We start from the raw sequence: 144,179 nt of genomic DNA on the forward strand, positions 1-144,179 counted from the left end.
ATGAACAATATAAGACAAAAATGACAAAAATCCAAAAAGTAGAACTTAAGTTATTCATTTTTAAGATTAAAATGTAATCACAAACATAAATATGGAATTTGATATAGTTATATGTAGGTAATCCCAAACACTTGGCAGAAATGGTTAAATATCTATTGCACAGGTGTAAAGTACAACAAATCAATGTACTTGGTGCCTCAACCGCAAGGTTGAACTGCCCAACAACTTCCTTACTAAACCTGTACAAAGTATCACACAAAGGGGAGCACTCAAACCTATTCAATTCAATTGAAATCATTTATTGAAAACAGTCCTTGAAATGAACAAGATGTCTCAAAGTTCTTGTCTTTCAAGTAATGTCTGTGTGCAAGTGCCGTCCACAAAGAAGACTTGGATGTCATGGGTTAAAAAACAATGCAATCTTTATTCTTCATTTCAGGTCAATTAAATGCAGGCAGCGACAGCCCAGCCAATGCGTTTCATTCCCATACAGGACTTCTTCAGGGCTGTAAGAAACATATATAATATGGTATGTGAAAGACATCCAAGTCGCCCCACATTTACACATTAAAGCGGCTCTTCATTTTTATCTTTAATACCAAACAAATATCAAAACATAAATCATATTGACAATTTATAAATACTTCAGCAGTATACAATGGTATCATATCAATATGAATGAAACAAAGGAAATCCTATAAATGTATTTCATGCAATTTGATAATCCATATTTCAAACCACTTTGTATTAATTTGAAATCTGCAAAGAAGGTTCACAAAACTCCAGGAATAGCTGAGTACCTCAGCTAATCATATAATAGGGCAATGTTAACCACTTTATTAACTTTATCCATTAGTCCCCAAGAACAAGAAACTTACGTACTCACATAATATTCTCTATGTGTTTTTTCACCTAATGATTTTCTTTCAATCTCTTCCTAATCCATAGATTCATGTGTGTGGAAATTTTCCTGAAATACTGTTTCACAGGCCCTTGCTTCCAGCTGCCTATACTACTGCAATGCTCTCTACATCAGGCTTTCCACTCAATTCCTCAAAAGACTCTAGACCATACAGAACACCACAGCCAGACTCATCCTGGACCTTCCCAAATGGACTCACATCCCCTTCATCTCAGAGAGCTAAACTGGCTCCCCATCCAGAAGAGATGTCAGTTCAAGATTCTCATACACACCTACAAAGCATTACACAATCAAGGACCATCTTACATCCACCACTGATTGAACTTCAACCGGCCCGGAAGACACCTGCACTCCACCTCACTCACCCTTGCACACAACCCATGCATCCATCACAGCCACCCTGGAGGCCGCTCGTTTTCCTACATCGCTGCCAAGACCTGAAACTCCCTACCCCTCCACCTCCGAACATTGCCCTCCCTGACTGAGTCTGGAAAAAAGCCCAAGACCTGATTTTTCGATGGAGACACAGCACCCATGCTCCCAGAGACTCTAGGGCTGACAGCACATGCTCTACAATCTTCCTAGTTGCGAGTCGCAGTCCAATGTATGATTGTTTAGTGACCACAAATGAGGTCACATAACAATCGCAGTTGCCACCAGTTTCAAACTGATGCTAAACAATTCGCAAAAGGAAAGGGGCCCCCGTTGGACCCCTTTCCCTTTGTGAATGCACGCGAAAACATTTTTTCAGAGCAGGCAGTGGTCCCACTCACCACTGCCTGCTCTGAAAAAATGAAAAGAAAACTTTTCATTTTTGTTTTCTAAATGCATTTCATTTTCTTTTAAGGAAAACGGGCTGCATTTAAAAAAAAATACTGCTTTATTTAAAAGCAGTCACAGACATGGTGGTCTGCTGACCCCAGCAGGCCACCATCCCCGTGAGTGCCGCCATTCCCAATGGGGTCGCAAATTGCGACCTACCCATGAATATTCATGAGGTAGGTAATTTGCAATCCCACTGCGTATCGCATACAGTGTCATTGACACTTGTACACCAGGTTTTGCAATTTGCGAGTCACAAAACCTGATCTTCGTATATGTGGCCCTAACTTATGACAAAATAATATAAATAGGGCAATAAATTAAATATGCTATTTCTAATATGAAATTAGTACAAATGGTGTAGCGATTATCCACCAGGGAATACATTCTGTTTAATCTTGAGATGCGCCATCTTGGAATAATTAACAGAGCTTCAGTGGAGATATCACCTTATCCAGATACTGGTCAGTAAGTCAAATTAAAATTCTTAAGTGTTTATTCATCAGCACTAACTCAAACAATCCAAATAGACCTTATTTTCAATCAATGTCCAATTTACAAAAAGATGTAACCCTGTATAATCCAGAAGATCATATCAGCTAAATAAACTATGTATCCATATTAATTTCATATTGAAATTGGTATATTTTATTAATTCTTTAGAGACACTCAGTATTGCTTAGTGGGTTGTGTATGGGTTGCAGTTCAACTAAATTTATCAGTTGTATTGTCACACTGACAAAGTCCTTGCGTCAGGGATTTAGCACTCTGACCCTTGCGACTCCAGGGGGGTACCCTTAGAAAACGTATTAACTCCTAGAGAACTCATCAACACCTTAGGATGACCTGCCAACAGTCATTTCTTATGAGAGTGTGCATCCCACTCCATGTCATGATAGGCACTAATTCCATTCTAGGGTGTTTCACCTAGAAATATTTACTATAGCCTTATCGCCCACTGTAGTGGGTTATACAGGCCATTAAGGCCCGCTCCAGCGTTAAAAGCATTTAACAAGGGAGCAGGCCTTTAATGGCCAGTATAGCCCAGCTACAGCGGGCTCTAAGGCTATTAGAACATTCCACCACTAGAGGGCAGAATGTTCTAAAAATAAAACAAAGGCCTCACAAAGCCCGAGTTCACAGCTGTTACTGTGAGACAAACATTGGAATGTTGGATCTCTAGGCTGTTACCAGCCATTAGAAGCCCAGAGCACTCAATTGTCTTCAATGGAGCTCACAACACTCCAATGTTCTAATATCAGGTATTTTAGTCTAATTTGATAAATGGAAGCAAACCATGACCAGCATACCCATAATTAATTAGGTTGTTACACAAAAGGCCAGGGATGCGAACAGTGCCCATGATGATATGGAGTGAGGTGGCCACTCAGATTCCTCTCTATACTTTGAGCTAGGACTTGGGCCTGTACACGTTTGTGTCCTGTCAAATAACCATATCACCAAAGGAGATGCCCCTCCCCTGAAGAGGGTTACAATGGCTACAGACTTGTTTTGGAAGTTTTAAGCTTTGATTGCCATCACCAAGGTATTTGTCTCCTTGATTTATTGAATTTTTGAAATTCTGTTATGTTGCACAGCATTCTAGCACACTTGCATGGATATTGTTAAGGGGTTGCCCGGGGTTGAAGCTGTGACCCCTAGCTTGCCCCTTGCAACTCCTATTACTGCATGTTTGACCCCTGGCCTTATACGTGGTAAATCAGTACCAAGAACACAGGAGCAGCTAAGCATCCTTATCTTCAGCCCATTTTACTTTATACTAATAGTGAATAATATTTTATTATTCAGTATTACTGTATGAAAAAGGTGCACACTTTGCTGGAACAGCACCTTTGGTGGCAAATGTGGTAAGTGTCTGTGGGTGAGAGTGTGTTTATGTGAGATAGTGCTTGTGTATGTGTGAGCATTTGTCTATATGTATAAGCATGTGTATGTGAGTGAAAGTGAGTGAGAATCAGTGCCAAGTAGTGAGTGAGATTGTGTGAGACTGAAGCCCAGATTTACTATTCTTTGACACAAGGCAATGCTGCATCAAAGATACTGTGCTGCCTTGCGTCAAAGGGAAAGAGAAAAATGCACCATAGGTACCAAAATATGGTGCATTATTTCTCTCCCTGTGTGCTGGTGCACTTTTGTCAGCCATGTGCACACCCTTGCGTGTGTATGTTCTGTGAAGCATAGGTTTTGTACTGGAAGGTGTCCCTTCCAGTACAAAAACTATGCTTTTAGACATTTCCCACTTTGTATGTGTGTTATACAATGCAGTGCATGTGCAAAGTTGTAAAACAAAGAGAAATTAAAACATTTCTCCTCATGGCTGCCTCAAGAAGTCAGTAGATTTTCCCAGATATTCTTCTCTATCAATGTTTGTAAATAAGGATTAACGCCAAACCCATGATTGGTTGCATGAGAGTGCTCTTGCACCACCCATTGAATGCCAACTGGATGCTAAATAACACAAAGCAGTGTATAGGGCAGTTTTCCATTACTTTGGGATACTACCCAATGCAAATGGGTATTTGTGTTGGATTCTAAATCCCATCCTAACACAAAAGTGACACAAACGCAGAGCAAACTTTTAGTAAACCTGGGCCTGAGTGTCAGTAAGTCTGAGTGAATATGAGTGAGATAAAGAGTGAATGCAAGTGAGTGAGTCAGAATTAACAAGAATGAGTGTAAGGGGGTTTAAGAGAATGTGAGTGTGATGTTAGGGGCATGTGACATGCCTTCCCGGGAAAAATCAGGATCAAGGGTCCTAAGATGTTGGGATAAATTGGGTTGTTGGTTGACTGGGGACTGAGCCCACCAGAGTAAACCACAACAAAAATCACAAAATTAACCTGTGCTTAACCCTGGGGAGCTTGGTACAAAAACAGTCAGACTTAACTTTGAGGCAATGGCTAAAGTATTTATGAAGCACGCAAACAGTTACAAAGTGAAAACACAAAAACAAATCCCACAGCAATTTAGAAATATAGAATGCATTTGATTAATTTATTTGGCACCAGAACCACAAAAGAACTGGAGTTATGATTTTTAAAAGATTATGGTAAAAACTAGATCCGAACAGCTCAAAGCACCAACTGCGGACACACATATAGGCCACAAACTTATGAGCACTGTGGCCCTGCCTGGCAGGGTCCCAGTGACACATAGACTAAAACAACATATATACAGTGAAATATGGGGGTAACATGCCAGGCAAGATGGTACTTTCCTACACAACCCCCTCCCCCCCCCAAAGGAAGGACAATAAGACTAGCCATGACCTGATGAGTCTTCATTGTCTAAGTGGAAATATCTGGAGAGTCCATCTGCATTGGAGTGGGTACTCCCAGGTCTATGTTCCACTGTATAGTCCATTCCCTGTAGAGATATGGACCACCTCAACAATTTAGGGTTTTCACCTTTCATTTGTTTTAGCCAAAGTAGAGGTTTGTGGTCTGTCTGAACAATAAAGTGAGTGCCAAACAGGTATGGCCTCAACTTCTTCAGTGCCCAGACCACAGCGAAGGCCTCCCTCTCTATGGCAGACCAACGCTTTTCTCTAGGGGTCAAACCTTCTGCTGATAAAAGCAACTGGTTGATCCTGGCTCTCAGAATTCAGTTGTGATAAGACTGCCCCTACCCCTAATTCAGATGCATCAGTTTGAACAATGAATTTCTTGGAGTAACATGGGCTTTTTAGGACAGGTGCAGTGCACATGGCCTGTTTGAGCTCCTCAAAAGCTTTCTGACAGCTAGCTGTCCACAATACCTTTTTAGGAATCTTTTTACAGGTGAGATCATTAAGTGGGGCTGCTATGGAGCCATAGTTTTTAATGAATCTCCTGTAATACCCAGTGAGGCCTAGGAAGGCTCTCACCTGGGTCTGTGTTGTAGGGGGAACCCAATCCATGATTGTCTGGATTTTCCCCTGAAGTGGTGCAATCTGTTCTCCACCTACCAGGTGTCCCAGATAAACCACCTTTCCCTACCCTATCTGGCACTTTGAGGCCTTGATAGTGAGGCCTGCCTTTTGCAGGGCCTCCAAAACTTTCCAAAGGTGGACCAGGTGCTCATCCCAGGTGGAGCTAAAGACAGCTATATCATCTAGATATGCTGCACTAAAAGCCTCCAACTCTTGCAGGACTGTGTTCATCAACCTCTGAAAAGTGGCAGGTGCATTTTTCAACCCACTGTAAATTGGTAGTGCCCTCCTATAGTTAAAAATGCAGTTTTAGGTTTAGCATCCTCAGCCAATTTGATCTGCCAATATCCTGCAGTCAAATCAAAGGTGCTTAGATACTTGGCAGATGCCAGTGTATCTATGAGCTCATCTGCCCTGGGTATAGGGTGAGCATTAGTTTTTGTTACCCGATTGAGCCCTCTGTAATCAACACAAAACCTCATCTCCCTTTTTCCATCTTTTGAGTGAGGCTTTGGTACAAGCACCACAGGACTCGCCCATGGGCTTTCAGAAGGTTCAACCACTCCTAGATCAAGCATTTTCTGAACCTCTTGTTTTATGAAGTCCCTGACATGGTCAGGCTGCCTATAGATTTTACTTTTGACAGGCAAGCTCTCTCCAGTATCAATTGTGTGTTCACACCAAGATGTGGTGCCTGGCACAGTTGAAAAGAGTGCAGAAAATTGTCCAAGGAGATTTATGCAGTTGTCTTTCTGTTCTGCAGTCAGACAATCTGCTAAAACTACTCCTTCCACTAAAGCATCCTCTTCAGTGGAGGAGAAGAGATCAGGGAGAGGGTCACTCTCTTCTTCCTGTCCTTCATCTGTTGCCATGAGCAGGATGAGATCAGCCCTGTCATAGTAGGGTTTTAGGCAGTTGACATGAATCACCATAAGGGGACTCCTGGCAGTGCCTAGGTCAACTAAATAGGTGACCTCACCCTTTTTCTCAACAATTAGATGGGGTCCACTCCATTTGTCCTGGAGTGCTCTTGGGGCCACAGGCTCCAATACCCACACCTTCTGTCCTGGTTGGTACTGAATCAGAACAGCCTTCTGGTCATGCCATTGCTTCTGGAGCTCTTGGCTGGCCTGAAGGTTTTTACTGGCCTTTTTAATGTACTCAGCCATTATGGATCTTAGGCCAAGTACATAGTCCACTATGTCCTGTTTGGGAGCTTTTAAAGGTTGTTCCCAACCCTTCTTCACAAGTGTTAGTGGACCTCTTACAGGGTGTCCAAAGAGGAGTTCAAAGGGGCTGAAGCCCACTCCTTTCTGGGGTACCTCCCTGTAAGCAAAAAGCAGGCAAGGTAACAGGACATCCCATCTCCTCCTGAGTTTTTCAGGGAGTCCCATTATCATACCTTTGAGAGTCTTATTAAACCTCTCTACCAGTCCATTAGTCTGTGGATGATAAGGAGTGGTGAATTTGTAGGTTACACCACATTCGTCCCACATAGATTTCAAGTATGCAGACATAACGTTGCTACCCCTGTCTGATACAACCTCTTTTGGGAAACCCACCCTGGAAAAGATTCCCAGGAGGGCTTTTGCCACTGCAGGAGCTGTAGTGGTCCTTAGAGGAATTGCTTCAGGATATCTGGTGGCATGGTCCACAACCCCCAAGATAAACCTATTGCCTGAAGCAGTAGGAGGGTCAAGGGGGCCGACTATGTCAACCCCTACCCTTTCAAAGGGGACCCCAACCACAGGTAGTGGAATAAGGGGAGCCTTTGGTGTGCCACCAGTCTTGCCACTGGCTTGGCAGGTCACACAAGACTTACAAAAATATTTAGTGTCCTCTGACATCCTAGGCCAGTGAAACAGGGGGACAAGCCTTTCCCATGTTTTGATCTAGCCCAAATGCCCAGCCAAAGGAATGTCATGTGCCAGAGTTAGGAGGAACTCTCTGTACTGCAGGGGAATTACCAGTCTTCTGGCTGCTCCAGGTTTTGGGTCCCTTGCCTCTGTGTACAAGAGGTTGTCCTCCCAGTAAACTCTATGTGAGTCACTGACATCCCCATTTTGCTGTTTGACAGCTTGCTGTCTGAGACCCTCTAATGTGGGACAGGATTGCTGTGCCACACTCAGCTCGTCCCTGGCAGGCCCCCCTCCACCCAAAAGCTCAGCAGTCTCTGCTGCCAGCTCATCTGGTGAAGGTTCTGCACAGGGAGGAAATTCTTCTTCCTCAGAAGGAGAATCATCTGTAGAGGGAGGGATAGTGGATAGGGATTTACCCTTGCTACCCCTAGCTTTAGGGAGCACTTGGTCCATTGTTCCAGGCAGGGCACAGCCTATTGACTTGCAAGTGAGGCTTTGCCCAGCACTGCCTCCCACCCGGTCAGAGATGGCACACCCAATTCCTTTATTGTGTGGATGTCTGGGAGAAATATAAAAGTCCAACTGCCAACTACACCCAGTACTGTGACCCAGCAACAGGCTGCAGGCACAAAATAGCCTGGGCAGAAAAATGCAAACATTCAAAAATTGTCATTTTTTAAATTGTGACTTTAAATCCAACATTGCTGTTAAAGAGGATTTTAAATAAACATTTCAGATACCAAACATGAATTTACTACCTGCTAAAGTTATTATTATTAAATTAATAAGGCAATCCAATGTTATCCTGTGGGAGAGGGAGGCCTCACAGTAGTGAAAAACAAAATTAGGAGTTTTTCACTACCAGGACATATAAAACTTAAAAAATACATTTCCATTTTTTTTTATTACATTGGCCCCTGCCCTATAGGCTGTAGAGGGTCTACCATAGGAATTGACTTATGTTGCCATAAAAGGAGAGTTTTAATGCTTGGCATGTGGTTATATTGGAAAGTCAAATTGACAGTTTAAAGCTGCATTCAGGCTGCAATGACAGACCTGGGACATATTTAAAGGGGCTACTTAAGTGGGTTGCACAATACGTTCTGCAAGTAGCATTTAATATACAGGCCCTGGACACATAGTATACCACTTTACTAGGGACTTATAAGTAAATGAAATATGCAAATTATGAGTAAGTCGATTTTACAATATTTACGGAAATGGGCACAATCACTTTATCACTGGTTAGCAGTGGTAAAGTGCACAAAGTTCTAAGACCATCAAAAACGAATTCTGAAAATAGGAGGGTGAAGGAAAAACATTTAGGGGAGGACCACCCTACGGATAACAGATCTAACAGATGTCCCTTCGTGTGATGTCATTAAAGTCAAAGGGTATATAATGGTACTTCCGTTACCTCTGACATTTTCGTGAATCAATGTACATGCTTCCATGTAGAAGTTCTACAAACGGTTGGCACTGAAAGAGTAAATTGCTTCTCACAAGAAGGAATGGAAATTTTCTGCCACGTACCAGTTTTTTGTTATACAATCTCAAAGTCTACATGTGTGGGCATGTGCAAAGTCAAATATCTGTGATATCCCTCAAGCACTGCCAAATGTTTCAACCACTAAGGCAAAGAAGAGACAACAGGAAACGTACGAGGCAAGACTGGGGGTGTTCCCATGAGCACTAACTTCTATGGATCTCAGGAGCACGGGGGGCTCCTCCATTAGTGCGTAGGAGCGTCGCCCCCCTGCCAGCAGCAGCAGCTGCAAAACCTTTCAAAGAAAAGGATAATAAACTATGTGTATTATCCTTTTCTTTCAAAGGGGTGGTGCCACGGGGGTGACGTGCACTGAGGGGGAGTGCACAGCACTGTTTGGCCGGCCATCTCGGGCTGGCCAAACACAGATGTGCACAGGGCACAAGCTCCCAGTCTGCTCCCAGCCAATCCTGACGCTGCTCAGATCAGCGTCAGGATTGGCAGCAGGCTGGGAGCCTGTGCCTGCGTGCAGCAGAGAAGCAGCGCTACGCAACGGAGAAGGTACATTTTTTTTTTCTTAATTTAATTTTTATTCTCCCTACGTGCACTGCCCTGCCCCTTCTGCGCCCGCGAACTGCCACTGCCTCAGGGGCTTAGGCTCCAACTATATTTTCAGGTGAGGCCCTTTGTGTTTGTTGAGACAAGGTCAGAGATATTCCATTGCTTTTAGTTTTTCCCTTCAAGAGAGCTTTCATTTCAGAATGCTAACATAACCAGTGCATGACAACAAAAGGGGTAGTATTGCTGTACCAGGAGAAGCTAGGGCGGTGAAAAGTGGAGGCTGGTAACAGCAGAAGGAAGAGGGAGAAGAGGATGTAGTCGTGAGCAAAAGGGGCAGTGTGTGAGAAAGGGCAGCAAGTAGGTAGGGCGGCGAGTGAGAAACACAGAACCTTGGGAGCGGCATTAAAGGTTGCCACCTTTCCAAGAGAAACAAGCATTTGCAATGCAATGGGTCTCAGGATTCCTCGAAATAGAGCAGTTAACGTTATAAATCCCTAACTGGACTTTTTTGCCACTTAAATTGAAAATGAAAAGTGAAACAGTTTATATAAGAGAGCCGATTCAAAGCGCCACTGTAAGCGCGAAGGAGAGACATAAAAGGAAAAAGAAGTTTGCTCACAATCAAACATATCACCAAACATGCAATTATCGATGTAACAGGGTTGATGGCCAAGGCGGTAACCAAACTGCCCCAAGGAGAGATAAAGTAAAGCATTTACCAATAATAACAATGTTTTTTTTTAAAGGCAAGCCCATGAACTAGTGATAGTGATGGGTGTGCGGTGGGTGTGGTTAAAAGCCCACAGATAGATTACAGCAAGTCAAGGTGCTTGCAAACTAAACAAGCATTTGCAATGTAATGGGTCTCGCGTTTGCTCGAGTTAAAGCTATTAGCTTTGTAAACTTCTAACCAGACTTTTCTTGTCACATACTGAAAAGTAAAAACGTTTCACTCAACGGTGGCCACGATGAGCGCAAAGAAAACACACAAAAGGAAACAGAAGTTCGCTCGCAGTGAAACGTATCAGCAAAAGTGCAATTATCGATGTAACCGGCAAAAGTGCAATTATCCCTATAACCGGCAAAAGTGCAAATATCCATGTAACAGGGTCGATGTCATGCAAAGCGCTCGACTACTGCCCAGTGAGATCGCTACCTATGAAATAAAGTGAAAAAGTAGTCCAGAAACCATCCTGAAAAAATTGAACCTCGTATGTTTTTTAGTAGTTGACCGGTGCGCTCAAGGCGGGCCAAACACCGGAAAAGGCATGACGTATGCATGCCTTTCACTAATTAAATCAAGCTAATTTTAAAAGGCAAGCCCACAAACCAACCAAATTGATGGGCTTGACATGGTCAGGGTTAAAAGCCCACAGAGAGATTACACCAGGGACGGAGCGCTTTGCGCTCGACCCTAAAAATATTGGCCACTTTTTGTTCTTTTAAGTCTGCAAAAGCCTGCACATGATAGTAAATATGTCTGTAAAGAAAATTGTATATATCATGACTTTTTTTGTCTGTGTTTAATTGGTAGTAATGGATGATTAACGACGCACTAGAAAACATTTAAAAGTGCTTTGTATTTAAAGTTGATGTTTTAAGTATGGACAACGGCTAAGATTTAGTTTATTTTTGTAGGATCGAACAACAAAATACCAGTGGTGCTGGTAGAAAACTGGTCAGGCGGCAACTGTGGCAGCCAAAGCGTGTATCTGCAAGAGTTAATTGCATTTTAAAATAACTTGCCACTCGGTCGCATTAACTACATTTCTCAAGTTAATCTGCCCATAGCGGGTTAATTTACGGAGTCACGGAAATTGAGAAACGTCATGGGGAAGCACCGTTTGGCAAAAGTCATGGAGGAAACAAAAAGCTGATCGGATAAAAGTCACTTTCAGTTTCGCTTCCGTTTCCCGCCTACACAAAGCTTGGTAGTATGTCTCATCTCCGATGGGACTTTCTGGCTGGTGGCTTGGGTGCTGGCACAAACGAGGAGTGAATTACATTTAATAGTAGGAGGTAATTCCCCTTTTAGTGCACGGGGATCCCCGGCGTCTGTTGCCGCTGGATTGAAGCGATCGGTGTGTGCGAGGGACCGAGAGGATTACACTAGCGAACACATGGCTAAGAAGACGCGCGGGAGCTGGCTACTGAATGGCTTCATGATGAGCAATGGTAAATATCAACATATCTATGTGATCTTCATTTTATCTTCTTCTTTGGGAACACAGGTCCGTAACTTAAACATCAGTTTGCCTGAATCGTGTAAAAGATTCCTTTTTGACAAAGGAATGCGTGTTTCTACCTTGTTTTCATTTTAGATATGTATGGGGTGTGTTTACTTCTGCAAACATAGTAATTTCTCTTGCTCCATCAGTTGGAGATACTAAGAACATCCGGGAAAAATTCACGCCACTTTTATGCCTGAATTCACCTAAAAACAGGTGAAAGAGTAGATGCTAAAGTTTGTGGAGAGGCAGGCTCAAGTTTTTTCATCATATGTAGGATTTTGAACAATGTTTTATGAGTTTGAACTAGAAACACATTTTTCAATGAAATCTGCAAATTATGCATCATTATGTGGATTATTTGGCAAGCGTGGCATATCCATAATCGTGCAAAAAAAAAAAAAATACCACAGCCGACATGGCGACTTGCATGCCTTAGCAGAGCCAAAACATTTTCAACTGTTTTAAGCCAGGAAAGCAATTGTAAATCTCTGAAAAAACATTGCCGGGAAATATATTGTTGTTTAAAATGAGAACCCCGCTTATAGCACCTGCAAAGTAGTCTTAATTGGTTGAATTCATTTTTTTCCATATCACACTTCTAGGTGGATTCCTCTGGGCATCTCACCTAAATGTTAAATTCCATTTTTTTGTCACACGTCATTAACTCTCAAAAGTATTGGATCAACGTATAATTTTTAGCCTCCAAAAATGTAGTGGCATTCAAAATTAAAGACGTATAATTTTACTGTTTACTTTTCAAAAAGCTTAACTGAAGCTCTAAACTTTAACTCTAATGCAGTTCAATGCTGTCCATTCTGTTCCCTAACAGTATGGTGGGGCTTGATCCAAGCTGTTATAGAGGTGGTAGTGCAGTGTGGAGAAGATGCAGTGCTGCCCTGTGGTACCCAGAGGCATCCTTTTCACAAATATACCCAGATCACCTGGTATAAAGTAAGTGTTTATTTTAATGAAAGTATTGCATGGAGCACAACATTGTTTTTCTCCGAATGTAGTTTGTTCTGTTATGACTTTAAATGTACTTTGTTTAAAATAAATAGCCTGTTTTATTAGGTCTGGGGTGAGACGACCTTCTGATTTTACTAAAATGATACAAGTATATAATGTACTTCCAGAGGCTACCAGCGAGCCATCTTCATCCATTGGTTCGTTGTTGTTTCATTCACATTCACAGAGAGGGCAGTCGGTGAAACGAAACAAGCATGGGCAAAGCCAAAAGACTGAGAGTCAACACCATAAGTATTGGCATTGCCAAGGGTTATTTCAAGTCTGGGCGTGTGTTACAAAAAGGAGTTTTAAGGAGAAGGTTTTAATGTTTTTATTTTGATAGAAAATGTTACTGAAGACTTTTATTAAAGGGATAGCTATATCTTGTGGGAAATTGAAAATATACGAGAAGTAATTAATGTGTGTGAAAACGTATAAGAATAATCTGCCATGTTCTAAGTGCTTTGCACAGCTTTAATTAACCAGCGGCACTTAGGACACCATGTGAAGCACATCTAAGGTGCCCAGCACTCAGCAGTTCATTTCAGAGTTGGGATATCGCAGTTTCTTACCTACATTTATTTTGGTAATTTAATGTTAGCCTATATGAACTCTTTTGCTGCCAATTTCTAATATGTGTCCCTTGAATGCCTTTAAATGCATCATACAATGCATAGACCATGGTAGTGGTTCTTAAAGTCGTAATTCTTGACCTAGCATCCCTGTTTGAACATTGAATAGTAACATATGCATAAGGCTGCTACCCATATGGTGTATTGCAGCAGCCTGAGAAAGAGTTCACTTCCCCTCCAGAGTATACACATGATGTCCCAGACACTAATGCCTTGCATGATCCTCAGGAAATGTGGTACTGGGGTTTGCACACAGAATTGTGTTACTACTCAGAAAACATTCTGTTGAGGAAGGAAGATGAGTGGGAATACGCTGCTGGAGAAAAAGTAGGTATCTGGTGATTAGGATACAGGAATCTCCTCAAAGGCTGACCCTTTGCACCATAAAGCGTGGTGACTGATTTCATGTAAGTAGTGAGTAGTCTGTACTACCCATAGTACTAAGTCTTCTTCATCCAAGGTTTAGTTTGCTGTCTTGAAAGTCTCACCTCTCACTGGGAATCATTTTAGGATATGGCTCTCAATGGAACCTCCTTTTTTTTTGATAGGTAGCATCTGAGCTGTCATGGCCGCATGACCTGTGAATTGGCTCCACTCCACCTTGAATATTTTACAAATGTAATTTTCTTACACTTGCTGTCATTATCACCTGGAAGACGTTGAGTGGATATCAGGCAGTGTAGACTGTGTGTTGAGGCTGATAAACACTAGTTGCAGGCTTTCAGAGTATAGGAAAGAAGCCCAGACACCTTGGATCCCCTCAGATTGTACCAAACTCTTGGGGAAAATCACCTGTCCCCATATTTAGGTAAATAGGAGTCGTACCTGAATATCTTGGTCACTCAGCCACTGTGTTAGGGCACCTTCATTGAGGGAGGCTGTGTATGTGTGTGCGCCCACCCCCTCTTGACTCCCTCGATGGGTGATAGAAATAATTGGGGACTGGGATGCATTCTCTCTCAGAGGGGCTGGATTTGAGATGCTTTCCTGTTAAGACAGTGCCACTTTCTAACTCATTTATAGAGGCTGAACGTTATATATTCAAAGGGTGAGCACAGGGGAAGTTATAGGTGTAATTATAATTCTACATTTACTCATAAGAAAAGTCACACAAATCTTTCCAGTAAGGCGTCTAACAGGCACACACATGCACAGAAGCGTGAACTTGACTGCGTCTGTGGATCCAGGCCAGCGTCTTCTGTCTGGGCATGTCATTGTTATAGATAAATGTGCACCCTTTCGACATAACGATTCTCTAAATACAAGTCTTTGTCAAGCATACAAACACCGGCCAGCATTTTAACATGTATTTCTAGTTTGTTGGGAACTCATATCTGAAAAGTGATGATCAAATTATTAATCACAGACAAACAATAGATACTGGGAAAGAGAGGCTGGTTTTTAACATTTTATGTCCATGTAAGCCAGGCATATGTGTAAAAAACAGTGATGTCTGTGACTAGATGTTAGAGATTCTCATTCACAAAATCAGGGTCTGTGGAATTTTATGTTAGAAAATGGCACTTAAGATTGCCAGACACAATCCAAATAGATGGACTGTCCTCAGTTATATTTGTACCATGTCATAATTGGACAAAATGACTAACAACAGTCAAAGAGATTGTTTAATTCCAATGTGATATTGATTTGCCACCACACATTTATAGTTATATAGATAAAGTTTACATTTTCAACTAGGTGGTAAAAGGTTGAACTTGTGCAAATGGAATCCATTTGCTAAGGACTTGATAGTCTATGACTTGTGCTACCAATATCAACTATTTGGTTTTACTTTTATTAGCTATGTGCTTATCTCTATGGAAAGTTATTAAAGAACTTGCAAATGAGCTGATTTAGCACCAAACACTGAAACATCTCTGATAAATTGTAGTACAACATGTTTGTTTTTTTGTTTGTGTGTTGGTATAATGTTACATTGGCTACATAGGAAGTTAAAGCCACAAGTGCATAGGAGAGACTGCCAAAAGGGCACAGATCCAGCTTAGATTGTGTGTACTGTGGGAACTCTCACACAGTCCTACAACTTCAGAGCACAAATTTTCCATCAGGGCAGGGAAATGTTTTTGAGATCAGCACTAGTGGATGCTGTATAAACAAAACAAAAAAAAAAATTCCGGCCTTTACAGCCCCTAATGAAATCCTGTGAGAGCTAAGGAGAATTCCAGAAGCCTCTTGTGTGGTTTATAAATTTGCGTATGTGGCACACAATGCCCAAGGAGGCCAGGAGCCTCACGGAAGGAGCAGAATTGCATCGGACGACCCAGGAGTAGTTACACGCCCCTCCCATGAGTCCCATCAATCAACTTTATCTGATAGACTTCTAGCTTCAGATTCCTTACCTTTGAATTTCCCCAAGCGTCATACTGGATCCTGAAACTTTTGCTTGAGCAATACCCCTGTGCGTTCCATCGGGTGGCTCCGTTCAGTTCTGCGTGGCTTTGCCGGCATCGTTGGCACCAGATGTAACATCGCGGTCACCTATATAGGAGCCACCCAGGCGCGCAGACATCAGTTCTTTTCTTTCTAAACCAGTTAGCGCAGATCCGGAGAGAGCTACAGCGCTGTCATTTTTTGACAGGCTTTTTTCCACATTTTGTCAAGTAGTTTTGAAAATGTGTCGAGGCTGTAATTCAGAAAGTAGGATTTAAGCCGTGTGGCACCTGTAACCACACCATGTTGGTTAAAGACCCTCACCTTGTCTGTCTATGGTGTCTCTAGTGCAACCACAACTCAGTCGTGCTCGGAGTGTCGGGCCATGACAACAAAGGATTTGAAGGAGCAGTCCCCAAAGCTGCTTGTGGCCCGGCAGTTGACGCCATCCGACATGACTCCTCATTGGTCACGGTCCCAGTCGAGGAGAAGGTTGCAGGACTGCTCCAGGAGCCCCAAGTCCTCTTCTTCCCACTCGGGGCACTCAGGAAAGCGGCACAAGAAGAAGTCTAAACAGACTTCGTCTCGTCTGTTGGCCGGCACGTCAAGTTTGGAACATCAGCGTTCCAGGCACGGTTCAGCGGAATCAATGCCAGGTCCGACTACGCACCGCCCTCCATTTCTGGTAGCTGGAGCGACCCCCACTCGGGTAAAAGACTTCTGTGAGGCCATGCACCGTGTATTCAAGTGGGCAGACCCCTACAGAGGTCCTTCGGGCCTTGCCGGGTCGGAGGAGGCCCCACCATCAGCGCCAGCCCCATTCTGATCCCAGACAATCTGGAGCTGAAACTGCATCACTTGATGCCTATTCTGGTGCCAAAGGCGCCAATAGGTGCCAGATCATTGTCGGGGTATTATTTTCAACAGCCAGGCATGGGAGAAGATTGGGATAGGTCACTGGACCCTTTAAAACACCAGTTAGAGAGATCTATGGACTGGTATGAGGAACTAGTAGAGGCCTGTGGACTGGACACATCTCCAGATACTGGCTTGCTCTCTCTGTGGCTATGGAGGAGGGAGCTTCCTATGTAATGTTGGTGTGTAGAGCATTGGAGGTCCTCGATCTCGAACTGCCCTCAGTGGCTGTCAAGACTAACCACTTGACGGAAGTGCTTCAGTCTGGGGCTTCCATTTCTGAACCCTACCTGCCCTTTAATGAATCACCTAATGACATCCTGCTGGGAACTTGGTCCAAGCCCAACACAGGGGCTCTTGTAAATAGGACGATTGCCATCCGCCATTGCCCTGCAATGGGTGACCCTAGTTTCCTCAGCCAACACCCCACCGCTGAGAGCTTGGTAGTCCAAGCCTCAACTTCCCAGGGTGAGTTCCCTTCTATTCCCCCAGACAGGGAATCCAAGAGACTGGACCAGCTTATCGGGCCATTTCTCGCACACCTTCTAGGGTATGGTTGTGCAAGTGCTTGCAATGGTCCCAGAAGAGAACAGGGCCATCCTTTCCCAAGAAGTGAAAGACAAGAGAGATGTGGCAAAGGTCAAAAGAAGTTGTGACCTTGATATGACTGACTCGCTGGGCAGATCGGTTTCATCAAGGGCGGCCTTACGGCACTACACCTGGCTGAGAACAACTGGCTTTTCGAGGATGTCCAGGCAAACTTTATGGACATGCACTTCATCGGGACTCGCTTGCTTTTCAAGAAGGCAGACTCGGCACTGAAGCGCTTTAAGGACTCTCGGGCTACGTCCAAGTCTTTGAGTCTCTTGGTGATCACTCGTCCACCGTCTGCCGCTTTTGTGGCCACAGAAGGGGGCGTAGCCTTTTGCCAGCCACCGTTCTGTGCAATCTCCAAGCTATGCGAGGATGTGGGCACAGTGTCTTCAGACTTAGAGGGTCTGGAAGCCAGAAGTCAGCCGCCACCCATCCCTCACCAGCGGCCCCCTCCAAGTCCTCCTAGTTTGATTCTGCAGGACCATGCTTGTCCAGTTGAAGGGAGAATTCAATATCATTTCTTCCACTTGCAGTTCATTACATCGGACGGTTGGGTTCTGCATATCATTCAGAAGGGCTGCACCGTGCATTTCCAATTCCTTCCTTCCCCAATAACGCTAACATACAAAGGACTGGCGGAGAATCATTTGTCTCTGCTCCAAGAGGAAGTTACAGCTCTATTGGCCAATGAAGCTATGGAAAGGGTCCCAATATTATAAGTAGGCAGTGGTTGTTATTCCCACTACTTTCTGAAACCCAAAAAACCCAAGGGTCTTTACCCTATTCTAGACCTATGTACCGTCAATCTCTTCCTCTGGAAGGAGAAGTTCAAGATGCTCACATTGGCTCAGGTCTTGTCTGCCCTAGACTAAGAAGACTGGTTGGTTGCGTTGGACTTACAGAATGCGTATTTTCACATTCCTTTCCTCCCTGTTCATAGGCATTATCTGCGGTTCAAGGTAGGCCATGAGCACTTTCAGTTCACTGTGCTCCCATTTGGCCTTACCAGCACTCCTGGTGTGTTCACCAAGGTGATCGCAGTGGTTGCATCTCATCTGCGCAAGTTAGGGGTGTCAGTCTACCCCTACCTCGATGACTGGCTGTTGAAAGCTGCCACGCTCCAGACTGTCTTCTCCTACCTCCAGTCCATGGCAGATCTTCTGCATTTACTGGGGTTCACTATAACTGTGCCAAAGTGACACTTGACTCCCTCTCAAATTCTCTCTTTTTTACCGGAGACTTTCTGGACACCGTGCAGTTTTGGGCTTATCCTTCAGAGCAGCGAGTCCAGGATATTCAGATTATTAGACCGATATTTCGGCCTTTATCCTAGGCTTCGATGAGTCTGACTCGGAGGCTGTTGGGCTTCCTGGCCTCCTGCATCCTGCTGGTAAATCATACTAGATGGCATATGCTGGCTTTGCAGTGGGAACCGAAGTTTCAGTGGACGCAGCATCAAGGAAATCTCTCTGACATGGTCCAGATCTCAGAGGGAACTGCAAAGGACCTGCAGTGATGGATTACATACCGCGATTAGGCCAAAGGCAGACTCCTCTCCCGTCCCCAATCAGACCTCACAGTATTGACAGATTTGTCACTTCTGGGATGGCAATGCCATCTAGGAGAGGTGGAGATCAGGGGACTCTGGTCTCTGGCAGAATCCGGACTCCAGATCATCCTGCTGGAGCCGCAGGCGATCCAGCTAGCATTGACAGCATTTCTTCCCTCTATCAAGGGGAAGTTAGTACAGGTGTTCATGGACAACACCATCTTCATGTGGTACTTCAATAAGCTGGGCATAGTAGGGTCATGGATCCTTTCTCAAGAGGCCTTGTGACTCTGGACATGGCTGGAACAGCAAGGCATAACCCTGGTGGTTCAACAGGGAAGACAAACTCAGTAGTCCATACCTAGCTGATCACAAATGGCATCTCTATATGGAGGTGGCGCAAATACTCTTTCAGCAGTGGGGAGAGCCTTGGTTAGATATGTTTGCCTCCGAAGAGAACACGCAATGTCAGCAGTATTGCGGATTGGAGTTTCTAAGCCGGCAATTCCTTGGCAGCGCTTTTCGTCATGAGTGGAGCTCAGGCCTTCTGTGCGCCTTTTCGCCCATTCCACTCCCGCCCTGAGTTCTCAAGAAGATAAAGAACAACTGGGCCCAAGTGACTCTTGTGGCTACAGAGTAGGCACGAAGAGTCTGGTATCCTGAGCTTCTGAAAATAAGCATTGATCCTCTGATCAGGCTGCCTCTTCGGGAGGATCTTCTGTCGCAGCAGCAGGGGAGGGTTCTCCACCCAAACCTGTCAACTCTAGGCCTTCATGCATGGAGATTGAGAATTGACAGTTGACAGCCTTTGACCTTCCTCCCGAAGTCTTTAATGCTATTCTGGCAGCCAGGCATTCCTCCACAAAAATGGTCTATGCCTGCCGCTGACAAAAATGTGTTAAATATTGTACAGAGAAATCTTTAGATCATCTTTCTGCTTCTCTCTCTGATGTTTTCCATTTCACTCTTAAAGGCTAACTGTCTGCTCTAACTGCTTTTCTGTGGCTGTCTGACTAACCCTCTTTATTTAAAATAGGTTTCTTAAAGGGCTTGTACATGTGTTTCCTCCTTTGCCTTTCATTATGCCTCAGTGGGACCTGAACTTGGCTCTTACCTTTCAGATGTGTGCTCCATTTGTGCCATTTCATAACTGTTCCCTCAGGCTGCTCACCATCAAAACAGCCTTTCTCGTGGCCATAACATCTGCCCGGAGGGTGAGTGAGCTGCAGGTCTTGTCATACAAGCCTCCATATCTCTCAGTGTTTCCTGATAAAGTGGTGCTTCGTACCTGTGCCTCCAGTCTCCCAAAGGTGGCAACCTCATTTAATTTGGGACAGACTGTCACCCTACCCACCTTCTTTTCTCCCCCACATCCCTCTAAGGAAGAGAAGCGACTCCACCGGCTGGACTCAAAAAGAGCGTTGTTGTTCTACCTTGAGCCCACAAAAGAAATCCGGGTGGACAACCAACTCTCTGTGGGATATGTGGGAGCAAAGAAAGATCAGGCAGTACAGAAACAACCATTTTGTGCTGGGTTATTTTCTGTATACGCACTGGCCAAAAAGCAGCCTCCCAAGGTCTTGAGGACCCATTCCACCAGGGTTAAAATCACTGCATTAGCACACGGTGTTCGGTCCTGGATATTTGTCAGGCAGCAATGTCATCATCATTGCACACATTTGTGAAACACTACTGCCTAGACAGCCAGGTCCGCAGAGATAGGTGTTTTGCCTGTTCGGTCCTGCAGGACTTCCTAGTGTAGAAAATGTGTTCACAGCCCACTGCCAGGATGGTACGGCCTGGGTATCACTTCAAAGGTATGGAATCTGCAACTAGAAGTCTCTATCAGATGAAATTACTTACCTTCGGTAATGCATTATCGGGTAAAGTCTATGGGCCACATTACGAATCTGGTGGTGAACAGACTGCCAGACCTGCGGTTGCGGTCATGACTTCAGCCAGTTTGGCGATCAGACTGCCAAAAGACCGCCGTCTCTGCCGGGAACAATGTTCCCGATGGGCTGAAGGCAGTGCAGGTTGGAATCAACCAGGGCGGCACCGAACTCAGCACCTCCCTGCTGATTACAACCTGGTTGTCCGCCAGCCTTTTCATGGTGGGTAGGTAGCCAGTAAGGCAGCAACCTCCCCGTCGGATGTTCGAAAGACTGGTCTTCCCATCCGACAAACTCTTAATCAGCTCCATATATCTATATATCTAACTGCAGAATGCTTATCCTGACCCATGCCCCCCCGCTCTGTGGACTAATTTGCTAGCTCAGGGTGATCCCTTCCAGGGTCCTAGATTGGACACACAGTTGTCAGTTAATTTCATGGCTATGCGCTTCTAGCATGGAAAGTCATGAAGAAAGTAACTGATGTAGGTGCACATTACATCCGACGCCGCTGACGCCGCCCCACAGAACCAAATGGAGCGACCCGGCAGCACGCGCAGTTGCTTTGCTCAAGCAAAAGTTTACAGATCCAGTTTGACACCTGGGGAAATTTAAAGGTAAGGAATCTGCACCTAGATGTGGTCTCTGCCAGATAATGTGGAAACCAAAGGTAAGTAAATCTACCGGACCCAACAGAGAGTGACCCCAGGAGAAAGTTTTCTGTGCTTCAAAAACTTCTGGAGCTGAAGCTTTTATTTCCAAAGCTTTGGCATGCATGAATATTTGTTATGTCCAATGCTATCATTATGTACCCTGCTTAAGGCATAAACAAGACTCCTTAATGAAGTATTTAATGTCTTGTATTGGTAATATTATTGGATTTTTAAATTGCACCAACACCACCTGAGTTGTTTAGCACAAACAACAGAAAGAGGAATAACAACTAAATGGAATAAGAGAGTAAGAATAAATGTAGTGCTTGTCTAAAGGTTAAATTGTTGTCTAACTACCTAATCACCAGCAGGAGAGTGTTCCAGAGTTTTTGGTGCAAGGTATTGAAAGTAACAGCTGTCTTGATGGGATATTTTCACTTGAGGCACATTGAGCAAAATGTGTTGTGACATTCTGAAGGAACATCTAAGAGTGAAGGGCAAAGAGTACTTTGACAAAAAAGAGCCCAGCTCATAGAAGAGTAAATTTAGTCCTCTAACCCAGGTGTAAATCTTGTTGCCATTGATCAAGAGCATTGGATTCTTTCAGAAATCTGGTGAGTACATTTTTGCACAGGTTTGCTAAGCGCTGGTAGTCATGTTTTAGGCCAATAATTAACAAGATTGTCAGGTCTGAGCCTCTCTTTTTCAGAAGAGGAGAGACCTCACCAACTTTCCACCCATCAGGTACAAAGCCATTTGCTAGACTAGCTTTAGACAACCTTGTGATGTTACTATTTAGGCAAGGAAACAGTTTACGGAATTCACTGCTGGATACAAATTGAGGAGAGATCCCAATTTGGCTTTGTAAGGAGTTCCAGGGATTCGAGTAAAATAATTCTTATTAGCTTTCACTATATTTTAATCTGCGGAGTCTTCTTATGGTAAAATATAAAGAAAATAAAAAATGTATACAGAAAAATAAAAAATGTATTTAACTCAAAAATAACTATTAAAATATATGCATAATAAATACAAATGTAAATTTATTTTATATGTTTATTTTATATGTAGAACAAAATAAAAAATGCTACAGCACCATAAGAAATCGGGTTACTGGTTGAGGGGGATTAAACCCTACTCAAGCAGCAACACAATCCTTGTCAGGGTGAAATCACAAACAAACCCTAAATTAACCTTGCTCAACCTTCTGGTAGCTTGGCACAGAGTAGTCAGGCTTAACTTAGAGGCAAGGTGTAAACTGTTCATGTAGCACTTCAAACAGTAACAAAGTGAATACAGAGTACAAGAAAAAATCCTTATCACTTTAGAAAGTTAGAGTAGACCGCAGGCCAGCTACAGGGTCCCAGTTAGGCCCAATGAACAAGAGTAACTTAAATCCTGGTTGCGAAGTACAAAGAGTGCCCCCTGTACTGGAATCAGATTGTCTGGGGGTCACAATAGATTAGTGTCAAATCTCATTGTGAGAGTGCTCAGCAAGTGCCTTTGTGATGTGCAAGTGTGCTATGAAAGCTCTTCCCCCTTGTTAACTTAGAGTGGCCCATTCTGCCTACACATAGCTTCCATTTGTCTCATTCTCTGGGAGCAATACACAAAAACCAACTGCCAGCTACACTGAGTCATGTGACTGAGGATACAGCAGTAGACACCAAATGATTGGGACAAGAAAATGTAATCTTTCGAACAGTGGCGTTTGCAGAATTGTGATTGAAAATGTGACTTTGCCATTAAAGAGGGCTTTTAAATATGATTTTGTAGACACCAAACTCAAACTGTTTCCCTTCTCTCATTTGGAAGTTACAGCCTATTAAATGTAAATGTAACACCAATGTTATCCTATGGGACAGGTAGGCCTTGCAGTTGTGATAGATTTAGGAGTTTTTCACTACCAAGACATGTTCAGCTTTTTTAATGCACTGCACCCTGCACTCTGGGCTGTCCTGGGCCTACCCTAGTGGTGACTTACATGTATTAAAAAGGAAGGTTTGGTCCTGGCAATATGTTTATTTTCCCAGTTCGAAATGCAGTTTAAACCTGGATACACAGGCTGCAATGGCAGGCCTGAGACATGTTTAGAAGGACTACTAAAGTGAGTGGCACCATCAGTGCTGTAGGCCCACTATTAGCATTTGATTTACAAGCCCTTGGTACGTGTGATACTACTCTACTGGGGATTTATAAGTAAATTAAATGTGCCAATTGGGTAGAAGCCAATACCACCATGTTTTATGGAGAGAGCACAAGCACTTCAGCACTGGTTAGCAGTGGTGAAGTGTGCAGATTCTAAGGCCAGCAAAAAATGAGATCAGCAAAAATAGGAGGGGTGAAGGCAAAACGTTTGTAGGAAGACCATCCTAAGGCTGACAGGTCCAACAAACTTTATTAACTTAATTTTGAAATACATCTTTAATTAATCAAAATAAATTATGTTAACATTATTTTTCTGAAGATTAAAGTAAAAAATTAAATCCCACCTAAAGAAAACATGTTTTTATTATGCATTAAAAATTATTAAATGTGATATATAGAATTAACTAAATTTAATTTAGTTTCATTTTAATAAAATTATTGTTCAATTAATATTTAAATTCACAATGGGATATTATTATTTTTTATTAAATAATAAATATGTACAATTTTCATATCTTTTATATGTATTCGTATTTTAACTATTTCAAATAATGTAATTTAAATTAATATTATTTCTTATGGGGTTTTATTTTAACTTCTTACTTCCATTATTTTTATAGAAGGATGTGGCAGTACTAGTGGTTAGCCATGTGTGGTGCTGGACTTACTACTGTTTTGTTTTAGTAGTAACTTACACTTGGATTTGTGAATAGCCAAAAATAGTAAACTTACTCGAAAGTGTAAATTACTCAAAAGGTAGTTACTTCTCATGGTTTCATTCCCTCAGTATATTTAAAAGAAGAACTGAGTTGCTGAGGATATACCCATTATTTGAACACCCAGACATCGCTATATGGGCACTATTGTTATTGTTAACTTTTGAGACCAGCAAAAATGTGCATGAAAACCAATACACTGCAATATTATGCCGTTCGTTTGCCAAGATCCCACTGTGTACCTGCCCAGGTGTTACACTAAAGACACATCTTCTCATGAACAGCTACCCCGAGCAGGGTAGAGAAGCAAATAAAATAGTAGCACCAGGGTAGGCTCCGATGCCATGCGAGCAGTGGTTAAGGTGGGGTTGCCCCCAGATAAAGACTAGTTCCATCACACGAAAGGACCCCAAATTAGAAGCCTCGTGTGGCAAGCATTCAGCTTCAGCACACTGTGTTAGCAGGATTTAATTTCTCTCTGAATGAACAAGGTTTTAAACAGTCTCTGTTTTCTGTTGGTTTATGTACTCCACCCCCCCCCCTCCAACCACAAAGATATTTCAGTCTGTTTTGAGATTTTTACATTCTCAAAGTAAATACATTGTAACCTTGCAAAAAAAGCTAGTGTTTTGGTATTTTTTGGGACAGACATTAAATGTGCCCATCACTAAAATAGGGGGATCAGCAAACCAGCGCTGAACCGCATGACAGAGCTGTGAAGGCAAATGTTTTGTACCAGAGAAAGTGCAGATTCAAATTTTAAAGCTGTACAATCACGCTTCCCAGAATCACATACATGGTGCCGGAAGGAGCTGTTTCTTTAGCCTCCTCCACCCTCCTTCTACCTTAAAATTAGGCACCTTGTATCTCTCTCTAATTGTGCGTGAGGGCTGTGCAGGGGACAGAGGACTGCCACAGGAGGGTGGGACATCACTGTGCCTACTTAGGCCTGGTCTCCTGCAGTCTTTTTCTCCTGGCTGTGTGTTTACAGGAGACGGGGCTGCAGGCCCAAGATGTCTGTTTTAGATTCATATGTAGGTATTCTGTTTCCAGGGTTTAATGCTTGATGATGTGCAAAGTGTATGAGGGGCCTCCCATTTAGGGGGTCTAGGATTCTAATAAGGGAATATTTTGAACATTGTGACATTTCCTTGTCTTGCGCCCCCTGTAGTTTGGAAGTCCCATTGGAGTGTGTCCCTATAGGCATTTCCACATGCTAGCTTGTACATATTTTTTAGTTTGGGATTAGAATTTTTAATTTATGTGCAATAAAGTACTGACCGAGCAGCGATTGATTAAGTGTTGTTTATCGCATTTCCTGCTACATTCTGAATCTCTAGTCCACAGTACCTCCAAGTAACCCTTGAACTGCTGTGGCTTGCCACCATGACATTGCGGTTCTGTAGTATGTGGACCAAAGCCAAAAATCAGTTTGTTACAGTTCGGACCTGATAACTTGTGACTGCCATAGAATCCTCCAACTATAATTTCACACACATTTGACAAAACAATGCCCCGATTTGGGATCCGTCCAGGACAATTTTGTATATGGGCTCAAATGGCTGCGATGCATGCAAGAATGGTTCCCTCGTAAACCACGTAGAGGGCATGTGCTTGTGCTTATACCAGGTTTCGTGACACACAATAACCGTTTTTGGATAGGGTCTATCTTGTCTTTTTTTTACTTTTTTAGTGAATAAGAACAACCCTGGATGAACAGATGGCTGTCCAAACTGCCCTGCTAGAGGCGCAGATATTTTACATATGAAATTGTGCTCTGTGGTGAAGCAGTGCCGGATTAAACCCTGCGGAGGCCCCTAGGCAGTTCAAATTTCGGGCCCCACCCTCGCAAATTATCTCCGAATAAGTTTTTAATTTTACCAACTAACAATTTTAATAAACCAATTTTATTTCCCCAAACTAAACATTATACGTGCATAGTTTGCACCGATTTTTTACAAACTGACAGCTGACAGATTAGCTTTAAAGAGACAAACTATTATGTGAATCTGATATATAGTGTTTATGTTCTTTAAGGTGTTAATGGGTCAACGGGTACATTCCATTAATACTCAATTTTCTCTATAGAGTCTTTATTATAAAGGTTTCGTTTCTTTGAGTTGATTCGGTTTTTTTCTATGTGGTGGAAACAAGAAAGCTTTATTTGTAATTTTCTTTCAAGATCAAATCAATATTATTCTGATCCATTGTTGCTTGCCCCTAAAAGGAAGGGGGTCCATAGGCCGGTGCCTACTTTGCCTATTTGGTAATCTGGCACTGTGGCGATGGAGTGCTGGAATAGATTCTTGGCTCGACTGTGGTAAGCAGCAGGGTGGAACACTAACACTGAAACACTGTATGTTAGGGCTGCACCTGAGATCCAAGAAGGGTATTACCAGATATAGTACATTGCTTCTTGGGAGGAGATGAACACTTCCTACAAAATAGGGTCCATCTTTTGACTGCTGGATGCAAGATATGATTCATTGGTTTTGGACAGAGGAACTCCGTATGGTAAATAAGAGGACGGATGAGAAGGTCACTGAAGACCTGAGAAATTGGAGGGAAATTACTGAAAAATTAATAAATTATTGCATCGGCTTCACCCTGTGGTACACCTCTTTACAGGCATAAAATAATATGATGTTACACTTGTATTGTACAGCAAACCCGACCCCACACACCAAAACTATTCTAATGTGTCATTCTTTCTAGTAACGTCAAGTACTGACTGCTGACATGTAACCTCAATCAATTTGTCTACCGACGTATTTTGTTGGTATTGTTTGTGTTGATATAAAACCACCTGTTTAAAAAAAATAAAAACATCTTGCATTTAATCCGAATATATTTTTACCGGATCTGAGTGTACAACAATAAAATGAACAGTTGCTTTCTTGGTACTTTGATTAAGTGACCATCAGTTGTATATTGTTATTTTGTAGGTCAGTAAAAACATGGAAAATATGAACGTGATTATAAGGAAAAATCTACAGACTGGTGCGATCTTTACTGAAGAGGACCAACAGCTCATGCACGTTTTAAACGACACGCACTGGTCTTTGAGGCTCAAGAACACCACCTCTAAGGACAGTGGGATCTATTGCTGCTACCTGAGGGCACCGCTAGGGGAAATAAACCAAAAAACAACAATCGAATTAAAAGTTACTGGTAATGGTCATTTTAATGCTAAACTGTACATCTTTTGAAGAATTGTTTGGCTCTACAAACTGCATGAGCACTCAGGTTCTTGCTATTCATGACAGCTAAAAGTTATGTTGAAATAAGAATGATTGGAGGCTTTTTATTTGGCCAAGCCGAAGCATAAGTCTGCTTAGAGTAGAGGGAAGCACTAGGTTTACATCACTGAAGCATCAGCTGGTGTAATTTTCTGATGTGGTAGCCTGCTTGCCAAGGGACTGCCTGTCACAGTGATGGTTGCTCTCACCCTATTGTGGGCGGGGTAATCATCACTAATTTTCTCGCCTGTGTCAGCTTTGTTTCACATGGTGGACACTGGGAGGGAAAATTGCCCCCATCATTCAGGTAGAAAAATTACTGCGCATCAGGCCGCTTGGCCTTGCCTCCGCTATGGAATCCACAACACTGGCGGATCGCAGACTGCCCGCCAGTCTAAATTAGGTGCTTGGTTCTAGAAATGTCTTTGTTGAGAGCTGCTTGAATTCTACTGAAAGTGACCCTCCTCTTGTGGAATATGCACTTTGTTGGAAAAAGAAATAGCACTCTGAAAGTAATGCTCCAAAATGTTCAATGACTTTGTAAAAAAAAAATGCCCTCCTGTTTGTAATTATGTTCAATGATACCAGTGTAATAAGTATAGCAACTCATTCAATACACAAGAATGCAGGATTGTTAACCTTATAAAATTAAAAAAACGTATTTTGATACTTGTGAAGCATGTTGCATTGAGCTGTCATCCAAGTTTTAAAAATGCTACTTGGGATTTCTTTTTTAAAAAGCTAGGTTAATTACAAAAATCATTCCAAATTGCAATTTTCTTTACCAATTTTTCTTTACTTATTACATCAGCATTGTGTGAATTGTAGCTGCGTCACATATTAACTCAACGTGACTATGGGGCTGAAAGAAAAGGAACCATGGAGAAGTGATGCCAAACTTAGTAATCAGTTGTCTTCAACTCTATTTCTGCACTTTGTATAGTACTGCAGTGTACAAAGTAATGCAAATGGTAGCGATAGAGGAATGGGGGTAGATATGTAAACCAGTGCAACAGCGGCATGAAGACAATATCAAATTACTTTAAAGCGTCTCAAGTGTAAATGCTGCATCTGCCCAAGATAATGACTATTGTAGATACTGACCTGAAAAAAGTTATAATGGTACTGCAAGAGCGAAAATTAAGCTCCGTGATGGGCAAGTGAAAGAGAAGACAATGCTGTAGATATACATAGAACGGCATCAACTGACAAGTTTGACCTGAAATAAAGTTTAATATAAGGGTCGTCTGGCAGTTTTTAAATCACTCACATCCCAACAATCATGCAACAATAAGTAGGAGGGCAAAACAAAAAAAATATCTTCCATGATTAGAGATGACTTTACATTGTTGAAGGTTTACTTTTCTTTTATTTTACCACGGAATCACATAAAAGCTAGGGGCCATGCCTCTCAATCCTAGTGGTCCGGTGCAGTGCACTAGTTAATTCCGAATTCAGTCCTGCAAAAGGACATGACCTGTAGATATTGGTGCCTATGCTTACTTCACTAAATTTGACATAACTCTAGCTCCCTGGGGTCGATAAACTCTAACACAGTGGTTTCCAACTTGTGGTCCGGGGACCCCTGGGGGTCCGCAAAGCCTCCTCAGGGGGGCCGTGACTGCTTAGGAAATTAAATAATATGAATAGATTAGATCCTCAGCTTTCAGTAATGACTCAGTGGGGAGGTCCCTAGATTCCAATAATGATTTAGTGGGGGTCCCCGGTAATGATAACATGGGGGACCACAGAAGTCAAAAGGATGGGAACCACTGCTCTAACAAACCTGTAATTGCAGCCCCTGTACAAGAATGTGACCCAGCTGTCAGTCTGCTACAGGACCGCTGGTTCATAGTGACTGTCTCCCCCTCACCCCTATTCAGGGCAGGACTACTGTCACTCACTTTTTATAACTGTTTCCATCATGCAAAAATAGGCAGGGAAAATGTTAAATGGCTACCACGTACAGGGAAAAGCTCCCTAAATACAAGAGCTCTTTACTTTTTGGTCAGAGAAAACAAACTCCAGCTTTGGGAGTTCGTTTTTTGTGAACAAAATATGTTGTTGAACATCACTGTAAACATGGCCCCACTCAGCAAACCTTTAATGTTGTGAAGAAAGCTACAGTGGCAATGGCTTTCTTTACAGGATAGCTATCCTTGCCAGGCATGTAGGGTGTCTAAATATGGTGTCCAATCTTGCTTCAGGATGGCCACAGTGCCAGGATCTGAATATGGGCCTCCACTGTGATTTGCTGGAACATTATTGCAGATCTGGGGCAGAGATATACAGCCCAGCTTCTGCCCACCCCCTCAGGCATGATGTGGGAAGCAGACATTGTCACCCCAAATAGCTCACAGCTTCCCCACTTTCCAAACTCCCCTTCCGCTTTGCATTCCAGATTTCTCAACCCCACCTGCCGCTCTACCAATATTCCTGACAGGCCATATTTGGTCCCTTTTAATCCCTTTTAGAGTTTAGGAATTAGACATCAAGTTCCAAGTCTCTCAGCCAAAAAATCCCAGCGATAAAACCAATTTGACATTTGAAAAAAATCAGTTCCCACAGTCATGAAATAACAAAAGCAGCGCTCCCATTTGTCACATATAATTCTAGAGATGTATTTTGTTTCCTTGGTGGTTGTGTCATTGCTACTAGGAATTATGAATTGTGTCTGTTTTACATACTTCAAGAGTTTGATTTATTGATCAACAGTTTGCTACAGAAACAGGGTTGGGGGATGATTATGGCCCTGATTTATGTTTAGCATTCACCAGTGATTATTGTATTTTTCTAGTATAACTGTAGCCGGGATAGAGGAAAAGGGTTCATTAACATAGTGAGATAGGATATTAGGATAACTTGGTGTCTTTTTATACATTTTTGTTGACAAATATGCTGTCAGCTATTTTCACCATCATGTATGTTTACAACTGCTCGTTGCCTGATTTATCACACTCCAGATCGTGCAAACTAGTCTGAAATTCATTGTGCTGAATACATTTATCCTTTTATTATGTAGTCATATACATTTCCTTTATAAGGCGATTCCAAATCATGGACAGAGTCATCTTTAAAACTAGAAGTTTCCAGTGTGCTAGAATGCCTACATCATTAGGTCCACATCAGCATATATCAGGCCCTGCGCATTCATTGGTGCACTCAACCGATTTGGGTTTCGCTTCCTTTGATTCATTCACATTCTGTCTTTTGCTTAACATTGACATCACAACATTACCCTGAAATGTTCTCTCCTAACGTCTAAAGTTAGTAGGTCATAGGCCAGGGTTAAACAATTTGACCTTTTACGGCTTTAGAAAAGGACATTTTATCTTTAACATGATATATCTCCACTAATATTGGTACTTTCAAAAACTGGATTGAAGATGCTTTTGATTATGATGCCTCTGTTAAGAAAGCCAATATTGCTTATGCTAGGCTTTCTGTTGATAGATTTAACAATGACCTGACACAATTAAAGAAATCTTGTAAATGTAGAAAGCAAATTTTAGCTATAGAATTTTTAATACATATAATGCCTCTGGAACGTTTTCAATATTGCTCAGGATCTTTCATCCATACACTATGGTGGCACTAGTATTCCTGACAGTTTTGCTTCTAATGAGCTGTTTCTGCCTTAACAAGCCCTTACGACCCTCCTCAGATTACTACAAATTTGTCCTTTTAGTGATGCAACTGATAAAGTTTAGATCTCCTGACCCCTGCACAGTGAAGTTAATAAACCTGGCTGCTGATAACGACATGCCTTCTTTAATGGATCTTTGCAACATCCCACTGAATAAAGCAGTAGTGCCAGGCTAGTAGAAACGGACCTTCATGGTGCTCCTTTTAAAGTGGACTAATGCAGATCCTAATACATTTAGACATTATTAGCCTTTCTCACAGCACCCTAATGCATCAAAACTGCTGGAGGAAAGACCTGTTTTGGGGTTTTCACATTTTCCAAGGATACAAAAGTCTTGGCAATTGCTCATGATTTGCTTCGACTTCCGCATAGGATCGATTGAGCTTTAGTCTCGGTCCTAGACAATTTATGGATGATGTTGATCAAAGGTGACATTGCGATGTTTGTCCATCTTGACTTGTCCGCAGCATTTGACACTCTCTTTCACTCCATAATTTGGAAAGATTATTCTTGTTGTAGTGAAAGACTGTACTTCAGGTTGTGTTCATTCTTTTCTGCAAGGCCATAAACATTCAGTCTCATTGTCTTCCTTTCTCTCCTGCCATCACACAATTATCTTTGGTATCCCTCAGGGATCACTGTTAGCTCTACCCTTTTGAATGCATTTGTTTTCCCTCTGGCAGTTTAACCCCTTAAGTGATGAGGCATCATTGTGCTGAGCCCCTTGTGTGATGTTCACGCTTAGGCCTTCATAACTTTTCCCCCACAAAAGCTATCCTGGCTAAATCGGTTTCTGTTTGTTCCTGCCTGATGGAGATTCTAAACATATCCAGGGGTTGTGGATTGGCCCAAAAGGTACCAGAAAAAAGTAATAATGTTGGAAACATTTTCTGGGGAAAATGGGAAAAACTGCTATGCAAAAAAGGATATGTTTTCTACTAGAAATGACTAACAAAACGTTTGGTGTGCTAACATCACCCTCTTCACAGCTTCCAGGAACAAGCAAAGTTGTTAAAAAAAACTTTTTTTCTTTTTTTAATCACAGGTTTTCCAGGTATCTAAGTGGTAGTTGTTTTTTCCTATGTTTGTGGTTTCTACCAGTTCACAGTTTGTGGTTGCAACAGGTATGGAACCTAGAAAGCTATACATTTCTTAAAGGTAGACAACAGTCAGAATTCATCAAGGAATCACTTGTGTAGATCACTCATGGTTTTACCAAAGAATCTAATGGTGGAAATTAAAAAAACGAATCAAAATAAGTAGGAAAAAATACAATTAATTGACACTTTCATTTGTATTTCATTCCCTCAATGGCCGATGTACAAAAGTAATATACTGTTATCTCTGTTACTCTTCTGATCAGTGGGACATATATTGTTTCTTGCTTATCCAAAAACATGCGATACCCAGAGCCAACAACTGCGCTGCAGCTTATAATGATTTTTTATTGTGTTACAACAATGAATCAATTCAAATGGTAAAAATCCAATTAATGAAAAATGGATATTTAAGAAACCTATGCATTTATGTGGTTATTTGTACAACTGTGAATTTGTGGTTACCCATAATATCATGTGATTTAGATAGCATTTCGCAAAATGTATTCCTTGTTTCATGCAATAGCTCAGCAAACTTTATTGTCCTTCAAAAAAACTTCCAAAGTTGGAGTTGGTTTTTGTAAAACAAAAAAAACTAATGGCCCTGACATCTTTGGAGTTTTCTCCCTGTGTGTGGGTGTTATTTTTATTTTTTTCTGTTCAGGACTACCAGGGTTTACCTGCCGATTCCAAACTGAAAAAAGTCCATCAGTCTATCTGTTCTTAATAGGGCAGATGGTCTGATGCACCTACACCCAGAACCTCAACTCTTTTGGGCTATCGATGTAGACTTTCCACCATTGTGGACACCACCATCGGACACGTGACATTCTGCCTGATTCTAACTATAGTGAGTGATCTGTCAATTTGGTGAACTGTAACACAAATGTGGCAGAGTACCCGATCCACCAAACTGTAAATCAGGCCCTCTATTCTTAAATATTGTGGGGAAAGGCTGCAAACCTAGTGTAATTACCTGTGTTATTAGTGTAGATCTAGTGTGGTAAGATAATTACTCAGAGTAGTTTGCCCTGAAAAAAAGGAGGTGAATGTATCTTATTTTGAAAGAAACTCTAAAGACCATGCAACTGTAAGGTATTTTGTCTTAATGCCCTAGTTGATTTTAAACCTATGACAGGGGTGGTTTCTGTCCCAGTTGTTACAAAAAGCTTATAACCTCTCCTGTTGCATATAGATTTGATGAAGGTTTTACTTCTAGCCCTGAAGGAATGAATGTACCAATGATGGAGGAGCAATGGTTCTTAATAATGCAAAACAGCTTCACATGTGCTTTTGATCTGAGTTTAAAGCACTCCTACCAGTCTTTACTGGTTTGCAGATGCTGCATGCTAGTCCTAAAGCATTGCCAAAAAAATGTTAGAGAATGACTGAAGTTAGCCATGTCAAAAAGGAATTGTACACTTGTATGTTTAGTTAGTGTGAACTGTGAATTGGTGTTCAATTCTTGGTTTGTTGTTTTGCAGAAACTTAGATTAGAGAGGGATATCAGAGTAGAAAACATGCTTGATATGTGTGGAGAAACAGAGAATTTTAATAAAACTTTATTGATCTTGAAAAAAGATGACACTAAGACAAAGAAATCATAGGAAAATTTGATGCTGACGTCTGGATTTAGGACCTGCAAAAGCTACCTGTTTTCAAATATTCATGCATCAGAGGGGAAGCTGGATAAGTATTCTAGGAAAGTGCCCTTTTTGGCATGGTTATCTCCCACCTTTTGCCTGATATTGATGCTGACTTGACTGAGAGTGTGCTGGGATCCTGCTAACCAGGCCCCACCACCAGAGTTCTTTCCCTAAAAATATATCATTCCTTCTACAATTGGCACAACCCTGACACACAGTTAAGTCCTGTGTACAAGGTACTCATGGTACCAAGGGCCTGTGGCCACGGGAAAGTCCCCAAGGGCTGCAGCATGTATTATGCCATCCTGGGAGACCCCTCACCAAGCACATACAGACTGCCATTGCAGCTTGTGTGTGCTGGTGGAAAGAAAAGGACAAATGTGACATGGCACCCTTCTCAGGGTGCCATGCCCACAAACCACTGCTTGTGGCATAGGTAAGTCACCCTTCTAGCCTAGCAGGCTTTACAGTCCTAAGGCAGGGTGCACTATACCATAGTTGAGGGCATAGCTGCATGAGCTTTATGTCCCTACAGTGTCTACGTCCATTCTTAGGCATTGTAAGTGCAGTGTGGACACATAAAGTACATGGGCTGGGAGTTTGTCATTAGGAACTCCACAGCCCCATGATGGTTCCACTGAAGTCTGGGACATTTGGAATCAAACTTCTCAACATAATAAACCCACACTGATGTCAGTGTTGGATTTATTGACAAATGCATCCAGAGGGCATCTTAGAGATGCCCCCTGTATTTTAGCCAAACTTCTAGTTCCAGCCTGCCACTTCCAGACAAGTTTCTGACCACATCGGGTGAGAACCTTTGTGCTCTCTGTGGCCAGAAACAAATCCTGCACCGGGTGGAGGTGCTTCACACCTCCCCCCTGCAGGAATTGTAATACCTAATGGTGAGCATCAAAGGATCAGGCCTCTTACAGTGCCCCGGGCATTTCAGCTAGTGGAGATGCCCACCCCCGGACAAAGCCCCACTTTTGGGGGCAAGTCCACCGAGAAAATTAGGGAAAGCAAGGAGGAGTGACGACTTCAGCTGGGACCTTCCCTAAGGTGTCCAGAGCTGAAGTGACCCCCTCCTTGCAAAATCCTCTATCTTTGTTTGGAGGACAGGGACCAATAGGGTTAGGTTTGTATTCCCCTCCCCAAAGGGAGTGGACACCAGAAGAGTGTAGTCACCCTCAGGGACAGTAGCCATTGGCTACTGCTCTCTGACCCCTGTAACTCCCCTAAATCCAGGATTTAAGGGCTCCCCTGAACCCAGCTCATCAGATTCCTTGCAGCCTCAAGAGGAAGACAATGAGAAAGAAGAAGGACAGGTAAGCTGATCCTCAGCAGAGAAGACTGATGACACCAACTGACTTGGCCCCAGCCCTACAGGCCTGTCTCCAGCTTCTGAAGCCGTGCTACAAGAAGGCGATGCATCCTGCAGAACCAGAAACCTCTTAAAAGCCTCGAGGACTGCCTGCACCCTAGAGGACCAAGAACTCCAGTGGACAGCGGCCCTGTCCAAAAAGAAACTCCAACCAAAAACTCCAGCACTGCCCGGATCCGCAAGTCCTGCCCACTCTGCACCCGACACCCATGGTCTGTGTCCAGGTGGCCCAACCGACTAGAGCTGGTCCCCAGGCAATTCTGACCTAATCTGCACCCTGGGTTGACCCCTCCTGTCCAACAGGACGATTCCTCCAGCCTAAACCCAGAGGACCCCCTGACAGTGAGAGAACCGGACAAAGAGTGCTGCTGCCGAAAGGTACCCCTGCACCCGCAGCCCCCTGGCCTTGGGAAATCCGACCTTTGGTGCAGCAACATCCAGCAGGTGGCCCTCCTCCTTGTCCAGCCTTTGATTTCCCGAAACCGACACCCTGGACTTAGCCTCCAGCACCTTAGTAGACCCCCTGCAATCAGGTAAGTCGGGGGCTCCGACAGGGGAGGGGTTGGGGGGTGTTGTGTGTGTGTGGGGGGGGGGTGTATGTTTGTGTGTGCCTGCATGCAGGTTTGTGGCGTGTGGAATGCATGTGTGCATGCATAGTTGTAAGTGTGTGTGTATGTTGTGTTGTCAGAATGCGTGGGTGCGTGTATGTATGTCAGTGTGTGTGGATGTGTGTGTGAATGGATGTATGCATGCGTGGGTGAATATGGGTATGAGTGTGTGTATGCATGTGTATGATGGTGCATGAATGTGCGTGTATGTTGTGGAGGGGTCTGGAGTGGGAGGGGGGGTGGGGGAGAACCCAGCAAAGGGGAAGGGGGGTGAAGGAATTCCCTGTCACTGATAGTGCCCACTGCCATGGTTTTCGTGGCGGTAAGGAAGCCACGAAAACCATGGCAGTAGGAGGGGTCATAATCCCGCGGGTGGGACAGTAACGGCTGCATGGCTGGAGACTGAAGTCTCCAGCCCGGCAGCTGTTACCGCCCTGGCAGATGGAGTGGTACATTGGCGGTTTGGCTTGAGCCACACCGCCAATGTCATATTTTGGGGAAGAGTACCGCCAGCCTGTTGGCAGTACTTTTCTCCAAAATACCGCTGTCCGCCGGGGTCATAATGAGGGCCTTTATCTAATTTTGATATAATATACAGAGAGACAGCTTCCTACAAGTAGGAAGACATATGTAATGGTTTTATGGAACTTTATGAATGAATCTAACACTATATAGCTGTGTTTTTAAATATCTGTCATGCTTAAGAAGTGGTTGCTGGATATAAATGAAGCAATTCTACATTTTATGTGTGTGGATGTGATCCCTTCTCTTTCCCTTTTGCAATGTTTTCTTCTGTGTTAACATCACAATCTGTCTTAGCTTGCATGTTTAATTGAAAGTACAGGGAAATTGTCTTAGGTTTTATATCAATACACATTATCTCTGTGGCATGGTCAAATTCTGTTGTGATCTCTTGCTCTTCAGTATTTTGTACACTTAATTCAACACTAATGTGTTTTTACATTGTTCTTTATGAATGTCATAAAGTAATCAATCTGGTTTACTTTCTATATTTCCTCCGTCTCCTTGCCCTAAATAAAACAGAAATTGTGTCTTCTGTTTCTGTTGCAAAAATGGAGTCAGAATCTCACTGTCCACAGTTCCAGCACAGAGAGCATTATCACTCTCTCTCACACTCCACAGGGACGTCTTCCAATCATATTCAGAGATGCCCACCACACGGGATATATAGCATGCGGTGGGCTATAAAATTCTTTGCAACATACCTGCACAGACAAGTGCAGTTTCCCAATAAACAGATATAGGCCTAAGTTCATCCACAAACTTCTTGTGCTGTGTCAGTGTGTCAATACCTGAACCGATGCATCACTTTTTTGGGGTTGACGTTTATGCCCTACCACATAAAAAAAATGGCAAAGCCAATAGGCCGCCCCTGTGAGACCTATTAGCTTTGCTGATATTTTTTAGCCATGCTGTATCGGGAGGCATAAACACAAAGGGCCTAATTACGACCTTGGCGGATAAGCTACTCTGTCACAAAAGTGACGGATATTCCGCCCACTATTTTACAAGTTCCATAGAATATAATAGAACTTGTAACACGGCGGTAAATCTGTCAATTTTATGGTGGAGTAGCCCATCCGCCAAGGTCTTAATCAGGCCCAAAATGTACCAGCTGAAACAATGAAATCCATCCAATAGAAAGGAAGCAAACAAGAGTGACAGTAAAGTCAACCTTTGGTAAGCAGTGGCGGTGGGGGCAGCAAGTTCCTGTATGTTCTTGGTAAGCCCACAATATGTACTTTGAGCCGTCTAGTAGGCTCAAGCTAAAAATGGCATTCACACAGAAGGCATTGGCATCAAAATATGAGGCTTACTCATTTTGTAATAATGTATATGGCAGAGGATATACTTAAAAAGCTAATCTTGCTTCATTATCTTATATAACACCAAGAAACTGGTCAGTGTAATTGCTTTCTTGTTTTATATGATGTTCTATCTATATGTACATTATAAGTATATTGTTGCATGCATAACAAATATATTTATTTTCCATGTTTTAGTGGATGCTGCACAAAACAATCAAAACCAAAATTCAAAATATCGAAATACTGAAATGTTGGTAATCTTCCTCCTGCTACTGTCATTGTTGCTTCTATTTATTAACTATGTAAGTACTTCCACTTTTTTATGTATATTCTTTTACGTGCCAATTTGTGGCTATATTCCTCCAGTGACTCTACATTTCAGATACTTAAACAAATACATTTTTGGGGAGACTGGAAAAAGATTTTCTCAAGGAACAAGCCCTTCCTGGAACCAAAGAAGATTAGTTCGAAAATGCCCTATCTTGCAGGACAAGTTTAAGGGCCGTTCATTCCTAAACAGTGGAAACCTCCCGATTTCCTATTTTAGGTTGAGCGCTCTGTTGTAATCGATCTGCTTTTAACCATGCCCACTACATGTCCAAAACTATCATTCGTTCATGGGCTTGCCTTTCAAAAAAATCCTTTGTTATCATTGGTTAATGTTTTATGTTTGTCCCTCCTTGGGGCAGTTTTGTTACCACAGTGGCCATCGACCCTATTCAATGGATAATTGCACGTTTGCTGATACGTTTGACTGCAAGCGAAATTCTTTTTCCTTTTGTATCACTCCTTCGCACTCATGCTCATGGCAGGTGTGACAATTTGAACCGGCTCTCTTATTCAACTGTTTTACTTTTACTTTTCATTTTCAATTTATTTGGCAAGAAAAGTCCAGTTAGGAATTTACAACACTAATTGCTGTAACTCGAGCAAGCACGAGACCCATTGCATTGCAAATGCTTGTTTGAATTTCTTGGTAACCAGGGGAGTTCAGTTAACGGCGTTCAGGATAATTGGAAGACAGTCTGCCTTTATCCCCCAACCTGAATATATAATGGGGCCTTGTTCTGTATGGTCTGTTTGAGTTAAAGCAAACTTTAAGCCTCTTCACCACTTTATTGGGATTGATGGTGCCAGCGTAAAATGAGCGAAATGTGTTCATTTGAACTAGTGTTTGTAATAATCCAAGTTTACTTTTGTTGTATAAACTGGAAGATATTCTAAAGTCTTTCCTGTCCAAACCAGATATGTTACTCATTATCAAAATGTTATAGATATCCATAACAAAGTACAGTGCCATACGCAAGCAAACATATCAATCAGTGACTGATAATCATTTGTCATCACCTCCTTATCTTGTCCGATTCTGGTAACATGCTCCCTCCTGATCCATTTGGCTTTGTGTATAGCATTGGAAACACCGCACCACACATGCCTCCTCAGACAAGTTGAAATATGTAGGACTTCAAGTAATCAGTAATCATCTTTTAATTATTTGTATCCCACAGCAAAGAACAATTTAGGTGTACCAGCAGGATGGCTCAATCAGTTAAACTCTAGCCACTATAACAGACAGTGACATAAACTGCGAAACAGCAACAGCTCTTAGAATCGCGAATTAGTTTTATAAAAAAAAAAATGTATGATGGAAGTGTTGAAGTGAAAGGGGCCAACCAGGAGGAAAACTGGATTGGAACACGCAGGATATGAGAAGAAATCTGACAGGTTCATGTTGAGAGATGAGTTTGGCAAAGTATGGGGAAGTTATTCCATTGATTGTTTTGAAAAAGAATCACTAATTTGAGTTAGGCTTGACTGCTGTATGAGGCCCTGGTGCCTTTGAGGAAGTAGTGGGAGAGGGGTTCAAGGAAAGGTAAGGTAAAAAATGAATCTACTTGCAACATGATAATCTTAATGATGGTAGTACATGCATAGTTTGGAGGACTCATGAGCAATCTGTCACTGCTAAGCCACCGCAGTGCTATCGAAATGGAGGCAGAGATAGATTTTTCCATTATTAAGCAGCTGAATGTGGAGTCTTTGACAGAGGAACTAACAATAGCATTTTTTCAACCTATACCTTAAACCTCCTGATCTACTAGCGAAGGATCCTCTGGAGGGAAGAGCATTGGGGTGGGCATTTGCAGTGATGAGCAGGAGCCTAGAAATATGTATTATAGCCATAAACAGTTTGCAAGACTAATGGGGCCGATGTTATTGAATGCTAGTTGGGGTGGAATCAGAAGATGCAAACCCCAATGGATGGGAGAATGGGATTTGCCTCACTCACCTAGTGGAAAGCTTTTTTTGCTTGTTTGGAATGCAGAGGCTGAAGGGGAGTTTGGAGAGTCTGCAGAAACAATGACAGGTGTAGAATTGTCCACTACAGCCAGGGGATGAGCTCCCCCGATGATTCCCGGGCACAGAGCAGCTTGCCAAAGACTCTTCATGCTGGATTGGGCGTTGTCGAACGGGGTGAACGTGGAGACACACATTGAGAGAAATGTAATTAACGTATTGCTGAAGAGGACATCATCAATGGAATTCTAGATGGGATCGGCAGAGAGCTCAATGATTTAGGGATCCGACAGAAAAAGATGGTTTGCCATCTCCTAGGAAGACCAGTGTGTGTTTGGCCCAGTCACAAGCTCAATAGGAAACACAGAGGCTCACTGGAGGACAACAAGGAGGTGGACAAGAAGACCAGGAATATTCAGAACAGTCTTGATAATGGCACACACGTTTTCCTGCTAATGCAGATTTGGAATTTGGACCAGAAAGTATCCTTATCTGGGTTGTTCAAGAGAGAGGCAAACTAGAAGCTCACACATTATCAGTGACCTGGGGAAAGGAAGCCACTTGCAGAAGTTGAGAATCTTAATTAAGAGTAGCCAACATGGGTTTTCCCAGTAAGTTATGGATGGTAGGTTTAGCAAAAGTGGAAAGAGCACTGAAGGTTAGGGGACTAGGGGCAAGAATCTCAAAGGCATCCTGTTGGTAAGCACTAAAGTTGTCGTAGTTTGTGAATAAAACACAGGAGGAATTTTCAATTTCGTCATTATTAGCATCCTCTTCATCCTCTCAATGCAAAGCTCGTGAGTTTGCTAGATCCTACAGCTTGTGGGTGAAAAGGGATCCACATGGAAGAGCTCGGCGATGCAGCACAGGGAGAAATACAGCCACTGGGGAACATTAAGATATCTGAGCCTGGGAAAAATATAGGTGCACAGTTTAAGAAAAACACAGGGCAAATGAGAAGGTGGAAAGAGGAGAGTTTAATCTGAGGCTTAACTCATGCTAAAGCTTACAGATAAAGAGAATGGATCTAAATTGAAAGAAAAAAAAAAACTGTAGAAATAGCTGGACGTGCTTGGCAGGGGCTGATGCTGACAAAAAGCAGGAGTAGTTGGAGATGAAGCGGAAAGGGTAATGCAGCATGTTGTACGGCTTCATTATTATGCTATAAAATCAATGACCATGTCTTTTGAATTATAAACGTAAGTTTGCATTTATCAGTTATGCACTGAGTGCATGTAAGTGATCTGAGGTGCAAAAATGATTTTGTGAATCAGGTACAAAAAGTGCCTTGATCTTCTTTCAAAACTTCAAAGATCCAGCTAGTAATCAATCATCTCAAGAATTTCTCAATTGTGATGCCTTTTGTTTCTGTAAGGTAAAAACCTTTATGTGAATTCTGATTGCCTACACCTAACCTACATTTTAGTAACCTTTTAAAAGAATTAGGTCTTCCTTTATTTTGTTTAATTCGATTGGCTCCCCATCTCTTGTAACCCATACTAATCCAGTATTCCTCAAAGCTGAACACATATTGTTCAACAACAAATTTCTAATTTCACAACGTTTCTCTAAGCACCAGAGGTATATCATAATTTCCTCCTCTTCATGTTTTTATTGTATTTTTATTGTTTTTCCAAAGAATACAGAGCAAATAAAAAAATGAAAAGCATAAATAAATGAAGCTTAGCAGGTTCAATAATACATATTCGGGAACCCAGGGACTTTCATCTGAGGCCTCTGCTCGAAATTCTCTCAAAAGGGCATCCCACTGCCACCACATTCATGCTTCCCTATTCATCAAAGATGAACATATTAGGATATTTGGTCTTTTCGGGGATTTCCAGGAAGGCGATATTCACCTTTCTGCTAACACTAATACTAGGTTCACAAATCTTATCACCATATTATGGCGGTCATTCTGACCCTGGCGGTCAAAGACCGCCAGGGCGGAGGACCGCGGGAGCACCGCCGACAGGCCGGCGGTGCTCCAAAGGGGATTCCGACCGCGGCGGTAAAGCCGCGGTCGGACCGGCAACACTGGCGGTCTCCCGCCAGTGTACCGCCGCCCCATTGAATCCTCCAAGGCGGCGCAGCTTGCTGCGCCGCCGAGGGGATTCCGACCCCCCCCTACCGCCATCCGGATCCCGGCGGTCCGACCGCCGGGAACCGGATGGCGGTAGGGGGGGTCGCGGGGCCCCTGCAGTGCCCATGCCACTGGCATGGGCATTGCAGGGGCCCCCGTAAGAGGGCCCCTACAAGTATTTCACTGTCTGCTTGGCAGACAGTGAAATACGCGACGGGTGCAACTGCACCCGTCGCACAGCTTCCACTCCGCCGGCTCGATTCCGAGCCGGCTTCATCGTGGAAGCCTCTTTCCCGCTGGGCTGGCGGGCGGCCTGAAGGCGGCCGCCCGCCAGCCCAGCGGGAATGTCAGAATTACCGCCGCGGTCTTTCGACCGCGGAACGGTAACCTGACGGCGGGACTTTGGCGGGCGGCCTCCGCCGCCCGCCAAGGTCAGAATGAGGGCCTATGTCTCTTGGGTCTAGAACATAGTCCCAAGAGGCAGCATTTCAGGTCAAGACGCACCTGTCTTATCAGTTGTTTGTTCCATCTTGTGATCTTGTCAGTCACAAGTCACCAAAATGACCCAACCTATAGTCAGAACAAGCACAAGGAATAAGTCAGCCTTTTCAGTTCTACATCTAGTGCATTTTGCCTCTGTCATTTGGCTTAACAATTCGTTTTGGAGTCATATATGCCCTGTGTCAAAAAAGTGGAATTGGTCGTTTCTGTCCTTGCGTTCTTGTAAATCTGTGATAGATATTCTAATATTTGTCTCTCTCACTATCCGTTAACGTCTCTCCAAAGTCAGTCGACAGTTTGCATCAGAATGAATTAGGTCCCCCAGCCAAGTCGGTATACAACCATTCTGTTTAATAGCTCTGCAGGCATTACCCATTGTTAGTATGGTCATGAAGGTGTGGTCATGCATCGCCGATTCTGTGGGCCTTATGATTAATTCAGCTTCCCCACTGTATCTTCATATAGAAGAAAGAGACTATCCAATGTTGTAGGTCCCATTATTGATGCAGTTTTCCCATCATACCTCCATATGAAAGAAAGAGACTAGCTGGTACCCTGTATATCTCCATAAGATCAGAAAATATATGTAATGTCTCACCATCATATAAGTCACCCACAGTCACTGTCCAGTTGCGGGCCTATTCCTGTAGATTAAATATCCGTTCTGTAAACTAAGCTCTCACAGGACTGTGAGGTGAATAGGGGCTCGTACTTTACCTGTGTTTGCTTTCATTTCCTCCTCTTCATATTGGACAAACCACTTCTATACATTGGGATCAAATCTGGTGTAGTTTATGTATCAATTGTAATAAATGATTTGCTAGTACTAATGTTGTATCTTTCATCCATGGGTTACTATTTTGTCGATTTCTTGCTGGTCTGCTTTATTTGCAAAGTCGTAGTGCACAGTTTAGAAAAAAAATTAATAAGTGTAAGGGTCAAAAGTTGTACTTAAGAGCCCACCACCGGCACTACCAAATGCCTAAGATGTGGGAAACAAAGTTGAGTATTGATTCCAGCTCATGCCTCTCTCGTCCACTTCCTAGACTTCCTGTCACTTTATTTCACTCATGCAAGTTTGTTAGAAATAGGGTCCCTAGTTGGCAGTCAGTTTACAACCTGTCCGAGTAGGGATCCTCACTCTAGTTAGAGCAAGGGAGGTACACAGCTCAGATTACCCTTTCTCACCCCCTTGGTAGCTTGGCACAAGCAGTCAGGTTTATCTCAAAAGCAATGTGTAACGTATTTGTACAATCCCACACAGTAACACAGTTAAAACACCACAAAAGTACTCAACACAAGGTTAGAATGTTAGCCAATATTTATCAGAGTAAAACAAGACCAGAACAACAAAAATCCAACATACACAAGCAAAGTCATGCATTTTAAAAGATTAAACCTGAATCTAGCTCTTAGAAATACAAATGGTTCAATTTGGGGTTGTCACGGCGTAATGATGAAGTCCTTCCCAACACTCTGATGCCAATGCCACCGGTCACGGAGTCGCACAGACCCCCAGGTACAATACCTTTTGAAAGTGTCGGAGTTGGGGAAGCGAGGTGTCACTGGATCCGGTGCAGCATCGGTTCCGGTGCTGCAGAGCAGAGGTGTTGGTGCAAAGCGTCAGTTCCTTGCACTCCGGTGGGGTCGATGTCCGGCGGGTCAAGATGCGGTGGGGCATCCTCACGGGGTCGCGGTCACACCACGGGGCTGAGGGCGCCGCAACGGAGTCGGTTGTCACGGACGTCAGTGACACAGCACTCAGGACTTACGAAGTCACCGGATGTCAACAGCTGCTGCAGTGCATTCCAGCGGGGACCATGGCCATGCAGGCAGTGTCGCAGGATCAGGTAGCAGAGTCAGTCCGGGCGTCGTCCCGAGTCAGTGCATTTGGTTTTTCACGGTTTGTAACCAGCCTTCACTCCCAAGGGCCCAGAATCTGGAATAGGCATTACCTGGCGAGTCCACAACAAGGGAACTCCGAGGCTGGTAGGTGAAGTCTTTGCTGTCCCTGAGACTTCTTAACAGGAGGCAAGCTCAGTGCAAGCCCATGGAGCAACTTCACAAGCAGGATACACAGCAAAGTCCGGTCTTTGCCCTCTCTAAAGCAGAAGCAGCAAATGCAGGCCAACCCAGCAAAGCAGACACAGCTAAGGGGCAGTACTCCTCTTCCAGCTCTTTGGCTATTCTCGTTGGCAGAGGCTCCCCTTGATCCAGAAGTGTTCTAAAGGTCTGGGGTTTTGGGTCTGCTACTTATACTCATTTCTGCTTTTGAATTAAGCAAACTTCATAGGAAAGTCTCTGTTGTTTACAAGATGCCAAGATCCTGCCTTGCCCAGGCCTGGCCCCAGACACAAACCAGGGGGTTGGAGACTGTATTGTGTGAGGACAGGCAAAGCCCTTTCAGGTGCAGGTGTTAGCTCCTCCCTCCCCACTCTAGCCCAGGAGACTCATCGAGATATGTAGGACACTCCCCAGCTCCCTTTGTGTCACTGTATAAAGGGAATTCTCAAACAGCCCAACTGTCAGTCTGACCCAGACGTGGATTCCACAGGCAGGCAGAGGCACAGAAATGGTTAAGCAAGAAAATGCCCACTTTCTAAAAGTGGCATTTTCAAACTGACAATCTAAAAACCACCTCTACCAAAAGATGTATTTTTAAATTGTGAGTTCAGATACCCCAAACTCCACATCTCCATCTGCTCCCAACGGGAAACTGCCCTTAAAATATATTTAAAGGCAGTTCTCATGTAAACCTATGGGAAAGATAGGGCTTGCAATAGTGAAAAATGGATTTGGCAGTATTTCACTATCAGGACATGTAAAACACAGCAGTACATGTCCTGCCTTTAAAATACACTGCACCATGGCTATGGGGCTACCAGCGGCCTACCTGAGGGGTGGCTTACATGCACTAAAAGGGAAGGTTTGGGCTTGGCAAGTAGGTACACTTGCCAAGTCAAATTGGCAGTTTAAAACCGCACACACATGCACTACAGTGGCCAGTCTGAGCCATGTTTACAGGGCTACTCATCTGGACGGCACAATCAGTGCTGCAGGCCTACTATTAGCATTTGATTTACAGGTCCTGGGCACCTATAGTGCACTTTACTAGGTACTTACTAGTAAGTCAAATATGCCAATTATGGAAAAGCCAGTCACCAATACAATTTAGACAGAGAGCATATGCACTTTAGCACTGGTTAGCAGTGGTAAAGTACACAGAGTCCTAAAGCCAACAAAAACTGGTCAGAAAAAATAGGAGGAAGGGGGCAAAACATTTGGGGATGACCCTCCCAAAAAAGGGCCAGGTCCAACAAGGTTCTTGTTCATTCCTTCTTTCTCCCTTTGACACTTGCTTTCTAGTATCCCTAGGATGATGAAAGATAACTCCCAGGGCTCAAAAACAAGTGCTGGTCCCACCACCTGCAAAGTATTTTAGTGGCTATTCAACTCCATTTTGTCTGTTTGATAGAATAAGTACCACTTGATTTCTCCTAAATTTACCTTATGTTTCCATTAGTCACATTGTTGTAACTATTACAATTGAAACACAGGTATGTGCCACTTTCCAAGGCAATTATGTCTTAGATTATATTGTATAATGTTTGTATTCAGTAGTTTTTCTGGAAACAGTTTTCTTAATGTTCCACCTTAATCTTTGACCCTTTCAATTAGTATTTATATTTTTTTTAACTTGTGGCTAACCTTGGAAGAAGAGAAAATCAATATGTGTGTTTTCCTTTGTTGTGTGTTTTTTTTCTTATGGAAACTGGGACACCAAAATTCCAGGAGTAGTAGAAATGAAATTACACACTCTTGGAGCCCCAGTGGCATGCATGAATGATTTCTTGTTTTATTTAAATTCTTCTCTGTCATCCCTGGGGTAGGTTTGTATGCATGGTACAGAAATGTGTTTTCAATGTTTTTATGTATATACTGTATTTTGCAAATATTTTCAAACTCCATCTTAGTATTTTCTATCGAACATTTTCACATGTTTTGCATATGGTGATTCATCATGCTTTACTGGAAACCCTCCTGAGACCACCCCTCTAAACTGTTTGTTTCTTTCGATTCTTATTTTATTTACAGCTTCACAATTTTGAGCTGCCGCACAGTCTCTAATATTAAAGTTAACATAATAATATTACGTTTAAATTGTAATGTTTTTGTGATCTATGGAAAATGTCACCCTAATAAATATTTTGATATGTTGGGTGCATTGATAGATCTCTGGATGGACCTTATTTTTTAATTGCAATCACTTTTTCGTACCTGGCAGGACCCCAATTTAAGCAACACAAAAGGATGATGGATGGAGTGCTGAACAATACAAACACTCACCTCCATTCACAGATCTGAGTTTAATCTATCATTCTTTTGCTCACCATGCAACCCCAGTTTTGACCCAGCCATATGCAAATCAGTCTTGACCCTGTTCCTCATGGGAACAGTCCAGCCCGAGCTGCCAGGCCAGGTCCTCCCTGGACCGGAAACACGCATCCTGGGACCTGTTTCAGGGTATCACCCTTCATCCGCCAGGCTAGCTTGAATCCAGTGGCACAGTGAACAAGGGACCCTAGTCTGGGCATACCCTTCCCACTTAGGGCAACTTTAGCAACACAAAAGGATGACGGACGGAGTGCTGAACAATGCAAACACTCACCCCCAGTCAGATCTGGGTTTAATCCATCATTCTTTTGCTCACCATGCCACCTCAGTTTGGACCCAGCCATATGCAAATCATTCTTGACCCTGTCCCTCATGGGAACAGTCAAGCCCGAACTGCCAGGCCAGGTCCTCCCTGGACCGGAAACAAGCATCCTGGGACCGGTTTCAGGGCACCATCCTTCATCAGCCAGGCTAGCTTGAATCCAGTGGCACAGTGAGCAATTTAAGGCACAGAGTGCCACAATAATATTCTTGGTTATTACTTTGTTATATCCTTTCAAGTTCTTTTAGCATCAACATTGAGCCACAGGAAGTCCCAGTTTTGCTTTCTTTGCCTTTCTCCGTCTCTTTCAAATTCATGTAGTATCATGTTCATCGGACTTTAGTCAAACTTTCTTTATTGGATTTTCACAATAAAAAATATACAAATATTGCATAGTAAAGGGATTGACAAGATCATTAAAGTTAAGTGCTAGTGTGTTTCACAGTGTCAACTAAGGTTCATGTCAATTACCTAAGAACTAATAAATACAGTACTCATATCTCGAATAAAAAGAAAAAGGGAAAATAAAAAGACCAGAACTTGGTCAAGAACAAATAACAACATAGACCATGAGTAGGATTAATTTGTATCTTTCACGTAGCGCCTAGTCAAGGATACCTGAAATCTATAGTCTCCTAGTTTCGGAGGTGAAGAGCCCCGGAATTTTGTCATAACCATGTCATATCTGGAAGAGGTGGAGCACAGGGGTGCAGGATGGGCAGACCATAAGGGGGAGACCACTGGAGAAGAATTACACTTGAAAGTCCCCACTGGTATTCAGAATTTTTAAAACTATCTCTAAGACTATGTTCTAATCGCTTCATGGTCGGCCTGCCAGAGTCTCGCATGCCATTGAGTGATCAAGGGAGCTGTCGGCCTCTTCCATGCCGCTGTCAAAGCCATCTTAGGCGCTCCCAGGCAAAGCCACAGATTCGCCCAATTCACCCACAGTTTGATTCTTAAGGGACTTCTCTCTAACCCCCAGGAGGGTGAATCCTGGGGAGGTCGGTTCTGGATACCCCAGTATGTCTTTTACCTGGGCTAAGATTTCTGTCCAATATGGTCAGATCACAGGGCAATCCCACTGTTGTATAGCTATTTTAGCCATGTTTCAGACACAATATTTTAGCAAACTAGGCCTGCCTTTGTGCACTTTAGCCCAGTTACATTTTATTCAGCATTGCTTTATTTTTCTAGCATTAGCCACATTTGCAGTGTTGTTTTATTTTCTCTATCTAGTTGTTCTTTCACCTAGGAAAGCATCAGGTTCTTAGCACTGCATTCATTTCACTTTGTGCTCTCCTCAAGGCTGGAGTTAGATAGGGTTACTGTCAAAAGTGGTACCCTGTATCTCCGACATTCACAGAAACATACATATCCTTAGGTGGGGACCCTTTCTTGGAATATCAGCTGTTTTATTATAAAACACATCTCTGTCCCACACACGTTAGAGGGAGATTCCAGCCAGATGACCACGACTCCATGCTGATTGCTGAACGTCTTTTCTACAGCTGCTTGCTTAGACTGTCGAATCCCCAGCCTACATGGGGACGGTGTCTTTCTAGACCACAGACTTCCTTGCTTAGGTATGGGGGATGATATCTTCCCAGGGGGGAAACCTGAGGGGAGGATTAGGGCTTATCATGCTGTGCTCTAACATAGCCTAGGTAGGAGATACAGATATATTATTCCTAGTAACAGTATGGTGGGACTGTTTTTGTGTTTCACTCTCCTTGTCACAATTTTGCTTTTAGTGTGTTTTATCATCCTAGTTATTGCAATACATGCCATTTTCTCTAAGATGCAGTTACTTCAATAAACCTTAATGAACTATAATCTGCTTCTGTTTGTCTTTGCCTGTATGAGACTAATGTAACTGAGAGAAAGGGATGAGATCTGATCGACCACGATTCCCCTGAGGAGTCCTTTCTGTCATGCGCCCAGTTGCCACAATCATCCTCACTCTGGGGTGGAGATGAGGCACTGCTACTTAGTTGGAAAACCCGATTAGGCCGAGAAGCATCACATGGTGTGGAATTGTACTCAGTACCCACAATTTAGGTGATTCAGTCACCCAAATCCAGTAATCTCATTAGGATAATGAGAACCTATGCGACACCACCAGACATGGTTAAAGTCTCTCAACAGACCGCACCCCCTTCAGCAAGTATTGTGGGTAGTGGGGAACATCTTTTAAAGTTTTGTGGGGTATAAGTACCTATCATATAATGTTTTGTAGTGATCTTCCTCCAACCACATGGAGGGATTGTAGCGCTGGTTATCTCTCCACAGTCGACTCCATTGGCTCTCTGTAATCTGCTCTCCTAGCCAAGCAGAACAAAACCTGACATGTCGGGAGGAGTGCAGGGAATCGTGTCTAGCAACAATTTATAGAGGGATGAGATTGCTCTTCTAGAATCTGCACAAATTTTAACAAATTGTTCAATGGGGGAAAGATCTCTTGTCGCTGCTTCCCTAATATTGGGGCGGAGGACCCAGTGTCGTAGCTGTGTGTAGTGGTATCTTTCAGTTAGTGGTAGTGAGACATTTTTCTGACAGTTCTCAAAGGTGAGTAGTCGGGTCAGTGGAATGGGTCCGATATCATTAGGCAACCCCCCACCCTCCATCTCACAAAAGGTCCCTGGACAAGCGCTGGTGGGAAAGCCGGGTTAAAGTGGATGGGCGTAAATGGAGACGGAAATTGGGCCCATGTTCCCGATTTGTTTACAGTATCCCAGGTGTCTAGAGTCGTTTTCGGGGTGGGGGTGCTCAGATACACATTACTGGGCCTGTCGGGTTTGGGTTTCCATAACAGGCACCAAATAGAGCAGCCCATGTCCGCCAGGTTCATGTGGAGCCAGTGTTTATCGGACTCCTTAAGAGACCACTCCCTAATTACTTGTAGTTGTGCCGTCTTGTAATACATCTGGAAGTTCGGCAGAGCCAATCCCCCTGCCGATCTTGGTAGCCAGAGTATTCAGTATGGGAGCCTAGCCCTACCTGACTGCCAGATGAACTTAATCAGAAGGGTCCAAAGGGTGGAAAAAAACTCTTTCCCCATCAGGATGGGCAATCCTTGAAAGAGATGTAGAAACCGCAGCAGCACCGTCATTTTAGTATTGTGAATAGGCCCCAGCCAGGACAGGTACAGAGGTACCCACCTTTTAAGATTAAATTTGAGTTGTTGGATCAAAGGGAGATAATTGGCTTTTTATAGCTCAGCCATGCAGGGCGTGAGGCTAATGTCTATATTTGTGAGTTTCTTCTTTGCCCACTGGAAGGGGAAGCTGTGTATCAAGTGTTCCATCTCGGCAGAAGTTAGATTCAGATTTAGGCGATAAGATGTGGATATATTAATTCGGTATCCTGCCACTTCCTTAAATTTAGTAAGTTCACATTGCAAGGCTTGAAGTGAGGTTGTTGGTGATGTCAGAGATAAGAGGACATTGTCCGCAAACAGAGAGATTTTATGGGTAGTCGATTCAAAAGGTATGCCTGTATCTCTTCATGCTGTTGCACTCTCATTGCTAAAGGTTCTATACTAAGAGCAAAAAGAGAAGAAAGCGGGCAACCCTGGCAGGTGCCCCGCTCTCACCGAAAAGTCTCTGAGCCAATGCCATTTACCAACACTTTGGCAACTGGAGCTATATAATTGGCTTGTATCAATGCTATACTTGTTTACTGTAACCAAAGTGTCTCATGGTTTGAAACAGGAAGGACCAATCAACATGGTTGAATGCCTTCTCGGTATCCAGAGTCAAAAGTATTGCTGAGATTTGTTTCTTAGTCACTTTTCTTTTTCCATCAAATGTATCACCCGCCTCAGGTTGTCATGAGTTTGCCTCCCCTTTATAAAGCCAGAGTGATCTGGGTGGATCAAGTCTGGCAGAATTCCCTCCAGTCGGGTGACCATAATTTTGGAATATAGTTTGGCATCTAAGTTTAATAAGGCAATGGGTCTATAGGAGGAATAGAAATGTGGGTCCTTCCCTGGTTTAGGAATGACTGATATGAGTGCTTCACTCATCAAGCATGTGACACCCGGTTTAGTGGCTATGTGATTAAACAATTTAGTTAAGTGTGGTATAAGTTCTGGGGCAAAAGTTTTGTAAAACTGGGCTGTGACACCATCTGGCCCCGGCGATTTATGAAGTTTTAGTGCCATTATCGCTTCCCTGACCTCCACCACAATGAGGTTGCCCAAGATTTTGTTTTGTTCTTGCGTGACTTGCGGTAGGGAAACTCCCTCCAAATAGTGCAGTTGGGCGGACCACGCTGGCCCTGTATAGGTTTTTGTAAAAGTTTTTTAAAGTGGTCGCTTTATTTCTCTCCATTGTGGCCTCACCCCCTTGTCCCAGGTTTAGGCTAGAGATATACTTTCTCTCCTGCTTAACCCTCAGTTGTCATGCCAGCCGATGTCCTATTTTATTGCCCTGCATATATGCCCCATGGCGCAGACGAAGGATGGTAAACTCTGCTCTGTTTGTGTAGATAGCATGCAACTTCCCTTTGAGTCCTTTGTGTCTGTATAGAGGGGAAATCTTTAAATTTCTGTTCTGCTATCTTCATCTCAGCCTCTAATGCCATGTGTTTCCGGGTTTTTTATTAGTGAAGGTTGACATTAGTGAGAAACACTTCCCTCTGATAACTGCCTTAAAAGCGTCCAAGTTAGCAGCCATATCAGTATCTTGAGGGCCTTTAATGATAAAGAACTCTTTAATCATTTTGCTAATTTCATCTCGGAACACCCCATCTCGAGTGAGAGGAGCAGGGAAGAACCACCTTCGCTCTCTAGGTGTACCTAGAGACCAGTCCAAATTATGTTGTACTGGGACATGGTCAGAAATGATTATAGGGTGAAAGTCTGAAGCCAGAACACTCTGCGCAAGGGATTGATTTGTAAATATGTAATCAAGTCGAGTGTAGGTGTGCTGGGAGTGGGAGAAAGAACTTAAGTCCTTGGTGTCTGGGTGTATTTTTTCAGGATTTGGAGAAGTTAGCTGTTGCTGATCATGCCAGGTGGGAGCTATCAATATCTTGATCCCATGTCACGTTAAAATCCCCCAGCAGTATAATATCTCCATCTGCAAATTCCCCTATTTGCTCGATTGGACAAAGGTTGCCTGAGCTGCATTGGGAGCATACATTGTGGCAATCCTACAGGGGTGGCCTGCTATTTTACCTTTTACCATCAAAAAACCTCCCTTCCTTGTCAGATTTATGAGCTAGAGGTTGGAAGGCCAGAGAGGCATGAAAAGAAAGGGCCACTCCATTGTGTTTTGTAACATGAGACTATTTAAACGCTGTGGGGTATCTCTTATGTCGTATTCTGCCCTCTTCGCTGGGTTTCAAATGGGTTTGCTGTAGGACTACAATGTCATACCTCCCATCCAGAAGATATTTCCATATCTTTTGCTTCTTAGCCGGGGAGTTAAGACCCCTCACTTTCTATGTTAATGTAACTAACATCGTGTGTATGGTAGTTTTGTCTGTCTTCACTCCCTCTAGCCTCTTCACCCCCTCACCCCTTCTACACCCCCCTCCATCCAGGAGATAGATATTGACCCTAGGTGCTGTCTCCATATATCCCTGTTGAGGCCCACTCATGGTAAACAACAAAGAACAAAAGCCTGAATTATGAAAATATTCTGATCCCGTAGGCAATCTGTAAATTACATAACAATAAAGCATTGGCGGCAGTCTGGCCATATTCGCCATAGCATTCTGAATGTAAAATCATATGTATGGGGCTATGATTAAACAGTATGATAAAGAACTATGTCAATGCACTGCCATAATCCTGTAGTGCTAGTGGCCCCCATGTGTGGGTCCCTTGTGAGTGTCAGGGTCCTCTTTGAGATCTTTCTCCTCACTCCCCAACTCCCACAAAACCTATTGTCAAAGATTGAGTAAAAGGTTATCGTCTGAAGGGGTAATCCCCTCAGCATGGCAGTAGTTCATGTAGAGGAGGCTGCTCCTCTCCTGTTTCTTAGAACGTCTCGGTGCAAGCCATGCACTCCACTCCCCCTTGAGTGCCTGACCAGCCAGATGAGAGTCCCTCTCATTGTTGGGGTTGGGGAACTCGGAAAGCAAGAGGCTTAGAAGATCCGCCGCCGCACCCACCTCCGTAAAGTGAAGCGATTTTTTTCTGTTGGGAGAAGGCCAGTCCAAATGGAAAGGTCCAGCGGTATTTCACGTTATTCTTATGGAGGTTGTCCATAATTGGTCTAAATTGGAGTCTCCTTCCTAGTGTGGCGGAAGCGATGGCTTGATAGACCACACAGGTCGCTCCTTGAAAGGAGATGGTGCCTGCCCCCCGGATCGCCTTCAAAATCACCTCCTTCATCTTGAATGAATGTAGTTTTACCAGTACACGGTGAGGACGCTTACCATCTGCAGCTGATGGTGGGCCCACCCGATGGTCTCTTTCCACCTTCATCAAGATTTGAGGGTCTCCTATGAGTTCGCCAAAGAGTCCCAGTACAAACCCTTCAAGGTCAGGGCCCTCCGCTCCTTCCGATTTGCAAGATTGGCGTTGTCGTTCAAGAGCTTTTTTCAAGATCTTCACATTTCAACAGGGCAATATGTTGGTGGTCTCAGGTTATTCCTCGGACTTTAAAGCTTATTTGTTTTAGGCCCTCTCTTACCTAAGCGAGTGTTATTTCAGTATTTTGTTCCACAGTTTAGTCACTGGCATACTTTTACCAAAATTGTGTGGCCAGCTAAAGTGATATTGGATATTGGTCTTTGACAATATTGATATCACAGAAAGGATCATCAGAAAGGATCATCAATAGACTCTTAGAAAATGAATACAAATCATATATCAAGTGCATAATGTATTGAACAGCTTCCAAAAGTTACCAAGGCAGGTATCCTTCAAGCATGAATGTTTGAAGGGGCAGCACCAGGACCTCAGGCGAGGCACCTAGAGAGACTCATGGTGTCAGACAGCAGCCAACAGCCAGTGCAGGTCTGGTCCAAATGCCACTGGTCAGCTGGGTACTCCCAGGACAAGGCCTATTGTAGCTTGTTGTGTTTTTTGTGTCCCTATAGCTTGAACAGGAGGTCAGGCTTATGACACTTGGAGTCCGCTGCTTTCTCATATGTACAGGAGGGAGCAGGTCCAGTCCTTCATGGCTCTTCTGAGGTCACAAAACAGCAGCTCTAGTCCTCAACTGATTTTCCACAGATCCCAGAAGTGTTCCGAAGTGGGTGACTGGAGGTGCCACATGTATGCCTGGCACTGCTTCCCAGGGCCAACCATGCCCACTTTGGGCAGTTTAAGACAGTGAAAGTCTTTGAGCACACTAAACCTGGGCTTAATATCTTTATTCATGTTTTCATTATATTATAAACATCATGCTTACAGATGCTGGAATCAATACACATATTAATAGAGTATTGAAATGTCTTTTTTATTCTGGATACCAAACTATGCAGAACACACATTCAACTCACTTAGGGGGGATCTATGTCCTCCTTTAAAAATAAAAATAAAATGAGCCTGGGTCCACTGGCAGTGAAATGAGCAACTCACTTTGTGGCTCTGTCTTTCACTGATGTGCTCATCCAAGCCAGGTGAAAGCTGCCAGAGTTTGGATTTGCACTTCGGATGCAAATTATTTCTGCAACAGTGTGCACTACAGTAGTCTATGCCAGTCTCCGGCAGTTAAGGATGTACTCCAGCGAAGGCTGGAACAGTGCACTTAATGTATACAAGCCCTGGATTCATGAGAACATATAATTGGGTCAGAAATCATACAATTATGTTTTTTACATCTGCTTGGTGCAAATAGTTGCAGTTTAAGTGATTTGGCCTGCATAACATAATTCATTGGTTCATTGCCACAGACTCCAGATTCAAAGGAGAACAATTCAACCACTGGATAAAAGAGCAGATACATTATTGGGTAGGTCGAATAGGAGTGTTGTGTTTGTACAGTTTGTGACATAGAACCTGGCTAATTCTTTGTGCTGGGCCAGTTGTATCAATCTGGCACAGCACAAAGAGCTTGGTTGTGAGGCTGCTCACACCTCCTGTCTCAGCAATATAAGACAGGAATACTACTTTCAATGGTTGGGACCTGCAATGAATGCGTAGACTGAGGACTGGGGGTGGAGTCACAGAACTAATGCATTCACAGACTGTGGATATTTCACTCCAGGGTCTGGGTTTGAACAATCAATCCATCAAACATTTATAGGGCTCGGGAAATCACCTGTGAGTGTCTCAAGGCGCTGGCGCTTGGAGGAATGATTATTGGAACATCCATGTCTTTAGTTCTTTTCTGAATCGCTGGCTGCCAGTAGAGAGAAGAAGGCTCGACGACCTTGTGGGGTGTATGCGAAGGAGAGGGAAGCTGATCGGAGGTGTCTGGTCGGGTGGTGGAAGTTCAGGCATTTGCTGAATCACAAATACACACCAAATAATATTGGAACGTTCAGGAAAGGGCACCAGCGAGCGCACTCCATCCAGTGCCCACTGCTATTATTCAAAAACTGAAGGTTGTCTCTCTCATGGGCACTGTAAAGTAGCAGCTGGCACAAGTTCATGAAATAACAACACTTCACACTTTTGCTGTGTTCTTATCTAGAGGCGCCTGGACGGGCAGGCTATTTATGCCTCCAGCCAAACCATGGCGGTGGTATGAATGGGTGTGGCTTGCCTAATCCCCCAACTTTAGTGACTGCAGGTGGGCAATTCTAAAGACCAGCAATACTACAGGCACCATTCACTGTGCACATCGTTACTTGAAGACAAGTAAAGTCCATATTTTTTCAATGCTTTGTGACTGACTGAACAATGGTAAATACTACTCCTGATTATTCATCATGCTATTCTGTTTTTGATTTTAATTAGAAATTACATAGTTGCGGTAAGTCATTAGTTGTGTGGCTCATGACTGATTTATGCTAAGGTTATCTCTTGCCTCTATATTTCAGTTCCACTTTTCACAACCACTCATGTATTCTTGACAGTGAGCGTGGGACTGCTGTAATACGTCATTACATTTTCCATTTTTTTCCCAGTTCCAGTTGTGATTTTGGGGCTCCTATTTCTTCTTTTTTTTAATTTTCGGGAGAGGACCTTTGTCACAGTTTTGTTCCAGTGTAACCAATAGTGCCTCTTGAAATATTTTTAGGAGGGGCACAGAAGAGGACATTGAAAAAACCGGTGGGGCCACATACACCGGGCATTCATGAACAGTAGATGGGTGTGTCTTTGTGTCATTTTGGGTGTAGGTACAGTAAATTTTAAATAATGCATACGTTCACTGCTCCATGGACTATTAACCTTGTTTACTACTAGTTAGTTTTTCAAGATACATAACAAAACCGTTGTCCTCAACCCAGTAATACCACTTGCTGATGTCCATAGCTGGAGCTAGATTCTCACCTCATTAAAGTTTAACTGCAGCAGACAAAAGTAAGGGTGGCCGTGCCGCTGTGCCATCTGTTGCAAATGTTCCACAATTTATATTTATGCATGCAAAATGTTCCTACATTGGTGTAGCTATGAATTAAAAATATTTTTGTAAATATGCCTGTAAAAAGGAATATGTTGCAGATCTCCAGAGTACTCCTCGAATATTTTGTGAATAAAAAAAATCATAAATCTGCCCCAAATGTAAGAGTAAACAAACAGGAGTAAATTTTCACATTTTTGTGATTCTGACCCGCTGTTTACTTCCTAATACACAGCATCCTCAATCTGTTTTTTCTTACTTTATATTGAAAAGTAGTAGAAGACGTATGGTGCAAAATAGGGGTTACATATCCAGCCCCCTTCCCCTAATTTTGTGATCCTGTTGAAGACAAAATATCTTCCTATGCCTTGGTTTTCTTCTCTACCAAAAATGGAAGTGGGTAGAAGTGATTCATTTTAAGGCAAATGGGGTATACAGATCATCCATCATTTTAAGAATTAAATTAGTAAGTAACCTGTAGGGTTTAGAGACTATTCAGAGGAGAACTAATAATAGTTTTTTGTGATTTCCAAAGTACACACAAGCATTATTTATCTGCACCGGCGAACCATTGCAGAAAAGAGAAATAATGCCAGTGGATATTCCTGCCAAGTGAGTGGAGATTTCCACACTTGTAAAATGTAGCCAAAGAGTGGGAGGTGGAACTCGTAAGGCATGGTTTGCCTAGGACGTTTCGGAATGCCTTCAAACGTGAATTTGTTGGCATTGCCAAACTCCTCTCTGTTTCTTTTCCACTCTGGAAATAGTCAGTGCTGGACTGAGATGAGCCTACTTGAAAAGGCTAGTGTGCAGGGTTTTCTGGTCCAACGGGCCATGATGGAATTAAAAACCGAGTCTATACACTGGCCCTTTCAATTCGGCTCAGCTAGCTGTGTCAGAGGTACAGTGCTGGCCGGGCCACTCCAACATTGGAAATGGTTTGAGGTTTACTGTAGCAAAAAACATTGATTAACTTCCCCTTCTTTGGCGGGAGGGGAAACGGATCACTCCTATATTTGGTCAGAGTGTAGGGTAATGGCTTCCTTTAGGCAGGGTATAGGAAAAGGCAAAAAAAGGGCACAAGGCAAAAAAAGTATGCTTTTGCACAGAAGGTGCCATACCACCTATATGGACTTCTCCACTATGAAGAACTCAGTGGAAGGCCAAATAGGTGAGTTTTTAAAAGGGTGATAATAAGCGTGGAACCCTGCGACAAGCATAGCTTTTGTGTCATACTACCAGGGATATTAGTAAATGGAAAATGAATGAAAAGGGACAATCAACCAAAGGCCCAATTCTGTGCCCATACTTTGCCATTTTTTAATTCTTGAATCGGTCCCAAAATAGGTACACTATGGGAAGTAGCAGGTCTTGTTTAGAAAAGCAGATGACATGCGTGCACATTTGTGTGTGTCACTGATTGGCAACTCCAGGCACAGCCACCGCCAGAGTCAGTTTAAGTGGGATTATTACAAACTTTAATATGGATATTTAAAGCTCTAACTAGGGAGTTCTCATATCTTTAAAGAATAGCTTGTTTGTTTTTATCAGGGATTGAATTATGTGCACTGAAAGAAAAACAAGCCCTTGTTACATCAAGGCCTGATGGTCTGATGCAAAAGACCGGCCAGGAGGTGCCTTAGGGATATAATGCTTCAAACTCGGGGGTCCCTGGTGATCTTCACATCACATGCACTAAGATCTTTTCTCACCCTAACGTCCCCTGAGGTGATTTCCAACAGCAAAAGGATAAGTGGCCAACATGGTGCACACTCATACCCTGCCCCCTCCATCCTGTCTCCTTCTGCAGGGTCTTCTGAACAACTCAAGACCATCTTTTTCTGACTAAACCTTATCAGCCATGATGATGGGGCATGGGGGAGATGAGGGGCGGGGGATTGGAGGAATGCAGCTGGAGCACTAGCCCCATGTGGTGCAACCCACCTTGGAGATGCCACTGTGCAGAACAAGTATCTTGATCAAAATGGTTCTGAGTTTTTAGATCAAGCCTGGACATCATTTGTGCTGTCGCCTAGTGATCGGTCATGTATTCTTAGTGGGGTTCAACTCAACCCATCACTTATCATTCGTCTATGTCAATGTCCTTTAAAAATACTTGCATGCTATTGGGCATTCCTTCCTCTTTGTCCCTCTCTTTTGACTTTCGTTTACACCCAGGGAGAAGGGACCAACTTCTATTTCTTGCACTTTGAATCTTTATCTGTTTGTTGGAGGGACTATTTTATTATTTTTTCCCTGCTCGTCCCTGCGCATTTCCCACTCAGTGCAGCACCCGGTTCATGGCCACCAGGCTTGGCCACCGCACTGCTCAGCACCGGCTTCATGGACGTCGCGCTTTGCAAGCCTTTCTTTTGTTTTATGCTTGGCTGCTGGTCTGCTCTGGAACGTTTTTATTTTACATTACGGACAGCTGCTGCACACCCACCGTGCAGCCACCATTCTGCCCCCTGGGCAGACTTATGCAGTACAGTTTCAAGGGGGGGGGTGCAATCAGACAAGCAAGTACACTGAATAACCGTGCACTCTGTGAACCCTTTGTGAACTTGAAAACAATGCCCGCTTGCTAAGCTGTTCCAAGCGCAAGCCGGGCAACTACTTTCTACGTGTGTTTATGCTGTCTTCAAGTGCATCTTTATTTTCTTTCTCGGACTTCAAACTTAAAGGATTTCATTGTTTTGCTTGGACGTCCCCAAACTCGCACCCCCTTCGCTGCTTGTTATATTATGCGCAATGGTTGCCTTTTTTTAATGTTCATGTTCCCGAAGTGTCTCAGCAAGCCTTTTGACGCCATCTTGCTATTCCTGGTGCACTTTGTGAAATCTGAGACAGGCACCTTACTGATGCCAATATCAGAGGACTCCTCCAAACAATATACTACTAACAGGGCCCACAAAGAAAACATCACCATCTTGCTTCTCTCTGAGTTCGATTTGGGCACAAAGGTGGCATTTGTAATATATTTTCTACTGAAGAATAGCATTCTGGCTCTCTAAAATGCATTGAAGCGTAAGGCTGAAAGCGGCATTTGGTACGGTTGCCGGTCATCGATTTTCAACAAAAACCCTATTCCCCAGTGCACAACCAACAACTGAGTTTTTTTGGTAATTACTCCACTGTATCACTTGGCCATCTGATTCAATAAATTGAAATAATCCAGTTGGACTCTTCACTTCTATGTTTATGAAAAACAAATGTGGCGATATGACCGTCCATGTCATTATTTCGAAGAGGGGGAGCATTCAGGCCCTTTTCTACAGGCGAATAGCGCCACTCCAAAATGTTCCACACTGGAAGGTAAAGTCACGCAAGCAGAGATGCTCAGGACCTGCTTTTATTCGAGGTGCTGCACCAACAGAAGCTATCCGCCTGCAGTAATACTCAGAGTGCAGGCAGTGACAGTGAGCCCAGGATTTGAGCAGTGGTGAGGCTCAAGGCTTGGCCTTCTTGTGATGACATGGTTGTAGGTGATTAGCCCCCATTATCACCCTCTGCTGTGACTTGAGGTGGCGGACTAGCGCTCGTCTCTCATCAGACCACCACCCATTCAGTGCTCCTGCTGACTATATTATTTTTTTGAGTCCATGAAAAGTGTGCTGAGGTTTTGTACAACAGATTTGTGAAAAATCACTGAGCTGCTTTTGTGCTCAATGATCATCATGGTTTCAAGTAATTTTCTTTTTTTCTAATCTATGGAGGTATAATCTGCCCGTTATTCCCTGGAACCCTATTATGATTTGTGTTAAGTGCAATCATAGTCATGCTTGTTTACTTTTTTCGTAGTGTTGTGTCACTTAGCATTTTCTCTAAGATGTGAATGCTTAAGGAGTTGAAAATTATCTTTAGGGCAGCACGTTCCCTGAGCTCTTATCCCTGTCATATGCATTTAACCCCTTTATGTATCACTTAGCTCTGGGGTTACAGGCTATGCCCTACTCTTGAAATGGCTTTCTACTTGCCACTGTACCTATGTTGAGTGCACTTTGATAGGGAGTGGAAGATGATAGCCGTGGGGCTGGCATTAACCTTTCCACCATTACCAGTGTGCAAGAGTTATGTGTGAGGTGAGATGCATTTTATTATGGCAATTACAATATGTTGCTTTATTCTCTTTTTGAGTTCTAGTTAGTCTAAGGTGCACAGTTTGAATTGGCAGTGGTTTATGCAGGGGGTTGTGGACCTTTTTCTGAGTGTTACACATAAGGTACTTAAAATGTCACACATAAGTAAAGCAAACCATTGGCAGCTATGATGTTCTACCTGTCACAAACACTCTACTTTTTATCCCAGGGATAACAAATTTGAAGTTAGCCATGCCATCTAGTGGCCGTAATGCACAGTATGAAAGTAGAAAATCTGAGATTAATCCCAGCTTCCCTTCTTGATGAAATTGCATGATCCTTTATTTTACCAAGCCTTCTGTTTTTGTTCACTGTCACAGAAGGAAGCACCTTCACATATGAGACTGCAGGATGTCAGCTGTACAAATACTTGGCTTCTGTTTGACCTAATAGCATACAATTTACTGTCATTTACAGTAAGAATCTAGGCCACATATAATGTACACACGACCCTTGCCATGTCTCTTATTTCCCTAATAGCACTGGCATTAGGCTAGGGACGGGAATGTTTCTCAGTGCATGTTTAAAACTCTCACTTTTAATAAATGATTTTCACAGCAGTGGAATAATGTGATGTGCTAAGGTGTAATACTTTGAATGTTAAAAGAAAAAATACTTTCTTGAATTGTGAAGATATCTTATATTCTAACAATCTCTGTGTCATGATGTACCTGCCAACTATTTGCATGCCTCGGCTGAATCACTGGCTTTTAGAGCAAGAGTCAACCTCTGGTTTGGCTCTGGCTCGGCAATCCCTGTTCATTTGTTGGCTTGCCCACCCCTTACATACCACATTATTCCACACCATGCCACATAATACCACTCCAAACCATCCCACATAATTCCACACAACACCACACAGTTCAGTGCCACACAATTCTGCACCACACAACATAATTACACTTCACAAAATACCACTCAACGTCACATAATTACACTCCACATAATTACACTCAACTCAGTACATCATAATATATCCCACATAAATGCACTCTATGCCACATTCCAGCAATCCACATAAATGCACTCCACGCCATGACACATAATTCCAATAAGCATAATTTGACTTCATGCCACACAGGTCCTTGCCACACAATTCAACTCCACACATTACCAATACACACCATATATTTCCACACCAATCAACATATTTCAACTATACAATAGAATTCCACTATACACCACATACCTCCAATCCACACCACAGAATATGCCACAAAATTTAACAGCACACCACATAATTCAACTCCACAACATTCCACTGCACATAATTATCTCCATAACACACAATCTCACTCTACATAGTTCCAGTACACTTAATACCATTTAATGATTATTCACATAATTCCACAGCACACCATGCCACATATTTCCACTTCCCACCACACAATTCCATGCCACACAATTCTGCAACAAACAATTGCAATACAGCCCATCTCTCCCTCGCACTTCCAACAACCCTGTCAGTTCTCCCCCAAACACCCCCTGCCCCTCTCATCTCTCCCTCACATTGCCACTAGCCCCCTCATCTCACAATCCCACTGCCCCCTTTCATCCCTCCCTCACATTCCTGGTGACCTCTCTATGCTACCTGCTCACACATGCTACCTTCCTGTACCTCCTCGCGCTTTGAACTGGTCTGCCTTCCCCCCACTTCTGGGTGTCCATCCCACTCGCCCCTCTTTCTCTCTCGTACTCCCTCTCACCCCTCTCTCTCTCGCTCTGTCACACACTCTTCCCACCTCTCCCATGTGGTTGATTTCAGGTCTTTGAGCAGTTTCTTCTCCATGCCTTTTCAAGGTTTCCTTCCCTCAAACCCACGCTTTCCTCCTCTTATTGGGGTGTCTTCTGCATACACAGGAGCTCTGTCTTTATGCGTCTGTTGCCTACTCTCCCATTCTTTCTCTCTTTCTCACACACTCTGTGCAAGAAGTGGTGAATGAACTCCACACAAAGAAGCAAACTACCTATGCCCCTATATCTTCCTTTCTATCCTGTGCAGGCCCCAACCATATCTATTCACCATACCACATAATTCCACTACACAAATACACTCCACACCACACAATTCCACCCCACATAATTCCACAACTAACCATTCCAATCCAACCCACATAATTCCACTCCATACTACATACATCCACTCCATACCGAAACACATGGGTAAAAGACGGTGTCATTTACAGCACCAATAGCCATAACTCTTGCATATGCAAGACCTATTGCATTGCAAATGCTTGTTTCCTCTTGGTGATGTGATGTATAATCTTCTCTGCATTCAGGTATTTTTGTTTGCTTTTAAGAGCTACATGAAAATACATGCACAGGTAAGCATATTCTGAAAGGTTACTTCAGTTCTTGGAATTTACAGTCATGCCTTTTTCATTGACAAAAAACACTTTTATTTTGTCCTCATCTAATATGGTTTGAGCTTTTCTATTGGTAAATTTTATTTCGATTAAATATTCAGGTAACTGATAATAATAGTTTGCCCTTTGTTGGGTAAAGTTGAGTAACTTTGCAGGGCTAATTTGAGTAGACTGTGTTATGCCTTCCCGGCTGTATTTCCCTTGTTAGGGGGCCAGATGTGTACTTGTTTGTTTCAAATGGATCTAGGGCCACACGTACAAAGCTTTATCTTGATGTCCCAGTAGCAAATATTTGTGATTCGCTTTAAGGAAATCACAAACAGCTATGTACAACAGTGTGTTTTACACTGTTTGCAATTCCCAGTGGGTCCAAATGGGCATGCCTCATCAATATTCATTTGTGACCAATCAGGAATGGCCTGCACGCACAGGTATGGTGGCCTGCTTGGCTCAGCAGACTGCCATGTTTGTGACTGCGTTTTAATAAAGCAATCTTTTTTTTAAATGGAGCCCGTTTTCCTTAAAGGAAAATGGGATGCATTTCAAAATTAAAAATTAAAAGGATTCAATTCATTTTTTTAAGAGTAGCCAGTGGTCCATGGGACCACTGCCTGCTCATGAAAAAATTTTGGCGCCGACATTCACAAAGGAGAAGACACCACAGTTTTTAGATTTAGTGTGGCATTTAAAAGGTGGAAGATAGTCTGAAATTGGTCCATAAGAAAGATACCTGTCGACTTGGGAGCCAGATCATCATTATCGATGCCCATCATGCTGTTAACAATTAGTGGCGGTCAATAGTGTCAAAGGCCACATGTGTTAATCTTGGTAATGCTTTAACACCACCATTATCGATCATCACCTGCAGAGGTCACCACTAGCTCTGTTCTGCAGTTTGAAAGAAGCTTAGAGAAGGTGAAACAAGTGGTTTGTCTCCACAAATGAGTTTTACTGTCCAAAGATCAATTTTTCAAGAATTTTAGCTAAGCTGGCCCATAGAGAGATGAGACAAATTTTCTTGGGGTCATCTTGAGAAAGAGATGATTTCCATAATAGATATTTGACTATAACTAGGGGTGTAGCTTGGGCAGGACTTTCAAAACTAAGATTAGAGAGTGTGTGTGCATGCAAAAATCCCAGATGAAATCCGACAGATATCTCACCATATCCGACTGGAAGCACCTCTACCCAACTATTCATCAGAAAATACATTTATTAGGGGGGTGTTACACACCAAACATCCCCCACCGAAGCTATGCCCCTAATTATATCTGACCTCAATACTCTTCATAGTTTAAGATTAAATAGGGTAGCAAGATCTAAGGCTATAGGAAGACCTACTTGTTGCATAATTTTGAATTGAGAGTTATCTGATGGTGAACTGTAGGGTCCAGTGGTGGATATACTTGTGGGTACCTCAGAAACAGAGACCTCTCTCAATCAAGCCTTGGTGATTGCTATCAGATGTAAGGCAGCAGATGTCTCACCTGCATTGGTTTCGAGGCCACGGGCCAGTTTGATCTCTGTTCTAAAATTGTTAATCTTGGTAATGCAAATGTGGACAGCTCATTACTGGGATCTTGTGAAGGCTGAACTGAGGCACATTTTTCTAAAGGGGCTCAAATATCCTCAATTACACTTCTTTTGCTATGTTAGCCACCTGTTGGGTATGTGATGCTTAGTAATTTTGTTTGGCTAAAAACATCTGAAAGTTAAAGTTTAATAGGTCTGCTGCATATTGGAGTTTGAGCTCTTGATCCTATATAGATCTTCTTTGCCGTTGCGCTCTACCTGCCTCCGTCTTCAGTGAAGCAAACTCAGGACTGAACAATGAGTTGGTTCTAGGTTAAAGGTTTGTGGCATTTTTTCTGATCTTTACTGCCAGCATGGCATCAAACAGGTTTGTCAGGGTTCGTTTAATGTTAGACAAAGAAGTGTAGACAATGAGTGGATGATCTGATATTGAAGTGGGAGGAAAGAAAGATGAACCAATATTCGTTGCTTCTGGAAGACTGATAGATCGCCAAAATCTCTCTGTTACTATGGATTTTCTTGCTCTCATTTCTGAATTTTAAAGGTGAGAGGGATTACTATATGGTTAGTCAGGCTAATAGAATAGAGCAGCTAGATTCACATTGGAAATATACATATAAAAAGATTACATCCAGGAGATTTCCTGAGGAGTGAGAATATAGCTGCGAAATATCTGCATTAACTTTTGGGAGGGGTGGCAAATGAAATCCAGATTCATAGTGGCTGACTCAAATGTGTGTTCACATTCTGGGACTTCTTTTGAAAGAGAATTGTTGAAGGACCTTTTTTTAACAACACTATTATCATTGAATAAAATTGCTATATCTCTGTCCTTTTTATTTGGCCTACTGTGCCTAATAACTTAATAGTTTGGGGGGAGAGCTTTGTTCAGTAAGTAGTCAGCGATATCATATATTCAAGTTTCGAGCGACGCACTCATTTTCACCAACCCAACAGATATCCACGCTCTGCCTCATTCTCACACATTTCTTGCATCCACAAAAGCACAATTCGAGGTCGCTCATTCGCCTACATCATGCCCAACTCCCTCAACACATCAGAGCCTCCTCCTTACTTCTTGAGTTCTACAAGAAGCTGAAAACCTCTCTCTTCATATAAGTAACTTTGTGACCACAAACCTACACACCTGCCCAAGCACCTCGATACCCTCTCGGGTGATTAGTGTACTATACAAATCAATGTAACATAACGCAACAGAGGTGTGTGTTATGAGATTGGCAAAGGTGTTTTTGAAGGCATTGCTTGGATTTAGTTTTACCTTAACATAGCATAGCTTTAACATTAATAAAACAGTTATTACTTGACTGGGAAGCCCAAAATGAATGAACCTTATGAAGTAGAATGTAATTGACCAAATTGTCTTACTTTGGTGCAGAATTTGTAGTTTCTGGTAATAAGGAGAAAAAAGTATTATTTGCTGTTGGGGTCTTTATAGATTACCGACATTCTTGCCAATTCATGTTTGAGACCATTCGATTTGGGGGCTGGGTGGTGGGGGTGAGCAGCTGGCGATGTTCTATAGCAGATAGGTGCAAATGGGCTAGCCTTTGCTAATCTGCCAGCGCCGGATGTTTCTGAAAAGGCACCGAATGTGCAACACACTGGAAGACCAGACCACCCACAGGAAAGGTAAAAGCCTTTACCCAAAAAGGCAGTCTAATGAAAATAGAAAACAAATACCACATGGTTCAGGTGAACTAGCCTCTGACTGGCCGGTATTTGTGAAGGTTACCTGGTTATTTGTGAAGCCTGGCTGCTATTTGCAATCTATAGAAGCCCCTTTTGGATAAACTAATTTAAACATCAGTAAAGTAATACATGAACATCCACACTCGAAGAACTACTATGGATTAGGTAAAGTAACTATAGGGTGCTAAGCATGTCATTGTCAGGCATTTATATGCCTTTTAGGGTATAGCCCAACTATCTCACGTGTATTATATTACATGACACTAATTTTGCATCCAGTGCATTGACCTTACATAAATATAGCGATAATAATATACATATTTTGACAATGTAGTGGTAGATCATGTACTGGATTTTATATTATTGTTGGTGATTTTTTTAACCTCCTTATAGTGTCATAGAACCTCCTATGTGAATGTGTGCGCATGGATGATATAGATATATACGATTTGTGAAATGCTTGTACTTGGTTCCCACTGTCGAAATGAGAAAAACCTGTTTACTGAATATATTATCGTGTTCGTGCAGAGTGTTTTAAGTGTCCACTTACTAGACAAAAAAGTGTCATTCAAAAAAATTATTAATCTTGAAAACATTATTTGATAGCTGATGCACCCTTCTGAATATTTACCACGGTGTTTTCCAAATAGAATAATACGTTTACTTTCTTTTTCCTAGACTTGCATCAGAATACAGAATATATTTTCAAAGAAAGCAAAACATGGATTAAGCCACATCCTTCCTCTATTCACAGCACAAGAAATGAAGAACTTCCAATATCGAAACAAATTACTGCAAAACACAAACCTAATTTAAGTTGGGACAGTCTTTAGGAACTCAATCACTGACCGAGTAACTACTCAGAAGTTATTTTTAAGACGTCTGTGTTCAGCACTGAATCCTACTTTGGCGATCGCATGGCTGTTATAGAAAGAAAATACTATTGACTTTGAAGAATATTAGTAATCACACTAGAAGTGAACTTGCCAGGAATTTCCTAACTGGGATTGAAAAAAAGTATAAATGCATTTTTGAAAGCAGGGGCGTAACTTCCAATGGTGCAGCAGATGTAACTGGAGCCCAGATACCGGAGGGGCCCACTTAAACCTGATTACTGCTGTCTTTCACAGATCAAAAAGAGGCTACGGGGCCTATTTCCGTCCCTGCACTAGGGCCCATGACACACTAGCTGTGCCACTGGTTGAGAGTCTTCCAGTCAAACTATTTATATCATGCTATCTGTGCCTTACAACGCAATAAGCAGATCCCGAGGAATGTGCCCCACAAAAGTGATATCCTTTTGCTTGTCTTCTGAGCTCTTATCTTATTTAGAATGACGCCTAATTCAACAAGGATCAATTCATATAAAGAATGCTGTCACTGGCTAGGTTGGCATCAACTTCACTCATGCCAGTCAACCGATGATAGATTGGGTATGCCACATCCATGGTGAACCACAACATTTTGACCCTGAGTTGGGTAGAATGTGGTGGCATACATCTGTTTGTCATGAAATTATCACTCATTTCACAGTACTTTTATCATCCCACTTTTTGATATTGGCTATGGCATCAGCACAAGTTTTTGCCGAGATTTTATTCTCTGAATTTATTTAAACTATTTCTATTTTACAAGTGGTTGCTACATTTGTTGCTAATCCGAAATTCAGATTATTTTAAAATTCGAGTAATCTAGGGAATCCACAAGGATTCCATATTACCCACTCCAGAACAAAACCGTTGGTATTCTGCACCCACTTGTTAGTTCAGTTCCCCCTCACAGCAAGGCACACACCCTTTCCTTGTGTTGACAAAAGCCTACGGGCGTTTCAGCAATCTAATTCGTCATCTTTTGTTAATTACACATTTTATTGCTTTTTATAATACCAAAAAGACAAACATTTATAATCGTACTCCTAAAACTCTGGGTGAATCATGACAGCATAATTAATATAGGTTTTGCATACGGTTCCCCCAACCCACCTCTGCAACATATACAGTGGCAGAGAAGACACAGATCCCATAATCCAACGACCATGATGCACAAATGTTCAATTCAATCAGTCTCCCTCACGGTGGACCCAATCTCCTCATATATTCAGCTGCTTATGGGAACAGGCCCATGACCTATAAACCGGGCACTCCAGACCATACACTGGTCCAGACAAACCATTATCTTTCAGAATGAGAGTTTGTAACATTAACGACTAGGCCATCATTGTCTCGGTAGGGAAGTTGATGAAGACACACATATGACATGAGAGAAGGAGAATTATTTCATTTGTCAAACCTTCAGCTCAACCCTGGGTAGCTGCAGCTCTGAGCAGCAAGGCTCACCCAAAGGAATAGATGTAAAGCCCCTCACATTGTATCTTGCTTAGTAGCATGGCACTCATCGGGACATATGGTATAAAAATATACAAAGTGCTAGCCAGCTTCACCTTAGCATTACCAACACCAATACAGGTGAAATAGTCTAAACAGCTAGAATCCCTGCACATAGAACCTCCCTCAGAAGAAGAAGAATAATACAAAATCTGTGATACAGCGGTGGGAAATAAGGTTGTCCCACCACTCACACCATATAAATCCTTTACTATGATCCTACTGCACTTGACACTGACCAGACTACATACGTTAAAACCACGTACCAATGATAAGTGTTGGAACTGCAATCTCGCCCCAGGCACAGCAGAACCTATGTTCTTTAAGTGCAGCCAACTTAGTGCATTTTGGTACACTTTTGAAGACTGGCCATCAAAGATATTTAAATCAAAGATAACCTTAAATTTCTCGATGATAGCCCTAGGCCCATGGACCTCACCACCCACTTTACATCTTAACACTCCTGGCATGGCACCCCTGGATCTCCTTCTAACCATTACCCACCAGATTATCTTTGGAAGTCATTCAAAACCTTACATCACACTTGGTGAGTATGGATCACATACCTAAGAAGTGCCCACAGCTCTCAGGAGGCACTGTCAGAGAACCCTAAGACATCTCAGAAATTAAATGGCAGTTGTTAGATACATTCACGGACAACAACAGTATCCCATGACCATGTCATGGACAACAAAAGTATCCCATGACCATGTCACGGAGAACAACATCTCCCATGACCACGTCTCGGATGCGACAATTATAACACACATTAAATGTTCACTGAAAGTGTATTCACTAGAGTTCCCCCCCCTTTTTGCTGGTTTCCTGCTCTCTCCCCTTTATCTTTGTATCTTGCGATACACAATTGTAACCAGAACAACCCATAATATTAATCTACATTTGAAGGTCTGCGACCAACAGATCCGGGTCACTCTCTCATTGGTAATACTAACGTGTACTATCTTAAGATTTCCTTTCTAGATACACAAATGCTGATTCCTTGTTGTCTAATGACCTGAATAAAATATTATTTGGTACGACATTTTCCTCCCTGCTGCAATGAGCATTATTGTAAATTGTGAATGAAATGTGTCCTCCCTTGTTGATGTTTATTCTTTTTCTCTATTATTGTATGTTACAATAAACTCAATAAAGATTTATGGGGAAAAATAGGACCAAAACAATTGTGGAAGAAATCAACAAGGCACTCAAGAAATTTAACACCAATTTATAAAAATAGACTATTTTATGTTTTTTTAGACACCACATGAAAAACATCCACCGGAGATTTCTGGAGATATTGAATTTACAAGGCATAGTAAATCAAAGCATTGCACTCCACCGTGAATAAGCATTGCCAACTTTAACAAATTTGACACTTGAAAACATTCAACAAAAAGTTGAGCTGGTGTTTTGTGGTCACTTAGGGTCACTTTAGGCAACCAACTCCAGTAGGGAGGCAGTTGGGGGACCAGCAAGCCCCACAGAATCAGTTACGTCCACAGATGAAACAGTCTCCTGGTAGTTCCAGGCACTTTTTTCCCTTTATAATGGATTCCTATGGAAGTGGCTGTGGTGCAATGGATGACGGAAGCTGAAGATGCTTAAGGATGCTGTAGTGCAGTCAATGGGGGTCTTCCTGCAGCTACTCCTCGGTCCACAAAGGGGGTGAGACAGTCCTGGTCACAGGGCTGATGTCCTTGCAAAGCCTCTCGGTGGTGGTAGAAGTCCAGTCACCACTGGTATCATGGTCACAGCCAAATCCTTCTCTGGTCGATAACTCAGCTTCTAGGTGACCAAACTGCACACCGACGACTCTCCCAGGCACAGCAAACTCGGTGTAACTTTTAACGTTGAGTACTAATTTCCAGTGCTGCATGGCAGTGGTTAGCTGTGGTCTGGAGATTCGAGGCTATCAACTTGCCCCAGAAGGCTTCTCAGCTGTTGTGACCCTGTACCCTGAACAGGAAGTCAGCCAACTGACCCTTCATTGATGTTTGAACAACTCTTGATGAAATTAGCAGAGAGGGGGTTGAATAACAATTTAATGAAACGGGATAGTGCTTATGTGTGAAGGTAATGACGCTTATTATTCTTGAGTGCTGATTTGCTAACATAATTATACTTTTGCTCATACCATGATTATCATGCTGAATTGCTCATATTCTATTCAAGAATTGTGTATAAAATGCTTTGATTTGGGTAGGGGGGTGATACAGAGATTTTGTGTCTTTCCTTGATGCTACTAGGGATGCTGCATGACTATTTCCTGATTTTGCTGCTCACATGGGACTTGGATTAGTTTCTGATTTTACATACTCTATATACATCTGCTTCTGAGACCTGCCATGGCATTTACCCTGTACCACTCATTTTTTAATAAAACCCTATAATTTGCCAGTGTTCTAGATCTCAATTATTGAGTGGTCCCATTACTTTTTAAATTGTTTTACTCTGATAATTTGATGTTTGGGGAGGTGCCTTTACACACACACACTAACCAGTGGTTAACTGTATGAGGTAAATATTGGGGTGTGTACCTTTTGCTGTACAGTTTTGAACCCACAAATAATGATAGCAGACAATGGCTGCTCGTTAAACTGCACCTCCTTTATGCCAAGAAACCCCTTCTAGGTTTCATGCTACCCTTATGCCCAGTCCTGGAAATGGAGTTCCAAGTGTTGACATTGTCCTGAGAAATTTGACTTGCAGTGCTGCTTCTGAATGATTTGGAGTGTAAGCATGACTACAGAAAAATTATTCTGTAAGTTGTGTATGTTTTTGGGATGTACATGATATACTTTGAAGTTATGAGTTTGAGGTGCTTCGCTATGCTGTTTGTGAAGCGTTTGATTATGCAATTCTGATTTTGGGTTTAATTGGTGGTTTGATCAATGTTGTTTTGATGTATTATTCTTATTTGTGATTTATTTTGTTATTGATTAATATAATTATTGGACTTGTTGAAATCTAAGATCTTGAGATATTGTAGTGCACTTGTGTGCACAAGGTAGTGTGAGGCGCCACATGCACACACAAAGGGGTTTTCTGAATTAATGAGTTTCGTTTTTTTCAGGGATGTGTGTTTATTCAGGGTTGAGGTACTTTGTTCCTAGGATCATGGGAGTGATTACATTAGCCATGTAGATTGCCACTAGATGGGATCTGCCTAGAGTGGATTGTGGTTTAAAACAGTAATGTATAGAGTGCTGCTGTGTTGCTCTTGGGTCTATTATTTGCAGAGATTTGTCTTACTTTAACTTGCTGATTGCTCTTTCTATTTAAGTTGACTAAGAAAGGTTTTGCAATTGTTTTCTTTATTCAAGGAGAAATTGAGCTGTGATTGGTTAGTTAGCCAGGTAGCCACAATGGGATTTGTGAGATGCCACCACAAAGCCATTTTGTCATAGGTTGGTTACTGGCAGAGCTGTGTTGTGATAGTTTGACCTTTGATATAAACATGCTGGGGTTGGTTGTTATTCAGTAATTTGTTTTGAGTAAAAATAACAGATGCTGTGTTGAAAAAGCCTAAGATTTCTGTTGTATCTTCTATTGCAGGTCAGAAGTTCCCTGCTAAGGGAGCGCCTGCATATGAAATGATGATGGACATTGGGATCCGTAAGTGTCAGTGGATTTCTGAGCGACATGACTATACCCCTTCTGATAAGAATTTACAGTTTCCTTTGGAAGGTGCCTTTAACATTGAAATACTAGATTTGTTGAGACGAACCATAAAGGACAACGTTTTTTTAATTTTTTTATTTTTAAATCTTTTTATTTAGTTTTGCACTGCTTTTTGTACTTGCAGTAAGCAACTGAGACAAGATTTATACAACGAGGTAGCAACTTAAACATAGAAAAGTGACATAGATCGCACAATTACATTTATATCGATTGTGAACCATTTGTAAGGGTTTTGAGGGGGGCTGGGGATGCGGGTGTGGGAGAGCACCATAAATTAGACATAATGGCCGTGAGGGCGTGGCCCCATTAATGCACATAACAGTCTCCAAGTACATCTATAGACATGAAAACATTTCCCACATGTGAGGAAGAAGAGCACTGTTATTATCTAAGCAAACCATGGAATTACACTGCTGAAATAAGTTGCAACTCAACACATTTGTTTAAAAAAACAACGATAGTCCCCTTCGTGACAGTGCCTTTAATACCACCGCCTCTACGCTCGCTAGTTGCAGCACGGATTTTAGCCATCTGGTGATTATCTGGGGCACTGGCGCTTTCCACTACATGGCAATAAGGCGTTTAAAAATTGTGAACGCCATATCTATAAATCTACGGAGGTGTTTGTCTCCCCGTTTCTTGCGGCGCAACCCCAATAAGCAGGATTCGGGTGTACTTGTAAAATCGTAATCTGTTATGTCAGCTACGATCTCTGTTACTTGATGCCACGACAATTGTAGTGGGGTGCATTCCCATACCATATGATACAAATTGGCTTCTACCAAGACGCACCTTGGACATTTATGGTCGGACAACGGGAACATGTGTTTAATGCGGGAGGGAGACAGGTAAGTTTGATTCAAGTAATTAAATTGGGTAAAGCAAAGCCTGGGGTTACGTGCTACCCCCTTAATCTCAGTTAATGCAGATTCCCATGATCCCTGGGGTAGGGGATGGGGTAGGACCTCATTCCATCAGTCATGAGCAGTTCACACCCCCGTGCAGTGTGCTGTGTTCAAGGTGGTATATAGTACACAGATGACTTTACTGGTCCCTTGGTTGGACAATTGCATTGTAAGTACCTGTGAGGTTGTGGGTTCCAAGTCGCCATTCCTCCTTCTGCTATGTATAAGTCGCCTAATCATGCAATATGATAGGAATAATCCTGCATGAAGGTTATTGAATTCTCTAAGTTCCTCAAACGTCAACAGTGTGCCATCTGCAAAAAAATCCCCCACCGTAACAAGGTTGGCAGCCGTCCATGGGGTCATGTCACAGTGTCTCAGGGTATTTCTAGCAGCTGTCAAGCGTGCTATAGGTATTAATGGGGAATAATGTGTGTCTATAGAGGTTTTGCGTACATATATATTCCAACAAATTCTAGCTGTACTCAATAGTAAGGACCCGCATGTGGGGGGGTGGGGAGGATGTCCTGGCTGTCAGCCAGGTGTGTATCGGGGTTGTATTAAGAAAGTTCAACACATATGCTTTATCTGGATTTTGAAAAGCTACCCATCCGTCGCAATGGCCATTGCAGCTGCACCGGTGTGTAGTAAAGCTCAAGATTAGGCATACCTAGGACACCTTTGTTGATAGGGCGCTATGTAGTATTCAAGGCCACTCAGCGTCTATCCTTCCCCCAGAGTAATTCAGTAAGTAAACTATTTACCATTCGGAAAAGTGATTTCAGGAGGACAATTGCCACTGCCGCGAAGTAATATAGTAGCCTAGGGAGAACAAGACTATTGGCTATGGCCACTCTTCCCATCAGTGACAGCGGGAGTGAGCACCAGAAGGGGAGCGATCCGCGAATGCTTCTTACCGCCCTATCCAGGTTACCCTCCCTCAGGTCTTGCAAGGAGTGATATATCCACACTCCTAGATATTTAAACGTGGTATGACACCAACTCAATCAGTAATGGGGGAGAGTCAGTTGGGCCTCCAGAGGAACAGGAGACATGGGGAAAATACAGGATTTTGGCCAGTTAACCTTTAGTACCGATATTATTCCAAAGGTGTTCAAGAGAGACATCACCCCAGGACCCCCTTCACATGATCTCATAGGTAAATTAAGGCGTTGTCTGCATATTGAGAGAGAAAGTGGAACTTCCAAAGCTCCCTGATTCCCCATTGTTCCGCCTTCTGTCTTAGGTGGGCTGCTAATGGTTCCATTGCCACGGCGAACAATAGTGGTGAGAGCGGATAACCCTGTTGAGTGCCTCTACGGATAGGGAAGCTATCTGATATGAAGTTACCTGTTTTGACCCAAGCTGTTGGGTCTGGGTACAGTACCCTCACCCATCTCAAAAACCCAGATCCAAACCCCATGCAGCTCAGAGTTGTAAATAAGTGATTCCAACTGAGCATATTGAACACTTCTTCAATATCGAGGGAAACAGCCACTCTCCCATTATCATTTTGTGAATAAGTCGGAGGAGTCTTCTGATATTTAAGAAGGTATTGCGTCCGGGGATAAGTCCTGATTGGTCCTCATGAATCAAATCCGGCATTAGAGGTGGGAGTCTGTTCGCTAGGAGTTTCCCCAGGATTTTACAATCCAAATTTATTAGGGAGAGAGGTCTGTAGGATCTCATGTCGAGGGGATCGCAGCCAGGCTTTGGTAAGACTACTATAAGTGCCTCATGCAATGTCTGTGGTAATTTACCAGACGAGTATGCCTCAGTGAACATCTCTAGCATAGGTGGTAGTAAATGGGATGTATATGCCGAGTAGTACTCGACCTGCAAACCGACTGATCCAGGGGCTTTATTGCAGGTTAGTTGACTTATAGCGGCACAAATTTCTTCCATCCTAATTGGTGCATCTAAGTCCTCCACATGGGACGTGCGTACTTGGGGTAGAAAAGTAGGATCGAAGAAATCGATCACTTGTGTTGCTGACAGTGGCTCAGCCGCCGCATATAGTGACAAGTAATAATTTTTTTATGCTGTATTTATGTCAGCCTGTGTAGTGAGCACCACTCCGCTGTCTAATCGAATTGCCCCAATGGGGGTATACTTAGGGGTCTCCTTTACTAGCCACGCCAACAGACAGTCTGATCTGTCACACTCAGCATGTTGTTGCATCATGTAGTGCCGGTAATCATGTTTGCTCAGTTTTGCTTCAGCCTCTTTATGTTGTTCCCGTAAGCCCCGAAGGAGGTCTAGGTTGGCAGTCCGATTTGCTACAGCTAATTAAGCTGCGCGAAGCTGAACCTCTAGTGCGGACACTTCCCGATGTAATACTCGGCGGACCCCCACAAATGCAGCGAGGCACCGCCCCGTACTACCAGCTTATGTGCATCTTATTCAGTAGCGTGGAGATGTGTAGAGTCATGATCTTGTGTAAAGTATGTGGAAATACATTTGCCCTATTCTTGGTGGAAGGGAGGATCTGTCAGTGTTTCTACCTGCAGGCGTCAGGTCGGGATCTTCATACTCGGTCTGCCCCATTGTATACTCCGCTTCAACGGGCTATGATCAGATATGGTTCGAGGTAAGTACTCAGATCCCGTTGATCTCTGTACTAACGCTGTGGGCCCTAGGAGTAAATCTATTCTGGTGTGGGGATCATGGACAGGAGAATAAAAAGAGTGCTCACTAGTCATCGGGTGGCCCGCCCGCCACACATCATGGAGTCCCCTTTACGAAGACCAGTTCTGAAACATCTGAGAGGTTTTCCTGCACAATACGTCCTGCAATGGTGGGTGCAACCTATCCATTAGTATGTCTGGAACACAGTTAAAATCCCCTCCCTAGAGAGAGATCTGTGATGGATCCAGGAACAGGCCAAGTGTAATCCCACTCAAGAATTCTCTATGGTTGGAATTAGGAACATACATACCCAACATCAATGGCGTTCCATCTACTGTATTAACCCTTATATTATCACATACTGACCATTAGGGTCGTTACAAGTGCGTTCCGGTGTATATGGGACACTTGGTGCTACCCATATCAGCAGTCCCCTATACTTGCCCCCTCCAGTTTTGATTAAGCCTAGAGAGTCCAGTCTCCAACAAGTGTGTTTCTTGGAGCATAGTTATGTGTGTTTTCTGATGCTTTTGATATGCCTGTATGCGGTGTTGCTTAGATGAGGATGCCATACCTCACACGTTCCATGTGATGATATTATAGCTAGGCAGAGATAAAGTAGATTGGGTACTCATGTAGGTGATAAAACAGCTATGTCTGCTGTCCTATTGGCTATGTCTATGCTGAACCTATACATGCGGTATGTCTGATTCCTCCATCTTATTCATCCTCTCCCTCTCATATCTCCCCCTCCCCTAACATTGTGCAGTCTTGTGCTCAGAACAACAGTGTGAAAAATAAACAAAAATAGCAACGTGCCCGAATGGAGCACGTTGTGATAACCATTATCTACCATTCCATAACGGCGATACAAACAATGAACATATTTGAACCAGAAGCATTCCATACAGTGGGTTTTGTGTGGGGAAGCCAAAAGCTGGCTTGCTTCCTTTGTCCAGCCCAGAGCATATATTATATGGTCGGCAGTCAACTCTGGGTGTTGAAATGATATGTGTATTATCCTAGCACCCTGCCCTCAGCAGGGACCCCAGGCAGTAGGTCCAGCCACCGGGCCTCAGACACTCCATCCAAGAAGCCCACCGTGGAATAAGTAGTTGTTGCAGCATATCAGCAGCTGCACAGTCCACATGGTATCTGTCTTTCCTTCCGTTTATTGTGGATCATACAAGACGTTGCGCCACAGTAGTGTGTACCTCCAGGTGGTTGCACTCTTGGTATGGATCTTTATTTGTTCCAGTTGTTCCAGTCATATCTGATCCTGTTTATAAATCATCAGCAGAGTGGGGAGTAAAAATTTAGTTGTTGCAAGTGTCAGCGGAATCACCTTGGTCTCCATGATCTGAGTTAGATTCTGATGGCCTCTGAAGGGCAGCAAAAGAATTTGATGTGAGCTGTGTGGCCTCCAGTAACGCCTTTGCTCATTCTTCCGCAGCATGTGCCCTGGTAGGACCAGGCCTTGATCTCGTACCCCACTTCTGCTTGGGCCTTGGGGATAAACACTGTGACTCCCTGTCTCCCTCGTTAGAATGCTGGGCTAGGCCCTTAGCAAGAAGCCATGTCCAAGCATCCTCCGGGGTAGCGAAAATATGTGTTTTTGCCCCATCAATCACACGCAGAATCGCAGTGAAAAGCAATGTATATTTTATATTATTTTCACGGAGCCGTTGTTTAACTGCAAAGAAAGAGTTCCTTTTTTCTGGACCTCCACTGTGAAGTCTAGATATGCTATGATATTTGCATCTTCAAATTTCCATGGACCATGATTGCGAAAGCATTGAAGTATTAAATCTCTGTCACAGTAGTTGAGGAGGTGGGCTATCAATGGTTGAGGAGGGGCACCTGGAGGCGGTGGTCGTCCCTTGACTCTGTGGGCCCGTTCTATTGAAAAGAGTTTCTGGATTTTGTCTTGACATTATTGCGTCTCGAGCACCCCTCTGCGTTCTCCTTCCTCCATTGTAGTATTGCTACTTCCGTGGTTAATTGCTTCATCTGTTTTTGGAGATCCTGGACAGATGGGTGCCACGTCGCCATCCCTGATTCCGTCTCCTCCACCCTATCTGCTAGTTTGCCATGATCCACCCGAAGTAAGTTCACATCTTGCGCCTCCGTATCAATCCTGGCTTCCAGGGATGTTTTAGTGTCTAGTATGGCCTGTAGAATTTTGTCAGTTTGGGAGGAGGGGCCATGAAGGGCGGCATCTAGATGCTGCAGGGCATGAGCAGTGTCATTTAAAGGTAGCGATTGCGCTGTAGAAATGTACGCTGCCAGGGCGGCAGACATGAGCATCAATCCTGAACCCTCCAGACAGCAGTAAAAGTGTAAGCACGTTCAATCTTGCATTTAATCCCAGTAGTTTGGTATCTTAGTGCGGGGTCAGGGCATATACTGTAGAAATAGCCATTAGTATTGAGTAATTTCCAGTCATATATTGCACTGCAGCCACATGCTTTAATAAGCAAGTGTCCCGTTAATAGAAAGTCTTGGCTACCATGGCACTACTGGTGTTAGCGAACTGGTGCTTTGTTAGGTAGTCATTTTATAATCATGATGTGCCTTTGTTGAATAGAATTCCTGCCAGTTCACAATTTACATTCTCAGATGAGTAGGAATTGTGCATTCCAGTACCAAGTGAACTCGTTCACCTTTCCAATGCTCCTGCTTCATGCGCTGTGTCCCCTCTTCTTCCGTTTCACTTCCTGGGCAGTTCTCCACAGGGGCTGCTGGTGAATCTCCTCCTCAGGTCCTCGCGCTGCACACGGGCGCAATCAACTGCTCGGCCGTGCTGTCGCACCATTGCTGTTAAGCCAATCCAAACCTGGGTTGCGAGTGAGGTCCACGCGGGTCTCCCGTCTGCAGTCAGCACAGCCGCTCCTCCCCAACAAAGTCTGCTACGGGTGCCCCCAGTAAAGGCGGTCATAGCCGCAGTTTCCAGGGGCACCCCAGAGTGCTGCTGGAGCGCCTGGGCCCAAGCCAGAGAGACGCCTCACTCCACCTCTCCTTCCCCCAGCAGTCGTACCTTCACGATGGGCCCGCGCCACGTTCACAGTCACCGGGCTGCTCCGCCCGTTCCGCTGTCCCTGGCACAGCAGCTCCTACACTCCTGCCGGCCGTAGATTCACACCTGGGGCACACCAACAGAGGTGCAGACACAGTGCCCAATTACAGCAGTGGTTATTGCCATGATAGTGAATGCTCCACCTGGAATTGGAATGACAGCATTGCTGTCTGTTAGCAGAGATACCCCTGTTGTTTCTCAAATTCAAATCGATCCACCTATTACTACAATGTGGTGGAAGAAACTCCTAAAGACAGAACTATTGAAGATGGTCTTTTGAAAATCACATTGGAGAAATGTTATAAGGGACAATTGATCTAAATAGACTATTGTCATACAAGTTTGATTAAATTAGGTTCTTGATTGAAGAAGCAGCCTGATGTGCCAATGAAGCACATGATAAATTAAAGGAATTAGCTGGCAAATGAGATGTTGACATCAGTAAATTTAAAAATGTGATGAAGAACTATAAAATGGATTTGACTCATGATGAAATAAAACAACTGGGTTCCTAAATTTTGAGAAAAGTGATACAAAGAAGTTCATAGTGTTACTATAATTTCACAAATGCTCTGGACTGATTTGAATTTGTTCTTTCAAATTGTAGTTCATAGAGGGAGCTGGGGAGCTGCAAGCAAGATGGCTGCACAGTAGTGCTGCTCTGTGGACCGGGACACAAAATCCATTGATTATCCTACACCCGGTGGACCATTCGCTCTGTGTATAGAGAACCCAGCATAGTGGAAGTCTAAGAGCTTTGGTGGAGCTCGCAATTGCAACTTGGCAAGATGAAGTGACAGAAAGCAGACTCATGTACGAAAACTGCAGGTGCTGCAAGTAAAATGAAATGGTGGCTGTGGATGCCGGTGGAGCCGGGCTGCAAGAGCGAGAGGCCCGGAGGGTATGAGGAGTAACGCCAGGCCTTGGATACATGGCTCGACTGCAGATGTGCTTATGGGCGCACCCACTCCCTGAGCGAGCCAGGTGTTAGAAGGAAATCTGTTAATAAAATAAGACAGATCAATTTGACAAAGTAATATAGGTTTAATCGGTTTCAGCTGGGAACGACAGGCAGTCTCAACATAGAGGGCATGACTGAAGTTCAAAGTTATAGTTCACAAGCAGTGGTATTTATACTGTAAAAACCACAAGAAACTATGGTCACAAGTTCAGTATTGACGTAAGCAAGAACAAGCAGTACAGATAAGATAATAGGGGAGAGGTACCTCTTGACAAGAGCACATGCACAATTATTGGTCGCTTCATGGGTGGGTAAGTAACATTGACGTAATTCAGCATCTCTATCTTTTCTGCACAACAAGTGATTATATGTTAAATGATGCTCACAGTAGCCCTGCCTTGTGCAAATGCTTATCTGACCCTTACACAGTTCCCCTCACCAAGATATGAATGGCTTGTGGTTTTTAGGACCTTTGCGCTAAGGCAGGATACACCCTTTTGTTCCACCCTGTTTGTGCTAAGGGAAGATTTTGATAGCTACAGTTGGTGCAGCTCCAAAGAAAAACTCTCATTCTAATGTAGTTTGGGCCTCTTGTGTGTTTCAGCAGAGCTAACTTAACAATGCAGCACGTGTATAAGTTTCCTAAATAATAAGTGTTTGTTTGTCCTAAATATGACCTGCCTTTTCTATTGAACACACAGTCTGTCTTTTTTTTTTAGCATGTCATGTATTAAGCCTTTCACTACTTACATTGCTTTACAACTATCCCTAGCCTAAAATGTTTGTATTGGGGTTTGGGAACTTATGTTTGTATGTATGTAATGTATATGATGTGTTCCTATTCTTCCTACATCACAGGTGATACGGGAGAAACAGCATGGAGTGGCGTGCTGACCTGGAAACTCCATGGAGATTACATCACGACAGTTAGACCTCGCTGGGCCTTGTAAGTGTGCTGCAGGCAGCAAGTGCCACTAAGAACGTGCACCACACAATAGCTTCAGCCGGCTCGTGAGGGGTCTCATAGTGGGCGGCGAGGTTCCGTATCCTGCAGCCAACGACCGCTACTGCTTCCCAGCCTGAGAAAGTGTAAGGCAAGCACGTCATGAAGGGCTGTAAGCGCGATAACAACTAGAAAGCACAATGAAGCCCAGAGCCCCGGGAACAGGCCAACTGGAGTTCAAGATGTGAAAGGGATGGCCATCTGGCATAGGAGACAAAAGTGAAGCAGAAGAAGGTGGGGGTGAACATATTGGACTGTACAATCTGAAGATGATGCTAATTATCCCAGTGCGATAGGCCACAATACACGCTGTCCATGATTCGACCACTGACCGAAGATACACTGCAAACTTCGAGAGAGAAATGCCCCAATATGGAGAAGGTGCTATCAGCAAATATGCTGCATAAAGCTAACGCGAGGGGCCCGGAGACAAGATGGGCAGTACACTCGTCCTCACTGTATAATTGTTTCATGGTGCACTGCTTCGACCTTAGCAGATTAAGACTATGAATATGTTCCTAATGAAAACTTCCAATGGATATGAGAGTCAAGGACATATAGGATATGGGAGCTATCATAGGGAATAAAAAAACTGTCTGTTGGACCTGGCAGCTCTTGGCATGTTTTCCCTGTACTTATTTGTTTGTTTCTGACCTCCTGTTTTTGGATCCTGTGCTGTAATACATTTTTGCTGGTTTTGATACTCTAGGCACTTTGGTAATTGGTTTTCCATGATTGGCATTTTCGATTTACTAGTAAGTCCCTAGCAAAGTGCACTAGAGGTACACAGGCCCTGTAAATCAAATGCTACTAGTGGGCCTGCAGCACTGATTGTGCCACCCACATGTGTAGCCCTGTAAACATATTCCAGACCTGCCACCTCTGGTTTTGGTTCTCTCAATTCACAATTTAAAATACATATTTTGGTAAAGGTGGTTTTTAGATTATTTATTTGAAAATGCCACTTTTAGAAAGTGGGTATTTTCTTGCTTAACCATTCTGTGCCTCTGCCTGGCTGTTGAATATACGTCTGGGTCAGACTGACATTTGGGCTGTTTGTGAATTCACTCTAGACAATGACACAAAGGGAGCTGAGGTGTGTCCTGCATTTCCTGATGAGTCTTCCTGGGCTAGAGTGGGAGGGAGGAGCTGTCACCCACACCTGAAAGGGCTGTGCCTGCTCTTATACATTACAGACTTCATCCCCCAAGAGCGTGGCTGGGGCAGGGTAAGGAAGATTCAGGGTCTTGTGCACTACAAAGACTTTCTTTTGATGTTTGCCTAGTTCAAAGGCAGAAATGAGTATAAGAATTGGACTGCTGACCCCACAACTTCAGATTACTCCAGGATCAAGAGGAGGAACCTCTGCCAAGGAGAAAAGCTTGATGCTTGAGGAAGACCTGCCACTCTGCCTGTTGCTTTGCTGCGCTGGTCTGCTGATGCTTCTGCCTGAAGAGGGAAAGGACTGGACTTTGCTTTCTGAAAACTTGCTTGTGAAGTTTCTCCAAGGGCTTGGACTGAGCTTGCCCCATGTTCAAAAGTCTCAGGAACATCAAAGATTTCATCTGCCAGTGCCTGGGCTCTTCTGCTGAGCGTCCTGACTTGCTATGTGGTGCCAACTCCAGTCCCTGGGCCCTTAGAAGTGGAAGCTGGTAACCTGCGTGAGAAAATCCACGCACTGCTGTGTGCGCATCAGAAAAATCGAGGCCTGTCCTGTGGCTGAAAATTCAACACATTGCTTGCCTCGCCACTGAAGAATCGATGCAGTGCCTGTTCTCAATGCGGACCCTTCGCACATCGCGCCAGAATATTCCATGCATCGACCTTGGGTGCCAAAATCCTCAACATCACCGCACAGACCTGAGGCTGCTTGTCCAGAAATCGACACATCCCATGCCTGCAAGGAAAGAATCGCCGCCTCACTTACCCGGCGGAGAAAGAATCAACGCACGACCTCACTTGCAAGAAAGGATCAACGCCTCGCTTGCTTTTCCGACGCACGCTTGCCTGTGCAGCTTTATTTTTGACACATACCAGGTACTTTGTGCTAAAACAACGCATCCATTGATTTCTATTGATTAAGACTCTTTTTACCTTAAAAATTCATATCCTTTCTTGTGTATGTTGGATTTTTGTTGTTTTGGTCTTTTTTGATTTAGATAAATATTGCCTTTTTTCTAAACTGGTGTAGAGTCCTTTTGTGGTGTTTTCGCGGTGTCACTGTGTGCATTTGTACAAATACTTTAAATATTGCCTCTGAGATAAGCCTGACTGCTTGTGGCAAGTTACTACAGGGGTGAGCAGGGGTTATCTAAATGGTGTATCTCCCTTACCATGAGTAGAGTGAGGGTCCCTACTTGGACAGGGTGCAAACGGACTGCCAACTAGAGACCCCTTTTCTAACATTGACCAAATGGTTGCTAAAAATGTTCCTCACAAGCATGAGATCATGATAATAAAGAACCAAAGTTTGGAAGCCTTGCAGCAGGTGAAATCTGCAAACTTGTAAAATGTATTTTAATCAACGTTCATGATGAGTTCTATTTACAAAGATACATTGAAACTGTTGTATCTGTCTCTTCAGCATCATCTGGAGCCAGCGAAGGGGATAATGGCTACGTAGGTGGGGAAGCAGCTGGCCACTCTGGTTCTGAGACAACCAACACCGAGGGACCAAGTGGCACGGAGGGTGAAGGAACTTGCGCGAAAGCCACACGTTCATCAATATCATCTTCAGAGGCCTCCAAAGAAGACCAGTCCCTAATGGTGGCAGACTCTACTGCTTCAGTTCCACCTGCATCCCTGTCCGCTATTCAGAGACCCAGTTCCACCCCAGTTGGTCAAACCCCCCCCCCCCAAAAGGTGTGGCATCTCCTTGACTGCAAGCACCCCCCCACACCTCTTCTACTGCGCTGAGGGAGGAAGCTATTGACCTCCTACGGAATCTCTCTGTAGGCCACACTGCACTATTGAATGCCACCCAGGGGCTTAGTGGCCAGATGCAACAAATGCTAGCTTTCCTGGAAGGCATTCACAGTGCTGTCTGGCCTGTAGAGATCTTTCCAGGGTCTACTCTCCACACTGATGTCAGCCTCTCAACCATCCCAACCTTGTGTCCCAACTCCCATCCCAATTCCCTATTCCCAGCCCTATCCAATGCACACTCACTCCTTTGCATGCACCCACTCCAATACACACAAGAAGCACATCCACACGTAAACACAAACACAGCAAAAAAACACAAGCACACACATAAACAACATACAGACACCACACCCTCATGGGCAGCCACGACAATTACACCCACAGACATCACACCCATATGCACCACTAGCACACCTGCAGACACCACACCCACATGCACAGCCACCAAAGCACACACACAAGCACCACACCCACAGACTCCATACGTACATGCACAGCCACACCCACATGCACCACAACATCTGCAAACACCATAACCACACCCAGCACCTCAACATCATACCCATCCACACACACCCATACATTTGACACAACACCCACTGGACACAAACACCCACATTCACCAGAACAACATACACCCAGGAAAAAACACACACCCAGACATACACAAACGAAGTAAGACATGTCTGCCAGACTGCCACTGCAGACTAGTAGAGCAGTTTCAACTCCTAACTCGACTTTGTCATTTAAGGTAATGAGGAACCTGCACCCTCAACAGACACATGCACATCACCTACTGCCTCTCCCTCTACCTCCCAAACCCAATTCCATGCCAACCATCCTACCCATTTCCCCAAAGAACACCTTTTATTTGCCATGGCCTTGACCCCTTCCACATCCCAAACCACACCTCCCAAACGTAAACCCACTCCTCCCACACCCATAGCCACCCTTCCCAACCCAAACCGAACCCTCTCAAACCGAAACCCACCTCTCCCTAGCACCTCTCCCAAACCCAAACCCTCCCCACCACCCAAGTATGATCATTGAGATGCTTGCTCTGTGGCCAATAGATTCCCCTTCCAAAGGAAGTTGTACTTAGCAGTAAAATTAGGAGGCAGGTTCTGGGCCTGCACTCCAGGAGTCACTTAGTGGACTATTTGCATAATTCTTTTTACAAAGTTTCATTTCTCATTCTAACTATATAGGAGAATTATCTAATTGTTTGATTAAAATATCTTTTCTTTTCAATACCTTTGTCCTGGCAATTATTTTGTTTCATTAGTAATTGTTTGCTGATAACATTATTTCTGCTAATGTGTGTGACATGCACTTACTCTCATTTCTGACAGTAACAAGCACAGGTCTTATTTTTGATATATTTATATAGAGTATACATTAGTGTTGTATATTTATGATTGACTTGTTAATTTTGCTACAAATATTCATCAAGCTACTGGACACTTACACCAGATTTATAAATGTTTCTGAAGAATGCATGTGTGTTAATTTTAACATGATGTGTTAATAATATCACATATGCATTACACAGAGAAAATGACACTTTAGAGTTATATGACATCTAATGTTTAGCAGAAACTGCACAAACCAAGGGGACATGTGACCTTAATACTTCTCTGACATAACTGAAGTTTAGAAGTAACATTGGCTATACATTCTGTGTACACCCACTTGTAGCATTGTGTAATGCAATTGCTACATAATATAGGTTTTATGCTGTACCAATTAGGTGTCCTGTTTGTGTATGTGAGATGGTAGTTTAGAGAACATTATTATATACACCTGTATGGACACATTTCTATTTGGGATTGATGTGACTTTTTGTGTAGGTGTCCATGAAGGCAGTTACTACCAGATTGGTGATTATTACTAGTATATCGAGGTGTGTGTTTTAAAACAAATTACCACATTATACACAAATGCATTTAACATCTTTGTACTACTGCTTGCAAGTATTTTTTAAAACATGCACAAGTCCAGTGCTAATGTACACCAACAGTTCTGAGGATCACAGGTAAAAAAAACAGTGACTTACCTTCGGTTCCGGCGATGACAGGGTTGAAATTTGTCTTGGTCCAGTAGCAGAAGCAAGGATAGTACTTGTACCATCTGGTTCATGGCAGCAGGAAAGTACAAAACTTGAAAAAAGGAAAGTTTTGTGCTTGTATACCTCAGAATCTGCCAACTCAGGTGTGGAGGTTTGTCGCCACAGTTACATCGGTGGGAAGGCACAACATGATTGTCCTGGCTTTAAAACATAACATAAGTATTTGTAAAGCACATGTTCACCCGTAGGCCTCTTGGCGCTTAATAACAGATGTTTATTGTTACCCAGCGGTACTCACTTTATCAACCTCACAATTTTGGATGAAAGGCTGAGTGGATCCTCCAGGATTTGAACCTGTGACCATGAGGTCAAACACAGGCCCCTACAGTAGACACATTAGTCCACTAAGCCACCAGACTGAAACTGTCTGGAGTCCCACCGCCAGCCACTTCTGCCTATTGTGCCATTGATACAGGTGTACATTCCTGGCAGTGATGGTGGTTCATCAACGTACTTTCATCTATGGACCCACCAACATCTAAATTGAGTGGGCGGACCACTAGGTTAGCGGGCGGAAAATCTGATGGAAAATCAACGGCAGGACTGCTTCTGGCAACATCTAAATCAGGCCCTAAGTCTCTTACACTCACTCTTACCCTGACTCACTCAGTCACATTGTCTCACTTACTCTTACTAACTTATATTTGCTAACTCACACACACACATGATCCCACATACAAACATAAATGCTCATGCATATCGACACTCTCAGATAAAATCACTCTCACCTTCATGCATGCACACAACAGCATTTAAAGCTATTTTATTTTACTTACCTAAAATTGAAGTGAAGGGCCGTCCCAGATCCTGCCGATCCACCATTTACTACACTAACAGCAAATAATAGACTATTATTCACTATTAGTGCAATATAAATGAGCAGAAAATGAGGTTTTAGTCAGACGCTGGAAATGCAAGATACTCTTGTGCTCTTGGCACTGATCTAGCCACCTCGGAGACTATGGGTCGCATAGACAGTGCAAGGGGCCACAAAGGGCAAGTTAGGGGTTGCAAGTGGGATCCCTGGCAACTCCTAAATGATGTCCATGGTTCTAATGACTAATGAGACTATTTGGGGATTTTCCTGCGATAAACCACAATGTAGCCCTGATATTAGTAGTTTTAATGGGGGAAACAGGAGATCACCTGGGTACCTGGAGTTGTCTATCCATCACCCAATATTTAAAACCTTTCATGCATACTCCTAAATGTAAGATCATTAGCCAAACATAGAATGTAACTCCACAATGCCTGAAATTGTCTTTTTATGACAGAACTTGGCTCTAGGATCACTCCATGCCAGACATCGTGCAAAATTACGCAGACAGAATATAAAATATTCCATCTTTCAGTAAATAATATATGTGAGCAAGCCACTGGAAGCTTGAGCCAGGTTCGAATCGGTTGCCTGTCTCTGGCTCAGCTCAAGGTCCTCTTGGACCCTTGAGCTCAAAATGAGTCTAAATTTCATGTGGCTTCTGCCTGCCACCTATGCTCCAAGCAATGCATCTCCAGTCTTTTCTATAATATGAGCTACTTGTGTTCAATGAAAACCGTCCTGAGCTGCTAATATTATTGTTTATTATTGTATTAGTGTTTTAATAATCACTAAGACAAGCTTACATTAGTGGCCACCATATGGATCATTTTAACAATGATCACCTGAGTGTATCAGGCAGAGTTGCCAACAGTAATGTAAAAAAGGTTTTGTCAGTGTGTAATGCATCAACATGGGTAATAAATAACAGCCATCACTCCAATGTTTCTAGCACATTGGTATTAGTAATAAGGCTTCCCAAAACAACATGATTTATCACTCGCATTTCAGCTAGAAATATATTTGGGAAACGCTGTCATTTTTCTCCTAATGTCAATTTATGAGTTCTTGTTACGTCTCTGTTTTCCCATTTTTAAGGAGCGCTGTAAAGGGACTGTCGGTAGCCTGGGAATCACCTTGAACACTTATCAAGAGTCCCTTGCTGACTCCCGTTTGTTTCTCTTTTTGCCTGGGTATGCATTTGTAGTATTAAATTTGCTTCCTGGGACTGCAAATCCCATAATGCACAGCCTGGTAGTCAGGAAAGCCTGCATTCTGTTTCCGATTGTTTTCTATGGGAGAAGTCCAGTTGCTCCTTTTCACCGGATCCTCTACTCCAGGACTTGCGAGTGTCTGAAACTACACACACCTGAGACCTCTCCTGTGCAGCCCAGTCATGTGATTCCACCTGGGGTATTCTGCAGCTTGGAACTGCTTATAAGCAGCCATTTCCTCAAGATCCTCGTTGTGCATTGGAGTTCGATTCCTTTGTGTTACACACCCCTTATCGGATGGTGTTCCAGTCTTGTTCCTGTTCTGTTCCAGCTTGAACCTGTTTCCTGTTTCTCTGCACTGCTCCTGATTGTTCTAACCAGAGTCTGCTCCCTATCTCTTAGCCTTGTACCTGCTTGTTTCTTTCAGAGCCTGCTCCCTGTTTCTCTGTCCTGTTCTTGCCTTGTTTAAGCCTGAACCTGCTCTCTGTTTCCCATTCCTGTTTCTCTTTGCTCCATTCAGAGCTTGTGCTCTGTTTTCCAGTCCCTTTCCTGCCTTTGCTTTAGCCTGAGCCTGTTCCGGTGCCTGCCCCTGTCTCCTAGTTTGTTCCTTCTGTTTCCGTTTCTGGTAAGTTTTCTATCAGTCTTCACCAGTGTATAAGTGTTTTCCTTCATTCTGGGATTGGCTCCTGGGTTCCAGGAGGCAATTCCAGCCCTCATCCTTTGTCTAGTGTTATACGTTGTCTTTAGTGCCTAACAGTGACAGTGCGCTATTGCTGTTTTTCCGGGAATTGCCACTGTGTTTCCAGCTGGACCCACAAGAGCTTGTCCTGTGTATGGAAGTACTATCCTTGTTTGTACTCTAAGGGTCCAGAGACAGAATCACTTCTGCTGCCTCCTTTCTATAGGGCTGGCGGGGTGCCTATCTGTAAGAGCAAATTGCACAGGGGTATTGACATTCCCTATTGCTGTGGGTGGTTCTGCGCCCCACCCTGTGAATATCCCCAGTGTGTTTGTCTATTAGTAATCCGTTTCCTGTTTGTTCACACAAGGGTGGCTCTGCTTTTACTTTCCTGTTTCCTGTGCCTGTCCATAGCTGTCCCTTCCGGTGTATGCCTTTAGCTGCTCTTCTGCTCCAGTACACTACCTCTTTGGGATATTCTGTGACCTCAAGGGGTGTCCCAACCAGAGTCCTGATCAGACCTGCCCGAAACCGTTACAGTCCTGGGAGTACACACATTTCCGTCAATTTTGACAAGCAAAATGTTTAATTTAGTAGGCTGGGGTGCACACAGAAGGGCTACTTACAGGCAGCGTGAGGGCTACTAGTAGCTCACAAACTGCTCTTTGGAGAAGCCTGCTCTGTGTCAATGTGCTAAAACCTGAGTGTTAATGTGACTCATGAGAGGAAAAATGATACCGGTTTAGAGCTGAATGGCACAATGTAAATAAAAAAACATAGGCTTTTTCCCAGCTTCCTCCTAGACTAAATTGTGTGGTCATTGTAGGAGGCTGGCCTGGCTTGTAGTGGGTACCAGAGGTACTTACACCTTGTGCCAGGTCCAGTTATCCCTTATTAGTGTAGAAGATGTGTTTCTAGCAGCTTAGGCTGAACTAGGAGACATGCAAAGCTCCTACTATACCACTGGTGTCATATGCACAATATCATAAGAAAACACAATACACAGATATACTAAAAATAAAGGTACTTTATTTTTATGACAATATGCCAAAAGTATCTCAGTGAGTACCCTCAGTATGAGGATGGCAAATATACACAAGATATATGAACGCAATACCAAAATTATGCAGTAATAGCAAAAGGAAGTAATGCAAGCAGTGTAAAGTTACAATACATTGCAATAGGAGCACATAGGTATAGGGGCAACACAAACCATATACTCCAAAAGTGGAATGCGAACCACGAATGGACCCCAAACCTATGTGTGCTTGTAGAGGGTCGCTGGGACTGTAAGAAAACAGTGAGGGTTAGAAAAATAGCCCACCCCAAGACCCTGTAAGGTAGGTGTAAAGTGCACCTACAACCCCCAGAGAGCACAGAAGTCATGATAGGGGGATTCTGCAAGGAAAACCAACACCAGCAATGCAACAACAGTGGATTTCCGGACCTGAGTACCTGTAAGACAAGGGGACCAAGTCCAAGAGTCGCGACAATGTCGAGAGTGGGCAGGAGCCCAGGAAATGCCAGCTGAGGGTGCAAGGAAGCTGTCACCGGATGGAAGAAGCTTGGCGTATTGCAAGAACGAAGAGGACTAGGAACTTCCTCTTTGGAGGATGGATATCCCACATCGTGAAGAAGCTTGCAGAGGTGTTCCCACGCAGAAAGACCGCAAACAAGCCTTGCTAGCTGCAAGGGTCTCGGTTAGGGTTTTTGGATGCTGCTGTGGCCCAGGGAGGACCAGGATGTCGCCACTTGGATGAGGAGACAGAGGGGGCGTCCAGCAAGTCAGGGAGCCCTCACAGAAGCAGGCAGCACCTGCAGAAGTACTGGAACAGGCACTTAGAAGATGAGTGAACCGGAGTCCACCCGAAGTCAGAAAAGGGAGTCCCACGACGCCGGAGGACAACTCAGAAGGTTGTGCACTGCAGGTTAGAGTGTCAGGGACCCAGGCTTGGCTGTGCACGAAGGAAATCCTGGAACAGTGCACAGGAGCCGGAGCAGCTGCAAATCACTCAGTACCCAGCAATGCAGTCTAGCGTGGGGAGGCAAGGACTTAACTCCACCAAACTTGGACTGAAGAGTCACTGGACTGTGGGAGTCACTTGGACAGAGTTGCTGAGTTCCAGGGACCACGCTCCTTGTGCTGAGAGTGGACCCAGAGGACCGGTGAGGCAGTCTTTTGTTGCCTGCGGTTGCAGGGGGAAGATTCCGTCGACCCACGGGAGATTTCTTCAGAGCTCCTGGTGCAGAAAGGAGGCAGGCTACCCCCAGAGCATGCACCACCAGGAAACAGTCGAGAAAGCTGGCAGGATGAAGTGATACAAGGTTGCAGTAGTCGTCTCTGCTACTTTGTTGCGGTTTTGCAGGCGTCCTGAGCAGTCAGCGGTCGATCCTTTGGCAAAAAGTGAAGAGGGAGATGTAGAGGAACTCTGGTGAGCTCTTGCATTCGGTATCTGAAGAATTCCCCAAAGCAGAGACCCTAAATAGCCAGAAAAGGAGGTTTGGCTAGTAAGAAAGGTAAGAGCCTATCAGAAGGAGTCTCTGACGTCACCTGATGGCACTGGCCACTCAGAGCAGTCCAGTGTGCCAGCAACACCTCTGTTTCCAAGACGGCAGAGGTCTGGGGCACACTGGAGGAGCTCTGGGCACCTCCCGTGGGAGGTGCAGGTCAGTGGAGTAGTCACTCCCCTTTCCTTTGTCCTGTTTCGCGCCAGAGCAGGGCTGGGGGATCCCTAAACCGGTGTAGACTGGCTTATGCAGAGATGGGCAGCATCTGTGCCCATCAAAGCATTTCCAGAGGCTGGGGGAGGCTACTCCTCCCCAGCCATCACACCTATTTCCAAAGGGAGAGGGTGTCACACCCTCTCTCAGAGGAAATCCTTTGTTCTGCCTTCCTGGGCCAGGGCTGCCTGGACCCCAGGAGGGCAGAAAACTGTCTGAGGGGTTGGCAGCAGCAGCAGCTGCAGTGGAGACCCCGGAAGGGCAGTTTGACAGTACCCGGGTTCTGTGCTAGAGACCCAGGGGATCATGGAATTGTCTCCCCAATGCCAGAATGATCTTAGACATGTTACATGTCCATGTTCGGAGTTACCATTGTGACGCTATACATAGGTAGTGACCTATGTACAGTGCACACGTGAAATGGTGTCCCCGCACTCAAAGTCCGGGGAATTTGCCCTGAACAATGTGAGGGCACCTTGGCTAGTGCCAGGGTACCCACACACTAAGTAACTTTGCACCCAACCTTCACCAGGTGAAGGTTAGACGTATAGGTGATTTATAAGTTACTTAAGTGCAGTGGTAAATGGCTGTGAAATAACGTGGACGTTATTTCACTCAGGCTGCACTGGCAGGCCTGTGTAAGAATAGTCAGATCTACCTATGGGTGGCAAAAGAAATGCTGCAGCCCATAGGGATCTCCTGGAACACCAATACCCTGTGTACCTCAGTACCATATACTAGCGAATTATAAGGGTGTTCCAGTATGCCAATGTGAATTGGTGAAATTGGTCACTAGCCTGTTAGTGACAATTTGGAAAGCAGAGAGAGCATAACCACTGAGGTTCTGGTTAGCAGAGCCTCAGTGAGACAGTTAGTCATCACACAGGGAACACATACAGGGCACACTTATGAGCACTGGGGCCCTGCCTGGCAGGGTCCCAGTGACACATAGACTAAAACAACATATATACAGTGAAGTATGGGGGTAACATTCCAGGCAAGATGGTACTTTCCTACAGTCATAGGCAAATATTTTATTTCACCTTGCGTCCTCTTTTCCTTATTACATTTGAGAGCATTTTGAAATAAGTAAGTTTGGTGTGTATGCTTTGCAAACACTTCTGTTGTATCTGATTAAATCTGATTAAAATAGACTATAATATTGCTCTATGTAGGAATCTAGGCCATATAATATAGTCATGTGACAACCTACTTGCCTCTTAAATAAGTAATGGCGAAAGTCTCCATCCCTGTATGCCCCAGAATCATGGCAGAAAGTTTGGCCGCTCCTAACAGTACTCCCCCAAAGGCCGACTGATGGGTTTTGGTTTACTGGGCTATCGGGCGTAGATATGCCGCACCAATTGGAGGGCATGAATGTGGGTAGCAGTTTGCCATGACCGATCACTTGAGGCATAGCCTTTCCAATCGATTAAATACTGCAATTTCCCATGCACTCTTATTACATCTAAAATACGTTGAACCTCGTATGCTTCATGATCACCCATTACCAAAGAAGGTGGGGGTGGGCTAGGGTGAGCAGCGGGAATATAAGGTTTTCAGAGGGAGGCATGGAAAACAGGGAGTACACAATACTCATCGGGCAGTATGAGGTTTAAAGTCACTGGATTTATGATTTTGTCAACTTTAACTGAGCCCACTAAGTATGGATAAAGTTTTTTAGGGCCTTCTAAATATAGATGCTTAGTGGCTACGCATACTTGATCCCCAATAGAATAGGCAGGTGCTGATCGACTGCTGATCAGCTTGTTTTCTCGTGAGTTCTTTGGCATATAGGCCCTCATTACAACCCTGGCGGTCAGTGTTAAAGCGGCGGTAATACCGCCAACAGGCCGGCGGAAAAGAAATGGAATCACGACCATGGCGGAAACCGCCAACATAGACAGCCACTTTAACACTCAGACCGCCATGGCAGTAGAAACTAACACTGCGGCGGTAACCGCCAACCGTCAGACGGAGGACAAAGTACCGCCCACTGTATTTCAACACGCCTATCCGCCACCTTTTCCGTGGCGGAACCAACGCTATCAAAAGCACGGCGGAAACAATACACAGAAGAGAAAACACTCACCTCTCGACACCCAACGAGGAACCAGGACGCCATGGACCCCGAACTACAGGTGTTACCAATGCTGCTCTTCCAGGACAGAAGCCGTCGACGACCACGGTGAGTATTGCACCTACAACACAGGGGAGGTGGCGGAAAAGAGAGTGACACTGTAAGGAAATGCCTCCTTGGCATAGTTACCCCCTGACATTTTGCGTTTGCTGATGCCAAGTTATGATTTGAAAGTGTGCTGAGGCCTGCTAACCAGGCCCCAGCACCAGTGTTCTTTCCCTAAATTGTACTTTTTGTTTCCACAATTGCCACACCCTGGCATCCGGGTAAGTCCCTTGTAACTGGTACCCCTGGTACCAAGGGCCCTGATGCCAGGGAAGGTCTCTAAGGGCTGCAGCATGTCTTATGCCACCCTGGGGACCCCTCACTCAGCACATGCACACTGCTACCCAGCTTGTATGTGCTGGTGGGGAGAAAATGACTAAGTCGACATGGCACTCCCCTCAGGGTGCCATGCCAACCTCACATTGCCTATGGCATAGATAAGTCACCACTCTAGCAGGCCTTACAGCCCTAAAGCAGGGTGCACTATACCACAGGTGAGGGCATAGGTGCATGAGCACTATGCCCCTACAGTGTCTAAGCAAAACCTTAGACACTGTAAGTGCAGGGTAGCCATAAGAGTATATGGTCTGGGAGTCTGTCATACACAAACTCCACAGCACCATAATGGCTACACTGAAAACTGGGAAGTTTGGTATCAAACTTCTCAGCACAATAAATGCACACTGATGCCAGTGTCCATTTTATTGTGAAATACACCCAGAGGGCATCTTAGAGATGCCCCCTGAAAACATACCTGACTTCCAGTGTGGGCTGACTAGTTTTTGCCAGCCTGCCACACACCAGACATGTTGCTGGCCACATGGGGAGAGTGCCTTTGTCACTCTGTGGCCAGGAACAAAGCCTGTACTGGGTGGAGGTGCTTCTCACCTCCCCCTGCAGGAACTGTAACACCTGGCGGTGAGCCTCAAAGGCTCACCCCCTTTGTTACAGCACCACAGGGCATCCCAGCTAGCGGAGATGCCCGCCCCTCCGGCCACTGCCCCCACTTTTGGCGGCAAGGCTGGAGGAGATAATGAGAAAAACAAGGAGGAGTCACTGGCCAGTCAGGACAACCCCTAAGGTGTCCTGAGCTGAGGTGACTCTGACTTTTAGAAATCCTCCATCTTGCAGATGGAGGATTCCCCCAATAGGATTAGGGATGTGACCCCCTCCCCACTGGGAGGAGGCACAAAGAGGGTGTAGCCACCCTCAGGGCTAGTAGCCATTGGCTACTAACCTCCCAGACCTAAACACACCCCTAAATTGAGTATTTAGGGGCCCCCAGAACCTCGGAAGATAGATTCCTGCAACCTGAAGAAAGAAGGACTGCTAACCTGAAGCCCTGCAGAGAAGACGGAGACACCAACTGCTTTGGCCCCAGCCCTACCGGCCTGTCTTCCCACTTCGAGAAAAACTGCAACAGCGACGCGTCCCCCAGGGTCCAGCGACCTCTGAAGCCTCAGAGGACTACCCTGCATCTAAAAGGACCAAGAAACTCCCTAGGACAGCGGCCCTGTTCCACAGAAACTGCAACTTTGCAACAAAGAAGCAACTTTTAAAGACCACACGTTTCCCGCCGGAAGCGTGAGACTTCCCACTCTGCACCCGATGCCCCCGGCTCGACCTGCGGAAAACTAACTCTACAGGGAGGACTCCCCGGCGACTGCGAGCCCGTGAGTTGCCAGAGTTGACCCCCCTGAGGACACACAGCGACGCCTGGAGAGGGAATCCAGAGGCTCCCCCTGACCACGACTGCCTGTTTCAAGGAACCCGACGCCTGGAAAACACACTGCACCCGCAGCCCCCAGGACCTGAAGGAACCGAACCCCAGTGCAAGAGCGACCAGCAGGCAGCCACCCTCCTAGCCCAGGTGGTGGCTACCCCGAGGAGCCCCCCCCTTGCCTGCATCGCTGAAGAGACCCCCGGCGCAAACCCGACGCCTGTTTGCACTCTGCACCCGGCCGCCCCTGTGCCGCTGAGGGTGTACTTTTTGTGCCTGCTTGTGTCCCCCCGGTGCCCTACAAAACCCCCCTAGTCTGCCCTCCGAAGTCACGGGTACTTACCTGCTGGCAGACTGGAACCGGGGCACCCCTATTTCCATTGAAGCCTATGTGTTTTGGGCACCACTTTGACCTCTGCATTTGACCGGTCCTGAGCTGCTGGTGTGGTCAAATTGGGGTTGCCTTGAACCCCCAACTGTGGGCTACCTTGGACCCAACTTTGAACCCTGTAAGTGCTTTACTTACCTGTGAACCTAACAAATACTTACCTCCCCCAGGAACTGTTGATTTTTGTGTCCAATTTTAAAATAGCTTATTGCCATTTTTGCCAAAACTGTACATGCTATTGTGATGATTCAAAGTTCCTAAGATACCTGAGTGAAATACCTTTCATTTAAAGTAATGTTTGTAAATCTTGAACCTGTGGTTCTTAAAATAAACTAAGAAAATATATTTTTCTATATAAAAACCTATTGGCCTGGAATTGTCTTTGAGTGTGTGTTCCTCATTTATTGCCTGTGTGTGTACAACAAATGCTTAACACTACCCTCTGATAAGCCTACTGCTCGACCACACTACCACAAAATAGAGCATTAGAATTATCTCTTTTTGCCACTATCTTACCTCTAAGGGGAACCCTTGGACTCTGTGCATGCTATTTCTTACTTTGAAATAGTACATACAGAGCCAACTTCCTACAGACACACACACTCAACACACAATACCCCCACCCCCACCCTCGCCCACAACAACATACACACAAATACATGCAGCATCATTACATATACACCCCAACACCCCCTGGAAGAACGCGAGGACAAAAGGAAATTATTGTAACGATTATAATCATGGAAAATCTGATAGTCAAAAAGCAAAATTCAGCATATACAAATATGTACACCACCTACACAAGTCCGGATAGTGTACCAATCATTGTCCGTGAACCACTGGTCCCAAAATGCGTGGGCGAAACCCACACAGGATACCTGACTGGAAACGGAGAGAACACTGCTGCAGCATCAGATCAAAAATAAACAGGCACCTCAGGCGGAGAGGGAGGGTGGCACCTCAGCCAGATGAACGCACACCACCACTGCTGCACGAGGGGGCTCCATGCCCATTGCTGTATCCTGGGTATTGCAAAGCCACAGTCTCTCAAGTCTCTCCAGTGGGTGGTTTGCCCCCTGCTTTATCCTGGGGAGTGCAAAGCCACAGTCTCTCAAGTCTCTCCAGTGGGTGGTTTACCCATTGCTGTATCCTGGGGTGTGCAAAGACACAGTCTCTCAAGTGGATGTCATTCTCCACTGGTTCTGGAGGGGGCCTGGTGCCCAGAGTGCTTCATCCTGCCAAAGACTGAGGTAGTGGATGTCATTCTCCACTGGTTCTGGAGGGGGCCTGGCGCCCAGAGTGCTTCATCTTGCCAAGGACTGAGGTAGTGGATGTCATTCTCCACTGGTTCTGGAGGGGGCATGGTACCGAGAGTGCTTCATCCTGCCAAGGACTGAGGTAGTGGATGTCATTCTCCACTGGTTCTGGAGGGGGCATGGTGCCCAGAGTGCTCCACGTGCAGTGTGGCCGGTACAATTCCCTCTCCTGGGTGTGTGTGCCACGAGATTGCCGAGGAACAGGTAGCATGATACGCCATGGAGGCAGCGACATACCCCACAGTGGTGCGGCTTCGCCTTCCACCTGAAGGTGAAAACAGTGATGGAAGTCATGCCTCATGGAAGCTGGCCAGGGTCCAGGAACTCTCCTCCAGCCTCGGACGACTGACCACTGGGGATGGTAGCCATGTCAGCGGTGGTGCCACTGTCCGAGCATGTCGTGGGGCTGGTGGCGGTGCTTGCGGTGGTGTCAGTGGTGGCGGTGCTGGCAGAGGTGCATGGGTCAGCACCTGCTGAGGGACACAGCAGGACGTCTCCTGCAGCCTCGGATGGCTGCCCACTGGGGAAGAGGCTGGGGACTGTCGCTGAGGCTGTAGACTTGCCGGTGTCTGTGCAGGTGGCTGTGCAGGTGGCGGTGCAGGTTGCAGTGCAGGTGGCTGTGCAGGTGGCTGTGCAGGTGGCGGGGCAGGTGGCGGGGCAGGTGGCGGGGCAGCTTGTGGTGTTCGCCGCCATACAGGTTGGTGTTGTCGTGGACAGAAGGGGTGACACTGGTCCCTCAGTCAGTGCCACCGTGCCCTGTCCTGACCTGCTCTTCTGCTTTTGTCCCTTCCCCACCTTTGATGGTGCCGCAGGTGTCTTGCCACTATCCCCTTTTGTTTTTGTGGAGCCCTTAGTGGCTGGTAGGTGCGGCTTCTGCCTCCGGGATGTGGGCACCTTTTTCACCTTGGCAGGTGGCGGAATGTCCTTGGCCTCACTATGTGGCACACTGGCAGCCCTGATGGGTGGCGCACTCGATGACCCCGCGGTTGCTGGCACCACTGTGCCTTGGGATTTGGTGGCTGGCTGCTGGGCTGGGACCTGGAAAGCCTGGCCCTAGAGGAAGGGCGGGGGTGAAGGCAAGAGGTCAAGAGTTGCCAGGAAAAGTTTTTTAAACACACCTGGGCGGGAAGATGGAGTGGGTTTGGGAGTGGTGGAAGAGGTAGTGGTTGTAGGAGGTGTACGTCTGCTGAATTTGGGTGAAGGTGCATGGGCCTAAGGCTGTTGTGAGGTGGATGGCTGTTGGGTGGGTGTGTGCCTGCGTTTGTGTACTGTGGGAGGAGGGCTCACAAACACACTGGGAGAGGACACAGGGGATGTGTGAATGGTAGTGGGGGTGGTGATTGCACGTGAGCGGTGTGTGGTGATAGACGTGCTGGTGATGGAGGTAGTGGCTGAGGATGTAGTGCATTCAGGTGTGAGTGGAGACGAGACTGGGAGGGAGGAGGAGGACGTGGAGGAGGGGGACACAGTGGAGGCAGTGGATGTTGCTGTGTCTGCATGGGGATGGTGCTTGTGTGAGTGCCTGTGGGATGTGTGGTGCTTATGTTTTCCTGAGCCACTTTTGTGTGTTGATGTGTGTGCATATGTTGGTCTGATGGTGTGCTTGGGATAGGCTGAGGTACAGGGGATTGGGTCTGGATAGTGGAAGTTGGAGGGGGTAGCATGGACCAGGGACAATGGCTGCCATCAGTGCTGAGGCCAGAGCCTGAAATGCTCTCTATTGGGCCACCTGCCCAGAGTGAATGCCCTCCAGGTATGCATTTGTTTGTTGCAAATGCCTCTCAACACCCTGGATGGCATTCAAAATGGTAGATTGCCCAACAGTGAGGGATCTCAGGAGGTCAATAGCCTCCTCACTGAGGGCTGCAGGGCTGACTGGGGCAGGGCCTGAGGTGCCTGGGGCGAAGGAGATACCCACCCTCCTGGGTGAGCAGGCACGGGACACACGCTGAGGGGCTGCTAGGAGGGCGGTGCTGGTAGGTGGGGGTGGCGGTTGTACCTGTTGATGCAGTGGGCACAGAGGTGCCCGCCACCTCAAGGGAGCTCCCATCAGAGGAGGAGTTGCTGTCACTGGTGTATGCTCCTGTCCCCGTCGTGGAGCTCCCCTCGCCCTCCGTCCCACTGACGGCTTCAGACTCCGTTGCTTCACCCTCCAGGGCCAAGTGGGTTGCAGCTCCCTCCTGCTCCAGTGCCACTGCTCCTCCGCTATTGCACACAAGAACAGGGAGACAACTAAAGGGGGGGAGACAGAAGAAAAACATGTTCAGTGCATGCAACACCACTACCGTTGGCGGACACAACACACAGGGAGCAGCCTTCAGCACTACGCCATGCACTAACAGTTCCTAGAAAATTCAAATGACCATGGGGTACGAGGCCTAAGCCCAATTGCTGAACACCTGGAAGTCACAGGAGCCTGACTAGGTCTCTTACCACTAGTGGGGTTGGGGTACCACATAGCCTGCCTCACAAGGGACCTTGCCTACCACGTTCGCCCTGGCCTAGGGGAACACACTGCCCACCTCCTCCACCCAGACACCTCGTAATGGCCGCAGAGTGAGAGTGTACTCTCCCCCTTGTGGCTGCTGTGATGCCCTCAAGCGCCCATCCAACTCCGGATTGGCCATGGCCAGGATCCGGCATATCAGGGGGGTCATGGTGTGATGGGCACCCCTTCCACGTTGGGAGGTCATCCCCAGCTGGGCCTCCGCCGTCTTCTTGCTCCAGCGGCGCAGGTCCTCCCATCTTTTACGGCAGTGGGTGCTCTGTCTGTGGTAGACCCACAGGGTCCGAACATCCTTGACGAAGGCACGCCAAATACCCTTCTTTTGGTGGGTGCTGACCTAGAGGATTGGTACAGGGGGAAAGGAAATTACTCACCCGTCCGGACCGTCATACTCATTGCCCACCAGTTCCCACCCATGCCCTGATGCACATACACTCACCATCGCACATGCAGGCCTCAGCCCCCCCATGTATCTTCCATCCACACCACTCAAAGGAGGCATTGCCCATGCAGTATGCTCACAGTGTACTCACCTGTTTGTCTGGAGGACCGTACAGTTGCATGTACTGGGGGAGGACCCCAGCCACTAGTTTCTCCAACTCCTCCGATGTGAAGGCAGGGGCCCTTTCCCCAGACACTGTAGCCATTGTCGCTTCCAGACACAGGTCACAGCAGCACTTGCAGTGTAGGTCCTCTCCTGTTGAAGGTCAGGTATCAAGTGAGTGAACAGACAGCAAATGGCAGTCACGTCCGCGCCGGTGCGTACTGTCACCGCCGGCATACATCGTCATTGGCTCCTGGGACCCATTGGGCCCAGTGTTAACCAATGCAGGATTTCGCCGTGGTCTTCGACCGCCCGCCGCGACAGTGTACAACGCCAGTGCAGTTACCTCATTTCCCCTTGTCCCACGTTACAGGTCAGGCAGCCGCCATTTCAGGGGGCCACATGGGATGGATGAAAACTGCGTCACACCTTCCTAGGCCAGGAATACAGACAGATACCGGCAAATTACAGATTACAAACTTTTCTGCAAAAAACACATTGTGATACATCAGTGTTGGATGACTCGCTGCTCGCTGTTGTCCTCCATAGGGCACGTCTGCTGGGGCAGGTGATGAGATGGCGCCATCCTCCGGTGTACAGACCCCTGGTGGACCTGTCGACACTGGAAGAGAAACACATCATAATCAAATACAGACTTGATCGGGCAACAATCCTGGAACTGTGTGCCCAGTTGGAGCCAGACCTGATGTCAGCTATCCGCCATCTCACAGGGATACCCCCTCTAGTGCAGGTCCTGTCTGTACTCCATTTCCTGGCCAGTGGGTCTTTTCAAACAACAGTGGCCATGGCATCAGGGATGTCCCAGCCAATGTTCTCTACGTGTTGTCCAGAGTGTTATCTGCCCTGCTGAAACACATGCGCAGCTACATCGTTTTCCCTCAGGTGGAGGATTTGCCCACAGTGAAAGGTGACTTCTGTGCCCTGGGACATATCCCCAACACCATTGATGGTACACATGTGGCATTTGTACCCCCCCCCCGCAGGAATGAACAAGTGTACAGAAACCGGAAAAGCTACCATTCGATGAATGTGCAGATGGTGTGTTTGGCAGACCAGTACATCTCCCTTGGTGAATGCCAAGTATCCTGGCTCTGCATGATGCTTACATTTTGAGGAATAGCAGCATCCCTTATGTGATGGGGCAACTCCTGAGGCACCATGTGTAGCTAATAGGTGAGGCCAAGGTCCCAATACAGTTGACATAGGTGTCTGGGTGTGGGGTTGTCCCTAAGGGTTAGTGTGTGTCTAACAGTTGTCCCTCGACATTTGCAGGTGACTCTGGTTACCCCAACCTGTCATGGCTACTGACCCCAGTGAGGAATCCCAGAACAAGGGCAGAGGGCGAACTAGGAGGATAATAGAACGCACCTTCGGCCTCCTGAAGGCCAGATTCCGGTGCCTGCATCTGACAGGTGGTTCCCTATACTACTCACCAAAGAAGGTGTGCCAGATAATCGTGGCCTGCTGAAAGCTGCACAACTTGGCTATGCGACGCCAGGTGCCTTTTCTGCAGGAGGATGGGCCAGATGGTCGTCTTGTGGCAGCTGTGGAGCCTGTGGACAGTGAAGAAGAGGAGGCAGAAGAAGAGGATATCGACAACCGAAACAACATCATCATGCAATACTGCCAGTGAGACACAGGTAAGAAGATGTCACTGCTTCCCACTTCTCATACTATTGTTGGAGCTAGCATAAGTATGTCATTTTCACTCAGTGTATGGACACTGACTTGTCGCTTTGACTTTCCATTTCACAGATCTGGGTCCCACTTTGTGCCCTCTGCTATGCTTATTGCTGGCCTACAGCTGTGTTACATTGGTATGTGAACAAGTAAATTGACAATGCTATATTCCATAAATATTGCAATTACACATTTGTGAAAGCACAGACTGACTCCAGATTGTTTTGTGATTGAAGTGTGTTTGTTTCTGTGCAAATAAGTGGAGGGGGTTGTAAAATTGGCTGGGGTGATGGTGGAGGTATGTCCATGGCAGAGTCCAGTCTATTTGTTTCATAGGTGCATTGTCCAAAGGGGCATAGGAAGTGGAGGAATGGCAGTTTAAGGTGGACCGGGTGACATAGTGGGACAGAAGGGTGACATTCAGGGGGGTCTTATTTCCTGGAGGGGTCTTGGCAATGTTCTCTGTCTTGTTCCTGGATCTCAGGGACCGTTTGCGGAGTGGTTCTCCATCTGCAGGGGGTGGGGTGCTGGTGGCCTGTTGTTCCTGTGGCAGTGCCTCCTGTCCGCTAGTGCCGGTGGAGGTTGAGGGCTGTTCATCGTCCAGGCTAGTGTCAGGGGCCCGTTGGTGTGCCACTGTGTCCCTCCTGGTGTTGAGAAGGTCTGCCAGCACCCCTGGAATGGTGTCCAGGGTGGTGTTGATGGACTTCAAGTCCTTCCTGATCCCCAGGTAGTGTTCCGCCTGCAGCCGCTGGGTCTCCTGAAACTTGGCCAGTACCATGCCCATGGTCTCCTGGGAATGGTGGTAAGCTCCCATGATGTTGGGGAGTGCCTCGTGGAGAGTGGGTTCCCTGGGCCTGTCCTCCCCCGTCACACAGCAGTCCTCCTGAACCGTGTGCCCACTGCCACTGCCCCCAGGTCCCTGATCATCCTGTGTTAGTGGGGTTGCCTGGGTTCCCTGTAGTGGTGGACACACTGCTGATTGACGTGTCCGTGGGACAGAGGGATGGGCCCGCTGGGTGGGTGCTGTGGTGGTGTTTCCTGAGGGGGGAAGTTCAGTGGTGGTTTGTGACTGTGTAAGGGGAACTGACTTTCCTGAGGTCCCTGATGGGCCGGGCTGGTCATCTTGATCCAAGCGTGCAGAGCTGCTGTCGTCACTGTGGGCCTCTTCTGTGGGGGGACTGGATATGTCTGGCACCTCCTGTCCGGTGATGTTGGGTAGGGGTCCTGTTGGGGTGTAAATGCATAGGTATTGTATCTGTGTGTGCCATCTTGTGCAATGGGTGAGTGACCCTCTACTCCTGTGCTTGCATTATTGCCGTGGCCCGTGTGTGATTGGTGATTTTGGGGCATGAGTGAGTCTCTCTACTGGACATGCTTTGGTGATGGGTGTCCATGCATTGGTGTTACATGCAGGGCTTGGTTTTGGGATGTGTGGGTTGTGTTAGTGGGGTTTCTGTGGGTTGTTGCGGTGATGGGTGTGAGGGCAAGGGTGGCCGTATGTGATGGCATGCAGGTGGGGTGGGGGGGGATAAAGTAGTAAAGATATGTCTTACCAGAATCCAGTCCTCCTGCTACTCCTGCGAGGCCCTCAGGATGCATGATCGCCAAGACTTGCTCCTCCCATGTTGTTAGTTGTGGGGGATAAGGTGGGGGTCCACCGCCAGTCCTCTGTACAGCAATCTGGTGTCTGGATACCACAGAACCTACCTTCCCCCGTAGGCCGTTCCACCTCTTCCTGATGTCATCCCGTGTTCTTGGATGCTCTCCCACTGCGATAACCCTGTGGTGTCTTTGAGGTGCCATGATGTGGTGTGGGTGATGTGTGAGGTGGTTTTGGTTGTGATGTGTGAGGGGATGTGTTGGTGTGTGTTGTTTGAGGTGCGTGGATGTTGTGTAAGTGATGGTGTTGTGTGTCTGTGAATGCTGGTGTTGTTTTAGGTAGTCTCTCTCTCTGGCCTTCTTTCAACTTTTTGGTTTTAAGGGTTTGTGGGTGATGTGGGTGATGTGGATGTGTGCTTTATATTGGATTGGGTGTGTGGGTGTGGTGTGTGTATGTGTATCAGGTGTGTGTATTTCGAATTGTCCAATGTGGTTGTGTTTTGAGCGTGGCGGTGTGTACTACCAATGGTTTACCGCGGTTGAATGACCGATGTGTTGATTTGTGGGTCGTGATAGTGTGGGCGTATTCCTGTTGGCGTGACGGTGTTGGTCTTGGTATCGCCAGTTGATCACTGACCTTTGGTGTGGCGGACTTGTGTGGGTGTCTGTATTGTGGAGGATTCCGAGCTGTGGGTCGTAATACTTGTAGCAGAATTCCGCGGCCGCAGCGGTATGTCGGCGGTCTTCTGCACGGCAGAAAGCGGGATTTACCGCCAGGCTTGTAATGAGGGCCATAATGAGTTCTGTTTACTCAAAATCTAAATCTGTTGCAAAGTTTGAAGATGATCATGTACTGCATGTAAATCAGTTTCAGAGGATAGTGCAATCAGCATTCATCTCGGGTGTCGACCATAGTTACATAAAAAAGGTGACACAGTGGTTGTGTAAACACTATTGTTATATGCAGGGCCACTGGAATTATGTGATTGTGTGGCTGTAGTGATTTTTGAATAATTATAGGTTTGCCGCATTTGCCACATAATACATCATCTGCTGCATAACCTGCAGAGTTTAACACAAACATTTTTGTTTCTATCTTAAATGGTTTCAAAGTTACTAGAAGAACGAATTACTTACCTTCGGTAACGACTTTTCTGGTGGATACATTAGCTACCTGTGGATTCCTCACCTCATGAATACTCCCATGGCGCCAGCATTCGACGGAAATCTTCTTACTAGTCTCTGCACGTCGACGAGGACGTCACTGTCGCCCACGCGACGCCGTCTGACGTCATACAGGCAATAAGAGGTCCTCGACGACGTGCGGACGTCAGTACCAATCATTTTTTACGTGCATGAGAACAACCAGGCAATGCAATGAAAGAGCAAGGCAACATCCATTATATTGTCAAAATACACCACATTGTATGAATAACTGTAAATCTTTTTATGTACATATATATATATATAAAGCTCTCTCTTTTAAAATATATACACACACCAAGTATATACACAAAGATATATACATATATACATATATATATATAAATATATTATATATACATCTATTGCACCCTCAAAGACCAAGAGGAGCGCACTCAAGGATTACTTGCTAAGACCAGAAAGGCAACGGGGAGGCGGGTGGGACCGTGAGGAATCCACAGGTAGCTAATGTATCCACCAGAAAAGTCGTTACCGAAGGTAAGTAACTCGTTCTTCTGATGGATACAACTACCTGTGGATTCCTCACCTCATGAATAGAGTCCCAAAGCAGTACCACGCCCGGCGGTGGGTGCCTAAATGGTCAAACCAAGAAATCCTGCAGCACTGACCGTGCAAAATGGCCGTCCCTTCTAACCTCAGAATCCAAACAGTAATGTTTTGCAAAAGTGTGAAGGGACGACCAAGTTGCGGCCTTGCAGATGTCGACCACAGGAACACCTCTGGCCAAGGCCGATGTGGCCGACTTAGCTCTGGTGGAATGAGCTCTAATGCCCTCAGGAGGATCCTTCTTTGCCAAAGAGTAACATATTTTAATGCAAAGAACAACCCACCTGGATAGTGTTCTCTTGTGGACTGCCTTTCCTCTCCTCTTGCCCACGTATCCAATAAACAGCTGATCCTCCAGCCTGAAATCCTTTGTTCTATCGATAAAGAAGCTCAACGCTCTCTTTGGGTCCAGACGGTGCAGTCTTTCTTCCTCTTTGGAAGGATGAGGCGGAGGATAGAACGTGGACAAAGTAATTGCCTGAGCCAAATGGAAGGGTGAAACAACCTTCGGGAGGAAAGCAGCCTTGGTCCTCAACACCACCTTATCCCCATAAAAAGTTGTATAAGGGGGTTTTACTGATAAGGCCTGCAACTCACTCACTCTCCTTGCTGATGTTATAGCTATCAGGAAGACTGTTTTTAAAACCAAATACCTCAAGGGGCAAGAATGCATAGGTTCAAAAGGGGACCCCATAAGGAAAGTCAGGACTAAGGACAAATCCCATTGCGGCATAACGAATGGCTTTGGAGGATATTGATTTAGAAGACCTTTCAAGAATCTGATAACAAAACGCAAAAGACAAAACGTCCGATAGATGAGCATGCAAAGGATCAATCTGCCTCTCTCCACACCACGCAACAAATTTAGACCACCTATTAGCGTAGATAGATTTAGTGGAGTGTCGCCTGGCCGCTAATATAACATCCACTACCTCAGGCGGGAGAGAGAAGGAACTCAGGTTGCCCCGTTCAATCTCCAGGCATGTAGGTGCAGACTCTGGAGGTTGGGGTGTAGAACCTGCCCCTGCGACTGCGAGAGGAGGTCTGCCCTGAAAGGGAGACGGAGCGGCGGGCACATTGAGAGTTGGAGAAGGTCGGAGTACCACACCCTCCTTGGCCAATCCGGAGCTATTAAGATTACTAGAGCCCGGTCTTGGCGAATCTTCCTCAATACTCGAGGAATCAAGGGTATGGGAGGAAACGCGTAAAGCAACTGGCCGCACCAGGTCATTTGAAACGCGTCCCCCAACGCTTCCTGCATCGGATACTGAAGGCTGCAGAACAACGGACAATGCGCGTTCTCTCGAGTGGCGAACAGATCTACCCGAGGAAACCCCCACCTCTGGAAGATTAAACGGACTTGATCTGGATGGAGACGCCACTCGTGGTCTGCCGAGAAGTGGCGACAGACTGTCCGCACGCACGTTCAAAACTCCGGCCAGATGGTTTGCTATCAAGCAAATCTGATGGTCCTTTGTCCAGGACCATAGTCGAAGAGCTTCTCTGCAGAGAAGGTACGACCCCACTCCTCCCTGCTTGTTTATGTACCACATCGTGGTAGTATTGTCCGTTAGGACCTGTACCGACTGACCACGAAGGGAAGGGAGGAAGGCCTTGAGAGCCAGACGTACAGCCCGTAATTCTAACAGATTGATGTGAAAAATCTGTTCCTCTGGAGACCAAAGACCTTTGATCTCCAGATCCCCCAGATGAGCACCCCACCCTAGAGTGGAAGCATCCGTTATGACTGTGGCCACTGGTGGCGACTGCTGGAACGGCTTTCCTTGCGAAAGATTGTTGCTTACAATCCACCACTTCAAATCCACAGCAGCATCTCTGGAGATCTTGACAGTACCCTCTAGATCCCCTCTGTGTTGAGACCACTGCCTTCGGAGGCACCACTGAAGAGCCCTCATGTGCCAGCGAGCATGCGTGACCAACAGAATGCAGGAGGCAAAAAGACCGAGCAGACGAAGGACCTTGAGGACTGGAACTACCGCTCCATTTCGAAACATTGGAACCAAATCCTGAATATCTTGAATCCGCTGAGGCGGAGGAAAGGCCCGACCCAATGTTGTATCCAGTACTGCCCCTATGAACAGGAGGCGCTGAGAGGGCTCTAGGTGAGATTTGGGCTCGTTCACCGAAAAACCCAGGTCGAACAACAACTGGGTTGTTGACTGCAGATGACGCAACACAAGCTCCGGGGACTTGGCTTTGATCAACCAGTCGTCCAAGTAAGGGAATACTGCTATCCCCTTCCTTCTGAGCTCTGCCGCAACCACCGACATCACCTTCGTGAAGACTCGAGGTGCTGAAGTAAGACCAAACGGAAGGACCGCAAACTGATAGTGTTGCGATCCCACCACAAACCGGAGATACTTCCTGTGTGACTTGAGTATCGGGATATGAAAGTAAGCATCCTGCAAGTCGACAGACACCATCCAGTCTTCCATGTTCAACGCCAAAAGCACCTGTGCTAGGGTCAGCATCTTGAACTTTTCCTGCTTGAGGAACCAATTCAAGATCCTCAGGTCCAGAATTGGTCTCAAACGACCATCCTTCTTGGGAATCAGGAAATACCTTGAGTAAACTCCTTGACCCCTTTCCTGCTCCGGGACCAACTCCACCGCGCCCTTTAAAAGGAGGACTTCTACCTCCTGTTCTAGCAACAGGAGGTGTTCTTGTGAACAATACGAAGGGCGGGGCGGGATGAGGGGCGGAAACTCCCGAAAAGGAAGGGTGTAGCCTTTTCCCACAACACTGAGAACCCAATTGTCCGACGTAACAGTCTCCCATTTGGTGAGAAAATGCTGTAATCTTCCCCCTACAGGAGAGGCGTGAGTTGGAAATGGTGGAAGCCTAAGGCTGCTTCCCCTGCTGCACCCCGCCAGAGGATGAGGAAGAGGCAGAGTGCTGCTGAGAGGCTCCTCTGGTGCGGACCCTACCTCTCCCCCTAAAAGATCTATAGGGATGGGAAGAGGCAGGTTGCTGATATCTTCCCCGAAAGGAAGAGGAGGAAGAGCCACGCCCAAATCCACGAAACCTCCTGAAAAATCTGGAAGAGGCCGTGGAAGAAGGAGCTTGGAGCCCTAACGACTTAGCCGTGGCCCTGCTTTCCTTAAAACGTTCCAAGGCCGAATCAGCCTTAGCCCCAAACAGTTTGTCCCCATCAAACGGGAGATCCAACAATGTGGACTGTACATCAGCCGAAAAGCCCGAGTTACGGAGCCAGGCCTGTCTCCTTGCCACCACAGTTGTGCCCATTGCTCTGGCTACCGAGTCGGTGGTATCCAGTCCCGTCTGGATAATTTGGGTCGCAGCAGCCTGGGCATTTGAGACAAGATCCAAAAGACCCTGGGGAAGCTCTGTAAACGAAGAGGAGATGTCATCCATCAGAGCATGAATATACCTCCCCAGGATACAGGTTGCATTGGTGGCTTTTAACGCCAGACTGCAGGACGAAAAAATCTTCTTCGACTGCGCCTCTAGCTTCTTTGAATCTCTGTCCCCAGGCACCATCGGAAAAGAACCAGGCGCTGACTTGGACGAACAGGAGGCCTGCACCACCAAGCTCTCCGGCGTAGGGTGCCTGGACAGAAAACCAGGGTCAGTTGGAGCCGCCCGATACCTCCTGGCCGCGGCTCTGTGAACTGCTGGGGAAGATGCCGGCCTCTTCCACACCTCTAAAACCGGATCCAGCAGAGCGTCATTAAAAGGTAACAGAGGCTCCGCCGCGGCTGAGGCCGGATGTAACACCTCTGTCAAAAGGTTTTGTTTCGCCTCCACCACCGGCAAAGGCAGGTCCAAAAAACTAGCTGCCTTCCGTACCACTGCATGAAAGGAAGCAGCCTCCTCAGTATATTCCCCCGGGGACGAAAGGTCCCACTCAGGGGAAGTGTCCAGCCCACTGGCCGACTCCAGTCCACGCAGCCCATCACCCGAGTCCTCTAGCTCTCCTTCCTCTAGGGCTCGTTGGTACTCCTGCTCTTCTAGTACCCGGAGAGCACGTCTCCTTGAATGCAGTCGTTGCTCAATCCGCGGAGTCGACAATGCCTCCGTCGGAGATCGGCGCCGATCTTCCGAAGCCACCGACGCCGCATCCGGCACCACAGGTAACTTCGGCGCCGACTGAAGAGCAGTTGAAACGGATGGACCCACCGGAGTCACAGGCCGAAATCTCGACGTCGACGGGATGGAAATCCCTGGGGCCAATCCTTCCGAAGCCACCGGAGCGGCCACCGGCGCCGACACTGGCGCCGAGCCCACGTTCCCAAACGGGAGAAAGGGCATAAAGGGTGCCGGCCGAAGAGGCGCAGGATCACCCAAAGAAAAGGCCAAAGGCCCAGCCGGAGCACCCCCTGGAGCCATCTGTTGGAAGATGGCATACATCGCATTCAAGAATGCGGAACTATCGGCTCCAGGGGTGGGAAAAGCCGGATACTGGGGTGCCTGTCTCGGAGGCGACCCAGACGCCGGCCTCGGCGTCTGCGCCGGAGAAAACACTTGAGGCTCCAATACCTCAATCACCGACGCCTGTCCAGGTGAAGTTGGAGACGCCGGAGAAGGCAACGGCGTTGAAGGATGCGGCGTAACCGTGGGGCTGACCTCCCATGTTCTTCGGCGCCGATCCGGAGACCTGGAACGAGCCTCCCTTGAATGACGCCGAGATTCTCTACGGCGCCGGGAGTCTCGATGACGCCGATGTCTTGGAGAAGACTTCTTGTGATGCTTCTCCTTTGACTTGGCCATAAACAGCTTCGCCTCACGTTCTTTAAGAGCCTTTGGATTCATGTGCTGACATGAATCACAAGTCGAGACGTCGTGGTCGGAGCTCAAACACCAAAGGCAATCGGAATGAGGATCCGTCACCGACATCTTGCCTCCACACTCACGACAAGGCTTAAATCCAGACTTTCTCTGCGACATTATCTCCACAGCGAAAGACTACGCAGCAAGATATACACTGTAACCGCAAGAGTAACAGTTGCTCCCTCGAAGATAACCGTTTCGAATGCACGGAAAAAAGGGAACTGACGTCCGCACGTCGTCGAGGACCTCTTATTGCCTGTATGACGTCAGACGGCGTCGCGTGGGCGACAGTGACGTCCTCGTCGACGTGCAGAGACTAGTAAGAAGATTTCCGTCGAATGCTGGCGCCATGGGAGTATTCATGAGGTGAGGAATCCACAGGTAGTTGTATCCATCAGAAATGCAGCAACACATGTTTCCCTGCACTGAATGGCCCTTTGCAAAACTGGACTGGTCACTTTTTTTATTGCTTGTTGCTATAGTTGGGTATTAAAATGGTACTAATGAAATGCAGCCAATGCACAGACAGTTGTACCAAGTTTAAAACAGACATAATAATGAAGTAGTTCCACTACACATTTTGTTGCATTAAGCTGCATAATTTGTCTTTTCTTGCTGCATAATTTACTCAACCCTGGCACATAATGTAGGCTCTCTCCTGCTGTATAATTCCAGTAGCCATGGTTATATGGCCAGGGTCTGGACCAAATTGCTGGTCAAAAATGACAAAAGGCACCTCCGATGTTGTTCCATTGTTTGGTTAGTTCTCTCTGTTTGTCCGTCAGTCTGTAAGTGGTAGTCCAATGACAAACACTGATCAATTTTAAGAGGAGTACAGACTCCGTGCCAGAATCTTACCACAAATTAGGGGCCAATATCAGAAATTATTACTGTTCGTCAACCATGAAGACAAATGATATTGTGAATAAAAATCATTACCAATTCATGAGAAGAAGGAAGCCTTCATAGGGGTACAAAGTGGGCCATATTGGAAAACAGGTCCACCACTATGAGTATGGTTGTGAACCTGTTACTCTTAGGGAGATCAGTGACAAAGTCCATACTGAGGGCCTCTGATGGCTCATAAGGGACAGGTATGTGTAAGAGTAAACCAGCTGATGAAGCATTTTCTGATTTATTGCGTGCACATATATGTATGTATGTATTGAGTATTTATAAGGCGCATTCCGGCCCAAGGGCATCGAAGCGCTAACTGGGGTGAGGCTGTGTCCGCTAAAGGGGAGATTCCGAATCTTATCGCGGGAAGAGCCAGGTCTTATCCAGTCTCCTAAACGTCAGATAATTGTGTTCCCTCCTCAGTTCCAGTGGAAGTGAGTTCCAGGCTTTAGAAGCTGCAATAGTAAAAGCTCTGTCGCCCCACTTCGCCTTTTTGGTACGGGGAGTTTGAATTCGATAGGCGGTGGCAGAGCGCAACAATCTTTTAGGTCTATACCATTGCAGTTTAGTGGTCAAGGCCTTAGGCCCAATCCCATGGACTGGTTTGTGAGTAATACAGAGGGCCTTAAAAGAGATCCGTTGGATCACCGGAAGCCAGTGTAGGTTTTTGAGGCACTTCTTAGCAGAGGCAGCGCGAGGCAGCTTCAATAGTAGCCTAGCAGCGGTGTTCTGCATCAGCTGTAGCTTATTTAGCGATCCTTTATCCAGGTTGAGAAGAAGCGCATTCCCGTAGTCCAATCTGGAAATGACCAGAGCCAGAGTAGCAGTAGTTCTCCAACGTTGTGGGATGAAAGGAAAGACTTTCTTTAATTTCTTCAGAGTCCACATGCAAGTTTTAATTATCTGATTAACCTGGGGTTTGAAGGACAATTGATCATCGAACAGTAATCCTAAGTTCCTAGAGGTAGACCCTGGTACAGGGAGAGTGCCACACTCTTTGGGCCACCAAATGGAGGACCAATATTCCCTCTTGATCCCAAAGCACAGGATCTCCGTTTTTTCGCAGTTCAATAGAGCATGATTGAACAAAAGATCATACATCGTTGGACAAGGAGTCCCACCAAAAACAGTAGGCACATAGGGGGTCATTATGACCCTGGCGGAAGGCGGAGAAGCGGCGGTAAGACCGCCAACTGGCTGGCGGTCTTTTTTTTGTAATTATGAACCGCCATGGTCATCCGCCGGTTCTCCGTTCCGCCCGCCGGGCTGGAGACCTGGGTCTCCAGCCCGGCAGCGGTCACTATACCGCCGGCGGTATTTGGACCCGGCTGACCGCCATGGATTTCATGCGGTTTGAAACCACCATGAAATCCATGGCGGTAAGCACTATCCGTGCCAGGGAATTCCTTCCCTGGCACTAATAGGGGTCTCGCCCACCCCCACCCCGACTCCCTCCCCTACACCCCCCACCACCCCTGCCACAACCCAAAGGTGGGAGGACCCCCCTCCCCGACCCGACCCCCATCAGACATCACTCAAACACACACGACACGCACGCAGACAACACCAACACACATACACGCACACACACCGACATACATGCCAACATCCACACACACAGTCAGACACGCACACCCACATTCAAACATACACGCACACATCCATACAGACATACCCACAGACATACACGCACTCATTCCCAAACACACAACACCCCCGCAAGCATACACGCACTCACACACCCCCTCTACATACACACACGCACACCCCCATGTACGCACACAACACACAACAGGACGTGATTCGGTGGGCGGTGTTCTGTTGACGTGGCGGTTGAGGTGGAGCAACCTCCACTTCCCCGCCGCTCGCCAGTATGGCTGTTGGCGGCTCTCTGTACGAAAAAGGACAGAGAGCTGCCAAGAGTCATAATATGCCGAGTGGAAAACCACCACCACTGGCGGTCTTCTGCACGGCGGTCCCTCAGCGGTCTTTCAAAAAGACCGCCGAGGTCAAAATGACCCCCATAGTTCCTTGATTTTTTTGTATTCCTGTGTGGCCTTCTAGAGAAGTTGAATGACACCACTGTACTACCTTTTCCCTTAACCTGGGAGTTGGAACATATATACATTTATTGTGATAAAAACACCCATCATGGATGGAATTAGAATCTTTGGATGTCCACTTGATGGGGACTAGGGCTTTAGAGACCTCCCTGAGCTCATCTAGGAAATGTTCTGACGAGAAACACCTAATATGCTTGTGAGAAACTAGGGCTGATTGCAGAGGCCCCATAACTTTTTGCCCCCATTTTCCACTTTATGCTGGTGTTTTCCTGACTCTGATGGTGCCCTGGGTACTGCTAACCAGTCCCAGGGCCTGTGCTCTGTGTAAAATGGATATGGAAATTAGGCTAATTATAATTGGCTAAGTTAACCTACCTATAAGTCCCTAGTATATGGTAGGGCATGTAGGTTTAGGGACCACAGCATAGGTGGTGCACACCTAGGTGCATTGCTGAGGTGCCCAGTGTCATTTTAAAAGCAAGCCTGCCTTGCTGGCTGCTTTTAAATTAAAGTTATATGCAAATTCGACTTTGGAATTAAAGGTACTTCCAAAGTCTTAAACTACCTTATTTTTACATATAAGTCACCCCTAAGGTGTGCCCTATGTGCCCCTAGGGCTGGGTGCCATGTAACTATAAGCAGGGACTTTATAAAAATAGATTTATAAGCCCTGGTGAGGTAAAAACAGCCAAATTCGTTTTTCCCTCATTGAAGTAAATGGCCTTCATAGGCTAGAATGGGCAGACTTTATTTAAAATTTTAAAGTCTCCTTAAGTGTTACATACCAAGAATTTGGTATCAAATTGATTGTTATAATAAATCCCACAACTTCCAGTTGTTGGATTTAATATAACTAGTGCAGGTAAAAAGTTTAGACTTTACCTAAAAAGTTGCCAATTTCAGCTCTGCATTGTTTTTGCTGCTGTGCTCTGATTGGCCAGCCTGCAGCAGCTTCTGCCAGGCTACTTTAATGAGGTGTGAAGTGGCCTGACTTCACACAAAGGAATGTGCTTGGGGGAGAGAATCTCCCCTCAGCAGATGGTGAGGCAGGAAGGGGGAGGGCTGCCAAACTGGTCTTCAAAGGCAGAGAAGGACATCTGGAGCACCCAGCAACACCCCCACATCCTGCAACCCCAGACAGCTAGGTGCCCCCTTGATTAGATTAGGAGAGGGCAGGAGAGGGGTGTGTTTATGATTTTTAGCCACACCAGTGGGTGGGCTCAGCCAGATCTCTCCTCCAAAAATCAGATTCATCCATTTTGGATTTTTAGAGACTGTTGCCTTCTGGGATGGATTTTTGCCACACTTCCCAGGAAGTGGTCATCACAGGGGGACGACCCTGTCCCTGATTGGAGGACCAGGGCCCCCCCTGCTTTTCACCCAGGAGCCAGGATAAAACTGGCAGACCTGCACCCACGCCTCAGATCCCCTCCAGAATTCAACAAGAAAGGAACTAAAGAAGAAGAAGGACTGCCCTGCTGGACCCCTGGCCTGCACCTGGACCCTGCACTCAGAAGGACTGCACCAGCTGCACACTTGGGCTTCACCACAAGAAGGACTTTGCCTGGCTTCAACTGGTTCAAGGAGGGACTCCCTGTTTGCTACAGGTGAAAAATTGCTAACCAGAGTCCCCTGCACCAACTCCTGAAGAAAGCGACCAGCTGACCACTGTCCAGTGGCCAAAAAGGAGTTTGCGCCAGGTGCATTCTGGGAGTTGAAGTCCGCACCCCCAAGGACCATCACAGAACTTCTGGACCCTTGGGGTGAGCTGTGGACTCCAAAAGAACCTTAAAAGAACATCTGGGTGAAGCCCCAGAAGTTTGGAAAAGATTGGAGAATTTTTGAAAAAAAGCTCCATAAAGTGACCGACCCGACGCGGAAATTCTAGCCGGCTTGCCTCAACCGCAACCCGGCCTGACTTCGTGGTTCGTCCCGGTAAAGAAAAACATCCAAAAAAGAGACTAAGTCCGAACATAAAAAGTTGACCGGGACCTTCCAGCCATCGTATCCGAGAAGGGCTCCATGGACGTCGGATCAAGATCCAGGTTTACCCCGGTCGAAGGATTTTCATCTCGAAAAAACGAATAAGTCCGAAGGTAAAAATCACCACCGAGGAAACCGACTTCGCGTATCCGGACAAGGGCTCCAGGAGGTCGGATTCAACTGGCAGGTTCGTCCCGGTGAAGAAAAACTTCAAAATAAAGACTAAGTCAGAAGGTAACTTTTTAACCGAGGCCTCCCGCGACTTGTAGCCGAGCAGGGCTCCATCGCGGTCGGCCTGAAAGTTTGACTTTGTCCCGGTCCTGGTGCAACCAGATGACCCGATTGGCGCTTTTTGTTTCTAAGCGCTAGAAAATAATAATACTTTAAAAATTTATATCTCCGGTTCCCCTGAACCGATTTTAATCGTTTTTGTGTCATTTTAAAGATAAAAATATAAACTATTTTTATAAATTGGTTTTGGATTTTTAAACTGTTTCCTGTGTTTTATTAAATTACTGTTTTGTGATATTTGAATGCTTTACACTTTGTCTCCTAAGTTAAGCCTTGACGCTCGTTGCCAAGCTACCAAGGGTAGAGCTGGGATTAATTTACTGAGACCTAACTGTACTTTTGTGGAGGTTTGTGGCTTGTTGCTAGGTGTAGGTACCTACCTGCCCTACCAATAACCCATTTTCCAACATAATTGGAAGCAGCGACGGGATCCTGTACTTGTGTTCAATATCACGTTACAGTTTTGGGTAAAACAAATTAAAAATCCTTTAAATTGTCCTAGTGCAAAAATTGTTTTTAATTTCTAATTTGGATTAATTTCAATTATTGAATTTTTGTAATTTTTCTAAATTCTTGTTTCCAATTTTTGCAAAAAGTTTTTGTTGACACAAAACTAGGGAACCATGGAGCTTGATCTGGCTAGCCTACCCACACTGACAGTAGTCCAGCTTAGGGGGTTGTGTATTGAAAGAGGGTTGCCTGCAACCACTGATCTCAGGAAGCAAATCCTGATCACATCCCTGACAGCATGGGCTGAGGCCCAAGAGGTAGAGTCAGAAGAAGCTCCAGAGGAGGGAGAAAGAAGGGAGGATGCACGCTCTAACCACTCAGGGGAGGGAAGGCATCTGAGCCCAAGTGAGGATGAGGAAGAACAGTCCTCAGTAAATACAGTCACTAGGGGCAGATCCAAAGCTAGTGGTGGGAAGGGGGTCCTTTCAGGAGGAGAGAACCCATCCATCAGAGAAAGAGAGCTGGAGGCCCAGCTAGCAGACATAGCTTTGGAAGCAGAGAAGCTGGCCCTAGAAAAGAAAAAGTGGGCATACAAAGAGAAAAGAGATGGAAGCAGCGATACAGAAGCTGAGGTGTCCATGGGTAGGGGAGAGTTTGCCCCAGATTACCCAAAGGGGTGGTTCCTGCTTATGTAGAGGGGGATGACATAGATAAGTGGCTAGGGGCCTTTGAGAGGGCACTCCAAATGAGAAGGGTTAGGCCTCAATACTGGGGTTCCCTTTTGTGGGAGTTGGTCCCCAACTCAGGGAGGGATAGGCTTCTGACCTTAAGGGGGGAGGAGGCAGATTCATACCCTAGTATGAAGAGGTGCTTAGTCAAGAAGTTTGGTCTGACCCCAGAGCAATATAGAATGAAGTTCAGGGACACCCAGAAGGTCAGTACCCAGTCTTGGGTTGACTTTGTGGACACCTCACTAAAGGCACTAGAGGGCTGGATTATTGGCAACAAAGTAAATACTTATGAGGTGTTATACAATCTGATCATGAGAGAGCACATCTTGACCAATTGTATCCAAGAAAGGTTACGCCAGCATCTAGTGGACTCTAAGCAGACCAACCCTAGAGAGCTAGGGGAGGCAGCTGATGAGTGGTTGAGAACCAGGGTGGTTGTCAAGTCCCAGGGGGGAGACTCCAAGAAGGGGGGGACAGGTCCCCAAAAACCTAAGGAGGGAGGTGGTAAGCCCACCACAGAGACTCCCTCTGTACCCCAGAACCCTAAGAAGGAGGAGAGTAAATCCCACTCCCACTCTGACATGCAGAGACAGGGAGACCCAGGGTTAAAAAAGCTCTTGGACAGTAGGGCTTGCTTTGACTGTCAGCAGACAGGTCACTTCAGAGGAGATGCAGCCTGTCCAAAGAAGGTGGTTAGCACTGGGCTGTCCAGTGTAGCCATAGAGGAGGATTCCTCAGATGATGAAGTCCTCCTAGCATTGTGCTGGGAGACAGGACCAGATGGTAAGCTGGTGATCCCTGAGGGTGGGAGTAGGCACTTCCACCACATTCAAGTGAATGGGATCCCTACCACTGGCCTGAGAGACACCGGTGCCAGTCACACTATAGTGAGTGACCGGTTAGTGACCCCAGATATGTATGTCCCAGGAAAGACAAAGAAAGTCAGGATAGCCACAGGGGAGGTCACCTCCAAACCTGTAGCCATAGTGCCCCTAGAGAGGGAGGGTATCCTTGACTGGATTAGGGTGGTAGTCAGTGCTGACCTCCCCCTAGATTGTATCCTGGGCAATGACCTCCCAGAGGAGAGTCTGGTCACAGATGGGGTGGTCGCCCAGGGCGCCCCCCCAACCCAAAGTCCTGGGGAGTCAGTCCCTACAGTTAGGAGACAGGGGTCCCCAAGAAAAGGAAAGAAAAAAAGGAAGGGTAGGCCACTCTTAAAGAGAGTTCCAGGGAGCCAAGGGCCCTCTGCCCCAGTAAGGGGGGAGCCCAGAGTTGGCACTGGTGAGGCCTCACCTGACCCCAAGGAAGTCCTGAGTAGTCAGGCAGCTGTCCAGATGCAGGGTGTTGCCCCTGCACTGACAGAAGAGAGAGTGGAAGGAGGGTGTCTACCACAAGAGGTGGTAGCCCCCCACTCTAGACAGCAAGAGGGGTGCCAGGACCCCAAAGTTGCCCTTAAAGCAGCTCAGCCACCTGTCAGTGGAGAGCTTAGGGTGTGGTTCTGGGTACTGACAGCTGTCAGTAGCCTCTGCTGGGTGCTAGCCTTCCTGGCAGCACTGTACTTGGCCTGGGAGGCAGACCCCAAGGCCAATAGCAAAGTAGGCCCCCTAACCCTATTGGTCATGGTGGGGTTGCTCAAGTGTTGGGTGACCTCTTTGGGTAAGCTAGGTGTTGCCCTAGCAAAGTTTGGAGTAGGGGAGGTGGGCACCTCACTACCCAAGTTGGCAGAGAGAGAGGAGGAAGACCCCCCTAGAGGGAAGTTTCAGTTTGAGTTGGGTCCTTTTACTGTTGGGATGGCTTCACTACCCATAGGGAGTGACCCTGACAGGAGGATATAAGGCAGAGTAGGCCCTGCAAAGGGACAGCCAGTTATCTTCACTGTCTTCCTCGCCTAACAAGCCAGGAAGACTCTCCCAGGGTTGGGCTGAGTCTCCTGGGCGTGTGGGCTGGGGGGGGGTTGTGTGAGAAACTAGGGCTGATTGCAGAGGCCCCATAACTTTTTGCCCCCATTTTCCACTTTATGCTGGTGTTTTCCTGACTCTGATGGTGCCCTGGGTACTGCTAACCAGTCCCAGGGCCTGTGCTCTGTGTAAAATGGATATGCAAATTAGGCTAATTATAATTGGCTAAGTTAACCTACCTATAAGTCCCTCGTATATGGTAGGGCATGTAGGTTTAGGGACCACAGCATAGGTGGTGCACACCTAGGTGCATTGCTGAGGTGCCCAGTGTCATTTTAAAAGCAAGCCTGCCTTGCTGGCTGCTTTTAAATTAAAGTTATATGCAAATTCGACTTTGGAATTAAAGGTACTTCCAAAGTCTTAAACTACCTTATTTTTACATATAAGTCACCCCTAAGGTGTGCCCTATGTGCCCCTAGGGCTGGGTGCCATGTAACTATAAGCAGGGACTTTATAAAAATAGATTTATAAGCCCTGGTGAGGTAAAAACAGCCAAATTCGTTTTTCCCTCATTGAAGTAAATGGCCTTCATAGGCTAGAATGGGCAGACTTTATTTAAAATTTTAAAGTCTCCTTAAGTGTTACATACCAAGAATTTGGTATCAAATTGATTGTTATAATAAATCCCACAACTTCCAGTTGTTGGATTTAATATAACTAGTGCAGGTAAAAAGTTTAGACTTTACCTAAAAAGTTGCCAATTTCAGCTCTGCATTGTTTTTGCTGCTGTGCTCTGATTGGCCAGCCTGCAGCAGCTTCTGCCAGGCTACTTTAATGAGGTGTGAAGTGGCCTGACTTCACACAAAGGAATGTGCTTGGGGGAGAGAATCTCCCCTCAGCAGATGGTGAGGCAGGAAGGGGGAGGGCTGCCAAACTGGTCTTCAAAGGCAGAGAAGGACATCTGGAGCACCCAGCAACACCCCCACATCCTGCAACCCCAGACAGCTAGGTGCCCCCTTGATTAGATTAGGAGAGGGCAGGAGAGGGGTGTGTTTATGATTTTTAGCCACACCAGTGGGTGGGCTCAGCCAGATCTCTCCTCCAAAAATCAGATTCATCCATTTTGGATTTTTAGAGACTGTTGCCTTCTGGGATGGATTTTGCCACACTTCCCAGGAAGTGGTCATCACAGGGGGACGACCCTGTCCCTGATTGGAGGACCAGGGCCCCCCTGCTTTTCACCCAGGAGCAAGGATAAAACTGGCAGACCTGCACCCACGCCTCAGATCCCCTCCAGAATTCAACAAGAAAGGAACTAAAGAAGAAGAAGGACTGCCCTGCTGGACCCCTGGCCTGCACCTGGACCCTGCACTCAGAAGGACTGCACCAGCTGCACACTTGGGCTTCACCACAAGAAGGACTTTGCCTGGCTTCAACTGGTTCAAGGAGGGACTCCCCGTTTGCTACAGGTGAAAAATTGCTAACCAGAGTCCCCTGCACCAACTCCTGAAGAAAGCGACCAGCTGACCACTGTCCAGTGGCCAAAAAGGAGTTTGCGCCAGGTGCATTCTGGGAGTTGAAGTCCGCACCCCCAAGGACCATCACAGAACTTCTGGACCCTTGGGGTGAGCTGTGGACTCCAAAAGAACCTTAAAAGAACATCTGGGTGAAGCCCCAGAAGTTTGGAAAAGATTGGAGAATTTTTGAAAAAAAAATCCATAAAGTGACCGACCCGACGCGGAAATTCTAGCCGGCTTGCCTCAACCGCGACCCGGCCTGACTTCGTGGTTCGTCCCGGTAAAGAAAAACATCCAAAAAAGAGACTAAGTCCGAACGTAAAAAGTTGACCGGGACCTTCCAGCCATCGTATCCGAGAAGGGCTCCATGGACGTCGGATCAAGATCCAGGTTTACCCCGGTCGAAGGATTTTCATCTCGAAAAAACGACTAAGTCCGAAGGTAAAAATCACCACCGAGGAAACCGACTTCGCGTATCCGGACAAGGGCTCCAGGAGGTCGGATTCAACTGGCAGGTTCGTCCCGGTGAAGAAAAACTTCAAAATAAAGACTAAGTCAGAAGGTAACTTTTTAACCGAGGCCTCCCGCGACTTGTAGCCGAGCAGGGCTCCATCGCGGTCGACCTGAAAGTTTGACTTTGTCCCGGTCCTGGTGCAACCAGATGACCCGATTGGCGCTTTTTGTTTCTAAGCGCTAGAAAATAATAATACTTTAAAAATTCATATCTCCGGTTCCCCTGAACCGATTTTAATCGTTTTTGTGTCATTTTAAAGATAAAAATATAAACTATTTTTATAAATTGGTTTTGGATTTTTAAACTGTTTCCTGTGTTTTATTAAATTACTGTTTTGTGATATTTGAATGCTTTACACTTTGTCTCCTAAGTTAAGCCTTGACGCTCGTTGCCAAGCTACCAAGGGTAGAGCTGGGATTAATTTACTGAGACCTAACTGTACTTTTGTGGAGGTTTGTGGCTTGTTGCTAGGTGTAGGTACCTACCTGCCCTACTAATAACCCATTTTCCAACAATGCTCTTTTGGGGAATAATGGATTTATCATGTTGTGTGTCTAATGGATTATCTGATGGCCTATATATTCGGGATAGGGCATGGCCTTTGGCTTGTTTCACACCCGGATGATAGGGAATAACAAAATTATATTCATTAAATAACAGAACCCATAGAACCCATTGCATTTGTCAAGGAGTGAGGGCTTTGGTAGAACAAACAAACTGTAAGTTTTTATAATCTAAATAGATAATTACTACATGTAATGCCCTTAGCAAATAGTGCCTCCATTCCTGGAATGTTAATTTAATAGCCTACAACTCCCTTTCTGCTGTAGTGAAATTCTGTTCAGCTAGGAGTCTTTTAAAAAAAAAAAAAATAGGCTACTGGATGCATCTGTCCGGATTCCTTATCTCTTTGAGATAGAATACCGCCTACGGAATATTGGAAAGCATCTGCTTTAACAAAGTATGGTTATTCTGGCTCTGAATGTCAAAGATCAGAAGCAGAAGTGAATTTTTCCTTCAGTCTGAGGAATGCTTTTTCAGCTGCAGGGGACTTTTGATAGGGAACTCTTTTATGTGATGGGTGTCACAATGTTGGAGAACTGTTTGATAAAACACAGATGAAAGTTATTGAAACCCAATAGGACCTGAATGTCTTTAGTCAGTGTGGGGCGAGAGAGGAGAGCTTTAACTTTATGTTGATCCATTTAAATCCCTATTGGTGTTATGATGAATCCCAAGAATTCCACAAAATCGACGTGAAAGGGACATCTGTCCATTTTTTGCATAGAGATGATTGTCACACAATCGTTGCAGGACAGCTTTGACATGACGCATGTGCCCTTGTTCAGATTGTGAAAATATCAAAATATTGTTCAGAGAGACGATGACAAAAAGGTCAAGAAAATAATGCAATACCTCAATAATGAAGAATTGAAATGCTAATGGGATGTTGCAGATCCCGAACGTCATCACACTGTATACAAATAGGCAGTACTTGGTTCTGAAAGCCATCTTCCTTTCATCCCCTTCACGGACACGTATGAGATGGTAGGCTCGAGTAGATCCAACTTGGTATATATGGAGACTTTTCGTACCTGATCCAATAACATCGGAATCAAGGGTAAATGCTATTTATTTTTTATAGTGACCTTGCTGATTGGTCTATAATTGATACAAGCCCTTAACACCAATTCATTTGAGGCACGAAGAAGAGGGGATAGAAGACAGGTGATGTGGAGTGTCGGATGAATCCATAGGAGAGAAGTTCATCGAAGTATTCATGTAGATGTTTGGTTTTGGGCTCTGAAAGTGCGTATATTCTGCTACATGTAGCGTGGTCCCAGGCATGAGATCTACCCTGCAATCAAAATTACAGTGAGGAGGTAGGGTAGTGGTAGTGGCCTTGATATTATCAAACATGTCACCACATTCCAGGTATGGTTGAGGAAGTAATTCAGGACTATGTGTGAATGCCAATACACACATCAATGGTGTTACCCAATCCGTGGCTTCTGGGTAGCAATAACAAAGACAGTGACTGGAATCCAAGGTTACTGTTCTAGATGGCCAATCTATTGTTTGGCTGTGTTGTTGTAACCATGGGACCCCTAAAATGGCTCCAACGTTGGGGGTATCAATTAGATCAACACTAAGAGTCTCAGAGTGTCCATTATCACAAAGGAGAGTAATGGGTTGAGTGTGGAATAAAACCACCCTGACAAGAGCTCCAATCCATCCACTGCCCTTTAGGGTTCTGGATGCTCTTTGTGTGGAAAAACAATTCCCAGAGACTTTGCCAAGATAATATCCAAGAAGTGGCCAGTGACTCTGGAGTCCAGTAAGGTGGGAAGAACTTTTAGAGTCTGAGTATTTATAATCATCGTAATAGTGAAATATTTTGGCATTCGGGTAAGAAAATGCCCCAAATTTACTGGGATCAAGCACTTATACGTACTTGACGAGTCGATCCCCTCCCTAGTCAAGTACCTCCGTTTGCTGATGCGGTTTCTGATCTACGTGTCACGTCAACGCTCTCTTCCTTCCTTTCAGTTTTGCTACACATTCTCCAAAGAGGCCACCCATACCACAGTAGAGGCACAAATTAAGTTTTCATCTCTCTTTTTCCTCCATCGACATTGATCCACAGATGCTGCCAATCTGCATATACTCAGGGACATCGACATTTTTACTTACATTTCCTTCTCTCTTTTCACCTCAGAAGAGAAGTACTCTAGAACCACCTCTCTTATTATTTTTGCCTCTTCGTTCTCCCAACCGTTGATCCACCTTAACTACCAGGCCTACATACAAAAAGCAATCTTCGGGCAGATCCACAATCTAATCTAGAAGATATTTTAATTAATTTCATAGCCCCCAGTAAAAGAGTGATTTCTCTTCTCCTCAGGCCAACTGAAATTGGATACTAGTCCTTGTTTCAAGTTCAAAAGTTCATTGTCGCTGATTTGAATTAAGGTATGTTGAGCAAACAACCTATACATTCGCTCTTTGAATGCCCCAAATTTGTACAGTACCAGATCATCAGTATCTACCCCAAAGGAACAGCCCATGCAGCAGCGTTCCCTATTAAGTAAGAAAGTACAAAAGCATCTTTCACTGCACAAAGGCTGTGGTTCTACACATGAACTGTATGTGACACTGCATCATAAAAATACTGAATTTATTGCTATCACCACTGAAACGCTCTGGGGCTGCTAAGGGCACTGGGGACGGGGATAGAATGCTTGGATTTATGGGTTGAGACCCTGATTAAGGAGTGGCAGAACCGAGTGGGTACTCCAATTCTAGCTGCAGGGAAAGTAGCTGAAAAACAGGCCCTATAACTTTAGCTATTACCTCCCATTTTCTCCCCCCAGGAGTCCATGGGAAGCCTACCTTTAGTAAATTCCAATTTCAGTGCCTGATTCTCTTGTTTTAGGCTCAATATTCCTGCTTATATAGCCAGTGAAGTACTGGCTAATTCTTCCACAGACAGCCCTGGCTCTCCGTCAGGAGAAACCAGGGGGGGTGCCCTGTTCCATCTTCGCTCAGGCAGAACAATAATCATGGACTTGGCTTTCTGTCAAGATCCACCCACCTGAGCACCCAGGTTCTGTAGGAGTGCAGAGCGACGCTCAACGTTCAGACACCAAACACGAGTGCTGGTAATTTTGACTCCTCAAGGGAAATGGGGTTTGGAAAAAAACAAAGAGAAAAGTCTGACTCGTGACATATTTGCTGATAGCAGTACTGTCTCTCAGAGAGGTCACCTAGGTCCATGTGGTTCTCAGACAGCTGGCTAGTTGCCTCTGTTTGGCCACGCACTACATAAACAGAAAGAGAGAGAGAGTGAGATTGGTTGACGACGGATGCACAATGTCTGTTTTTTCATAAACAATTGTTACCAAAGGTTTAAGCAATAAGACTCACCCACATATTTCGAGATAACTGCCTCAAAGAAACGTCCATCCTTGGCGCGACCTTACATGCACAGCCTTTCAAAACATCTAAAGGAACCTCAATCACCTCTCAAGGTTCCAACATGTAGGATGATATCTCCTTCATGCCAAAATAGAAGTTCTCAGAATCAAAAATGTGCCATATGCAAAGTCTGGGAATAATCCTTAACACGCACAATGTCAAAAACAAAAAGTCCTTATTAGGTTCAGTGCACTGACCTTCTGGATTGTTGTGATGCTGACTGTGACAGATATTCAGGGAGCCCAGAATCGGAGCCACAAGTCATCCAGAAATAGGTGAAGGTATTGGTAGAGGGAAAGGGAAAGGGAAGTGAGGGGCGTGATCAGCTCGGGGAAACTGAAGGGAGCAGGCTCGGGGGAAGCTGACAGGAGCAGGCATAGGTAAAAGAGCAGGAGCGGCTCAGGGAAACTGACGGGTGCAGGTTTGGGAAAACTGACAGGGAGCAGGCTATTACTGCAACAGCAGTAGGCCAAGCCGCTTTCAGAAAAATGCGTGTGGTCCTTCTAGACTGCCAATGACCACCAACTATCTCAGCCACTCGAGATCTCGCAAGATTTCGAGCAACGCTTGGAAGAGTGGTCAAAGGAGACCAAGCCCAACCAACCGCCCAGAAGACAGAAGCCCCAACACCACCATCTGACACCGGCACAGACACAGCAATTCCATGGATTAATTACGGGGACCGTTTTGGGCGTAAATTACAGACAGCACATATTGGGCAGCTCCTAACACTAAGGGAGGGTACTGTATATTAAAAAGTGGAACATGTACTTTTCTAACTGTCATTTTTAGTGTAAGAGAGGCTGGAAATTACAGAGTTACAGGCTGACACTTTAGCCCTGCTAACTTCTGAATGGGACTTCTAAAGTTGATCCTGTAAACTATCAAAAGATCAGTGTCTTAAATCAGATTTAATAGTTATATCAAATTTAATGTCACTGGTTAGAAAGTACCATTTTGGTTGCCCAAGATTTCCATGCCCGTTTACGGTTACACTCAAGGACTGTCCTCATACACAGCCTTTTGCTCTCCCGTGGAGACATGTGAATAACTCCCAGAAGAGGACACAAAATCGGCCTGCAGCTGGAAGAGGTGTTACCTCTCCCAGGCAGGAAGCCACATAGGGTGTTAGCCCAAAATGTGAGCTTTAAAGGGGAGCCACCTATGAAGGGGAAATGGTGAACACACAGTAGAGAAGCTGCTCTATGTTTCTGGCAGACAGGCTGGCAATGGGGACAGAGAGGGGAAACTAGTTGCAAAACCTTTTTTTTCTGTGGACTTGTAGCTCTCAGGTATCCACACCTCTAGGGTGGGCTGCTAAGCTCCTCACACCAAGAGAAGGGTCCCAGCTTCTTGGGAGTGGGCAGAATTGAGCATTGTGGGAGAGCTAGATGCCACACTTCACAGGAAGTTGTCATCAGGGAGGAAGGATCCTAGCAGCCCACTGACTAGTGACCGCAACTTTCCCTGAGGGCACTTTCTGGGCATAAAAGAGTCACCCTTGGCCCCCAGAACTCAGATCTCATTTGGACTGGAGCAGAAGATTGACAAAGAACTGATCTGCTAACCCTGGAAGTGGCAAAAAAGAGGATGCTCCAGAGTTAAACTGCTCCTGCTATTCCTTAGGCTAGTGAAGGAAAGGTCTGTGTCTGTTACGTCATTCCCTGAGCTTAGACAGATACAGGGACTGCAAGAGTCAGTTGTCTGACTTCCTGTTCATAGCAGAGTGCCACAAAAGCTGAAGGAGCTGGCTTGGGCAAGTTGGTAGCCCAGATCAAAGGATTGTCACTCCTTGCTGCAGCGTCACGTGGCAGACCGATTCCTGATGCTCAAAAGTTGCAGGTATGTTTTCTGGACCAGAGAGAACTGTCAGAGTGCAATTTGGTTTCCTGAAAGGAGAGTTATTTCCAGAAAGAGGGAGCCTCTGGTTTAGCTGTGACCGGAGACCAGTAGTCAAGTGGGTTCTGGACTTTTGCTGGATGAATGGGGACTTCACTGGACAGCGATCCCTGCGGCCAAAGTTACCTCACCAAGATCGTGGACTGAGGAGTAGCCGCAGGAAGAACCCTGCACCTTCAGCATCCTATATTCCTTGGATCAGGACCACTCTGTAGAAGTTAATGGCAACTGTTCACTGACACTGGACTGGAGACTGCTTCACTGGTTAAGGTAACTGTTCTGTTGGGCCTTGGTGGTCCCTCTGACTGGCTCCCTACCGAAGTTGGTTGTCCAAAGTAACTCTAAGCAGCTGCATTCACTTGGATGTAACTTGTTGTTGAAAACGTTTCTAACTGTCAAATTCATTTAATCTGCCAATGTTTGTTCACACTTAAGTGAAGTCTTGATTTACTGTTTTTTTAAACATTTATATCTTCAGAAACTTCTGGTGGATCTTTTGTGTTTTAGTGTCTATAAATACAAAAATATATTACCTATTTGTATAAATTGATGCTCAATTTCTTGAGAGTCGTGTTTCTTTCTTTGCAATTGTTTTGGTGCTGTTTAAACACTTTACACATGTTATTTTGCGTAAGCATGACCACTCGGAGCCATAGCTATCCAGATTTGAGCTAGGACTTGACAAACAAAACCTGACTGGTCCTAAAGGGGCAGGTAGTCTATTACACAGTAAAGTCCCACGACCACACCATATAATACACCCCATTTCCTCACACCTTGTATTGACCAGCAGGTTTTGTGGTGGGTTGCAAGGTTGCTGCAGGTGCCAGAAGGAAAACCCTTTGGCAAAGCCTTGAAAATTTTGGAATTAATGGTAATCCTGTTGAGGATGGCTTTTTTGTAGCCCTAATGAGTGAGCCATGGCTTTACTGACTTTAAAACATTCAAGTTCTGTGTTCTCTTTCTCGCCGAATAACTTGGTGCTATCAAACGTAAGAGCCATCAAATTGACTGGCACATCTGATAAGAAGGCTGAAGTCCTGAGCCAGACATGCCGTCTAATGGCCACTGAAGTGTCAATTGAACGTATTACAGAGTCTACTGTATCCAACCCCAACTTAATGACATGTCCGTCTGCATTCTGTCCAACCATAAGGACTTCCTGGAAGTGGTCTTGCTTAGTCTCCAAAACATGCGGAACAACCATCTGTGACATTTCCAGTAAGGTGTACACACAATGTGTAAAAAGAGAGTTCCGGAGGTCAAGGCCATGTTGCCAGTGGTGAACCCTTCCTTCCCCAAGCTTCTAAGCAGAGTTTCTATCTACTGAGGTGGTGGGGAACATTCCTTGCAACTGGCCCCTAGGAGCATGATGCTTGAATTACAAGGCTCTCCAGTGATGGGTAACCAGAGAGAAAAGTGGGGTCCCTTGCAGCAGGGTGATAACACCACTAGTCAATTGCCGGCTGCAGCATAAGATTTTTTTTTCTATGCCACTAAAACGGAATCCAGTATGGCCTTGTTGAAGGCAATAATGATTCAAAGGCCAGTTGAGCAGAGAGAAGAACATCAGGTAAGATGTTTGTCTTGACATCATCTGTTGAAAGTTGGAGATCAAGTGCTGCTGCTTTTTTGATGACTGAATAAAGTGAAAGACCTTCCGGAGTAGGAGGACAAAGGTAATTCCATCTCCATCTTTGACGAAATACCTAGGCCATTTGCAGAAGACAACCCAGGAATATAAAAGGGGTTCTCAGTCGTTTCTTCCACATTTGAGGGTGGGGGTGGAAGGAAAGTGCCCCTTTTGACATGATCACTGCCACTTTTTGCCACTGGTACAGAGGTTTTTTGACTGAAGGTGCACTTGGTTCCTGCTAACCAGGTCCCCATTACCATGTTCTTTCCCTAAAACAAGATAACAAGGTCTAATTGTATACAACTGGAACACACTTTAGCACCTCTGTAAGTCCATAGTAAATGCTAACTAGGGCCTGAGTACTAAAGAGGTCCCTAAGGGCTGCAGCATGTATTATACCACCCTATGGGGCCCTCCTACAAATTGCATGCAGCCCGCCTTTGTAGATTGCGTGTCACAGTGCAAGCCACAAGTGAAATTACGACATGGCACACTCATTGTGTGCCATGCCTAAATTGCTGCATCTAGTATATGTAAGTCACCCCCTACAGCAAGCCTTAGAACCCTAGGCAGGGTGCATTATATTTCATGTTAGGACACAAAGGCATGAGCAGATATGCCCCTGTGATGTCTAGTTCGATTACCAGACATTACAAGTGAACATGGAATGCATCTTAAGATATGTACTGCGTACTGGTCATTCCATGTTACCCAATTACATAATGGCTTCACTGAAACCTGTGGTGTTTGGTATCAAACACCTCTTCTTAATAAATCCGTACTAATGCCAGTATTGGATTTATTAAGATATGCACCCAGAGGATACCTTAGATTTGCCCTGCGAACACCTACTAGTCCTCTGGTGTGCTGGCTGACTGATATCAACCAGTCTGCCACGACAGATGAATGTCTGACCTCCTGAAGGTAAAAGTCCATGCTCTAGGAGGCCAGAAAAAATGCCTGCTCCAAAAGAAGGTTTTGACAGCTCCTCTAGCAGGATGGCTAGTGAATTTGCATACCAAGGCTAGGACCATCCTCTGCCCTGCCCATACGTCACCAGGACAGGTGGGAAATTAGCTATGCAAATAGGAGTGTTGCACTGCCAGGCTATTCACACCCCTGAGGATGTGCTCCACGAAGGAAGGGTTCCACTATCCTGTTTTTGGTGGAATTAGGAATTCTGGGATAGGGTTATGCCCACTTCCTGCACGAAGTGGTCATGCAGGAGGTGTAGTCCCATTGGCCACTAACCTACACTTCGCTAAATGCCCCTAAATTGAGTATTTATGTGGCCCCTGACACCAGGAACTCATATTTGTCTGACTGAAGAAGGAGGACAAAGAATTGCCAAACAACGTGAGATCTGTGAACCAGCCTGGACTTTGGGTGCCAAACTCTACCTACCTGCTGCTGTCCCCACAATCACCTGGACCAGACTTGTCCTGTAGCTGTGCATCTCCCAAAAGCCTTGGAGGGCAGCCACTTCTTCATAAACCACCCAGCATCTCCCTTGGAGTGGAGGAGCCACTTCCCTGCAAACTGCAGGTACCGACTGTGACATTCGGTCTGCCGATCTGCTGGCCAGGGGGCCCACCAATGCAGCAATCACCCAGGAGGAGGTCACCTTGCTCCAGGGGGACAGACCCATCTCCCTATAAAGTTTGGAGATGCCAACCCCACCAGGAGTCACCCTAAACCAATACCCGGGGTACGAGAGCAGTTGCAAACCCCAAGACTTGTTTATATCTGGCCACACAGCACCGCCACAAAAAGGTAACCTGCCCCCGTGGGGCAACAGAACCAACGAGACTGCCCATGAGAGTGGCCCAACTGTCTGTTTTTCTTCCCCCTCTTCAGGTCTAACCAAACACCATGAGCACACCCGAGCACCGCGACCTAAGTCCATGACTATTGATTGTGCCCATTTCTCCCAGGACCCTCACGAACTGAGGCCTCCATTAGGAACTCCCACACTTGTCCCCAAGTCCCCCTTTGAAGCCTGTTTCTAGGTGCCCCCATTCACCAAATGAGCAGTGCACAAGGCGCCACTTTTCTTGCGTCACCCCTGCCCCACCTAACGACATCATGGTTGTGCCATATTTACAATATGGCTCACAGTAACGGTTATTAGGAAAATAGTGTCAACATTTTTTACGCTATTGTGCACTTTGCTGCACTAGCGTAAAAAAAATGACGCTAGTGCAGTAAAGCACAGGGAGGCGCATTGATTAAAATGGGTGCATCATTTTAACGCCTGTTCTGAGCGGGAGTTAAAAATGAGGGACAAATGGCACAGTGAAATGTGGTAAATTTCACTGTGCCATTTTTTGTGCCTCCCTGCGTCGGAACGCCCCCTGCTTACATTATGCCTGGCACAGGCATAAGGTGGCGCAAGGGTTTACAAAGTGCCACATTGCAAGCACTGCGCCACTTTGTTAATATGGTGCGGGAGCAAGGCCCTCTTAACACCGCCTTAGGGTCAAAAAAATAATGCTAGGGTGGCGCAAGGTGGCTCTTGGGGCTTGTAAATATGCCTTGTACTGTATTGTTAGCCACTAGAGGTATGGCTGGGTCAGCATTAGAGCGACTGGGCCAACACCGTTTGGCCTCACGAGGATGATCATGGTGCGTGATTGATTCCTGGTGAATATACTGATAATGGCATTCAGGAAGTCCACTGAATCAGTGCCTGGAGGCAGGAACTCTCGTAGAGTCGACAAAGGCACCAGGGCACTTGGTAAGTGAGGTACTGACGGATCCAGAGGAAGGAGGCCAGCGCTAATGGAGTCAACTCCACAGGTGCCAGCCTGGTAGGACAAAGACAGGGACCAGGTCCGGCTGAGGAACAGGCGATGAGCTGGCAATAGCAGGTTCACTGGGCTCCGAGGGTCTGACTCCGGCTCTGCAGCAGAAGACCCTGTGAAAGTCCAGTGCCATCTGGGAGACTTATTGTTACCCAAGCGCTTATTGTGCTTCTTATTCATCTCCCTCCTGGTCTCAGATAAGGAAGGTAATCTTGAGCGGGGTCGAGATTGACAACACCTTTTCCAGTCGTCACAAGCACTGGCCATGAAGAGCTTAGCCTGGCGCTCCTTGATGATCTTCAGGTCCATGATGGGGCAAGAGTTGCAGCATTAATTATGGTCAGAGCCTAAGTACCACAAGCAAATAGCATGGGATTCAATGATGGACATCTGACCCTCACAGTCCCTACAAGGCCTAAAGCCTGAGCGCTTGCGTGGTGCATTGTACTGCAATAAAGAATGTTTTGTGTGAGGAGAAACTCACAACTCTCAGGATAAGAGTGAGTTGCAAATTCGCATTGAAGATGCAAAAGAAAGGGAACTGATGTTGTTGCTCCCGGGGGGGGGGGGGCACTCTATATCTGTTGGTTCATCATCAGATGTCACTTCCTGTGTCGACCAACACAAGTGCCCCCTCCAAGTGACATGAGAGTTTTGACGTTTCAGGATCCAGTCGGGCACCTGGGCTTATTCGAAATGTGAGGAATCTGCAGGTAGAAGTATCCCTTAGAAATGTTGATATTTTGGGACTGAAATACTTTAAAAATATATATGCTTAACCTTGTTACTGCAACATGAAAACGATTAACCTTTCATTGAACCTTGATGCACTTTGTAGAGAAGCTTATTTTTCATTAAGCATATGAACACATAGACCAGAAAAATTAAAGCATTACCGATCTGACTGAGATTCTAAGACTTTACCCACTAGGCAACCAGTGACTCTCATTCAAAGTTGATGAATATTCGATCCAAAATTTCAAATCAAATAGGTCCTATATATAGGTGACTATCACATCATATTCAGTACCGGACAGAGTGTGTTTTGGGCGGGGGTGGAGAAGGGAGAGAGAAGTTATTTTGTTATTTCGGGCCTGAAATACTTAAAAATATATGAATTTATTAGTGCAAAATTCAAATGAATAACCTCGCATGGAACCTTGATACGGTTTGTAATGAAGCTAGCCTTAGAGCTAACACATGACCATGGAGACAGCAAGACTTTAATCATTAGATTTTAGACTGCGAGTTTAAGACTTTAATCACCAGGCCGCCAATGATTCTCTATTGATTTTGATGAAATGTTTATAAACATGAATGCTTTTGCTTCTTTAAATATAGCAAGAAGTATTGGCTTTGACGAAGCTTGTTTAGATAGGCATTAAAATGTTGGTTGCATTTTGCAAAATGGCTCCACTTATGAATGCAGTACTGTATCCTTATATTGGGTACATTCAATAAACAGGGTTGGAACAAAAAGCAAATTACAGGGTCATACTGTTATTAAAGTTTGAAATCACAAAATGAACTGCGGGGTTCAGAAATCATATTTTTGAAAAACACACCAAAAAATCTAGGAGTTCAGAAATGATAATTTAAAAAAAAAGTCGGCACCCCTAAACTCAAGAGAATGTGAAAACTTTAATATAATTTAAATTTCGCTTACAGAAAAAAAAAGGTAGAGGCTAGACTGTCATTTGGATAGCAACCACTAGCTGGCAGTGCACACCAAGAATTTAATGACAAACGACCTGTAGACTCTCCATGGGAAATATATATATATTAATAAAATGCAGAAGCATTTACTGGACCAGGAATTCTTAAACCTAAGTGTGTTAGAGGCAATTAGTGTAGGAAAATAAAACCAATGTTCATTAATTTCAAGATAACATATCCATTGTATTTTCCACAGAAAATATCAATATAATCTGGATTTTCCACAGTCATGGTGGGCTGCAAATCTGCATTTTAATGACAAGGAAGCTAAAATTATGCAGTAAATTCCTTTATTGCCACCACTCAGCAGCAAGCAACCGCAGTATATAAATAATGCAATGTATACACTGAATGGAAAACTTAACTAATCTTTCCAGAAATAAAGTTGAAAAACTTTAAAACTTTAAAGTAGATACATATGTGAAAAGGACACAAATGTTTTCAAAGCTAAGCTCTGAATCATAAGTGTTATTTATATGCCAAAATCATGGCATTCTGCCTTTCGGATTAACCTTGACCGCTTCTGGTTATAATGAAAGATGGAAACTTCACTTGGGTACCTGGCTTGATGAAAAAATGTTATCGTGGGCATATTACTGCTGCTGCACAGAACTGTTTAATACTGTAACTCACAGAGAAGTAAAAAGATGAATAACGGGATTCAACAGTAGTGCTCGACAGAGAAGATCTAGAGGGGACCGAGAACCCCCGAATACAAGAACCACCACTCTGTTGTGATGGCGTGACACCGAGCAGCGCAGCAATTGTCTCATGTGAGTCGCAGAGCTTTGATATCCATGCGCCACCATGGCCTTCAAGGGAGCGCATATAGACATTTGTGCACATTATTTTAAATAATCAGTTTGAGTCACACGCCAGCCTAATTGATTATTCGAGCAGCACCGCGCTTTCATGCTTAATATATATGTCACAGTGCCTTCGGTTATCCCGTCGCTCCTACCGTCTGAGACAGACTGCCTTGCTTGTCAACTACTTCCACAAGACCACATCCCATAGGATACAAAGCGATTTGATGTATATTTACGATGTATATTTACTCCTGTCAACCTGTCAAGGCCTCCCAGTATTTTCACCGCTACTGCTCGTACTAGAGCTAGACGACTATTACAAAGGAGTACAGACAGACGTTTTAAAACATGTTAAATAATCAGTTTGGGTCATTCCTGATTGATTACTTGGGCAGCACCGCCTAGAAAAAAAAACCCACTTTTCGTGCCACTCAATTTTATGCCAAATGAGCCCTCGTTATAAATAATCCTCCTTCCCCTTGTTTGTGGTAGTTTACTTCTCGGTTTCGCATGCAGCACCGTGCACATGGTTTGTCTAAAACGTGTCAAATGTTTGGTAGGTAGCTCCCAGAACACTCATTGACCTAAAAAACTTCAAATGACCGAAACGCGCTTGCTTCAATATTAGTCATAACTGAAATAGGGGTTTGATCTACTGTGCGATCCATACTTTTTATTTCTGAACAGACATTTTTGGACGGGACGGATGCGTGTTATCCACCATTAAAGGCTCCTCACATCACATTCTAATAGAGAAGCTTAGAATTCCTGTTACTCTTAATGCTCAATGCTGACAGAATGAAGATGTGTTTCTTTCTCCATCCCATTTCTTTGGTTAGTTGGTTGGCACATTATCTAAGTGCCTAGAGATTAACCTGAATGGAGAGGGCGCTATGTTAACTATTCATACACCCTCCTCAGTACATGTCTAGTGTAGATGCAGGAAGTCTGATCCATCCGAAGTGTTCGGGAATTTCACATGATACATTTCACCATAATAGCACTTACATAGTAATTAGTTATCCTGAAATATCCTAATAAGATATATTTACACACAATTAGTTTTAATAGTACTGATTTCCAAAACCATTGGTCTGTGCTCGGCCTACATTGGAGATCCCTGCTACAGCATAACCCGCTTAAGATGTAAACATATGCCTTGCATTTAACCAACTGTTCCAAGCATTCTGCTGCCATTCGGTCACGTTCCCTAGTGTTCAGTATAAGATATTACACACACAACATGCGAAAGGTGCAACCCAGTTTTACACGTAAGAAGTGCACTCTGAATGGGCCGAAAGGCGGCATGCATCGCTTTGCAAAACTGCCAGTGACATGACATAAAGCAAGCATAGTGGCGTATTTGCAAGTTCTTTTCAGAAATCAATATTTATAATTCACTTCTTTCAAAGTTCATTCTAGAGAAGATTCCATATTATTCCTCTCCAAATAGGCTGATCATCCGATATCCCTGAAATGAGTTTTCCCAAAATATGAATTTTTGGTAAAAATCGATGTCAGCTTTGTGCACTTTATTCTTGCCTCTGATGACAGTAAATCTTTACCTTTTTATAGGTATATGTCAGTGATTGCTGACACCATTTCCTCTCAATAGAAAGCCTGCTCAATGTGGACTATGGCAGATACATGGAACTGTAATGTGGCTGGACATGTTTCACGGGGGTCATTAATCAGACACGGTGACAGCACCTAAAAGAAGCCTGGTGGCCCCAAGTGTTGCTTCGCTGGCTGCTGTACAGCTGGCTGGACACTACTAAACTAGGACGGAATATATTGACATACTAAGGTATGCACACTTGCACACACAAGCATGGGTGCACACACATATGCACACGTGTGTGCACATAAATGTTCACATGCACATAAACACATGCAGGCACACAAAAACATGCAAATACGTAATCTCACATACAATGCACACAGATGAGCGCGTTCGCACATACATATGGGCACATCACACATATCACAAAAGGGAAACTTGCACAATTAAGCAAGCACAAGCACGTAACTTTATAGTGAAGTATATATATAACTGAGTTGAAAGCTGTAGTAAATATTTTGGATCATTATGGATTTCTATTGCAACTAGTTTGTGGCGGCTTCGGGGTATATTGTTTAAGAAGTCCGTTATTTGGTGGCGATTGATAAAAAAAAACTCTGAAAGAAAACCCCCAAAGAATTTAACGTTCTCTTATTTAGGCCTAGCTCCCTTGTTTTTGGTGATAAAGTTATGCGAGCCCTACGCTGGTGTATGGCGGAGCGCCAGAGCCGAGCCCCCACCCTCACTGAAAGAACAAGCATTTACAATGCAACGGGTCACGCATTTGCTCGAGTTAAAGGTATTAGTGATGTAAATTCCGAAATGGACGGTCCTTGACACATAAATGGACAATTAAAAGTAAAACATTATTTGGCAAAAGCGAGCCGATTCAAAGCGCCACGGCCGCCATGAGGGCAAAAGAGAAACACAAAAAGAAAAAGAAGTTCGTTCGCAGTCAAACGTATTGGCAATCATGCAATTTTCCAGGTAATAGCAGCAGTCCGCAAAGCGGTAACAAAACCACCCAAAGGAGGGACAAACGTAAAGCATTTACCAATGATGATAAAGGATTTTTGATAGGCAAGCCCACAAAGGAGTGAAAGTGATGGGTGCACGGTGGGCATGGTTAAAAGCCCACAATACTTACAATAGGTCAAAGCGCTTGCGCGCTCGAAAGCGCTTGACCTAAAAATGAATGTGTTTCTTGACCCTTACAAATGTTTATTAATATTGAACAAAATTAATTTATAACAGCTTCAGAAATTCAAAAGATTGAGCTGAAACCTATAGGGATACAAACTTCAAACTTGCTGGCTGCATGCAGCGGTTTGCAGCTGGCACAGAACTCCCTGGGCTATTCTATCACGCTGGTAACTTGTGACTGAGGCTGTTATAGAAGGATCTCTGTAAGATCCGAGTAACAACATGATACACCTTTCAATTACACACATTGCTCTGCATCAGACACCTTAAGCCTCTAAGCTATTTTGTGGTGATTCCAACATTTGAACAAAGACTACACCCAGATCATGCCAGCAAGAGTATTTACCACCTGAGGTGTCGTGTGAGTACAGCAAGCTGCCCCTGGTTGGACAGACATAGATATATAAAACTGATGCCTCTAATTTATTTTAAAATACAGCCTGCTTGTAACCAAATCAATAAATCAGAACAGCTTTATTCTCACATTTTTCAGTAGTGTTATTTTCTCTGGGGGAAGAGTTTGTAAAAAAGAATGGAAATATATTTGAAGACCACAAGTTATAATTGATTCTTCTCTCCATGACATCATCCCATGAATGAGCCCCTTTCTGATCCCACTGCCTTTATATTAGGGACATAAACAATAATTCTACCCCACTTGGGTGAGACCATCTGAACTTTGACCCTTGTTGGGACCATTTACAATATCAAAGGTACCACTACCGTGTTCTCCACGTTGTCCACCCAGAGAGCCTGCCTTGTTCCTAAAGCGCCCTAGGGGGAAAGAAATTTGGCGCCCTCGGAGATGCTGGTGAATAAAAAAAGGCAACATGGAGGGAACTTTGTGTTCACAGTTCAACTACTGGGGTGCTGAAAATGACATGTGCAACAAGTAAAATACAACAATCCAATTCAAAGCGCCACAGTGCCGTGATCGCGAAGGAGACACACAAAAGGTAAAAGAAGTTCACTTGCAGTCAAACATATGAACAAACGTGCAATTATCGAAGTAACGGGGTCGGTCCCCAAGGCGGTAACAAAACTGCCCCAAGGAGGTACAAACGTAAAGCATTTACCAATAACAACGGATTTTTTAAAGGCAAGTCCATGAACGAGTGATAGTGAGGGGGGTGAGGTGGGCATGGTTAAAAGCCAACATAGATACCAAGACGTCCGTCTGCGCTGCTATGCGCGACCTTAAAAGGACGAATTATAATTTCCCTCTATATTACAAGAAATTGTTTCTATTATGACTTTATTCAAGGTTTGAGTTTAAGGACAGTCAGCATCAGTTATTGTCATGTTCATATGAATATAAAATACATGCACACTTACTAGTGAGTCAGCCCAGCTAACGGACGGCGTGCACTGCAGCACTCCTTGTCCTCGGGATCAAAAGCTCCTGGACTCCACCCCTCATGACTCACCAGCCAATTAAAGCCACACAGGCATTGGAGGAGGCAAAGCCTACTTTCCATTGTAGACACCCACTCCTACATCGACCCCCTTGGTCTGCCCCACCCTTTTCCATTAAATGAATGGAGCTCTTCAGACCCTGCCCTGTGCCAGAGCAGTATACACTCAAAATCAAGCCTATGCATCGTTGATAAAACTCACCACACCTTCCACAGTGATGTCACTGCCCTGGTTTCTGCCTATAGGGCGAGAATCATCCTGCTTACTCGGCACATGTGCAGTGATTCTCCTACCAAACACAAAAAAAACAAATTCCTTCAGAAAGTAGCATGTTGCCCTGCCATTACGTTGGATGGGTGGAAAAACCTAAGAGCAGCTCTGGTTAAAAGCTGTAATCAAAAGCAACCATTTATTTGACTAGAGCTGCTCCTAGAATTTTCTCCCACTCCCCGTGATGGCAGGGCACTAGCTGTCTCTGGCCTCCGTGTCTTTAAAAAAACACAGATATTCAGCCTACCATGGCTGTGGAACATCTACATTTTATGTCAAGACCCGGAGGCCAATGTTACGCAAGTTTTAACCTTATCAATTAGACATCTTGCCGTACTCTCAACAGGCTTAAAATAAAAACATCTGAACATGGCATCAGAAGACCAATCAGCATAACGCAAAATGTCTTGCAAACTTCTGCCCGCCATTCAAGCCTTTAAAGAAGCTGCACCCCACACAGAATGCACACTAAACAGACCTACATCCACACCAGCTCTTTGCATTATCTCTTTCACCCAGCCTGCCAGAGTCAGGAAACTGCCTTATGAGCATGTCTGAAAGAAATAAACAACTGTTTCACTACAGATGATCTCAGCACAATTATACTGCGCTCATACTCCTTAACACACCGTACAACACATAACGTTTGTCCTTCATTGACATATAAGTAAAATATTGAAGAAGAATTTGTCTTAGTTTTCTGTCTCAGATGAAAACATATACCTTCTGGGGTATATGATTTAAAGGATACCTTCAAAGCACGAACATCAGAAACCCTAAGAAAAGACACTAAACACAACAGCATAGTCAACTTCAATGACAAATCCCTCAGATTCAAATCACCATTATCAGCTCAACTTTCCAGAAAACTCAGTATCTTTGAAACATCCCGAAGGGCAGTATATATAGTACCTGGAGATTTGGCAATCCTAATACTCCTTAAGAATCTCTTTACCATGAAATATTGTCCTACAGATAAACCATTCACCAAAATGTGTCCAGCTGCAATAGCTGATATATACATATTCAGTGTTCTGTATGCCAGACCTTCAGCAAACAATTCGGTCAAAAAATTAATTTCTTGAACTACATCAAATGAAATGGGATCAAGATCCCTTCCCACACACCAGCAAAACCATTTACCCCATGCTAATCTATATGCCTTCCTTGTCCCTTGTGCCCAAGATTCCTCAATGAGTTTAGAAGCTTCGGATGAAAATCGTGGCTTCTTCCACACTCTCTTGAAAGTCTCTATGCCACCAACATTAACTGACCTGCAGCCTCTAGACTGTGTACTTCTCCCTGCGGACCACGTAACATTTCTGGAAATATCAGTAGCAACACAGGGAAGTCCACACTCATCTCCAACATGATAGGATACGTGCATGAGAACTCCACAAAGGAGTGACCACCACTGTCTCTTTCCATCTACAAATCAACCCCAACGCTCTGCTGATCATGGAAAATGGTGGAAACGCATAGGGACAAAGACCTCTCCAATTCTGAAGAAACGCATCTATACCTGCTGTTTCCGGGTCTGGATTCCAGCTGAAAAATCTCTCCACCTAAGCATACAGCCTGTTTGCAAAGAGATCCACCTGAAACGGACCCCACAAATTGCTCAAAATCCTAAATATATTCCTGTCCAACATCCAATCGCTGCAATCATGGAAATGTCTTGAGAACCAATCCGCCAGAGTTTTTCAACCCTGGGGTATGCTCTGCCTGCACACTCAGGCCACTTTCCAAACAGTACTCTCAAAAAATCTTTGCCAAACTTGTCAGTCCCCGTGAACATGGTCCAACCAGCCTGTTGACATACCTCACCACTGACATATTGTCCATCCTCAATACTACTGAACACTTGACTGTCTGTTTGTTGGAGGCTGGCTCTCTATATAGTACACAAAAATGATGTGTAGAGTCCAGGCAACCCCAGCTTGGTTTACAGAGGTAAAAACTCGACCACCTAATGCTCTAATTTTTATGGTAGCTTTGTTTAGCAGTTAGGCCAATCCTGGAGAAGTGCTAAGCATTTGTTGTACTCACAGTGGACACATACGATGAAGAATAACTCAAAACCAAGTTACAAAACTACTTCAGATTTTTATAACATTTTTAAGACCAAGGTTATCAAAATAGGGTAAGTAGTTTTTAAGTTAGGATTTTTCAAAGTTTAGCATAAATAGTCTTCTGTGCGTAATTACACCACATAGGAATCAATGGTACAAAACTTAAAAAATGCAAACAAAATTAGGCAATGTATTTACCAATGTCTCCTTTTGTTTTTAGGTTCAGGTCATTCTGTGGCCCAGCCGGGGAAGTTCAGGTAGCTCCCGGTTCTGGCAGGAGCAGCTTCTGAAACATCCTTGGAGCTGGTGCAGGACCACTATTGGGGACCATTTAGAAAAGCAATGAACAGGTAGAATTCAAGGTGAGTCTGTGGGTCCCCTTGGAGTGTAGAGGTTGCAAGGGGTGGGGGACCCTTAGAACATAGCTGGTTCTCAGATGCAGGGCCCAGGGAGGCCGGGTGCAGAGCAAACAGGTGAGCCAAGAACTGTGCGCAAAGGTGCCCATGGAACGAGGGGGCAGGTCACTTCGAGAATGGATTGCAGGTTAGCAGGGCTACTCTGTGGGGTGGTTCTCACGTGTCCTGAAGTCACTCGACTAGCTGCTTCTGGTCCTCGAAGAGTCCGGAGTGGACTTTTCTTCTAGGTGTCCAACACTGGGGGTCCAGTACACCGGACTATTGCACAATTTCAGCCAGTGGAGGTCCCAGTGCCACTAAACTTGCCACACTTGCAGGGTTTGTCCTTTGGGTTTATTGAGTGGAATCTAGTTCCACTGCTGTGTCTGGTTCCTTTGGTCAGCAGCCAGTCAATGAACAGGACTTCACTGGTCTTTGCTTCTTTGTTGCAGGGACTGAAGCCTTCACTCTGGAGGGAGATCTTGGGCAATTTTCAGAAGGGTGAAAGTTCTTTAGGGTTTTGTAGAGTCCGTCTGATGTCCATGCAACCCATCAGTGGAGATTATCGAGTCCTGGGTGCAGTAGGCACCTTTTTGTTTGTGCAGCAGGATTGCAGTTCTCAAAGGCCTTTGAAGCTCGCCGGCAGGGCAGTGCACATTCCTCGGGGAGGAGGTGTAACACCCCTGCCCAGGAAGGGCTTTGTTTTCTGAACCCAGAGAGCAAAGGCTCTCCCCCCAGGGTTCCAGAATTTTTTCTAGTGGTGGCAGGCTGGTTGTGACCAGCCAGCAACCATACCAGGGTTAGTTAGCTTTGGCAGGTGTCACCTCTAATGTGGCCCCTCGCTACATTTAGCAATAATTCCAATACTGGTACCAATTTGGATTTATTGTTCTGAGTTGTTTAATACCAAACAACCCAGGGTTCAGAGTGGGCATCATGCAGCTGTGAAACACGTACTGACCAGTGTCCAGCACATGCATTTAAAATGGCTGCTCTGTTCACTTATTATGTCCCAGGTTTGGCAAGGACACAGTAAGGGCATACTGTTCATGCATCTCTGTCCACACATGCATTATAGTGCACCCTGCCTTAGGGCTGGGAGGCCTGCCTGAGGGGTGGCTTACCTATACTGTATGTAGTGTGTACTGGACAGATCACACAGGCTGTGTGCATGTCAGTTTTGCATTTTAGGGCTGAACCAGGGCATTTAGTCTGCTTTGGCAGTACTGGTGGCACTTGGATGCATGGTCCCTGAGGGTGGCACAATCTGTGCTGCTGCCCTCAGGGTCCTACCCGTAGTACCCAATGCCCTGGGTACCTATCTACTAGGGAGTTTTAGTGGCAGCTCAAGGTGTTGCCACTTGTGCCAATGCATCAAAACAGTTTTGGGAAAGAGATCTGGCCCAGGGAGCCTGGTTAGCAAGGGCCCTGGGCACTAACAACTTTGAAACCACATCACATACCAGGAAAAAAAGTGGGGGGCTAACCATGTCAAAAGAGACACTTCCTTAAACTGTTCTGCAAAACACTTGATTGCAAAAGAACTGCTAACAACACTAAACAGTGCGATGCGATCAGGCAGTAGAAATGCCACTAGACACCAGGGAAATTTTCGTTTTTGTTTATATCATTGGGCAAGGGCTACTCCCCAGGGGGCAATTTATTTTTAAGCCATTTCTGCCCCCATTGGGGGCAGATTGGCCTATTATAATTAGGCTGATCTGCCCACGGGGGCCAGAAACCGCTAGACACCAGGGATCATTTCTTTTTTTTGTTGTTTTTGTTTTATGTATGTGAGGGGCGACCCCTTAGGCAACGGTCGCTCCCTTGGGGGAAAATTTACTTTTAGGCCATTTCTGCCCCCCTTGGGGGCACATCGGCCTATTTTTATTAGGCCAATCTGCCCCCAAGGAGGGCAGAAACCACTGGAGACCAGGGAGTTTTGTTTTTTGTGTATGTTTATACATAAGGGGAGCGGCCCCTGGGGCAAGGGCCGCTCCCCGGGGGGGGGGGGAAATATTTTTAGGCCTTTTTTGCCCCCCCAGGAGGCCAGACTGGTCTGTTGTAATTAGGCCGACCTGCCCCCGGGGGGGGTAGAAACCCCTAAACACCAGGGATATATTTTTTTTATGCTTACTTTTTTTTTTATACATGGGGAGCGACTCCTTAGGCAAGGGTCACTCCCCTGGGGGCAAATTGTATTTAAGCCATTTCTGCCCCCATTAGGGGTAGATCGGCATAATTATTTTTAGGCCAATCTGTCCCCAAGGGCGACAGAAACCACTAGACACCAGGGATTTTTTTTGTTAGTTTCACTTGAGGGGAGCAAATTTGTTGTAGGTCATTTCTGATCCCCTTGAGGGCAGATCGGCCTATTGTAATTATGCTGATCTGCCCCCATGGGTGGGGGGGCAGAAAACCCTAGACACCAGGGATTTTTTTTGTTCCTTTTATTTTTTTATATGTGGGGAGTGACTCCTTAGGCAAGGGTTGCTCCCTTCAGGGAAAAATTGTCTTTAGGCCATTTCTGCCACCCTTGGGGGCAGTTGGGCCTACTAGACACCAGGGACTTTTATTTTTTTGTGTGTAAATTTCACGAAAGGGGGCCAACCCTTAGGAAAGGATCGTTCCCCGGGGGGGGGGGGAATTTATTTTAGAGCATTTCGGCCTATTTTTATTAGGCCGATCTGCCCCCAAGGGATGCAGAAACCACTAGGCACCAGGGATTGGTATGTATGTGTGTGTTTTGTTTGGGGGGGGCAGCCCCTTGGGCAAGGGTCACTCCCCATGGGCGGCACATTACTGTTTGCCATATCTGCCCCCACTGGGGGCATATCAGCCTGTTTTTGGAAGGCCCATCTGCCTCCAAGGGGGCAGAAATCTCACCAGAGACCAGGGAAGATTTTTATTTACAAAATAAGAGGGTGGGGGTATGGCCATACCCCCACCCCATATAAATGGGGCCAAAGTTGTTCTGCCCACTGGTGGGCAGATGGGGCAATTACCCCGGATCCACTCCCTGGGCGGGGGGCAGAAAGCATACTAGATGCCAAGGAATTAACAAAATATATAAAATAGGGTGGTGGAGGCTACCAACCAGTATGGGCCTGGTTATGCCCCATCCCAACTGAAGGGATCCCCTTGAGGGCAGATCGGCCTATTGTAATTATGCTGATCTGCCCCAATGGGGGGGGCAGAAAACCCTAGACACCAGGGATTTTTTTTGTTCCTTTTATTTTTTTATATGTGGGGAGCGACTCCTTAGGCAAGGGTTGCTCCCTTCAGGGAAAAATTGTCTTTAGGCCATTTCTGCCACCCTTGGGGGCAGTTGGGCCTACTAGACACCAGGGACTTTTATTTTTTTGTGTGTAAATTTCACGAAAGGGGGCCAACCCTTAGGAAAGGGTCGTTCCCTGGGAGGGGGGGGGGGATTTATTTTAGAGCATTTCGGCCTATTTTTATTAGGCCGATCTGCCCCAAGGGATGCAGAAACCACTAGGCACCAGGGATTGGTATGTATGTGTGTGTTTTGTTTGGGGGGGCAGCCTGTTTTTGGAAGGCCCATCTGCCTCCAAGGGGGCAGAAATCTCAGCAGAGACCAGGGAAGATTTTTATTTACAAAATAAGAGGGTGGGGGTATGGCCATACCCCCACCCCAAATAAATGGGGTTGCCAGGCTTGTCCCAGGATGGCAGAACAAAGGACTTCCTCTGAGAGAGGGTGTTACACCCTCTCCCTTTGGAAAATGGTGTGAAGGCAGGGGAGGAGTAGCCTCCCCCAGCCTCTGGAAATGCTTTCATGGGCACTTTTGGTGCCCATTTCTGCATAAGCCAG

General features: G+C 45.1%; 1 protein-coding gene across 2 annotated transcripts; it reads left to right on the forward strand.

Annotated features, from left to right (window-relative positions):
- The first annotated feature begins 11,461 nt into the window (after positions 1 to 11,461).
- On the forward strand, positions 11,462 to 71,358 carry CD83 (CD83 molecule). 2 transcript variants are annotated; one of them, XM_069218217.1, is made up of 5 exons: positions 11,463 to 11,756; positions 12,642 to 12,763; positions 27,253 to 27,478; positions 37,952 to 38,058; positions 67,255 to 71,358. In XM_069218217.1, the coding sequence occupies exons 1-5, from the start codon at positions 11,702 to 11,704 to the stop codon at positions 67,390 to 67,392; spliced, it is 648 nt and encodes a 215-aa protein (XP_069074318.1). In that variant the 5' UTR covers positions 11,463 to 11,701; the 3' UTR covers positions 67,393 to 71,358. The 2 variants fall into 2 exon arrangements, with proteins under 2 accessions (XP_069074325.1, XP_069074318.1); XM_069218224.1 differs by lacking the exon at positions 37,952 to 38,058 and having other exon boundaries at positions 11,462 to 11,756.
- The last annotated feature ends 72,821 nt before the right edge of the window (positions 71,359 to 144,179 follow it).

This window comes from Pleurodeles waltl, chromosome 2_1, assembly GCF_031143425.1.
Source record: "Pleurodeles waltl isolate 20211129_DDA chromosome 2_1, aPleWal1.hap1.20221129, whole genome shotgun sequence".
In the NCBI taxonomy this organism is placed as follows: Eukaryota; Metazoa; Chordata; class Amphibia; order Caudata; family Salamandridae; genus Pleurodeles; species Pleurodeles waltl.

What these genes read in the sequence shown, in the direction of transcription:
- CD83 (XM_069218217.1), top strand. Translation starts at nt 11,702, where the DNA reads ATGGCTAAGAAGACGCGCGGGAGCTGGCTACTGAATGGCTTCATGATG. An exon ending in TGGCTTCATGATGAGCAATG is followed by an intron (nt 11,757 to 12,641) that starts GTAAATATCAAC and finishes GTTCCCTAACAG; the next exon opens with TATGGTGGGGCTTGATCCAA. An exon ending in CCCAGATCACCTGGTATAAA is followed by an intron (nt 12,764 to 27,252) that starts GTAAGTGTTTAT and finishes GTTATTTTGTAG; the next exon opens with GTCAGTAAAAACATGGAAAA.